This window comes from Rhinoraja longicauda, chromosome 5, assembly GCF_053455715.1.
Source record: "Rhinoraja longicauda isolate Sanriku21f chromosome 5, sRhiLon1.1, whole genome shotgun sequence".
Lineage (NCBI taxonomy): Eukaryota > Metazoa > Chordata > Chondrichthyes > Rajiformes > Arhynchobatidae > Rhinoraja > Rhinoraja longicauda.
In genome coordinates, this window is record NC_135957.1 from 3,610,831 (window position 1) to 3,755,009 (window position 144,179).

The 144,179-nt window shown below is 46.5% G+C and overlaps 2 protein-coding genes across 2 annotated transcripts; one reads left to right on the forward strand and one right to left on the reverse strand.

Moving 5' to 3' along the window:
* The first annotated feature begins 5,853 nt into the window (after nucleotides 1–5,853).
* Nucleotides 5,854–86,952, forward strand: rmdn2 (regulator of microtubule dynamics 2). The gene is given in 11 exon segments (XM_078399975.1): nucleotides 5,854–5,884; nucleotides 5,887–6,304; nucleotides 42,906–43,119; nucleotides 47,551–47,653; nucleotides 50,551–50,611; nucleotides 65,570–65,645; nucleotides 68,692–68,769; nucleotides 78,845–78,943; nucleotides 81,436–81,489; nucleotides 82,011–82,088; nucleotides 86,467–86,952. Coding segments are annotated over 11 exon segments (1,266 nt in total). The 3' UTR covers nucleotides 86,521–86,952.
* A 42,133-nt stretch (nucleotides 86,953–129,085) lies between these two features.
* cyp1b1 (cytochrome P450, family 1, subfamily B, polypeptide 1) lies at nucleotides 129,086–131,537 on the reverse strand. The gene is given in 4 exon segments (XM_078398792.1): nucleotides 129,086–129,904; nucleotides 129,906–130,316; nucleotides 130,318–130,566; nucleotides 130,568–131,537. Coding segments are annotated over 4 exon segments (1,611 nt in total). The 5' UTR covers nucleotides 130,889–131,537; the 3' UTR covers nucleotides 129,086–129,274.
* Between the last annotated feature and the right edge of the window lie 12,642 nt (nucleotides 131,538–144,179).

A 144,179-nucleotide genomic window follows, 5' to 3' on the forward strand; every position in this document is an offset into this window, starting at 1 on the left:
TGTTCCCCTATTTCGGCGGTGGACTGCGAGGTGGATCCCCAGGGAGCTTGCGGAGGGCACAGCTTCTAGCGGATACCGCCTCGGCATACCAGTCCACCACTTCGGGATTGAAGTTGGCTCAGGTAGCCTGCGGGTCGGAAGGCACAAAAGGTCTGGTGTGATGTTTCCCTTCCCCGTCCCAGGCCGGTAGTGCCGCCCTCCCTTCAGCGCCGGGTTTTTCGATGCCATTCACGGGCCTGGCGCACCCGTCCATCCGCTCCACCTCTGCTTAATAGCAGCTCGGTTTGTCTGGCATGGCCTACGGAAACAGGTAGCGGGTTGGGCACGTTCCTGCGTTCCCTGCCAGACCGCTAAAGTCCAGCGCCATGTCCAACCCCCCGTACAGGAGTTTGAGGTTCCAGCAGTTCGTTTTTTGACACATTCACGTGGATTTAGTCGGGGCCCTTGCCTTCCACCCGGGGCTACACCCATCTCCTCACGGTGGTGGATCAGTTCACCCGGTGGCCAGAGGCTTTCCCATTGTCTGATATCTCGGCAGCCTCTTGTGCCAGGACTTTGGCCCTACATTGGGTAGCACGTTTCGGGTCCGGCAGTTATTACCACTGACAGGGGGCCGCAGTTCACTTCGTCCCTCTGGGCCGCGCTCGCAGAGCTGTACGGTTCCAAGTTACAACCCACTACTGCATACCACCCCCAGGCAAATGGACTTGTAGAGAGGTTCCACCGTCAACTTAAAGCGTCCCTCAGTGCGAGGCTTGAAGGCCCGGACTGGGTGGACCAACTCCCCTGGGTCCTTCTGGGCATCCGGACTGCTCCTAAGCAAGATCTCGGTACTTCGTCCGCGGAGCTAGTATATGGCTCGCCACTTAGAATACCCGGAGATTTGCTTCCGACCCCCCCGACCAGCTGCCTCCAGTTCCATCAGTTTTAGCTTCGCTCCGGGCACGGGTGGGTTTCCTGGCCCCAGTTCCGACTTCACGTCATGGGTGTCCCAGGGTACACGAACCACTTTCCCTGAAGGACTGTGAGTTTGTGTTTTTGCGAAAAGATTCCCATCGTGCCCCGCTGCAGAAGGTCTACGAAGGGCCGTTCCGGGTTTTGCGTAAGGGGGACGGCTACCTTCACCTTAGACGTGGGCGGCAGGAGTGAGCTCGTCTCGGTTGTCCAGGCTGAAACCTGCACACTTGGATCCGGACCAACCAGTCCTGGTCGGCCAACCACCTAGGAGAGGCCGGCCTCCAGCAGTCCCGATCAGTCCAGAACCCCCCGCTCAGGCTGTTCCACCGAGCACGGAATCCCAGGCTCCTGTGGTTCAGGCTGCTCCTCTCCTTACTCGTTCGGGTCGCGAAATCCGGCTCCCTACTAGGTTCCGTACCTCGGGTTCTGGGGGGGGGTCATGTAGCGACCATAAAGAGTGGTCCTGGTCGTCGAACCGTCAGATTGGCCGGAAAGGTCACGTGTAGGCGCGACCGTAGGGATTGGTCCAGAGAGCGACATCGCTGATTGGACAGCGATGTCATGTGCGCTTTTGGCGCCCAAAAAGAGTAGTTCAGAGAAGTCTTCGAAGAAGACAGTGAGTTTTTGATGGTTGTCCTTTACCTTGTTGTTTAACCTTTGTATTCGAATATTGCTGTCGCAATAAACTTCTTCTACAACCAACAAGTTTCCGGACTCGCCATAGGGTACTGATTGTGGATGATCAGCCGTGATCACAGTGAATGGCGGTGCTGGCTCGAAGGGCCAAATTACCTCATCCAGCACCTATTTTAGACTATGTTTCTATGTGTACAGGTACATGGATAGGAAGGGTTTAGAGGGATGAGAGGGGGTGGGGGGTCAGGTACAGGCTAATGGGACGAGCTCGTCGAGGCTTGGGTCGGCTCGCTGCAAACCTTTCACCGTCCGGCGCGGCCTGGAACGTGGCAACTTCAACAGCCTGACCGCGAGAGAAGACTGCAGGGGAAGAGAAAGGACATTCTGGCCTACCATTACAGTTGTTTTGTTTTGTGTTAGTTTATGATTGTTTTGTGTTGGTTTGTGATTGTGTGTGTTATCGCTTGCTTTTATTGCTCTTACTGCTGGACTGTGGGTGACCTTTCATTTTTACTGCACATCTTGTATGTGTATGTGACAAATAAACTTGACTTAGATTTTAGCTCGACTACTGAATCCTCACCTGGTCGAGGTCTGACCGAGAGGTGAAAGATGAGCAATCGTCATTACAACCAAACGCAGCATTGGCCATGGATGGGATGAGATGGGCCGAAAGACGCCTGATTCCGTGCTGTGCGAGTCCGACCGGGCTCTGCCATGGGTACCTGGTCATCCGCTGTCTGAGGAGGAGAAGGGAGTCGGTTGGCCCCGTCGGCAGAGAGAGGAAATCCCAGCGGGGAGGCTGTGTGTCTGGCTGACATCCCGCCGGCCCCGGGGCTTTGGGGGGGGGGGGGGGGGGGGGGGGGGGGCGTTGGCGCGCGAGCTCGCGCCCTGCGGGGACCGTTGTAGCTCGCGCCCTGACCGTTGGAGCTCGCGCCCTGACCGTTGTAGCTCGCGCCCTGACCGTTGGAGCTCGCGCCCTGACCGTTGGAGCTCGCGCCCTGACCGTTGGAGCTCGCGCCCCGCGGGGACCGTTGGAGCTCGCGCCCCGCGGGGACCGTTGTAGCTCGCGCCCTGACCGTTGTAGCTCGCGCCCTGACCGTTGGAGCTCGCGCCCTGACCGTTGGAGCTCGCGCCCTGACCGTTGGAGCTCGCGCCCTGCGGGGACCGTTGGAGCTCGCGCCCTGACCGTTGGAGCTCGCGCCCCGCGGGGACCGTTGGAGCTCGCGCCCCGCGGGGACCGTTGGAGCTCGCGCCCTGACCGTTGGAGCTCGCGCCCCGCGGGGACCGTTGGAGCTCGCGGCCCGACCGTTGTAGCTCGCGCCCTGCGGGGACCGTTTGTAGCTCGCGCCCGCGGGGACCCGTTGGAGCTCGCGCCCCCGCGGGGACCGTTGGAGCTCGCGGCCCGACCGTTGTAGCTCGCGCCCCGCGGGGACCGTTGTAGCTCGCGCCCCGCGGGGACCGTTGTAGCTCGCGCCCCGCGGGGACCGTTGGAGCTCGCCGCCCCGCGGGGACCGTTGGAGCTCGCGCCCCGCGGGGACCGTTGGCGCTTGAAGCGCCTACGCCCGTGAGCGCGAGCGCGGCCACACCGACCCACTCTCCCTCACTCCCCCTTCTCTCCCTTTCTCTCTCACTCTCCCTCCCTCCTACTCTCTCTCCCTCTCACACTCTCATTCTCCCTCACATTCTCTCCCTCACTCTCCCCCTCACATTCTCTCCCTCACTCTCCCCCTCACTCTCTCTCCCTCACTCTCCCCTCACTCTCTCTCTCTCACTCTCCCTTCCTCAGTCTCTCTCACTCCCCTACTCCCTCCTTCTCTCCCTCACTCTCTCTCCCCCTCCCTCACTCTCTCTCTCTCTCTCCCTCACTCTCCTTCACTCTCTCCCCTCCCTCACTCTCTCTCCCTCACACTCTCACCCTCACTCTCCCTCTCTCTCTCCCTCACTCTCTCTCCCAGACTCTCTCTCCCTCACTCCCTTCCTCAGTCTCTCTCCCTCACTCTCTCTCCCTCTCCCCCACTCCCTCCTCACTCTCCCCTCTCTCTCTCCCTCACACTCTCTCTCCCTCACTCTCCCTTCCTCAGGTCTCTCTCCCTCACTCTCTCTCTCCCTCACTCCCCCCCCTCTCTCTCTCTCACTGACTCACTCTCTCTCCTTCACTCTCTCACTCTCTCATTCTCTCCCTCACTCACTCACTCCCTCACTTTCCCACCTTCCCTCACTCTCCCCTCACTCTCTTGTTCCCTCACTCTCTACCCCCACTCTCCCTCCCTCACTCTCGTTCTCCCTCCCTCCTCTCACTCTCCCTCCTTTGCTCACTCTCCCTCCATCCCCTCACTCTCCCTCTCCTTCCCTCACTCTCTCCTTCCCTCTCTCCCTCATCCTCACTCCCTCCTTCCCTCACTCTCCCTGCCTTCCTTCACTCCTTCCTTCCCTCTCTCCCTCACCCTCCCTCCTTCCCTCTCTCCCTCACCCTCTCTCTCCCTCCTTCCCTCCCACCCCTCTCCCTCTCCCACACCCTCACTCTTCCTCACCCTCCCTCACCCTCACTCTCTCCTTCCCTCTCTCATACTCCCTCTCATCTTCCTTCACTCTCACACTCCCTCCCTCTCACTCCTTTCCTTCCCTCACCCTCCTTCCCTCACCGCCTTTCTCCTTCCCTCACCCTCTCCTTCCCTCACCGCCCCTCTCCTTCCCTCACCGCCCCTCTCCTTCCCTCTCCTTCCCTCACCGCCTCTCTCCTTCCCTCATCGGCCCTCTCCTTCCCTCACCCCCCCCCACCCCCAGGGTCTGTACACCTGGAACAGCAAAACATTCATGGACTTTTCAAGGACTTTCAAGGTCCAAAAATCTAATTTTCAAGGTCCAAAATCCAGCAAACATTGATGTTTTTTTTCCAGTTTTTATCCGTATAGGTAAGAAAATTGTGTTTTCCAAACTGTTAATTTGGTGTATATATGGTTAATTAGTAAAAACTATGATGATTTTGTAGTTTTTTTGCCTCAACTCCCCCCGACTCTTTAACTTGTCCGGGAGCCGTGGAACCGCGGTTGCAGCTGCGGGCGGGGACTGGAGGCAAAAGCTGCCAACGAAGGTTCACCGGAGAGCAGATCGCCACCGACCCAGAGCTGGGACAAGGCGAGGGATCGCAGCGCCCCCTCACAAACTACAAACTCAAGGAAACTTCCCTCCTCGCCACCGCCGCCACTGCTCACCCCGGGGACGCGGGGTTTCTGAACAACAACTACAACACTTGTGTTTGTTCTTATTTCGCTGCTTTAGAGGGAGACGGGGCCGGGGAAGAGAGTGGAGGAGCGGCGCAGATCTCACTGGCTCTGGGAGTGAGGGAGAGAGAGGTGGGGGGAGAGAGAGAGGGGGGGGAGGAGGAGAGAGAGAGGGGGGAGAGAGAGAGAGGGGGGGGGGAGAGAGGTGGGGGGAGAGAGAGAGAGGGGGGGAGGAGAGAGAGGGGGGGAGGAGAGAGAGGGGGGAGAGAGAGAGAGGGGGGGAGAGAGAGAGGGGGGGAGAGAGGGAGAGGGGGGAGAGAGGAGAGAGAGAGGGGGGGGGGGGGGGGGGAGAGAGAGAGAGTTCAAGGACTTTCAAGGACCTTACGAGCCCTGTCCCCCTCTCCTCTTCCATCACCCCCCTCTCCTTCCCTCATCGGCCCTCCCTTCCCTCACCCCCCTCAACTCCCACTCTCCTCCCCTCCTCCATCTCTCTCCCTGCACCCTCCCTTTCCCCCCCCCACCCTCCCTCTCTCTCCCCTTCCCTCACCCCCTTCTCTCCCCCTCCCTCACTCATTCCCCCTCCCACTCTCTCCCCCTCCCTCCATCTCCCCTTCCCTTGCCCCCTCTCTCCTTCACTCACCCTCCCTCTCCCACTAGGAGTCCTTCTCTTCCCCCCCCCCGCCCTCTCTCCCCCCCCCCCGCCCCCTCTCCCCCCCCCCGCCCCCTCTCCCCCCGCCCTCTCCTCCTCCCCCCCTCTCCCTCTCCCTCCCTCCCTCGGCCTCGACGCGAAACGTCACCCATTCCTTCTCTCCCGAGATGCTGCCTGACCTGCTGAATTACTCCAGCATTTTGTGAAATAAATACCTTCGATTTGTACCAGCATCTGCAGTTATTTTCTTTCACTCTCTCTCCCTCTTTCACTCCCCACTCTCTCTCTCCCCCCTCTCTCTCTCTCTCTCTCTCTCCCTCTCTCCCTCTCTCTCTCTCCCCCCCCCCCCTCTCTCTCTCCCCCCCCCTCCCTCTCCGTCCCGCAGCAATGGCGCGGGTGAGCGAGGGCAAGGCCGTGGCGCTGGCCTGCTGGCCGGCATGGGGGCGGCGGGCCTGACGCTGGCGGCGGCGGCCTGGTACCGCCGGAGGAGAGAGGTGGAGGGCAGCCCCGGGGGATGGAGCTGGCTGCCGTCCACGGGCCGGTTGCCGCGGCAGAGGGGCGACGTGGCGGACAAGCTGGACGGGCTGATCCGCAGCGTGGAGGAGCTGAGGAGCGAGGTGAGGAGCCTGAGGGAGACGGTGCCCCGGGTGTACAGGGAGCTGGGACAAGCCAGCACCGGCACCGGCACGGCCCGCGGGGCCAGGAGGAGAAGCAGCCCCGCACACACGGCCGCCTCAAGGAAGAGGAAGAAAACCGAGTACGGCCCGGACAATGGCGCCGCCGCTGCGGCCACCGGACAAGCTTCCCTCAGCTCCGAGGAGGTGGAGAGTGAAAGAGGGTGAGGCTTTACACACATTACACACTGCATATTACTGTCCCGTCACTCCTGCACCTTGCATTTGTTGTTGGAGGCTGAGAACTGATGGAAGAATGTACAATTATGAGAGGCACAGATGGGGTAGACATCTAACCCTAACCCTAATGTACGACAGGCCACATAAAAGATTCAAAGAGTCAGGATAAATCACAACCTAACCCTAAACCTAACCCCCTCCCCAGGGTGGATATGTCAAAGACTAGAGGGCACAGCTTTAAGGTGAGAGGGGCAAAGTTTAAAGTGGACATAGATGGAAAATAATTGACAAAAAGGGAAAAGAGTCTCTATGTTAACAACAACTTGATTGAATCGTTATAATTGAGAATGGTTTAGCTGAAAGGAAGATTGAAGCAGATTTAGCAGGATGATTCAAACTGTCGTATGTTGTTAGACTGGAGCGACTAGGCTTGTATATGTTGGAATTTAGAAGGATGAGAGGGGATGTTATCAAAACATAAGATTATTAAGGGGTTGGACACATTAGAGGCAGGAAACATGTTCCCAATGTTGGGGGAATCCAGAACAAGGGGCCACAGTTTAAGAATAAGGGGTAGGTCATCTAGAACGGAGATGAGGAAAAACATTTTTCAGTCAGAAAGTTGTGAATCTGTGGAATTCACTGCCTCAGAAGCAGTGGAGGGCCAATTCTCTGAATACATTCAAGAGAGAGCTAGATAGAGCTCTTAAGGATAGCGGAGTTAGGGGGTATGGGGAGAAGGCAGGAACGGGGTACTGATTGAGAATGATCAGCCATGATCACATTGAATGGCGGTGCTGGCTCGAAGGGCCAAATGGCCTCCTCCTGCACCTATTGTCTATTGGACACAAAGAATTGCAGATGCTGAAATCTTGAGTAAAACACAAAGTGCTGGGTAACTTAGTGGGTCAGTCAGCACCTGTGGAGGGCATGGTCAGAGGACGTTTCAGACCTGGACCTTCACACTGATTGTAGAAGGGGGTTGAGGAGATTAACCCCGTGAACCTACGCTGCACTGCCTCAATAGCAAGGATAAATTAACCTACTTTGGAGTGTGGGAGGAAACGGCTGCGCCACTGTGCGGTCTTTACAGACAGCACCTGTAGTCAGGGTGGAACCCGGGTCTCTGGTGCTCTGGGGCAGCAACTCTACCGCTGCGCCACCTGCCATTGGAATTGTTCAGGGAGTTGAAGGAAAACAAAGTGTTGGAGATGGGAGGCGGTGAAAGGAAATATCAGTGTGATTGGAGACGATTGAGGGTGGGAGACATTGCAGTGGTCCATGAGGACGATACGTGAGAGGTGGGGCAGATGGGGTCTCAATGATGGGGCATGGAGAGAGTAGACAGTCAGAAGCTTTTTCCCAGGTTGGAGATGTCCAACACTACAGCACATTGAGGCACCGTTCGCTTTCTGCTTTCTACTGCACAACCACCAACAGCTGGGTTATCACATGCAGGTTTCGCTTGCCTGGGTGCTGGTTGTAAAAAAGGGTTATTTAGATTTTTATTGTGGGCAAAGTTTGGTGAGATAATCCAAGGTAGGGGGAAAAAACCCTGCAGATGCTGGTTTAAATCGAAGGTAGACACAAAATGCTGGAGTAACTCATCCCTTCTCTCCAGAGTAGGTGAATTGATGACCAGAGGACATAGGTTTAAGGTGAAGGGGATAAGATTTAATAGGAAGGTAGACACAAAATGCTGGAGTAACTCAGCGGGTCAGTCTGAAGAAGGGTCTCTCGAAGCAGGTTGTCTCCCATCTTGTACGTTATGATCGACTTGACTTTATGAGTAACGCTCATGGAAAAGCATTTGGTGTAATTGAAACACATTTGCCAATTGCAAAGATAGTTGATATCATTTTGAAGAACCTTGGCATCTTCAGCAGCTTTGATCTCTCGATACACAATACAGTCGTCTGCGAAGAGTCTCATTCTCGAAGACAGGTTCACAGGCAGATCATTGATGTAGATCAAGAACAGCAAGGGTCCCAACACTGTTCCCTGTGGCATGCCGGACTCAACTGGAGATTTTTGTGATGACTAACCATCTACTACAACCAGTTGATGTCGTTTGGTGAGGAATGAATCAATCCAGGAGTAGATGTTATTTCAGATGCCAACGTGGTGAAGCTTAGCCATCAACCTACAGTGTCTAAGGCCTTGCTAAAGTCCATTATAATAACATCGGCCTGCCCTCTGTTATCCAGGATTGCCACCCATTCCTTCTCTCCTGAGATGCTCCCTGACCCGCTGAGTTACTCCAGCATTTTGTGTCTACCTTTGGTGAGATGATCCACGTCCACGTTTTGAGCTGTGACTTGACAGGTGTCATGGGTTGGTGCACATCTGGTGGTGTCGGGAAGGATGTTCCACTCTGGGATAGTCCATGGATATAGTGACTGTAGGTAGCTATTTTTGTTTGCTCTAATTCTAGTTTAAATAAAGTGACCTGAGGACTGTCTTGTAAATTTCAGGGTATTGGATTGAATGAAGTGAGATATGTTACTGGGGATGATGCCATGAGTCTCTTTGTAGACAGTACATAAGCGGGCTTTGGTGCGTCTTGACTCCAGCGACTCCCAGCCAGGGCGATTTAACATATCGGAAATGCTTGACTGTCTTAGACAATAGGTGCAAGAGTAGGCCATTCGGCCCTTCAAGCCAGCACCGCCATTCAATGTGATCATGGCTGATCATTCTCAATCAGTACCCCGTTCCTGCCTTCTCCCCATACCCCCAGACTCTGCTATCCTTAAGAGCTCTATCTAACTCTCTCTTGAATGCATTCAGAGAATTGGCCTCCACTGCCTTCTGAGGCAGAGAATTCCACAGATTCACAACTCTGACTGAAAACGTTTTTCCTCATCTCCGTCTTGAGTAGTCGTCACAAACAAACCGTTTTGCACGCCTCTGAACCTTGTCAAGGGTGTCAATGTTATTTTTCTGGTGAGGGTCCCATATTGTCTGGCAATATTCCAACAGAGGGCGGACAAGTGTTAGAACGGAGATGAGGAAGAACTTTTTCAGTCAGAGAGTGGTGAAGGTGTGGAATTCTCTGCCTCAGAAGGCAGTGGAGGCCAGTTCGTTGGATGCTTTCAAGAGAGAGCAGGATAGAGCTCTTAAGGATATGAGGGGGTATGGGGAGAAGGCAGGAACGGGGTACTGATTGAGAGTGATCAGCCATGATCGCATTGAATGGCTGTGCTGGCTCAAAGGGCTGAATGGCCTACTCCTGCACCTATTGTCTATTACATATTGCATATTACTGTGGTGGATTTCCAGTGACCCCTGCTCCTTGGATTTGTTTTTGGAGACTGAGGACGGAGAACTGATGGAAGAATGTACAATTATGAGAGGCATAGATGGGGTAGACAGTCAGAACCCCTCTCCCCTCCCCAGGGTGGAAGTGTCAAAGACTAGAGAGCAGAGCTTTAAGGTGAGGGGGGCAAAGCTTAAAGTGGACACAAAGAATTGCGGATGCTGGAATCTTGAGTAAAACACAAAGTGCTAGGGTAACTTAGTGGGTCAGTCAGCACCTGTGGAGGGCATGGTCAGGGGATGTTTCAGACCTGGTCCTTTCTTCAGACAGATTGTAGAAGGGGGTTAGGGAGAGAAATCTCAAAGGAACTGCAATAATGTTGCACACAGAGGGTGGTGGGTGCCTGGAGTGTGCGGCCAGGGGTGGTGATGGAGGCAGATGCAACAGTGGCATCTAAGAAGCTTTAGACAGGCACATGGATATGCAGGGGCAGAGGAGTATGGATCGCGTACAAGTCGATGAGATTAGTGTATCTTGCCATTATGCATGGCACAAACATTGTAGACCGAAGGGCCTATTCTTGTTATGGATTTTTCGAAGTTCAATGTTTATGGTTTATTTTGCATAATGATCATAATGGGACTATACCATCTGCACCATTTACTAATACCCACTTAATCTAGCCCTATGTTAAAAAAAACACATTGCTGGAGAAACTTAGCAAGTCAGGCAGCGTGTGTGGACGGAGTGAATAGATAATGTTTTGGGTCGGGACCCTTCTTCAGACTGCTATGTCCCTGTGTGTTTCCTCTAGGACAACAGACAAAATGTGGAACAATTGAGACAGATTTCTTTAAGGAAAAGGTAGATGAATATGTGGAGAATAGGATATGTTTATACAGTGCGCAAGGGAGGGGTGAGAGACGGCTGATGGTGAAGCATTAATCAGGATTATTTTTAGCTAAAATGTCTTGGTTCTGTCTCTGTTTATTTTGTTCATATGATAGTCACGATTGAAATAATACAATGTAGAGACATATTCCTTGACTAATTTCTCCTTATGGCTAATACCCTCTAATCCAGGCAGCAGGTTCTGTTAAACCTCTTCAGCACCTTTTCCCAAAGCCTCCACATTCTTCCTTTATTGGGGTGACCAGAACTGCACATATACGGCAGATGGAAACGGTATAGAAATTAACCATTTGGCTTAACTGGTCTACATTGGTGTTTATGCTGCACACTAAGATCATCTTGTTCTACTTCTTTGAATCATATCAAGATAATCCTTTTTCCTTTTCCTTCATGCGTTACCTAGCTTTTTCTGAGTACATTTATGTTTTTCAATTCAACCAGTCCTCGTGGTAGTGAACATATCAGCTTAATAAATAACTTTTTATTAGTGACTAGATATTGATCTTGTTTTTAGATTTGCCACGTCTCAACATCCTTGCTACACTCATACTTTATTGTCTATTAACAATAACTAACACATATAATAATATCCACAAGATAGTAAAGCATCTGGAGGCATTTCATTTGTTTTCAAAGTAGAAACTTGACAATAAACTTTTTATGGATTGAAAGGTTCAACAGTTGGGTTTTAAGAATAGCTTTGGATGTGGCAAGACAATGGAACAGTTTAGGAATAGAATTCCAGAAGTTAGGATCAAGCTGCAAAGTTTATGGAAGGATCAATAGGGAAAGAAAACTGCAGACGCTGGTTTAAAACGAAGGTAGACACAAAATGCTGGAGTAACTCAGCGGCTCAGGCAGCATCTCTGGAGAGAAGGAATTGGTGACGTTTCGGGTCGACCCCTTCTTCAGTCTCGACCCGAAACGTCACCCATTCCTTCTCTCCAGAGATGCTGCCTGACCCGCTGAGTTACTCCAGCATTTTGTGTCTACCTTCAATAGGGAATGATATGGCTTGACCAAGGGAAGGTGAAGAGAGAGAGAGAGAGAGAGAGAGTGTGTGTGTGTGCGTGCAAAACAACTTGTATGTTTCACTTCCTGAGTACCTGAAAAATACATTATGCTTACAATATTATGTATGTTTTATCATATTTTAATATCTAATTTTTAATAATATTACATTTCTTCAGATAGTTATTTCTGGCTAAGATTTCTCCTTATGTTAGGTATTTCTACCTAATCTTAGGTATTTCTGGCTAAGATTCTTGAGGTCTGGCATGCAACCAGAATTTGAAAAATGAAATAATAGGAAATGCTTATGAATTTCCACTTAATAGCCTGTTTTCCTCCGTGGAACTTATTGATTTCCTCTCATTCATCAGTGAGCCATTTGTAGGATACCTGGAAAAACTATTTCTTCACGCCTTCATCTCTTGATAAAATTATTTCACATGTTCAGATTAAATTGTTTTTACCATCTCGCTTTCCTTAATTCTCAATTGTCTGCATTATTTATGTGTGCATAAGTCAAAATATTTAATAATTCATGTTTTAATTTACAAAGTTACTTAAAGTGTAGACTACACCACCTGGAGGTGAACTCTAGTTCATACTACATGTAACTACAAAGCCAGTGTATGGATGACGGATTTAAGGAAATCCACTTTACACAAATGTTTTGCATACATTTTGAAGCATTTTTCGATAGTCATTTTTGGTAGTATTCCAAACAGGGTTATTATAGAAAACAGGCCATAGTTCGCTGTGGCCTGGGTGAAAACGAGTTACGAACAATGAGACTCCACAAGACGGCTTCGAACCTAATAGAACGACTTGGGTGGGGGACGGACGGACAGAGAGAGAGAGAGGGGATGCATGGGTTACTTGAAGTTAGAGAAATCAATATTCATACCACTGGATGATAAGATACCCAAACAAAATACGGTGTGCTGTTCCTCCAATTTGCGTTTAGCCACACTCTGACATGATCTGGATGCCTTAATCTGGTTATCTATGTCTGTGTTTCTTTGCTAAGCACCCCAGTTGATACTTATTGCATTGAGAACTCCACCTGCACCAGCATTATCTGGAGTGGTGGCAGAAGTCCTGATTATAATTTCAAAATAGGCTGTTTTGTTTTAGTTGACAAGAGCGAATACAAGGTGGCATCGCGGTACAATATTAGATGGTGCTGCCTCATAGTTCTGGTGACCTAGTTCCATCCTGACCTCGTGCTCTCTGTGGTATTTGCAAGCTCTGCCTGTGAGCATGTGTTTCCTCCAGCCCACAAACTACCATGCAGGAAGGAACTGCAGATGCTGGTTTACACCAAAGATTGACACAAAATGTTGGAGTAACTCGGCGGGACAGGCAGCATCTCTGGAGAGAAGGAATGGGTGACATTTCAGGTCGACCCCTTCAGACTCGACCCGAAACGTCACCCATTCCTTCTCTCCAGAGATGCTGCCTGACCCGCTGAGTTACTCCAGCATTTTGTGTCTACCTTCAATAGGGAAAGATATGGCTTGACCAAGGGAAGGAGAAGAGAGAGAGAGAGAGTGTGTGCGAGGGCGTGCAAAACAACTTGTATGTTTCACTTCCTGAGTACCTGAAAAATACATTATGCTTACAATATTATGTATGTTTTATGGAGTAACTTAGCGGGACAGACAGCATCTCTGGATAGAAGGAATGGGTGACGTTTTGGGTCGAGACCCTTCTTCAGGCACTGGGATATACTGGCTTATTAATGGACTGCTGTAAATTATCTCTAGTGTCGGCAAAATATTCAAAGGGAAATCGAGGGCACAAGTCTTGAGAGAATATATTTACAGGGTTATAGATGGTGAATTGGACTGATGGGATTGCAGAGAACCAGCATGTTCGCATAAACTATTTCCAATTGTTTTGAACCATAAAAGTTTTTTTTAAAATGTTTTAACTTAATTTTGTTTTTTTCACCTCCATGTTATTTACCAAAGTATTAATATTACTACCTTCTGTGTTGTACATTTTTGTGATTCGTAATGAGTTAATTTCTCGGTTTTGAGTGAGTAGTGTCACATAATGAGAAATCCCTAAAGTAAGCATTAAGCTAAATAAAGGTAGCACTAAATGTTGGAGTAACTCAGCGGGTCAGGCAGCGTCTCTGGAGAGAAGGAATGGGTGATGTTTCAGTCTGAGGAAGGGTCTCGACCCGAAACGTCACCCATTCCTTCTCTCCAGAGATACTGCCTGACCCGCTGAGTTACTCTAGCATTTTGTGATACCTTCGATTTGTACCAGCATCTGCAGTTATTTTCCTTTAAAGCTAAAGGAGATCATTTAAATTAAAATCGGAAAATGGAGAAAACATTTTGCGGAGATGTTTTTAGAAAAGGAAGAAGGGACCCACAAATCTATGACTCTAAATCTTATACCTCAGTGAATGGGTAGAAATGAAGAAAAACAGTAAAGGAAACAAATAACAATTGTGTCAAATAAGCATGGTCTTCTTGCTGGAGGGCTTCTGGAGGGCTTGAACGGTGATGTGCAACTTGTTGCAAACTTGCGAGTAGTTTTGTTTCCACACACCTGCTGTCCTTGAGGTTTGGGTGTGGGCAGTGCTATTGGAGTAGCCTCAGTGAATAAGTGCAATACATTTTGTAGATGTTACATACTAGTCACAGGATGCAAGTTGATTGTTTAACCATTTCATCATTTGGGGTCTTGGGAGTGGGCTGTTTTGTCATTGATGAGGTCATGCTTTTTGAGTGACCTCAAAAAGCACCGGGCAAGCAGAAAGTATTCCTCTGCACTCCTCAATTATGTCTTGTGGTCGTGCAATTACTTGGGTTTTGGAACGAGCAATGAATTAAACCGAAATAGAAAATAAAATCTTGCAGATGCTTCAAGTTGAAACAAATGTAAAAACAATTGAGCTAAGATTCCAACTTCTGGTTTGGCATATGCCTGGAGATTTGATTTTGTGAACATTGTTTATGTGGTGTCTGAGCATATGGTATTTAGTCATCTGACATTGTTTATGGTATGTTTCAAAGACTGCAAAATAGGAACATGATTTTCCTTTAAAAATGTTCCAGAAGTTATTAGTGGAGTAACAATATTTAATATTTTATGTTATATATGTTTTGTAGTAACATCAATTATAATCAAATCTAAGAATTTGGTTGCATAGGGTTTGGAGATAATATAAAAATTAAAAACTGTGATATCTGCAATAGCAATATATTGCGATGGAAATCCCAGTCCTATTAATTCACACAAATATAATCAATATTGGAAAATTCTACATGTGTAGGAAGGACTGCATTTGCTTTTTTCTGAAGAAAAGTCTTGACTGAGAGGGGATCTTATCGAAACATATAAGATTATTAAGGGGTTGGACACGTTAGAGGCAGGAAACATGTTCCCAATGTTGGGGGAGTCCAGAACCAGGGGCCACAGATTAAGAACAAGGGGTAGGCCATTTAGAACAGAGATGAGAAAAAACTTTTTCAGTCAGAGAGTTGTAAATCTGTGGAATTCTCTGCCTCAAAAGGCAGTGGAGGCCAATTCTCTGAATGCTTTCAAGAGAGAGCTAGATATAGCTCTTAAGGATAGCGGAGTCAGGGTGTACGGGGAGAAGGCAGGAACGGGGTACTGATTGAGAATGATCAGCCATGATCACATTGAATGGTGGTGCTGGCTCGAAGGGCCATATGGCCTACTCCTGCACCTATTGTCTATTGACCCAAAACATCACCCTTTCTTTCTCTCCAGAGATGCCGCCTGTTCCACTGAGTTACTCCAACATTTTGTGTCTATCTTTGGAAAATTCTACATTCAGTTCCAATGCTTTTTATCATGTGCAGCAACTCTCAAAATATGCTGTTGATCTCCCTCATTGGAATTTATATTACAAATTTAAATTCTTAAGATAGCTTTCTTAAATGTTCAAGGATTTCTCTAAATAGGTTTTATTGCACCTGTTGATGAAAGTCATTTAATTAATCCTTTAATATTTAATTATATTTGTGCAAAATTGAATTAGTGCATTTACATTGAAACTTGCATTATTAATTTATAGATCCAGCTTCCATCCACCTAATTTGTCAGTTTTTCCACTCTAACATCACTGGATCCAACAATGTTACTGTAAGGATTTTTAGGATCCTGTTGGGGATCATGCCTGAACAGTGCAGAGTTTGCTCATTTTGCACGTCCCCCCAAGCAACAAAATGTGCAGATTGTGAAACGTGTGCGTTTTCTTATGGGTTTCCAACAGGAAACCCATCACTCTATCCATGATGGGAGATTTCTAAGCAGGGACGAAGGAGTTGACAATTCCAGCTGGATAAGATTTCTGCCAAGAATAATGTTTTGCATCTTGCTAGTTGTCAGAAAGGTCAGAAGACATTTAAAGAAAATCAATTTTTACTGCCTCATTGCATCATCTTCTGAAGTATCCATGCATGTGTAGAAAATCATTCATTGTGAGAACACTCAACATGACTTTAAAGTTAAATGCAAGATTAATTATTTTTGAAATACTAAGTTCTCTATGAGATGCTCATGGTGATTCTGATTCTGATAGTTATCTAGAAAATAAAAGAAAAGCACTGCTCGTGTCGATGTTTGTTATTGGAACACGTTTTGTTTGGCAGTGAATAGGTTTAATGGCCCATTCTATATATCTGCTTGGCGAATTACTTTTTCTATGATTTGAATAACATATTTGACTAGACCAAATGGACCCCTTGGGCCCATACCTCTCCTACATTTGTGCAGCACCCCCTCCTCCCTCCTCCCTCCCCCTCCCCCCCTTCCCCTCTCCCCACTTCATCCCCTCTCCCCACTTCATCCCCGTAACCCCACTTATCCTCCCTCCTCTCCCTCCACCCCCCTCCCTTCCTCCCCCCTCCCTCACTAGGAGATAGATTTAAACTTTAAAATGTGAATAACTTTAAAAATATAACACCGATTTCAGGACTTCCGGTAGGCAGCAGAGCATGGTGGCTGATTAGACAGAGAGCTCCGTACAGTCGGACAAATAAACCTCCCCTAAATTCAAAGTAAGCGAGTGTTTAAGTTTTAAATGTGTACAGTATGAGTGGGGGAGTCAAAACAAAGAGCAGAAAGATGCAAGAAACAGAAGGACAGGCTCGAAGCGACACAAACGGACAAAAACAAACAAGTTGGCGGAGACGATGCAACAGAGGCCCTTCATGAGGGATTAAAAAGCATTAGTACACAAATCAGCAACTTGAGAATTAAAAGCGGTCTTCACATCATTCAAAGACGAATTCAAGCGGGATATGAGAGAAGAGCTGGCCGAATTTATACATGAAATGAATCATCAGATGGTGGCGAACACCCAAGCAATACAAGACCAAAATTTAAAAACGGAAGAAGCTGCTGCCCGAATAGAGGAGCTGGAAACATGGAGTGCTGCTGCAAACAACGTACTCCAAGAAACACTGAAAGATCAGAAGATACTTGTCGACAAACTGAACGATCTGGAATCCAGCGCCCGAAGAAATAATCTGCGGATATACGGTGTGGCGGAGGGTGTGGAAGGCAGCTCAGTACCTCAGTTTGTGGAGAAACTGCTCAGAAGTGAAATGGCAATCCCTGAAACGACAGATTTACAGATTCAACGAGCACACAGAGCCCTGGCACAGAAACCAAGTCCCAGCTCACCTCCGAGATCCATAATTGTCCACTTTCTCCAGTTTAAAGTTAAAGAGATGGTTCTCAAACAGGCATGGCAAAAGAAGATCCAACTTGGAGAATGAATGCTGTCTTTTGACCACGACTATACTACTGCTGTAGTACAACAACGTAAGGCATACAAACATGTTAAAAGCATCCTAAAAGAGGAAGGAATCCACTTTCAGACACCATTCACCAAGACACGTATTCACTGGGACAGCGGACCCCAACCCTACAACAACGCAAGGGAAGCCGTGCGTAAGCTACAACGGAGAGGCTATAAAGTGCAAGAGCCGCGGGGAGACAAAGACATGCCGCCGCTGCTTGAACAACTCCGCCAAACGGCGCCGTGGCAGCTTGTCAGGAGACACGGAGAATCAGAGACAGTCAGATGGGCACGGGAGCATCTCCAAGAAATCCAACGAAAGACTCGTGCTTGAACTGAGATATGATTATGAAGGTACGCATAGACATGGATAATACAGTGGTCTCCACCACAATATGGTAGATACTGAGTTCTTATGGAATCCTAGGTTTACAAATAAGTGCACAGATATGCATATTGATAGACAAATCCGTTTATATGCCTGGTTCTAAGAATATCACCAAGCATCACAGACCTCATGTGAGTGTAATTAATGTTGATTTAATACAACTTTCTGTACTAGATAAATCCGACTGTTAGGGAGATTAGCGAAATATTAGAGCTAGAATGAGTGGAGGGACAATGTCAAGGACTTAAGCTGATGTCTTTACATGTTATGGTTAGACATAGTACAGGAAATATTTGTGATGGAGAAAATGACATTCTCTAAGAGTGAAAGAAGACGAGTTTAACAGAAAATGGGGAAAATGGATTAGCACGGTAGCGCAGCGGTAGAGTTGCTGCTTTACAGCGAATGCAGCGCCGGAGACTCGGGTTCGATCCTGACCACGGGTGCTGCACTGTAAGGAGTTTGTACGTTCTCCCCGTGACCTGCGTGGGTTTTCTCCGAGATCTTCGGTTTCCTCCCACACTCCAAAGACGTACAGGTATGTAGGTTAATTGGCTGGGTAAAATGTAAAAATTGTCCCTAGTGGGTGTAGGATAGTGTTAATGTGCGGGGATCACTGGGCGGCACGGACTTGGAGGGCCGAAAAGGCCTGTTTCCGGCTGTATATATATGATATGATATGATAAAGACATAAACACTATAATTTTATTGACAATAATGTAAGTTATTGGAAAATGTTTTAATAAGAAAATAGTTCTGTATACTGCATCATTAATTGTAAACTGATTGTAAGTTTAATTGTAAACTGATTAATTGTAAACTGATTGCACTGTTGTAAGTTCCGTTGTTATATGTGTATTTTATTTGTGTATGCATAAAAGCAATAAAGATTAAAGTGCCAACAAAAAAATATAACATCGATTTCAACGAAACTTCTTCCATTAGCACCAAAGGTGAGTAAGGTGGGCCTAAAATTGTCGCGCTATCGTGTACCGTTTTGGCTGTAGTTCCGGAACAAACAAACAAACAAACAAACAAGAGTTTTAGTATATAGATGTTGCTCCTACCCCCCACCCCCTCATCTCATTTTCTAAAGGTGCGTTTTTCTACAAATTCACTCCACGGATAGAGGTAGCTTATCATTGATATTAGACACAAAATGCTGGAGTAACTCAGCGGGACAGGTAGCATCTCTGGAGAGAAGGAATGGGGAACGTTTCAGGTCGAGACCCCTTTTCAGACCTCGGCCTGAAATGTCACCCATTCCTTCTCTCCAGAGATGCTGCCTGTCCCGCTGAGTTACTCCAGCATTTTGTATCTATCTTTGATTTAAACCAGCATCTGCAGTTCCTACATCAAAAATCTTCTAACTCACCTCTCTAACTCCAGGTCCCTCAGGTCGGCCGACTTGGGGCTACTCACTATCCCGCGGTCTAGGCTTAAGCTCAGGGGTGACCGCGCTTTTGCGGTTGCAGCTCCTAGACTGTGGAACAGCATCCCTCTCCCCATCAGAACTGCCCCCTCCATCGACTCCTTTAAGTCCAGGCTCAAAACCTATTTCTACTCCCTAGCGTTTGAGGCTCATTGAGGAGGCGCTGTGAACTATTTTGTATGTGCTGTTATCTTTGTGTGTTATAAAAATATGTTATGTTTTTGTTTATGTTTCATTTTTTTCCTTAGTACATAATCAGATGTACAGCACTTTGGTCAACGTGGGTTGTTTTTAAATGTGCTATACAAATAAAATTGACTTGACTTGACTTCTACACACTTATCATTGAAGCGATAGGTCAGTGTTATTTTGTGTGAAAGTATTGCAAGCCCGCAGATGTTTTAGAACATCACTGAATGTATCATTATCATAAACGTGCACTCATCCAGATATCATGCTCAGATTGATGTCCAAACTGAGTTAACTCCATGCACATTAGCGACAGAATCTTCCTCAAGCTGAGCATTTTTCTTCATAATATCTACTGGACTATCAACAAACACCCACAAAGAAAATGAACATAATCTATTGCATTATTATTGTTGAATGAGGAGTTAAACTTTATTATGACAAAATTACTTTGGCCTATGAAAAGTTCTTGGAAGAAATTTTGTGTAATCTGAACGTCGGCTTAAATGTGAAAAGATAATGACAAGGTACAGCTTGCATGTCATTTGGGTAGCATTGTGACAATTGACCTGGAAAAATTGTTCCCCTAGATAGAATGTGAAAGGCCAAGTGTTGCCTCAATTAGTCATAAATCAATTTTAATATTATTAAGATTAAAATAGAAAACCACAAAGGGATATGGATTTATGTGAATCCCTGCAATTAACATTATGCAAGTTTATTCACATCCTTTTCCTGTTTTGTACACCGTTTTAGATATTTTGAAGAGGCCATTGATTGCTTTTATTTAGTTTGACAGAATTGCCTGACAGTAATAAAACTTATCAAAGCAAACTGTTTCTGGCCAAGTTAGATTGAAATCCCTTGCGGCTACATACAAGTAACTCGCTCTGAACTAACAAAACAGACCAATGCTTTGAAGGCTTGAGGATGAAAACACACCTGCTCCTTGATTTTAGGCAGTTTGTGGATTACATTGCTGAAAAACATTAAGGGAAATTATGAGTGTGATACAAATCATGCATTATTAAAAATGTTTTGGGATAGATGGTGAAGGGAAGGGCATGGATTAATAAAAATATTAATAATTAAGCATAGCATCCTTGCAATTTCTGAACAGGATTATTGCAATAAATTAAGATAGTAAAAAAACACAAAGTGCTGGAGGAACTTTGGGTCAGGCAGCGTCTGTGGCAGGAATGAACAGATGATGTTTTGTCAGAATCCTTCAGGGGAGTCCAGAACAAGGGGCCACAGTTTAAGAATAAGGGGTAGGCCATTTAGAACGGAGATGAGGAAGAACTGTTTCAGTCAGAGAGTGGTGAAGGTGTGGAATTCTCTGCCTCAGAAGGCAGTGAAGGCCAGTTCGTTGGATGCTTTCAAGAGAGAGCTGGATAGAGCTCTTAAGGATAGCAGAGTGAGGGGGTATGGGGAGAAGGCAGGAACGGGGTACTGATTGAGAGTGACCAGCCATGATCGCATTGAATGGCGGTGCTGGCTCAAAGGGCTGAATGGCCTACTCCTGCACCTATTGTCTATTGTCTATTGAGTGGGGGGGGGGGGGGGGGGGGGAAGAAGGCTAAAAAAAGGTTGGGGTGTGGCAAATCCTGGCAAATGGTAGGTGGATATAGATGAAGGGGTGGAGATAGAGACAAAAGCTTGAGGTGAAAAGGAGACAAAAGGGTGTCAGACAAGGAAAGAAGACGAGAAGGGAGATGTAATACTGGAGGGAGGGATATGAGTGAAACAGGTCATGGGGGTGGGGAATATCCACCTATCACTTGTGTAGGAAGGAACTGCAGAGGCCAAAGTCTTCCATTAGCACTCAACGGTGAGTAAGGTGGGCTTAATATTGTCGCGCTATCATGTATTGTTTTGGCTGTAGTTCAGGAACAAACAAGAGTTTTAGTATATAGATATTCACGCTCTGGATAGGGTGGAGGGGAAGAATGCAGGCATTCAAGTTTGCTGCAGATACGAAAATAGGTGGAAGGGCATGTTGCAATAAGGATATAAATAGATGGAATGAGTAGGTGAAAATGTGGCAAGTGAAGTTCAATGTGGAAAGTGAGGTAATGCACTGCGGTGAGAAGAATCTAAAGGTAGACCATTATCTAAATGGAAACAGGTTGCAGACAAGTGAAATAGAGAAGGATACATAGAACATAAACAATATACCAGAGGAACGGGTTCTACACCTCACCATCTCTGCACCAACTGTGATGCCATCCCATCGAATCCTAACTAATCCCATCTTCTTGCATATGGTCTGTTTCCCTTGCTATTTCTAAATGCCTCTTATATGTTCCTATCATATCTGTTTCTGCCGCCTTCCCAGCCAGTGCATTCCAGGCGTGTTCTCCGTGTAAAATAAAATGCTTGCCTCATACATCTCTTTTAAATAGCCTCCCTATTACCTCAAATCTGTGTCCTCCAGAATTGGATAATTCCACTAATTTATAATATTTCTAGATACTTCACAGTAAATGGTTTGACCATAGGGAGTATTGTAGATTTGGGAGTCAGAACGCTGCATGTACATCCTTCCATGAAACCGACGGCTTCCATAATAGGTAGACAGGGTAGTGAAGAAGTTGTTTTTGTACACTTGTCTTCATCGGTCAAGGTATTGAATGTTGGAGTTTGGATAATAGACAATAGGTGCAGGAGTAGGCCATTCAACCCTTCGAGCCAGCACCGCCATTCAATGTGATCATGTGCTGATCATTCACAATAAGTACCCCGTTCCTGCCCTCTCCCCATACCCCCTGACCGCTATCATTAAGAGCTCTATCTAGCTCTCTCTTGAAAGCATTCAGAGAATTGACCTCCACTGCCTTCTGAGGCAGAGAATTCCACTGATTTATAACTCTGTGAGTGAAAAGGTTTTTCCTTATATCTGTTCTATGTCATGTTATAGCTGTAGAGATATTGTAGGAAAATAACTGCAAATGCTGGTACAAATCGAAGGTATCACAAAATGCTGGAGTAACTCAGCAGGTCAGGCAGCATCTCGGGACAGAAGGAATAGGTGACGTTTTGGGTCGAGACCCTTCTTCAGACTTTAGGATTCGATGGGATGGCATCGCAGTTGGTGCAGAGATGGTGAGGTGTAGAACCCATTCCTCTGGTATATTGTTTATGTTCTATGTATCCTATATTTAAGTTGTGTGCAACCTGTTCCCGAAACATCACCCATTCCTTCTCTCCTGAGATGCTGCCTGACCTGCTGTAAAGATATTGGTAAGGCCACTTTGGGAGTACTCTGCACAATTCTGGTCACCCTACCATAGGAAGGATGTAATTAAACTGTAAAGGGTTTTTGAAAATGTTGGTTTGGAAAGTTTGAGTTATAAGAAGTGGCTGCCTACGTTTGGTTTATTTTCCTTGGTGCATAGGAGGCTGAGGGGGTGACCTTACAGAGGTTTATAAAATCACGAGGAGCATAGATGAGGTGAATTGCCACAGTCTTCTCCCCCAGGATTGGGAAATCAAGAACTCTCAATCCACTTTCCACAGTTTCTGCCTAATATTTTTTAAATCAATCTTTCCCCAATGTAGCACTTTCATCTGAGAACTATTCTTACCCTTATTCATAATGTCATAAGTGATTTTGTCGTGGTTACCGGTGTTCAAAATGAAGCAGATGACACGGAGAATTCTTCAAGAAGTTAAAGCCTTTATTTGCAAACAACGGCTGGAACAATCAGGATGTCAACCATCTGACTGCCCACTTAGTACATCGGGCAGCCTATTTTTATAGGATTCTTTCAGCCTTATCTTCTTTTCCTTATCTCGCCCTCATACTCCTCTTTACAGTTATTCATCTCTTTGTAGTCACCCTGTTTACCCTACCACCATTAAACCCCACTCATTGATGAATGTCTGTATTTCTTCACATGTTGCCTTCCACTCTGCCACCATTAAACTTTCAAGTAATCACACCACTCATTGATGGATGTCTGTATTTCTTCACATGTCACCTTTCACCCTTGTCTTCTATCCTGGTTCATCCATCAATGTTTCTCCTCCTCCTGAGCAGCAGTTACAGACACGTGTCAAGGGTAAGGAATGTCTAGAGTGCCTTAATTAGTTACAGAGAGGCACCTAATGCCTAAGTAGTTACAAACCTTAAACAACAATGTCTAATGTATAAAATAATATCGTATTATCTCCCATAATAGGAGCAGAATTAGGCCTTTTGGCCCATCAAGTCTGATCTTGGCTGATCAATCGTGGCTGATCTATCTCTCCCTCCTAACCCAATTCTCCTGTCTTCTCCCCATTGCCCCTGACATCTGTACTAATCAAGAGTAGACACAAAATGCTGAAGCATCTCAGGAGAGAAGGAATGGGTGACGTTTCGGGTCGAGACTCTTCTTCAGACTGATGTCAGGGGAGGGGGCGGAAAAAGATAGGATGTAGTCGGAGACAGGAAGACCAGTAGGAGAACTGGGAAGGGGGAGGGGATAGAGAGGGGAAGCAGGGACTAACTGAAGTGGGAGAAGTCAATGTTCATACTGCTGGGGTGTAAACTGCCCAAGCGAAATATAAAGTGCTGTTCCTCCAATTTGCGCTGGGCCTCACTCTGACAATGGAGGAGGCCCAGGACAGAAAGGTCAGATTGGGAATGGGAGGGGGAGTTGAAGTGCTGAGCCACCGGGAGATCAGGTTGGTTGAGACGGTTGAGCGGAGGTGTTCAGCGAAACTAATCAAGAATCTATCTCTGCCTTAAAAATATCAATTGACTTGGCCTCCACAGCCTTCTGTGGCAAAGAATTTCACAGATTCACCATCCTCTGATTAAAGAAATTCCTCTTCATCGCCTTCCAAACGGGACGGTCATTTTATTCTCAGACTATGACCTCTGGTCCTAGACCCTCCCACTAATGGAAACATCCTCTCTACACCCACTCCATCCAAGCCTTTCACTATTCGGTATGTTTCAATGAGGTCCTTACCCATCCTTCTAAACTCCAACGAGTATACCAGTGCCATTAAGCGCTCATCCTATGTTAAACCACTCATTCCTGGGATAATTCTTGTAAACCTCCTCTGGAACGTCTCCAGAGTCAGCACTCCATCTAAAGTTCGTGAAATTATGGTCACTGTTCCAAAAATGCTCCCCCCAACAGCAACTTTGATCACCTGGCCAGGCTCTTTCCTCGCTTGGTGCAATGTCCAGGAGTTTTTTATTGTTCAAAAATCAAAATGTTATCAGGCAGGTGTAGCATGTGGTTAGGAAGGCAAAAGACATATCACCTTTATTGTAAGAATGTTGCTGTGGGTGACCTTTTATTTCACTGCACATCTTGTATGTGTATGTGACAAATAAACTTGACTTGACTTGATATGGGGAAGTGTTGTTATAATTTAACAGGATCCTACTGAGGCCAAACTTTTTTTTTTTTAAATATACCATCATTAGAGCCAGATCAAAACGCATTCATTAGGTTAATTCATGGGATGAGAAGGTTATAGAACAGTGCAGCACATGAACAAGCCCACAATGTGCCAAACATGATGCCAAGACCATCTGTTATCTACCTGCAGAAAATTTACTTCCTTCCATTCCCTGCATATATTATTATTATCCATTATGCCTATCCAAAGGTCTCTTAAATGCCTCTATCGTATATTTAGATTTTTTTTTAGATTTAGAGATACAGCGCGGAAACAGGCCCTTCGGCCCACCGAGTCCGCGCCGCCCAGCGATCCCCGCACACTAACACTTTCCTACACCCACTAGGGACAATTTTTACATTTACCCAGTCAATTAACCTACAAACCTGCACGTCTTTGGACTGTGGGAGGAAACCGAAGATCTCGGAGAAAACCCACGCAGGTCACGGGGAGAACGTACAAACTCTGGACAGACGGCGCCCGTAGTCAGGATCGAACCTGAGTGTCCGGCGCTGCATTCGCTGTAAGGCGGCAACTCTACCGCTGCGCCACCGTGCCGCCCTTGATGCCTAAACCACCAACCCCAACAGTGGGTTCCAGACACTCGCCACTCTCTCTGTTTGAAAATGAAGTTGCCCCACACATTTCCTTGAAACTTTGACTCTCGCCTTAAAACCGTGCCCTCCAGCATTTGATTTTCCCACCCTGGGTAAAACGTTCTGACTGTCTACCCCTTCTATGCCTCATAATCTATATACTAAAACTCTGGTTTGTTTGTTTGTTCCTGAACTACAGCCAAAACAGTACACGATAGCGCGACAATTTTAGGCCCACCTTACTCACCGTCGTCCCTTTGGTGCTAATGGAAGAAGTTTCATTGAAATTGGTGTTATATTTAAAGTTATTCACATTTTAAAGTTTAAATCTATCTCCTAGGGAGGGAGGGAGGAGTGGAGGATAAGGGGGTTTGAGAGAGATGGCGTGGGAGGGAGGAGGGGGAGGGGGAGAGAGGGGGAGGGGGCAGGGTGAGAGGGGAGGAGAGGAGGGGGGGAGGAGAGGGTGCTGCATCAATGCAGGAGAGGTTTGGGCCCAACGGGTCCACTTGGTCTAGTGTTATATATAATTCTATCTGGTCTCCCTGCACCTTCTGGCGTTCCAGAGAAAAACAACCCAAATCAGTCCCTTTAGCTAATACCCCTTATTCCAGGTAGTGTAAGAAAATAACTGCAGATGCTGGTACAAATCGAAGGTATTTATTTCACAAAATGCTGGAGTAGCTCAGCAGGTCAGGCAGCATCTCAGGAGATGCTTATTCCAGGCATCATTCTGGTGAACCTCTGCGCTCCTTCCAAAGCCTCCACATCCTTTCTGTAATAAGGCGACCAGAACTGCATGCGGTGCGCCAATTGCAGCCGAACCAATGCCCTATAAAACTGTATCATGATTTCCTGATTCTTATACTCAATAGCCCGACCTATTAAAGCAAGCATACAATACGCTTCTTTACCACTCCATTTACTTGCATTGTCACGTTCAGGGAGTTATGGACTTGGACCCCAAGATCCCTCTGTAGATCAATGCTTTAAATTGCATTTGATCTCCCGGAGTGCCACGACCCCTTGTAATTTTCATACAGGTAAAATAAGTCTATTGAGGATGCCATGTCCTTTGCACGACGTTCAGCTCCGAATCACTTTGACAATTAGATCTATGTCAGGATGTTGACTACAGCTCTAAACTCCTGGAACCTGACCATGGGTCCACAACCTACAACTGGACTTCCTGACCAGCAGATCCCATTCGATTAGAATCGGTCATAAAACTTCCTCCAGCTTGACCCTCAACACTGATGCTCATCAAGGTTGTGTTGGAAGGAACTGCAGATACTGGTTTACATCGAAGATAGACACAAAAAGCTGGAGTTACTCAGCGGGTCAGACAGTATTTCTGGAGAAAAGGAATAGGTGATGTTTCGGGTCGAGACCCTTCTTCAACCCGAAACGTCAGGCAGAAACGGGGTACTGATTGAGAATGATCAGCCATGATCACATTGAATGGTGGTGCTGGCTCGAAGGGCCGAATGGCCTACTCCTGCATCTATTGTCTATTGTCATCTATTCCTTGTCTCCAGAGATGCTGTCTGACCCGCTGAGTTACTCCAGCTTTTTGTGTCGCCCTTCAAGTACTGTTCGCGGTCCCCTGATCTGCTCCCTGTAGACCCATGACTACGTGACTAAATAGAACACCAACTTGATATTTACTTCCGCCAATGAGACCACTGTTGTTAGCTGGATCAACAACATTGATGAGGTGGAGTATGCTAAAGAGATCGGGAACCTTGTGTCATGGTGTCAGAACAACAACCTATCCCTAAACATCTGCATGAACGTCAACATGGCTGTTGACCTGAGGAAGCTGGAGGGGAGGTAGGGGGTTGGAGCAGGTTGGTTAAGATAACCCCAGGCTTCTCCTGTTCTCAGAGACCATTTGTAAATTGAAGGCATTAAAGCCCAATGGCTACAAAAATGGCATAGTCACGAGACCAATGTGTGTACAGCCAATGTTGTTCTTCATCACAAAGAAACCTGCAGTCTACTTGTGTTCTGCCTGCTGGAATATGGGATGAGAAATGTAACAGTCATACCAATTGTTGTGGAGCTTTTTAAATATGGATTTTGGAAAGGTGAGGCAGTAGTAGAGTTGCTGCCTTACAGTGAATGCAGCACCGGAGACCCGGGTTCCATCCCGACCACGGGTGCTGTCTGTACGGAGTTTGTACCTTCTCCCCGTGACCTGTGTGGGTTTTCTCCGAGATCTTCAGTTTCCTCCCGCACTCCAAAGACGTACAGGTATGTAGGTTAATTGACTGGGTATGAAATATTACACAATAATTTTTGTCATTACTTGCAAACTTTTGCTTGTCATAAACTTTTATGACATTTGAATTGTCAGATTGGATCACAGATGACTAACATTGGTTGCCTGGAGGCCTGGGCGGCGCGGACTCGGTGGGCCGAAGGGCCTGTTTCCACGCTGTATCTCTAAAAAGAAATCTAAAAAAAAAGACATTTTCAATAACCTCTTGGGAGACAACAGGTGCTGCGGTAAAGTTGCTGCCTCACAGCGCCAGAGACCCGGGCTCCATCCTGACTATGGGTGCTGTCTGTACGGAGCTTGTACGTTCTCCCCATGACCTGCGTGGGTTTTCTCAGGGAGCTCCGGTTTCCCCCCACACTGCAAAGAAGTACAGGTTTGTGTGCTAATTGGCTTGGTAAAATTGTAAATTGTCGCTAGGGTGTGTAGGATAATTGGCAGGAGGGCGTGTTTCCACACTGTATCTCTAAACTAAACTAAACAGGGTGGTTTAAATTACCTTTTTTCACAAAATGCTGGAGTAACTCAGCAGGTCAGGCAGCATCTCGGGAGAGAAGGAATGGGTGACGTTTCGGGTCGAGACCCTTCTTCAGACTGATGTCGGGGGTGGGACAAAGGAAGGATATAGGTGGAGACAGGAAGATAGAGGGAGATCTGGGAAGGAGGAGGGGAAGGGAGGGACAGAGGAGCTATCTGAAGTTGGAGAAGTCGACGTTCATACCACCGGGCCGCAAACTGCCCAGGCGAAATATGAGGTGCTGCTCCTCCAATTTCCGGCGGGCCTCACTATGGCACTGGAGGAGGCCCATGACAGAGAGGTCAGACTGGGAATGGGAGGGGGAGTTGAAGTGCTGGGCCACCGGGAGATCAGTGGCGTTAATGCGGACCGAGCGCAGGTGTTCAGCGAAGCGATCGCCGAGCCTGCGCTTGGTTTCGCCGATATAGATGAGTTGACATCTAGAGCAGCGGATGCAATAGATGAGGTTGGAGGAGGTGCAGGTGAACCTTTGTCTCACCTGGAAAGAATGTTTGGGTCCTTTGATGGAGTTGAGGGGGGAGGTAAAGGGACAGGTGTTGCATCTCGTGCGGTTGCAAGGGAAAGTGCCCGGGGTTAGGGTGGTTTGGGTAGGAAGGGACGAGTGGACCAGGGAGTTGCGGAGGGAACGGTCTCTGCGGAATGCAGAGAGGGGAGGGGATGGGAAGATATGGCCAGTGGTGGGGTCCTGTTGTAGGTGACGGAAATGTTGGTGGATGATATGTTGGATCCGCTGGCTGGTGGGGTGGAAGGTGAGAACGAGGGGGATCCTGTCCTTGTTGCGAGTGGGGGGATGGGGAGCAAGAGCGGAGCTGCGGGATGTAGAAGAGACCCTAGTGAGAGCCTCATCTATAATGGAGGAGGGGAAGCCCCGTTTTCTGAAAAACGAGGACATCTCGGAAGCCCTAGTCTGAAACACCTCATCCCGGGCACAGATGCGGCGTAGACGGAGGAATTGGGAGTAGGGGATAGACTTTTTGCAGGGGACCGGGTGGGAAGAAGTGTAGTCCAGATAGCTGTGCGAGTCGGTGGGCTTGTAATAAATGTCCGTCACTAATTTTTCTCCTGTGATGGAGATGGTGAGGTCCAGAAACGGGAGGGAGATGTCAGAGATAGTCCAGGTATATTTAAGGGCAGGATGGAAATTGGAGGTGAAGCATCTGCAGTTATTTTCTTATACTACTGGTTGCTCCACTGCGATTTACCCGAAACGTCACCCATTCCTTCTCTCCCGAGATGCTGCCTGACCAGCATCTGCAGTTATTTTCTTATACTACTGGTTGCTCCACTGCGATTTACCCGAAACGTCACCCATTCCTTCTCTCCCGAGATGCTGCCTGACCAGCATCTGCAGTTATTTTCTTATACTACTGGTTGCTCCACTGCGATTTACCCGAAACGTCACCCATTCCTTCTCTCCCGAGATGCTGCCTGACCAGCATCTGCAGTTATTTTCTTATACTACTGGTTGCTCCACTGCGATTTACCCGAAACGTCACCCATTCCTTCTCTCCCGAGATGCTGCCTGACCAGCATCTGCAGTTATTTTCTTATACTACTGGTTGCTCCACTGCGATTTACCCGAAACGTCACCCATTCCTTCTCTCCCGAGATGCTGCCTGACCAGCATCTGCAGTTATTTTCTTATACTACTGGTTGCTCCACTGCGATTTACCCGAAACGTCACCCATTCCTTCTCTCCCGAGATGCTGCCTGACCAGCATCTGCAGTTATTTTCTTATACTACTGGTTGCTCCACTGCGATTTACCCGAAACGTCACCCATTCCTTCTCTCCCGAGATGCTGCCTGACCAGCATCTGCAGTTATTTTCTTATACTACTGGTTGCTCCACTGCGATTTACCCGAAACGTCACCCATTCCTTCTCTCCCGAGATGCTGCCTGACCAGCATCTGCAGTTATTTTCTTATACTACTGGTTGCTCCACTGCGATTTACCCGAAACGTCACCCATTCCTTCTCTCCCGAGATGCTGCCTGACCAGCATCTGCAGTTATTTTCTTATACTACTGGTTGCTCCACTGCGATTTACCCGAAACGTCACCCATTCCTTCTCTCCCGAGATGCTGCCTGACCAGCATCTGCAGTTATTTTCTTATACTACTGGTTGCTCCACTGCGATTTACCCGAAACGTCACCCATTCCTTCTCTCCCGAGATGCTGCCTGACCAGCATCTGCAGTTATTTTCTTATACTACTGGTTGCTCCACTGCGATTTACCCGAAACGTCACCCATTCCTTCTCTCCCGAGATGCTGCCTGACCAGCATCTGCAGTTATTTTCTTATACTACTGGTTGCTCCACTGCGATTTACCCGAAACGTCACCCATTCCTTCTCTCCCGAGATGCTGCCTGACCAGCATCTGCAGTTATTTTCTTATACTACTGGTTGCTCCACTGCGATTTACCCGAAACGTCACCCATTCCTTCTCTCCCGAGATGCTGCCTGACCAGCATCTGCAGTTATTTTCTTATACTACTGGTTGCTCCACTGCGATTTACCCGAAACGTCACCCATTCCTTCTCTCCCGAGATGCTGCCTGACCAGCATCTGCAGTTATTTTCTTATACTACTGGTTGCTCCACTGCGATTTACCCGAAACGTCACCCATTCCTTCTCTCCCGAGATGCTGCCTGACCAGCATCTGCAGTTATTTTCTTATACTACTGGCTGCTCCACTGCGATTTACCCGAAACGTCACCCATTCCTTCTCTCCCGAGATGCTGCCTGACCAGCATCTGCAGTTATTTTCTTATACTACTGGTTGCTCCACTGCGATTTACCCGAAACGTCACCCATTCCTTCTCTCCCGAGATGCTGCCTGACCAGCATCTGCAGTTATTTTCTTATACTACTGGTTGCTCCACTGCGATTTACCCGAAACGTCACCCATTCCTTCTCTCCCGAGATGCTGCCTGACCAGCATCTGCAGTTATTTTCTTATACTACTGGTTGCTCCACTGCGATTTACCCGAAACGTCACCCATTCCTTCTCTCCCGAGATGCTGCCTGACCAGCATCTGCAGTTATTTTCTTATACTACTGGTTGCTCCACTGCGATTTACCCGAAACGTCACCCATTCCTTCTCTCCCGAGATGCTGCCTGACCAGCATCTGCAGTTATTTTCTTATACTACTGGTTGCTCCACTGCGATTTACCCGAAACGTCACCCATTCCTTCTCTCCCGAGATGCTGACTGACCAGCATCTGCAGTTATTTTCTTATACTACTGGTTGCTCCACTGCGATTTACCCGAAACGTCACCCATTCCTTCTCTCCCGAGATGCTGCCTGACCAGCATCTGCAGTTATTTTCTTATACTACTGGTTGCTCCACTGCGATTTACCCGAAACGTCACCCATTCCTTCTCTCCCGAGATGCTGCCTGACCAGCATCTGCAGTTATTTTCTTATACTACTGGTTGCTCCACTGCGATTTACCCGAAACGTCACCCATTCCTTCTCTCCCGAGATGCTGCCTGACCAGCATCTGCAGTTATTTTCTTATACTACTGGTTGCTCCACTGCGATTTACCCGAAACGTCACCCATTCCTTCTCTCCCGAGATGCTGCCTGACCAGCATCTGCAGTTATTTTCTTATACTACTGGTTGCTCCACTGCGATTTACCCGAAACGTCACCCATTCCTTCTCTCCCGAGATGCTGCCTGACCAGCATCTGCAGTTATTTTCTTATACTACTGGTTGCTCCACTGCGATTTACCCGAAACGTCACCCATTCCTTCTCTCCCGAGATGCTGCCTGACCAGCATCTGCAGTTATTTTCTTATACTACTGGTTGCTCCACTGCGATTTACCCGAAACGTCACCCATTCCTTCTCTCCCGAGATGCTGCCTGACCAGCATCTGCAGTTATTTTCTTATACTACTGGTTGCTCCACTGCGATTTACCTGAAACGTCACCCATTCCTTCTCTCCCGAGATGCTGCCTGACCAGCATCTGCAGTTATTTTCTTATACTACTGGTTGCTCCACTGCGATTTACCCGAAACGTCACCCATTCCTTCTCTCCCGAGATGCTGCCTGACCAGCATCTGCAGTTATTTTCTTATACTACTGGTTGCTCCACTGCGATTTACCCGAAACGTCACCCATTCCTTCTCTCCCGAGATGCTGCCTGACCAGCATCTGCAGTTATTTTCTTATACTACTGGTTTAAATTACCTACGTTGATGGACCCTGCCTGATTCTCTATCCAAATCGCCATCTGTCCACAGCACTTTGTGTTTTGCTTAAGATTCCAACATCTGCAATTCCTTGTGTGCCCTGATTATTATTTCTTTGATTTATTGACTTCAATGGAATGAAAACATAAATATTTTATGATTTACAATATCTCATAAATAACAACCTCCAATTTTTCTGTTTTCTTGTTTTTAAGGAACCACATTTAAATTTTATAAATTCTCCCAATTCGTTTAAGAAATCGCACCAAATCTTTCTGGGAGAAGAGAATAAAAACTACTGTGGACACTTTATTGTTTAGCATTGTCCCAAGAACCAAGCTTTAATGATTTATATTGCAACCTGCACTTTCACAGTAATTACCATATACAGTCAACAATTATATACTGTTCAGCAACTGTGTGGTAGGAAACATCCTTGAGATTTGTAGGAAGGAACTGCAGATGCTGGTTTAAACCGAAGAAGTCTGAAGAAGGACTCAACTCGAAACGTCACCCATTCCTTCTCTCCAGAGATGCTGCCTGTCCCGCTGAGTTACTCCAGCTTTTTGTGTTTATCCTTAAGAGATTAACAATGACTATTCACTATCTTTTTAAAAAAACATATCAATCCCACTTCCCTTACGTTATCGTATTCCATACACTTTGTCCCATGCACCTATGTATTTCCTTCAAATGCACAGTCTTTTACGATTAGGGGATTCGAGAACCAGTGAACCTCGGTTTACAGTGAGGGGGGAATGATTTAATAGGATCCCGAGGAGTAAGTATTTTACACAAAGGGTGGTAGGTATATGGAACGAGATGCTGAAGGAGATAGTTGAGGCAGGTGCTATCACAACATTTAAAAAACATTTAGACAGGTACATGGATAGGATAGGTTTAGGTGGATATTGGGCAAACGCAGGCAGGTGGGACTAGAGTTAGGGCATGTTGGTCGGCATTGTCAAGTTGGGCCGACAGGCCTGTTTTCATTCTGTGTGACTGACTACCCCCACCCATAGCCACAAATGTCCCCCAAATCCAACTAGTCTTTCATACCTTTAGTTAACAGGACTTCAATCCGTTCAAGTATTTATGCAGCCTGGCAGATAGTGTAAGAAAATAACTGTAGATGCTGGTACAAATCGAAGGTATTTATTCACAAAATGCTGGAGTAACTCAGCAGGTCAGGCAGCATCTCAGGAGAGAAGGAAATCAGCTTGGCAGATAAATTACTTTATTACATATTCATGATTCTAGGACTGGATTGATGCTAACCTAATGCCATTTTCAGAGCCCAGACATGTAATTCCCAAAAGAGCATTTGTCATGTTTTCCAGTGTAGTGCTGGCGGCCTGTGTTCGTTTTAGCATGCATTACCCTGTTAAGCTATTGGAAATTCTTTACAGCTCTTGGTCCAGGAGCTTTGGCAGCAAGCTCTGAAAGATCACTCAGCTAATGGGGGCGATGCAAAGTTGAAGAATGCCTACTGTAACAATGGGGTAGGGGTGCAGAGAGAATACTCCAAGGATGTCAGAGTGACTTGGGCAGGCTGGTGAAGAACAGAACCTCCTGCAGGCAAGTTCATTACGCAATGAGACACAGAGGCTACTGGGCTTGAGGGAGGGATTTGGTATCTCTGAATGCTTTCACTTTGTGGAAGTTTAGAGTTATAAGAAATACTTGCTCTGCAAAGACTCCAGGGAAATAAGATTTTTCTCCACTTGAGAAGAAAGCATTTTCCATTCGTGTATGGTATTGAGCAATGTCCCTGATGTTAAATTGACCAGAAAGATGTGAAGGAAAAAAACTGCAGATGCTGGTGTAAATCGAAGGTAGACACAAAATGCTGGAGTAACTCAGTGGGTCAGGCAGCATCTCGGGAGAGAAGGAATGGGTGACGTTTCGGGTCGAGACCCTTCTTCAGATAGATGTGATATACATTGGGAGCCTGGAATAATTCCGAGGCATGGTCAATATTTCGGGAACATTTAAGGCAGTATCTGAGCCCACGAGAAGTTACATCAGTGAGGTCAAAGAACTGTGGGGTATTTTCAAATAGTGGTGAAACAGTTAATAAAGATTAGCGATTCTGCAAGCATTGAGGGTTGTCATTTGTTTTTGGAAAATAACTTTGAGCTTTGCTCCATTGCTGAGATTCTCGAGAGAGTTTCGCACTGCAGAAAAAGTGCCATCTATATACTAAAACTCTCGTTTGTTTGTTTGTTCCTGAACTACACCAAAAACGGTACAAGATAGCGCGACAATTTTAGGCCCACCTTACTCACCGTCGTCCTTTTGGTGCTAATGGAAGAAGTTTCATTGAAATCGGTGTTATATTTTTATAGTTATTCACATTTTAAAGTTTAAATCTATCTCCTAGGGAGGGAGGGGGGAGAGAGGGGGGGAGGCGGGAGGAGGGAGGATAAGTGGGGTTGAGGGGGATGGATTGGGGGCAGGGGGGAGGGCAGGGAGGAGGGAGGGAAGGGGGAAGGGGAGGGAGGGGAGAGGGAAAGGAGAGGGTGCTGCACCAATGCAAGAGAGGTTTGGGCCCAACGGGTCCACTTGGTCTAGTTGTATATCAGAATCCCACTGAAAAGTCAGTGGTACTAAGACATCGAGAATTCTGTGCAATAGTTGCTCAACTACAGCTTAATGGCACAGTGCCATTTTGTTTTATCCGTCAGAGTTGTGCAATGTACCTAGGCCATTATATCTCTTCATGTTTCCATGCTGCCAAATCTCTTAATCTGTGCAGAGACTTGCTGAGAATAAAAGAATAAGTTAAAATTGTCAGTACAGTATAACAATTTCCAAGGCATGGGCAGTATTTTATGATTTTTTAATGTGGAAGATACTGACAATATTCCTAGTTTGTGAAAAGTGCAGTTTAATTTGCCGAGTCGCCCCATATCAGTATTTCTGACAATGTTTCGTCAAAGCGTAAGTTATTACCCACAAACATGCTTTGACCAAACAACATAAGATTTTTGCGTATTAAATGTATTGCAAGAGGCATGCTACTTTGACATTCTTTATGTGCAACATTTAATAACTACTGTATCCACAGCTATTTAGAGATACAGCGCAGAAACGGGCCCTTCGACCCACCGGGTCCGCGCCGCCCAGTGATCCCCGCACATTAACACTATCCTACACCCACTAGGGACAATTTTTTTTTACATTTGCCCAGCCAATTAACCTACAAACCTGTACGTCTTTGGAGTGTGGGAGGAAACCGAAGATCTAGGAGAAAACCCACGCAGGTCACGGGGAGAACGTACAAACCGTACAGAAGGCGCCCGTAGTCAGGATCGAACCTGGGTCTCCGGCGCTGCATTCGCTGTAAGGCAGCAACTCTACCGCTGCGCCACCGTGCCATGTTTTAAAACACCTTGCAACAAGAGATCTGTGATGTATTTAATTACTGGACTTTTTAATATCCATAGTTAAATTCGTAATCCTTGTCAGTTTATTCAAATATAAGGTTGTTTTGCAATGGAATTCACCGAAGTCAGCACCAGCGACAACCTACATCACCTGGCGACAACATAAGACAGCGCCTACGTCAGGAGACGTCAAGCTACAATCATTGGCGTCAAACCAACAGTCGCCAACATTTTTTTAACATTTCAAAATCCAGCAGCGACCAGAAAAACGGTCCGACTCTTTGGAGACGACTCACGACCGTACAGGCAACACCCCGGTGACCGTGTGGCCACAGCCTAGTCGCCTGTAGTCACCTAAACAATCGCCTAAGTGGGACAGGGGCTTTATCCCACCACAGATGTTCTATAACCTACTGTGTTTCTCCAGCATTTTCTGTTTTCCCCCTCAATTTTATTCATCAGATTTACAGAGTTAATGTATTTAAAAATTGAAATGATCCCTGATTAAGTTATTGGAAGAGCAGAAGGTTTATTAAGAAATCATTGTGTGATTTTTAAATATATTTTTGCTCCCCTTTTGACGTTCCTGTCGGAGTTGTGCGTCACAATGGACCTGGGACATGAAATTTTGGCTTCGGCTCCAGATCTGGAAATTCATACTGGATGTTGGAGACTAGGGATTTTTGTCTCATTTGGATCCATTTCATGGAATTGAAAATCTACTTTTCTTGGTGGTGTTGTATATTTAAATTACTTCTTTAAATATCCCAGATCAGAATATTCAAAACCATATTTCTGGTGTTTTAAGAAGTCATTTCTCTTCACTGATATCCACATTCCTAAATCTTATACTTCCTATGGCATCATGAGACTCACTGTGATGGATGTTTCTTTTTTTTGTGTTGGTTGGGGTTGTGTAATTTGCTTATTTTATTGCTTTTATTGTTGGACTGTGGGTGACTAAATTTCGTCCAAAAAACTTGTTTTTTGGATGACAAATAAAGATATCCTGAATCCTGAATGTGTAGGAAAGAACTGCAGATGCTGGTTTAAATCGAAGGTAGACACAAAATGATGGAGTAACTCAGCGGGTCGGGCAGCATTTCAGGAGAGAAGGAATGGGTGACGTTTCGGGTCGAGACCCTTCTTCAGACTGATATCAGGGGAGGAGGCGGGACAAAGATAGGATGTAGTCGGAGACAGGAAGACTAGTGGGAGAACTGGGAAGGGGGAGGGGATGGAGCGGGAAAGCAGGGACTATCTGAAGTTGGAGAAGTCAATGTTCATACCGCTGGGTTGTAAACTACCCAAGCGAAATATGAGGTACTGTTCCTCCAATTTGCGCTGGGCCTCTGACAATGGAGGAGGCCCAGGACAGAAAGGTCAGACTGGGAGTGGGAGGGGGAGTTGGTCAGATTGGGAATGGGAGGGTGAGCACTCGACAAAACTTTTCAAGGATGACGCAAGAAATGCATGGTTATGTGCATTAGAGAAGTGTGAACAGATAGTGTATTTTACATTTTCAGGTGGCTGATGAACGACACATTATAAAAGATTTCTGATCATCTACAGAAAGAATGTTTCCACTTGTGTGGTGGAGCCTAACGAGAGCCAATCAATTTTAGATGCTCATCAGGAAATCAACCGGAAATTCAGCAGAACATGCTCCACTCAAAGAGTGGCGGGAATGTGGAACTTGATGCCACACGCAGTGAATAAAACAAATACTCGAGATGCACATGAGCGGAGAATGGATATCAGGAAAAAGGAAATAAAGGACATGCTAAGAGGTTTAGATCAGGGATGCAGGAGGAGGCTGAAGTGGAGTGTAAACACCAACATGGACTGGCTGGGCTAAATAAACACTAGGCACTGTACGTGCCTTACGTGGATCGGACTGGTTTGGAGGGATATGGACCAAATGCGGGCAAGTGGCACTAGTGTAGCTGGGACATATTGGGCCAAAGGGCCTGTTTCCACACTATCACTCTAAAATCTAATTGCTTTACTTATTTAATAATAATAATATATTCCAGCATTTTGTGTCTAGAATATTACTGAATTCCCTATCAAACTTTTACTGGTGTATGATGGAGATTGATTGTTCAGTGTGTGCAAAACATTCTCCCCCTCCGCTGCCACCCAACCACACATCAAAAGATAAAGGAAACTCAAATATGCTATTTGGCATCCACATTACATCCCTAATTCTAATAAGCGCAATGATAAAATCTGACTATATCCACCCGTGTTATCAGATTTCTGCATGATTTGAGAAGGAAGGTATTTGCCGTCTTTAGAAAATCTTGTCTTTGACATGTAGAGACTGAGAATCTTGTCTTGTACATTTAAATTGTCCTTTTGATTCCTTTCAACTTTGACTAAAATTCATAAGCACTCCAGGGAACAACATTGCAGTAATCACTTGATCTCCTTATCGCCTTGCCCTGTTCTCCGCCCCCGAACCTGCACACATTCAAATAGCCCTCATTAACTTGCCCAGAAGTTGGTGGTATCTTGTTACCAATTATTGAAACATCACTTGCTCGCATTTGTGTGAATATTATTCATCGATGCTACTTACAGTCTGTGGCATGTTTTCAATTTATGGTGCTTTCGAAGCCTTGTTAGTCATTGCTTCCTATTCAGTATTACAGAATTGCTTCCAATATTTCATCCCAATTTAGAAGTGATTATGGTTTAAAAATTGTGATTTTGAACAGTGAAGTGAGATGTGGAAAAATCCAGTATAATGTGTTATTATTAACTGGTTTATCTCTAGATTTCTGATTACAATATTATGGTGATATACTCTAGGCAAAAGGGTTTTGTAATTTAATATATTCTTAAAAATGCTTCCGGCACAGCATGCAATATTTTCCTTTCTCTGTTCCAGCACTTTGTTGATGCATGTCTACTGTACATGCTACAATTATGCAATACTCTGAAGCACAAGAAATTAAAAGTTTTCCCTAGAAATTCGATGAGGAAAAAAAGTCAGATTTTGAAAAGATTTAGCACATTTCAGCAAAAAGCTGGAATATCCTCAACATATCTTCACAACGTGGAAGAATGCATCATTTTAATAGCTTTTGGATCTCCACCAAAATTGTCAAGTGACCTTCATCAATGTCATACATGCATCCTTTTTTCCCCCCAAAATGGGCACGCTACAGACTGAGAATCTTGTCTTGTACATTTAAATTGTCCTTTTGATTCCTTTTAACTTTGACAAAAATTCATAAGCACTCCAGGGTACAACATTGCAGTAATCACTTTATCTAACTAACTTTTCATCTTGATAACTTTAAATACCAATCTTTACAGGCTTTGTCTCTCCCCCCATGCATTTTCTTCTTTCTGATAATGAATGTAATGAAAATTAGCTTTCTTTGCATTTATTGCCTTAATTCATTTGTTAGATCCTCCCAAACTACAAACTTACTTAATTCCCCAATATTGTTTCATAACACTTTGAAAATCCTTCCTAAAATTAATTTGTCTGATGAGATAGTATTTTTACAATTATTTTTATAATTGTGGAAATAACCCATCAAAAATGACATGCTACTCAAGTTTGGAATTTCTGCAACACTTCTTATCCAGCTGGGTTCTGGGCTTGTTGTTGCTTGGCACAACATTCCCTGGGGAGATGACAGCAAAACAAAGGCAACACAGTGTTGGAGTTAATATTGTTGCAACCTGATTTTTGCAGTTTAGTTATCCAGTCATGTGCCAGGATTAGTGGTTCACAAAAGTGGGCCTATGAAAATCGGTACAAATTAGTATTGGTACAAATTGCATTGATCGCTGATCTGGAGTCAGGGTATTGGAGCTTGAGAGTAACAACAAAGTTACTCCACCAATCCATGGAAAGAGGCAGTTCTCTATTAAATAAAGAGACAACTAATTTGTTATCCTAATTTGAGGAAGGACATCCTTGCTATTGAGGCAGTGCAGCGTAGGTTCACGAGATTGATCGCTGGGATGGCGGGACTGACATATGAGGAAAGATTGAAAAGACTGGGCTTGTATTCACTGGAGTTTAGAAGGATGAGAGGGGATCTTATAGAGACACATAAAATTATAAAAGGACTGGACAAGCTAGATGCAGGAAACATGTTCCCAATGTTGGGGGAGTCCAGAACCAGGGGCCACAGTCTAAGAATAAAGGGGAGGCCATTTAAAACTGAGGTGAGAAGAAACTTTTTCACCCAGAGAGTTGTGAATTTGTGGAATTCTCTGCCACAGAGGGCAGTGGAGGCCAAATCACTGGATGAATTTAAAAGAAAGTTAGATAGAGCTCTGGGGGCTAGTGGAATCAAGGGATATGGGGAGAAGTTGGGCACAGGTTACTGATTGTGGATGATCAGCCATGATCACAATGAATGGCCTCCTCCTGCACCTATTTTCTATGTTTCTATGTTATAGTCCCAATGGGTAATTGTAGATAAAACATGGGAGTGATTTCATGCTTCAGACTGAAAAAGGGTCTCGACCCAAAACGTTACCCATTCCTTCTATCCAGAGATGCTGAGTTACTCCAGCATTTTGTGTCCATCGTCAGTGTAAACCAGCATCTGCAGTTCCTTCCTACTTCATGCTCCTTCTGTGATCATTCCTCTCCCAACACATCACAATACTCTCCGCAGAGGAGCAGTTCCATATAGATTATTGTCACATTGTAACTAGGGATCCTATTTAATATGCAGATATTGTCAACCATAGGTTGCTACCTGCATAACCCATGATTAAAGTTTCACAGACATAATTGGCAGCAATATATCCATGGACAATAACCTTGTGAAATTGTGTATTGCAACAATCCATAAATGTTTTTATTCGATTGTTCTCTTAGTTATTATCTGCCTTCTTTTCAGACATTCACATATAAAGGGGTGTTTAAAGTTGGACTGCCAGTACTTTGCTTATAATCCGATCAAGCTGAGCAAAATTGGCAAAGAATATGTTCTTCAACAATTGCTCTTCACAGCTGGCCCTTCCACTACTCAGTACTCTAGCTAACTTGTGAACTGCATCTTTTCAAATTAAACACATTTAGTCATTGACAAGACCCAAAAGCTTTTGCATCTGCTGGTATTTAGTTGCCATATAATTTGTGCTGAAATCAAGTAAGCACAAGTCAATTTAGTTTCATAGGTAGGAAAATAACTGCAGATGCTGGTTTAAATTGAAGGTAGACACAAAATGCCAGATGAGGTTGGAGGAGGTATAGGTGAACCTCTGTCTCACCTGGAAAGACTGTTTGGGTCCTTGGATGGAGTCGAGGGGGGGAGGTAAAGGGACAGGTGTTGCATCTCCTGCGGTTGCAGGGGAAAGTACCTGGGGAGGGGGTGGTCTGGGTGGGAAGGGACGAGTGGACCAGGGAGTTACGGAGGGAACGGTTTCTGCGGAAAGCAGAAAGGGGTGGAGATGGGAAGATGTGGACAGTAGTGGGATCCCGTTGGAGGTGGCGAAAATGTTGGAGGATCTTCGGTTTCCTCCCACACTCCAAAGACGTACAGGCTTGTAGGTTAATTGGCTTGGTAAATGTAAAACAAATGTCCCTAGTGGGTGTAGGATAGTGTTAATAATGTGCGGGGATCGCTGGTCTCTAAACTAAACTACCTCGATCAATGTTAGATGAACAACTTATAGTGAACTTTGAGAAAGGTTCGTGTGACAAGTGTTACGAACGAGGGAATACGAAAAGTTATTCTGCGATGTCTTCATCTTTTCGTTGCCTGATTAAATACTAAATTACCTCCTGGAGTAATAAATGAGGTGTTCTTTAAGCCTTAACCGAATAGAAACTATTGCTGAAAACCATAAAATAAACAGATGCTCGAAATCTGAAATAAAAACATGAAGTTCTAGAAATATTCAGTGGGTCTGGTGTTATGTCTCTCACACTTTCAGCATGTCTTTTTACATTATCCATTCACCACCTGCCCTTATTTATCCATTGTCTGGATCGCCTCAAAAACTTTATGAACATACTGTGCAGCGGTAGAGTAGCTGCCTTAGCGCCGGAGACCCGGGTTCAATTCCAACTACGGGTGCTGTCTGTACGGAGTTTGTACGTTCTCCCTGTTATCGCATCGGTTTACCCGGGTGCTCCGGTTTCCTCCCACACTCCAAAGACGTGCAGGTTTGTTGGGTTAATTGGTTTCGGTAAAAATTGTAAATTGTCCCTCGTGTGTAGGATAGTGCTAGCCAGCGTGGACTCGTTGGGCCGAAGGGCCTGTTTCCACGCTGTATCGCTAAACTAAACTGTACTAAACTTGGTCTCCACATTAACATGGATGTCCCTTTTGTTCAGATGAATGTTCTTTGACCTTAATGATTACCCAGTTTCACTTTCCACAGGTACTACCCTGACCCAGGTGTTTCTAGCATTTTCTGTTATTTCCTTTGTCTATCCCTCTCCCTCTGCAGCTTGTTTTCTCACTTCTCTGCTTCCGATGAAGGACCATTGACCAGAAACATCAATTCTCTGTTTCTCTGTACAGAGAGAGTACTGCCTGATTTATTTGTCATTCCACCACTTGTTTTATCTCAGCAACTGCTGTTGAGTAATATATAATACTGGACCAAGTGGACCCATTGGGCCCAAACCTCTCCTGCATTGATGCAGCACCCTCTCCTCCCCCCTCCCCTCTCCCCCCCCCTCCCCTCTCCCCCCCCTCCCCTCTCCCCCCCCCCCCCCCCCACTCTCCCCCCTTCCCCTCCCCCCCTCCACTCCATCCCCCTCAACCTCCACTTACCTTCCCCCCTCCCTCCCTAGGAGATAGATTTAAACTTTTAAATGTGAATAACTTTAAAAATATAACACTGATTTCAATGAAACTTCTTCCATTAGCACAGACGGTGAGTAAGGTGGGCCTAAAATTGTCGCGCTATCGTGTACCGTTTTGGCTGTAGTTCAGGAACAAACAAACTAACAAGAGTTTTAATATATAGACACTCTCAGTTTAGTTTTAAAGAAACTGAACATTGCCAGAGAGTTTACTGGGACTTTATCGTCAATGCAGAAACTGCATATAAATTCATAATAATTAAAGGGCTGTTCTTGCTGTTTGTCCATTAAGAACTTCATATCTGCATATTTGCAAATACATTTGATCAATGCCTGATGCATGTATTATGATCTGTATAATGCAGACTTGTTAATAAACCTATAAACGTTTAATTTGCAGTTATATCACAGCGCACACAGATACAGAATCTGAAGAAGACAAAGTGAAACATTGCACTGTAAATTCTACATTTGAAACTTCATTGAGAGGTGCACACGAGGGGAGTGGGACCAACGATTTTGATCTTCTGATGCAGAAAGCAGATAAATTGCATGGAAGTGTCATGGCAGAGAAGAATGAAGGATATCTGTTGCTGCTTGAAAAAAAAGACCAGGTGGGTACAAACTACATCTTTTTAATAACATTTTGCGTTAATGCGGTGAAACTTGACTATCATTTGGTCAAGGAAAATGTACAGCAGATTTAAGGCAGAGATAGATACATTCTTGATTAGTACGGGTGTCAGGGGTTATGAGGAGAATGGGGTTAGGAGGGAGAGATAGATCAGCCATGATTGAATGGCGCATTCGTCTTGATGAGCCGAATGGCCTAATTCGATACCTATCACTTATGAACTTATGTACTGATTATCCTAAAATAAAACAAATATATCAACTGGAAACTTCAGAACAAAGCTTTGATTACAGCAAAATAATCATTGCAGTTAAGTTGAATGCTGGAAGCAGGAATCCAGATTCATAGCATTGTTACAACGTGAGCCATAGCAACCAGGCCATCAAGCACTCTGCAAGAGCAATCCAGTGAGGTTTTTATGATTTGTTTGTGGATTTTACATGCATCAGGCATGTGAATTTTCCACGGATTTCCGCGTTTTAAAAAATCCATTTTCCGCGCTTTTTGCATGAATTCCACGTTTTTCACGTTGCCAAAATCGCGTTTACCAACGGAGAAATCGGATTGAAAAAGAGAAAGGAAAAAAAAGGAAAAAACGATGTATCGCATCGTTTCTCAACCGGGGTTTCCCTAGAACACTAGGGTTCCGCTAGAGGTCGCTGGGGGGTTCCGTGAGGAATAGCCGCTAATCATTGAAATCCGGACAAAATTACGAGAGCCCTGGAAGTCTCCCCGGAAATGTGGCACCTAGGCTGGGCAAGGCAGCCAATCTCGACCTCATCGGGACTTCCACGGCCGATCGGTGGGTTGAATTTGCAACCTGCGGCCGGGGCTGTGGAACTCCAGCCGAGCTGGAGCCAGCACATTTATCCCCATCGCCCAGCGACTTCCTTGGCCGGCTGGATAAACCAGCAAAGCTCTGGAACCAAGAGTGCCAGAAAATCAGTGGTGGAACTGTAATGAGTCAATACTAAATTTAAGTGCAAGATTATATAACTAAATTAATTAAAATAATAAAAGTGTTATTAGTATACAGTGACATATTCACCTTATTTTGTAATGTTCGTTTTTACTTTGAAATGCTCTAAAAGAGGCTAGAAACTGATAATTTTGTGTGTAAATTTTCCAAAATGTTCTTATTTTTTGACCCCCGCTGTATGCCTCGCGCAAACACTCGGTTCTTTTCCTATTTTCTTTTTACCTCACTCACATGCCTGATGCATAGCAAAGACAAAAATTAATTATTTTCATCTGAAGAATTACAAGCATGTAGGCCGTAAATGAATGAAGCCACTAAATAAAACGAATAAGCTGCCCTTAATTGAAAGATACCTGGAACATTAAATTTCCAAATTGTTGTTTATGTGGGTACACTTTGTGATCTGTGTGTTCTTCTGTCGTTGGGCTCAGTACCAGTTGAGTGTTTTTAAACTTTGAAGTAGTTGATTCTTGTTTAGAGTAATGGGAACTTTTGATGATTAAATATGGCCATTGGCACAGTAGTTTCTAAAAATAGAAAGTGACAATAATCAAAATAATTGGAGATAAGGAATGGTACTGGTATAAATTTTTGGCAATGGTCGAGCCATTTTTCCAGTGGTGAGTTTTGGGACAACGAGGTTATGGAATGATGTTTGGTCACAGAGCAGAACACTGAGTAGTTTAACCAGAGCTTAAAATGTTAATTATGAGGTCTGATTGTATGTCTGATTAACTTTTCCTAAAGTTTTATGATGTTAAGGGGATGATCCAAACATGTAGTACATGCTCCTGTTTGTGGTTTGTTTTTTTCCTTTTTGTAAAATGGTGCCAAAATTGTGGCGACTGTGCATTTGTGGTTGTGCAAAAGAATTTCACTGTGCTGTGCAAACGTGACAATAGAGAACCATCGAACTGTTTGTGATATGCCATGGGTCCATTGCTTTCAACTACAGTTTTGTGTCTAGTCCCCATAATCCTTGATTTGCCTGTCGTCTAAAAATCCTTCTGAGCCCTGAATACACTTAATGATTTTGGTTATTTTTCAGACTTGAATTTTCTGCTTGTCTTAAATCGGCAACTTTTTATCGTGTGATTATGCCACCTAGTTCTAAAATCCCCCACCAGGGGAAATATCCTCCCAGCAAATGCCCTGAGATGCATCTTATAGAAACATAGAAAATAGGTGCAGGAGTAGGCCATTCGGCCCTTCGAGCCTGCACCGCCATTCAATATGATCATGGCTGTATCTGCCTTCTCTCCATACCCCCTGATCCCTTTAGCCACAAGGGCCACATCTAGCTCCCTCTTAAATATAGCCAATGAACTGGCCTCAACTACCTTCCGTGGCAGAGAATTCCACAGTTTCACCACTCTCTGTGTGAAAAAAAACTTTCTCATCTCGGTCCTAAAAGACTTCCCCCTTATCCTTAAACTGTGACCCAATAGCACAAAACCCTCATTCTTCTCAACTGCCCCTATTTACTCAGTCTTTCATTGTCAAATAAGCCCTTCGTCCTAGGAATCAATAGAATGGCCTCTTTCAAAGTAACCATAACCATCCTTAAAGAGTGTAAGAAAATAACTGCAGATGCTGGTACAAATCGAAGGTATTTATTTCACAAAATGCTGGAGTAACTCAGCAGGTCGGGCAGCATCTCAGGAGGTACGTCACCCATTCCTTTTCTCCTGAGATGCTGCCTGACCTGCTGAGTTACTCCAGCATGTTGTGAAATAAATCCATCCTTAAAGATATCATTCCGAGTGTTTAGCCTCACAAAGACCTTTGGAGTTATGGCAAAACTGCCCTTTTTTTCATATCGTTTGTGTTTTGGTCAAAGCCAACATTCTGTTTGCTTGCCTTATTACATGCTGTCTCTACATGCTAGCTTTGTATTTTTAACACAAGGTCTCCCAGATTTCCTGCAATGCCAACATTCATTGTTGGCAATTTCCAATAAAAAATGATGTGCATTTAACGGGCACTGCTCACTTTGTGAATCCCTGACCCATTGTTCCATCTCCACCTGCCGCTCCCCTTTCCATGGCACTTTCCAGTGCACCAAAGGAAATGCAACACTTATCTATCTATTCTACCCTCCCTCCATCCAGGTACCCAAACAATTAAAGATACAAAATGCTGGAGTAACTCAGCGGGACAGGCAGCATCTCTGGAGAGAAGGAATGGGTGACGTACCGGGTCGACACCCTTCTTCTTTTTCAATGGGTGATGTTTCAGGTCGAGACCCTTCTTCTTTTTGAAACGTCACCCATTCCTTCTCTTCGGAGATGCTGCCTGTCCCGCTGAGTTACTCCAGCATTTTGTGTCTTATCTTCGGTTTAAACCAGCATCTGCAGTTCCTTCCTACCCAAACAATTACTGCAGGTGAGGCAGCAATCCATCTGCCCTCCTTCCAATGTTGTGTGCTGCATTCAGCGTTCACAATGTGGCCTCCTTGGAAAAAGTGTGACTGTATACCCGATGCTCTCATAATTTAAAACTCCCAACTTTCAGCCTCATTCACTACAAGGAAAACAGTCCCAGGTCACCCAATCTCTTCTTAAACTCCAGTCCACTCTTATTTGCCATGTCTCCATTCAAATTTCCATCTGATCCATACCCTGCCGTATTTAGTGCTGATATCTTTAAGGATGGATGTGCTTGCTTTGAAATAGGTCATATTATATTGATTATATGAATATGATCATATTCATGGGGGACCCCATGTAAGGTTTTTAATTTATGAGGGCGTCTGGTATATACTCACACCTTTTATATTAATTCCTGGGATGAAAGGCTTACTTGACAATGTAACGGTAGTCCTGTTCATCTTTTCCACACCTCTTGCTGAATAACATCCTCCTCCTTATCATTTGATCCGTCTTAAACATATATCCACGTGTGTTTCCACTTTCAGGGAGCTATAGATCTGTTTCTCAAGAGTCCGTGCATCAATGCTTCAAAGGGTCTTGGCATTTACTGTATACTTCTTGCATTTGACTTCCCAGAACGCAGTTCTCGAGATTTAACTATCTGCCAATTATCCGTTCAAATTTCCACCTGATCCATACCCTGCTTGACCATTTGACAACTTTCCTCACTGTCCACAACTCTAACGATTTTCAGATTTGTCATCTGTAAACTTACTAATCAGTCCACTTGTATTTTCATTCGAATCATTGATATATAGTATAAACGGTCTCCAGCACCTCATCGTTTATAACCCAACCCATATCTGTCTACATCCTCTCTTATCTTATTTTTGTTCCCTCCCCCTTTGCAGTTTTAAACTCTATTTAATCCCTAACTTTTCCAAGTTCTGAAGTTAGGTCATCAGTCAGAAACATTCTAGTATCTTTCTCCATCAATGTTGTTGAGCATTTCCTGCATTTTGGGCTTTTATTTATGATTAAATATTATTTGTTTTTCAAGTTCTGCGACAAGGTGGAATTTCTGTGGCGATTAGCGAGGGCATATAGTGATATGCATGATATTACTCCGGATTTGGAAGATAAAAAAAACTATGCTATGAATGGTAAGGCATGCAAATAAACACGTTTCTTTGTGCTCTTTAATTTGAATAGATGTAGCTTGGTGATTCTGCATCAGTCGGTTTGTTGGCTTGTTTATATCTATATACAAAAACTCTTGTTTGTTTCTTGAAATCAGTGTTATATTTTTAAAGTTATTCACATTTTAAAGTTTAAAACTATCTCCTGGGGGGGAGGGGAGGGGGGAGGAGGGAGGGGGGAGGAGGGAGGGGGGAGGAGGGAGAGGGGAGGAGCGAGGGAGGGGGAGGGGAGGTGGAGAGGGGAGGGGGAGGGGGAGGGGGGGAGGAGGGTGCACCAATGCAGAAGAGGTTTAGGCCCACTTGGTCTAGTTCTTTTTAAAAGGTTTGAACAAATAAGTGTCTGAGCTTGAATGGCGTCCCCTCACCTTTTAAGATCAAGTTTCTTTGGAAACTGTTCAAATCAAAATGGTACTTTTCCAAATATAACCTTGCTAGCAGCTATCCACCCTAACTATCCCAAGCAAGGTTCCCGTTGTTTGCCTGTGTCTTCTGGAGGATACAGTAAGAAATGTTTTGTTTGATAATAGACAAGGAAAAGACTTGCATATAAAAAATGTTATAGTTCTTTGAAATAGTTCTGAAATGTTGTCCACATTTTCTTCTTTAACTCAGTGAATTTAGCAATACAAGCTTTGTGATAGGTGGCGTTGGACAAAGCGAAAGTATTCTCCTAAGATAGACCCAAAATGTTGGAGTAACTCAGCGGGATGGGCAACATCTCTGGATAGAAGGAATGGGTGACGTTTCAGGTAGAGACCCTTCTTCAGATGGAGAGTCAGGGGAGGGGGAGACAGAGAGTAAGGTGTGAAAACGAGACATCAAAGGTAACAAAGTTGAAGGAAAGTGTAGAATAGAGCATTGTTAGCTAGGAGAAGGTGACAACGAAGCGCATAAAGATAAAATTTAATCAGGACTAAGTCAGAGAGAGAGAGAGAGAGAGAGAGAGAGAGTATATATGGAGGAGCAAAACGATCGCTGAGCCTGCGCTTGGTCGCGCCGATATATAGGAGTCCACACCTGGAAAGGCGGATACAGTAGTTGAGGTTGGAGGAGGTGCAAGTGAACCTCTCTGCCTGTCAGTTCAATACAATCCATTAGTCTTTGTTAGATTTCTTTCAACAGGATCTTAAAGTCATTGAATGGCACGCATTAGTCCACTTCTCACCATGCGTTGGAAAGTTAATACAGCAAGGAGTTGGTTTGAAGATCTACAAAGGATTGCCCCTTGAAGGACAAAGTAGTCCTTTGCGCTGATTATGATGATGAATTGACTTCCTACATAGTTTGAATGGGCAGACCGTCTCCACTCATGAGTGGGTTGCAATAATCAATGTCCAACACTCCTGCTGGCCTTTGGGTGGTCCTGCATCAACGTCTGAATACATAAAAAAATAATTAGCTGCAGGAGTAGACCACTTCTCTGTTGTTTAATATCGCAGCTGTAACCTTGACTCTGATTGCTGTCTACATCTGGTAACCTTTTAACCCTTTGCTCATCAAGAACCAAGCTACACTGCATTAAAAATACTCCTTGACTCTGCTTCTATTTCCCTTTGATAAAGAGAGATTTAAAGACGAATGGCCAAATGAAAGAAAAAAGCTCTGCTTTGCCCCTATCTTGCATTGGCCAGTACTTAAGTTTATAATTCATAATTCTGAACTCTCACACAGGAAGAAATATTCTCATTACATTCACCCTGTCAGTTTTCCTGAGGATCTTCTATGTTTCCTCGCACTGTAGTGAATTTAAGCCTAACCTGTTCAACCTTTCATAGTGGCTTTGCCACTTACTCCACCCATTTTCAAGCAATCCCTCTCACCTGTATCCACCTATCACTTGACAGGCTTTGGCCCGCCCATCTTTTCTTTTCCAGCTTTTTCCCCCCACCCCACTACAATCAGTTTGAAGAAGGGTCTCGGCCAAAAATGTTGTCTGTCTATTCCCTCCACAGATGCTGCCTGACTAACTGAGTCACTCCAGCGCTATGTTTCCTCACACTCCAGTGAATTTAAACCTAGCCTGTTCAACCTTTCATCATAGGGCAACACGCCCATTGCAGATGTAGGTCTACTCAACTGTCTTTGACCAGCTTCCAATGTATTAATAGTCTTCCTTAATGGACATGAGTTGCACAACTGGTAGAGCTGTTGCCTTAACACTCCAGCAACCAGGGTAACTTCTGACTTTCGCTGTGGAATTGGCGCGTTATCACTGTGACTGCATGAGTCAATGCTCCAGTTTCCTCCTCGTTTCTAAAATGTATGGGTTGGTAGCTGAATTGGCCATTGTAAATTGCCTCTAATGTGTAGATGAGTGATAGAATCGATGTCAGAGTTGATGGGATTGTGAAAAAATGAAAAGATTAGGTATGGGTTTATGTTTAAAAAAATGGCCGTTCGATGGACATTGTGGGCTAAGTGGGTCGTGGCTTGTTCCTCTATTCTATTGCTCTATGAATCTTTGCCTTTAAATGAGGAGATCAATACTGCACACAGTGCTCCAGAGATGGTTTTGCTAAAGCCTCATATAATGATGTAAAATCCCTGTACTTTTAGATTTAATTCCCCTCATTACACACAATAACATTCTGTCATCTTTCTAAATACTTGCTGAACCTGCGTACTAGTTTTTTGCAAGTCATGCAAGACGCAGGCTTGTTAATTGTACATTGAGCAAAATATCACACTTGTGCCCGAGTTGAAAGTCCTCCTGTGTCACTGTTTGAAATATATTTGTGAAATTACTAAATCCATAGTGTGTGCTGACTTGTTTTTATTTGTGTTAGCATAAATCTAAAATGCTACAACGTTGCTCAATTCTATATATAGTGTAATTAATGTTTTTATAATATCCTTTTCAGGTAAAGAGTTTGCATTGGATGCAGTTAATCGAGGCCCTGATAGTGCTGATAGCCACATGTGGTAAGTCTGACCAACGTCGTAGGAATTATTGGATGAGATTGATAGTCACACAGTAATTAATGTTAAAGCCACATTTTGAGTGCTGTGCACTTGTGGTTGCTCTGCTTTGGGAAGGGTGACAAAAAACTCCCAAGAATGAAGGTTTTAATATTGGGAGAGGCTGCAACGGCGATGCCTCTTTTCACTGGAGCGTCGAGGCTGAGGATTGACCTTGTTTTACAAAATTATCAGGGGCGCAGATGTGGTGAACAGTCACAACCTTTTCCCCAGGTTTAAGAATCTAAAACGTGAGGGCACAGGTTTCTGGTGAGAGGGGAAAGATAATAAAAATAATAATACATTTTATTTGTCATATGTAGGTTGGCACGGGGTCAACGGTACAATGAAATGTATTTGACAAGACAACGGGTCACCTCAGCAGTAATATTCCAAGAATAAATAAGATTAAAAATAATAAATAAGATTTAAAGGGGATCTGAGGGGCAGTTTCTTCAAACAGAGTGGTGAGTGTGTGGAACGAACTGCCTGAGGAAGTGGCAGAGATGGGTATAATTATGATATTTAAAAGACATTTGGGCAAGTACATGGATAGGAAAGGTTTGAAGGGATATGGGCCAGGCGCAGGCAAATGACATTGACACACGCATTTTGATTGAAGATAAAAACTATTATCTAAACAGGGAGTGATTGCAAACGAACGGTTCACAGGGCATTAGGAGTTCTCGTGCATGAATCACAAATAAAGCCAGGATGGTCCAACAAGATGTTCACAAGGCAAATAGCATAAGGTCATAAGTAATAGGAGCAGAATTAGGCCATTCGGCCCATAAAGTCTACTCCGCCATTCAATCATGGCTGATCTATCTCTCCATTCTCCTGCCATCTCCCTTGTTGGCCTTTATTACAAAGGGTTTGGAGTTTAAGAATGGTGAGTTTTATTAGAGTTGCCCTGGGGGTTGGTGAGGCAGACCTGAATATTGTGTGCGATTGGTGACGGCTAGATTATTGGGTGGATTTAAAGTGGAGAAAGATAAAAATTTGAAGGAGAATTACAGGGAACTGGCGCAGAAATGGAATTGAGACTCGGTTAGATCAACCATGATTATGTTCAATGGTGGGGCAAGTATAGGACCTGGTGACCGATTCCTGCTCCTACTAATTTGTAAATAGACACAAGATGCTAGAGTAACTCCATATATATCCAAGTCAGAATGGTGTGAGAGTTGGAAGGAAACCTGCAGGTAATGATTTTTCCCATTCATCTGCTGACCTTTTCCATCTTGGTGGGAAGAGTTAGAGATTTAGGAAGTACTGTTGGAGCAACTTGGATGAGAATCTGAGTGCAAGGAATGGGTGACGTTTTGGGTCGAGACCCTTCTTCAGAAGAATGAACATAATGAACAGAACGTACAGCTCGAATATCAAGAATAAACAGTCTGAAGAAGGGTCTCGACCCGAAACGTCACCCATTCCTTCTCTCCCAAGATGCTGCCTGACCCGCTGAGTTACTCCAGCATTTTGTGTCTCCCTTCATTGAATTGTGTGCTCCTGTTCCTATTTCTTATCCTCATGTATTATGATTTTTTTAAGTTGGACAGGAAAACAGAGGACATAACACTCGAAACAATTGTTTTATCTTATTATTTGTACCCATCACTAAACAAAATAGAACAACAGAATGCATTATGCATTACTGTTCCTTTGTCGGTTTTATTTTCCTAGAAAATATCAGGAAACTTCCCCCTCACTGAGCCAATATGTAAAGGTTTTATGTGTGGGAAGGAACCGCAGATGCTGGTTTAAACTGAAGATAGACACACAAAGCTGGAGTAACTCAGCGGGACAGGCAGCATCTCTGGAGAAAAGGAATGGGTGACATTTCGGGTCGCGACCCTTCTTCAGACCGTTTATTCTTGATATTCGAGTTGTATGTTCTGTTCATTATGTTCATTCTTGCAGTTTGTAGGATTTCATGGAACCTAATGGTTTTAAGTCTTTTCGTCATCAGGGGGCACAGATTCCTGTGACGGTGACTTTATTCCATGAAGTTATGTCTCTACTGCTGAGGAATTATTAACATGTTGGAGTCGAATGAGGAAAATTGGATATTATATTTCTTTGTTTATATAACTGTGTTTGTTCATAGTTAAGATTTCTTATTAAAAGCTCCTTTCATGGCCACTCGTGATACACCCTCTTATCTGGAAATTTTGCACATAAGGAAAAAGTGACTACTCGCCCTTCCTTTATGGGAAAAACGTATTTAAACTGTTATCTTTCTTCAGCAAAGTTGAAATATTGAAATGAGATTTTGAGGAAAACCTTTATCTATGCACGGTTACTGACCATGTGGTCATTCTTCTGACCGTGTGGTCATAATTTTGGCAAACATTTCTTCTATCGAACGTATCCAAAGACAGGCAGCTCGTTTTGTTTCAATAGATAATAGGTACAGGAGTAGGCCATTCGGCCCTTCGAGCCAGCACCGCCATTCAATGTGATCATTCTCAATCAGTACCCCGTTCCTGCCTTCTCCTCATACCCCCTGACTCCGCTATCCTTAAGAGCTCTATCTAGCTCTCTCTTGAATGCATTCAGAGAATTGGCCTCCACTGCCTTCTGAGGCAGAGAATTCCACAGATTCACAACTCTCTGACTGAAAAAGGTTTTCCTCATCTTCGTTCTAAATGGCCTACCCCTTATTCTTAAACTGTACAAATACCTATGAGAGAGAAGCGAATGTTACCGAACTTCTAAACTCATTGGGGTGGAACACTCTCCAAGACAGACGTAAAGCCCAGCGTTTGACCTGTTTTTACAAAATAGACATAGATGACCACATCTACACCAAACCCAAACCTATCAGGAGAGGACGAGGGCGTTCGATTCAATTTGAGATACAGCTACCAAGACAGATGTGTGTAGCAATTCATTCTTCCCTCGCACAATTGAAGCATGGAATAGTCTTCACCCTACTATAGTAACTCAACCAGACGCAACTACATTTAAGGCAGCTCTTCTTCTCCAAGAAGTCCATACTCCGCCACCTCCAGTTTGAATTCCATTTGGAATGTTTTGGAGGACCAAGAGCCAAGATTCAAGAGCAGAACAGTGATGTTGACTTTTTGGATGGTGGTCTTTCTATTTGTAATGCAGGTCTCTCACTACGCTAGAAACCCTATGCTCATTTGTGACTTCTGAGGATTATCTCTGTGATGTTACCCGAGTAGTCCTGTTTCTCCGCATCATATAAACATGACGGTTAATGGGTTGTGTGTAAGAAGGAACTGCAGATGCTGGTTTAAACCGAAGATAGACACAAAAAGCTGCAGTAACTCAGTGGGACAGGCAGCATCTCTGGAGTGAAGGAATAGGTGATGTTTCGGGTCGAGACCTTTCTACAGTTAACTGGCCACTGAGAATAACCCTTAGTGTAGATGGTTGGTGGGACAATAATGGGGTGTTAGTGGACACGTGAGGGAGATAAGGTTACAGGAAAATTAATGCAGCAATAGGTTGGAAGGCATTGTTCTGCGAGCTGGCCGACACTTCCAGAGGCCAAATAGTATCCTGTCCCATTAGAAACGATGGAAAATGTGCAACATTGGGTCACCAATGTTTCAGGTTATCTTACTCACAAGTTATGAGAATAAATTTATCATAACAAAAGTCTGTGCAAACTCCTGAGTTTATATATTTTGCATCCCTGCGGTTTACAAGTTTTGAAACCAACAATATTGAGTTTAAAATGAACAAAATTCAGTAAAACACTCCAAATGAGCACTGCCATAACAACTGCGTGCTAAGATATGAAAATATTTTAAATTGGCAATTAGCACAGACAAAAACAACACATTTCCATTTTTTGCTTGGGTCGCTTATAACCCTAAGATATAACTTGAATTCACCAATTTCAAGCAATACCCCCTTCCACCCACTTTCTCTTCCTCGTGTGCTCCTACCCCACCCCACAGTGGTGCATTTGTCCGAGCATCTGTCTGCTCCCAGTCACTTCTCTTTTATCCTTCTCTCCCCTTCCACTTATATACCTTCAAATTCCACTCCTCTGCTTTTCTGATATATTTTTTTTGTCTCCTTTTCACCTCTAGGCTTTGTCACCCATTTTCACCCTTACTCCACCCATTTTCAAGCATACCCTCTCACCTGTATCCACCTATCACTTGACAGGCTTTGGCCCGCCCATCTTTTCTTTTCCAGCCTTTTCCCCCACTCCACTACAATCAGTTTGAAGAAGGGTCTCGGCCAAAAATGTTGCCTGTCTTCCCTCCACAGATGCTGCCTGACTGAGTCACTCCGAAGGTATTTATTCACAAAATGCTGGAGTAACTCAGCAGGTCAGGCAGCATCATATATCATATATATATACATCTCGGGAGAGAAGGAATGGGTGACGTTTCGGGTCGAGTCACTGAGTCACTCCAGTGCTTTTTGCTTTGCTTAAGAATCCAGTATTTGCAGTTGCTTGTGTCTACATTTTTCCAATTGTGTTTCAGATTTTATCTTGCTCATCATTATATCTTGATTGTCTATTGTGTATTTCATTGATGATGTAAAGTTGGTTTAAAATAGGCAGCCTTGTTGATGTATATAGATATCAAACTTTGGGCAGTTAACGTTGAATTAACAAGCTATTGTACAACTCATCTGTGTAGGAAGGAACTGCAGATGCTGGTTTAAACCGAGGATAGACCACAAAATGTTGGATTAACTCTGGCAGCATCTGTGGAGAGAAGGAATGGGTGACGCTTCGGGTTGAGATCCTTCTTCAGTCTGGTTACTCCTGCTGAGTTACTCTAACACTTTGTGTCTATTATACATCTCCCCTGGTTGTCTTCATCAATAACATTCAAGGTGCCTATGTTTCGGCATAGTGGCATACTATTTCACACCGAGTTTAACTGGCCCCAGGCATATTTAACAATTTTAAATTGAAATGTTTTTTTTAATTTTGCATTTATAAACTCCAAAGTACTCTGAACATTTCAATTTGCACAGCAGTCGTGATCGACCTTGAGTAATAAATCGAGCACCACATGACCTAATTTGTGCTAAGCTGTTCTGTCAGCTTTTTCTGCTGTTGGCTTTGGGTACAGATTTATCTTGTTCCTACATGCAATGTGTACTCAAGGTCTGCTACAGCGATGAGTAACTTCCAGAAAAAGTAAAACATGAAATTAAATTTATTGCTAATGTGTTTTTGAGAACATTGTATACTAATGACAGAAAGCTTCAGTTCATAATCCAGATAAAAGTATTTTTACACCTGAGTTTTTTTTACATTTCCTTACAATTTCCTTACAATTGTCTACATTTCCTTACATTATCAATTTCATTGATAATGTAAGGAAATGTAAACAATTGTAAGGAAATTGTAAGGAAATGTAAAAAAAACTCAGGTGTAAAAATACTTTTATCTGGATTATGAACTGAAGCTTTCTGTGATTAGTACACATTTCATTGATAATGTAAAGTTGGTTTAAAATAGGCAGCTTTGTTGATGTATATAGATAACAAACTTTGGGCAGTTAACGTTGAATTAACAAGCCATTATACATCTCATCTGTAGGAAGGAACTGCAGATGCTGGTTTAAACCGAAGATAGAAACAAAGTGCTGGAATAACTCAGGCAGCATCTGTGGAGAGAAGGAATGGGTGATGTTTCGGGTTGAGATCCTTCTTTGGTCTGGTTACTCCTGCTGAGTTACTCTAGCAATTTGTGTCTATTATACATCTCACCTGGTTGTCTTCATCAATAACACTCAAGGTGCCTATGTTTCGGCATAATGGCATACTATTTCACACCGAGTTTAACTGGCCCCAGGCATATTTTACAATTTTTAATTGAAATGGGTTTTTTTTATTTTGCAATTTATTTTGTCCGTGCCATGCATCTGAAAATCTTCTTTCCTTTGTGGGCTGTGACTACACAAAGAAATAAACAGTCCTGCAATCAATTCCACCTTGAACTGCGCCTTGCCAGAAATTCAACTGGGCTGTTCCAACAGTTAATCTCAGAGTTGATGGTGTGATTTCCATTTGATTTGCACTCAGGATGATGATCATTGGAATGGTGCCAAGGAAGTTATTGCATCATGTACTCACTGCACAACAAGTTTTAATAAAGCTAGTTCAGGCTCAGACCTTCTCTCCCGGCAGAAGTTTTAATTCACAAAATGTGGGGACAGATTCATTGGTAATTTAAAAAAACCATCACTAATATTCTACGGGAATGCATAAATCAAGCATGATGCACTACCTTTATCACTATACATTCCTTGTTTTAGTGTGACTAAGAAATGGTGGCCTTGAGTCAGGATTTACGTTGAATCATTTTGCCATTAGTTAATTAAATCTTGCAACCAATATGAAACATGAAGGGCAAATGATAACCAGAGATGGAGTGAAGCACAACAGGAATTGCCTTGTTGAAAACCTGTTGGGGAAACTCAGCGGGTCAGGCAGCATCTATGGAGGGAAATGGACAGATGGCCGGGATCCTTTGGACTGATGAAGCAGAGGAGAGATGGCTGGTGGAAAGATGCAAGGGGGAGGGGTGGAATTGGTGCTGGAAAGTGATTCGGGTGAATGGTTGATTGGTAGAAGAGTCTGTGGGGGAGAGATAGTTATCAAGACTGGAGGTAATAAATGGGGAAGACAAAGCATGGTTTGGGAACAGCTCCACACAAGACCGCCAGAAATTGCAGAGAGTTGTGGACGTAGCCCAGACCATCACTCAGACCAACTTCCCTTCCGGTGACTCCATTTACACCTAACACTGCCTCAGCAAAGCCACCAGCATAATCAAGGACCAGTCTCACTCCCTCTTCTGCCCTCTCCCATCACGCAAGAGGTACAGAAGTTTGAAAACGCATATCTCCAAATTCAAGGACAGTTTTTCCCCAGCTTTAATCAGGCAACTGAACAGTCTTCTCACCAACTGGAGAGGGGTCCTGACTTCCCATCTACCTCATTGGAGACCGTCAAACTATCTTTAATCGGACTTCACTGGACTTTATCTTGCACTGAATGTTATACCCTTTATCCTGTATCTGTACATTGTAAAATACAGTATTTTCACTGACGAGGTAACACGCAACCAAAAGCCTTTCACTGTGCCTTGGTACACGTGACAATAAACTAAACTCAACTAAAAGGTTTCATCAAATTAAGAAAGGAAGATAAACACAAAAAGCTGGAGTAACTCAGCAGGACAGGCAGCATCTCTGGAGAAGGAATGGATAACGTTTCGGGTCGAGACCCTTCTTCAGAAGGTGGAGAGTGAAATGTAGAACCAGAGGAAAGGATGATGGTGAAAATAGATGGGGCATCTGGAATAGGAGGACTAAGTGGCTGGATGGAGGCTAGTAACCCAAAGCATGTGAGATCTCAGAAAAATACCAAAGAAATTCAAATTCATGTAAATATGAAATTCTATCTACTGCAAGAATACAATGGATTGTAGGATTGTTAAGGTGCAGAAGGTCATTGGGGCCTGTTAATTACATGCCACTAGGAGCAGTAACTGCTATCATATGTGTTTTGAATTGTGCTACCAAGCCATGATGTTCTACAGTGCATCTGTAGCAGTTTGTTGGAGGATTTGGTGATATGCCAAATCTCTTTAATTTTTTATAGTGAGTACATTCTAGGAAGTTTAAAGGTATTAAAATTCTGAGAAGTACAGTTTTATATTCCCATTTTTGAGAAAACGATATGTGTTACAGTCTTAGGGTGGCACGGTGGCGCAGCGGTAGAGTTGCCGCCTTACAGCGAATGCAGCTCCGGAGACTCGGATTCCATCCCGACTTCGGGCGCCGTCTGTACGGAGTTTGTACGTTCTCCCCGTGACCTGCGTGGGTTTTCTCCAAGATCTTCGGTTTCCTTCCACACTCCGAAGACGTGCAGGTTTGTAGGCTAATTGGCTTGGTAAATGTAAAAATTGTCCCTAGTGGGTGTAGGATAGTGTTAATGTGCGGGAATCGCTGGGCGGCGCGGACCCGGTGGGCCGGAGGGCCTGTTACCGCGCTGTATCTCTAAATCTAAAATCTAAAAGGTTTGGCTGACCTATTTTTTTGTGGTAAGAATGGGGTTCAAGCCTCAGTGGAGATTTTGGTTGCACAATCAGTGTTTTTGCTTGCATGTCTCAGCAAAGAAAGCTGCACAGTTGCGAGTGCTCTCTTTCAAAAGAGTCAGGATGCTGTAAAATAACTGGGCCATTATTCACCAACTGTTGGATAGCAAGTAGTATGATTGGTCTTCTATCTCAATTTCAGCATGCACATTTTGCTGCAATATATGCTCTTAGAGCCATAGTGATACAGTGTGGGAACAGGCCCTTCGGCCCAACTTGCCCACACCAACAAGCATGTCCCATCTACACTTAGACCCACCTGTCTGCGTTTGGCCCATATCCCTCTAAACCCATCCTATCCATGTACCTGTCCAAATGTTTTTTATACTGTTGTTTGAGAAACTAAATGTTTCTTGTAACAACTGTTGTCACACTTCCACAATATTAACTAATTTCTCATGACTTGGGGTATTAAAATGCTATGAATTTTTGGATCTTTATGAATCCTATACAAAAACTATCAATTTGAAATTTGGCTTCAATTTGCTGTTATGAACCACAGTTTAGACATGTTAATCGAGATATAAATGGATATTGATACAGACGTCTGCAAGCAGGCCAAGTACAAGCTGAGAAGAGGAATCAGCTGCCAAGGAAAGGTACTCTGAGCAGTTGAGGAGCAAGTTCTCAGCTAGTGACTCCTCTTCAGTTTGGAAGGGCTTGCAAGAAATCACCAGCTACAAGAGGAAAACCTTGGACAATCGTCAGCTGACCAACAACCTGAACAAGTTTTACTGCAGGTTCGATAGACAGAAACCCAATCCTGGGATCCCCCCCCCCCCCATCATCACTTCACACGTACTCACAGACTGACTCAAGTTTGCAAAGATTGGACCTTTCCCCACCCACTCCTCCCCAAACAGCAATTCACACCTACTCACAGACTGACTCAAGTTTGCAAAGACTGGCCCCTTCCTCCCCCACCCCACCCCACCCCTCTGCAATCACCAATTTACACATCCTCACAGACTGACTCCAGTTTAACAATAGAAATTGCAGAGGTGGAGAGGCTATTCGGGAAACAGAAAAGCCGGAAATCTCCAGGACTGGACAATGTTTCCCCCTCTACCCTCAAGCTCTGTGCCGAACAACTGGCACCGATCTACACAGACATTTTCAACTAGTCCCTGCAAACCTGCACTGTTCCTGCCTGCTTCAAGGTCTCCACTATTGTCCCTCTACCCAAAAAGACAAGGATTACTAATGACTACAGACCTGTCGCACTGACCTCTGTAGTCATGAAGACCTTTGAAAGACTTGTGCTAGCCCAGCTGAAAAACTTCACAAACCCCCTGCTGAACCCCCTGCAGTTTGCATATAGGGCCAATAGATCGGTGGATGACGCAGTCAACCTAGGCCTGCACTTCATCCTCCAGCACCTAGACCACAAGGGGACCTATGCCAGGATTCTGTTTGTGGACTTTAGCTCTGCATTTAACACCATTGTGCCAGAGCTACTACACTACAAACTCTCCCAGTTGACTGTGCCTGAACCCATCTGTCAGTGGATCATCAACTTCCTGACGGACAGGAAGCAGCAAGTGTGGCTGGGAAAGCACAACTCGGACCCGCAGTATCATCACTGAATGAGCTCAATCCTTTTATAACTACTTGGAATAGGCAAGTCAGAATCTATCTAGGTGTGCCCCCATTCCCCGCTGGCTCAGCCCCATACACCTCGGCAGCAGAAGTCGGATCTACTGTCACGAGGGTCAACTCTCGGAAAGCAGCTGGCTTATAACAGGAAAAAATAGGTATCGGAAAGGTTTGGAGGGATGGGGCCAAACGTGGCCAGGTGGATTTGGTGTAGATGCCCATTTTAGTTGGCATGGACACGTTCGCTCAAAGGGCCTGTTCCCATGCAGTATGACAACGAAGACTTGGAGAAACGTGTGTGTCTGTCTATAGCTGCTCTCTTGACAAAAAGACATTTAGAAGAAACCTAATACACATACAAATTTTAAGGAGCTTGAGTAGGGTTGATGTTGAAAAATGATTTATGTTTTGTGCAGGATCCATTGTCACTTTTGAACCAGGCCATCACCTCAGTCAGGTGCTGATCTTTCTCACCAAAATATGATGTTAATCTGCATAATTCTTTCCCAGTGCCATTTAAAGGTATTTTTATGCACATGAAGGTTAGTTGCAGGTTTAGCATTTCTGGCTACTATGGCGGTTTTGAGAGGGAATTTTTTTCTGAGCTCTAACATATAAAAGTTTACAAACCTACAGCGCTACAAACCAACAAAGGGACCACATCACCCCGATTCTGGCCTCTCTCCACTGGCTCCCATTACGGTACAGAATCAACTTCAAGCTCCTCCTCTTCACATACAAAGCCCTAAACGGGCTTGCCCCCCCCTACATCAAAAATCTTCTAACCCACCACTCTATCTCCAGGTCCCTCAGGTCGGCCGACTTGGGGCTACTCACTATCCCGCGGTCTAGGCTTAAGCTCAGGGGTGACCGCGCTTTTGCGGTTGCAGCTCCTAGACTGTGGAACAGCATCCCTCTCCCCATCAGAACTGCCCCCTCCATCCACTCCTTTAAGTCCAGGCTCAAAACCTATTTCTACTCCCTAGCATTTGAGGCCCTCTGAGGGGGCGCTGTGAACTGTTTATGTATGTGCTGTTATGTTTGTGTGCCATTGTGTGTTTGTTCTTAGTACCTGAACTGATGTACAGCACTTTGGTCAACGTGGGTTGTGTTTAAATGTGTTATACAAATAAAATTGACTTGACTACTGACTCCCACAGCCCAGTGACCAACATCTACTATAAACCTACTGACTCCCACAGCCCAGTGACCAACACACACACTACCACAAACCTACTGACTCCCACAGCCTAGTGGCCAACATCTTCTACAAACCTACTGACTCCCACAGCCTAGTGACCAACATCTACTACAAACCTACTGACTCCCACAGTCCAGTTCTCCCACTAGTCTTCCTGTCTCCCACTACATCCTATCTTTGTCCCGCCCCCTCCCCTGACATCAGTCTGAAGAAGGGTCTCGACCCGAAATGGCACCCATTCCTTCTCTCCTGAGATGCTGCCTGACCCGCTGAGTTACTCCAGGATTTTGTGATACCTTCGATTTGAACCAGCATCTGCAGTTATTTTCCTATATAAAAGTTTAAGTAGACTACTTATTTTTTGCTGCTACCGCTGTTATTGCTCATTTTTTTGGGGTGGGGAGTTGATTGCCTGAAGAGGGAGGAGGAACATGTTCAAAGATTCATTATTTAGCTCTTCGTTATGTCATTGAGGAGCAATGACTTCCCTTTAACAAGTATACTAATAAAAGGTTACGCCCACTGTTCCAGCCACAAAACAGGTTTGCAGCAGCATTGCCTACAGTTATCAAAATCATCCTGACAGTTGACATTTACGACAGGCTCCTTTCCAGATTACTTTCCAGAATGCAAACTGAAATACTACTATCTTCCCTTGGAAGTTTTTTTTAAAAAAGGCTTATTTACAAATAAGTGCCGTCATATATTGTCTGTGCCTAAATGCCCCCAAGAAGCTGTTAACAAGCAACAGACTTAAATTACTACAGCAGTCCCAGTGAAGATAATTTCAAAGTGCTGTGGAGTAATAAGTGTCTGGATTTGGAACTAGTGACAATGAAGGAATAGGGCGGTACGGTGGCGCAGCAGTAGAGTTGCTGCCTTACAGTGAATGCAGCGCCGGAGACCCTGGGTTTCATCCCGACTATGGGTGCTGTCTGTACGGAGTTTGTACGTTATCCCCGTGACCTGCGTGGGTTTTCTCCGAGATCTTCGGTTTCCTCCCACACTCCAAAGATGTAGGTTAATTGTCTGGGCAAATGTAAAAAAAAAATTAAAAATTGTCCCTAGTGTGTGTAGGATAGTGTTAGTGTGTGGGGATCGCTGGGCGGCGCGGACCCGGTGGGCCGAAGGGCCTGTTTCCGCGCTGCATCTCTAAAAAAAAAGGGGGAAAAAGCAAAATTTGTCCAAGGTGAAATGATTGTGCCTGCTTTTCCATGATCGTAAACGTTAACGGTTTGGAAAGTGCTGGTGAAGTAAACTGTGATCAGGCAACTGAACCATCCCACCACAACCAGAGAGCAGTGCTGAACTACCATCTACCTCTTTGGTGACCCTCGGACTATCCTTGATCGGACTTTACTGGCTTTACCTTGCACTGAACGTTATTCCCTTATCATGTATCTGTACACTGTAAATGGCTCAATTGTAATCATGCTGACTGGATAGCACGCAACAAAAGCTTTTCACTGTTCACTTCACACATGACAATATGCTAAACTTGATCAGTTAACTAAATTGCCTTTTTAGACAGTCTACTCTGCAGACACAATGCAGTGATGGTGGATGTGATGCCAAACAAATGTGCAGCCTTGTCCTGAATGACAAGACCAATTTAAGTGGTGTAGGAAGGAACTGCAGACGCTGGTTTAAACCGAAAATAGACACAAAATGGGTTTTGGGTCGAGATCCTTCTTCAAACTGAAGAAGGGTCTCGATCCGAAACGTCACCCATTCCTTCTATCTAGACATGTTGCCTGTCCCGCTGAGTTACTCCAGCATTTTGTGCCTACCTCCAATTTAAGTGTTGTTGGATCTCAGCATCCAGACAAGTAAAGAATACAAGAGTATTGCCAGTATGCTCTTTGGTAGTGTGTAAGAAGGGAAGGAGAGGGAAGCGAGCGTCCGGACCGGTTAGCGGGCGGTGGCCGAGTCGGCCATGGAGTGGGCACTGCCATCTTACCGCGGGCCACCGGCAGCCGCCGCGTTGCCACGGCTGCCACCCCTCGTACAACGCGGGCGGCCAGGGCCAGGATGACCCTACCTCCTGGAGGCAGCTCGGCCGGGTTGGATCACCCATTCTTTCTCTCCTGGGATGCTGCCCGACCTGCTGAGTTACCCCAGCATTTTGTGTCTACCTTCTGGCCAGTTGTTACATTAACAGGAGCCACAATCTGCTTTGGGAACTCTGGCGGGACAAACAACATTTGTGGATGGAAAGGAATGGTGGATGTTTCAAGTCGAAACTCTGCATTGACAGATTGTTTCAGCATCTGCAATCTCACTGTGATGGATGTTTCTTTTTGTTTGATTGTGTGTGTTATTGCTTATTTTTATTGGTCTTATGTTGGGACTGTGGGTAATCTTTCATTTCACTGCACATTTATGTGTATGTGACAAATAAACGTGACTTGACTTGTGCCTTTGGAACTGGAATGGCTATTTATCTAAATTATTAATGTAGGTGTCGAATCCTGAGTGATAACATGCCTAGTCAAAAACTAAATGCTGTTCTTTCGACTTAGTTGGAAAATCAGAATATAAATGGAGCGGAGAGTTAAAATGACAGGCAACTAGATTACTCGGGTAAACCGGATGGAAATATTCTGGTTAGCGGTCATCCAATCTATGTTTTGTTGCAGAGATTGTATTGTGAGCACTGAATATAATGCAGTAAAATAGAAGTACAAATGAATTGGTGTTGCTTGGAAAGATTGATTTGGTTCCTGGGTTGCAGAAAGAGAGACGAAAAGGGGCAGGTGTTGCATTTTCTGCAGTTTAGTTTAATTTAAAGATACAGCGCCGAAATAGGCCCTTCGACCCACCGACTCCGCACCTACCAGCAATCCACACACATTAACACAAGCCTACACACATTAAGGACAGTTTACACCAAAGATACTAGAGGAACAAGATAGGCCCTAAAAACTGTAGTATGTCATGGCGCCATTTTAGTAGGCAGAAACCTGCAGAAACATTTAAAAAGAAAAATAACAAAAATCTGTGAATTGATAGATGAGATATATTCTACATTTTTATGGTATCATCACACATACTGTTCCCCAAAAACACTGATTACACTGCGAGAGGCAGAGCGAACGGCGGGTTTTGCTTGCTAAAATGGCTCCTTTGCGTACTACACTTCAGTATAGGCGATTTCAATGGAGTGGTCCATCTTATTCCTCTAGTATCTTTGGCTCACACTTACACCAAGTATTCAAACCCAAGCCAATTAACCTACGTCTTTGGAGTGTGGGAGGAAACCGAAGAGCTCGGAGAAAACCCACGCAGGTCACGGGGAGAACGTACAAACTCCGTACAGACATCACCCGTAGTGGGGATGGAACCCCGGGTCTCCGGCGCTGCATTCACTATAAGGCAGCAACTCTACCGCTGCGCCACCGTGACCGCCCCGTTACTTGGGAAGATCCTAGCAGTGAGGGAACAGGAATGCTGAAAAGGAGAGGGGAGGAACTGTCTGCTGTAAATAGTGTACACCAGACCAAGTTGGGCCCAAACCTCTCCTGCATTGGTGCAGCAACCTCTCCTCCTCCTCCCTTCCCCTCCCCCCCCCCACTCCATCCCACTCAACCCCCCCCTTCTCCTCCCCCCTCCCTCCTCCACCCCCCTTCCTCCCTCCCTAGGAGATAGATTTAAACTTTATGTGAATAACTTTTAAAATATAACACCGATTTCCATTAGCACCAAAGGGACGATGGTGAGTAAGGTGGGCCTAAAATTATCGCGCTATCGTGTACCGTTTTGGCTGTAGTTTAGGAACAAACAAACATACGAGAGTTTTAGTATACAGATAGATGCTGTTTTATGTAAGCCGGGCGGGGTGAAGCCTCTCCAGGCATTCTGATAATTAAAATTTTGTTTGGCATTTGTATTAGTTTATGTGCCCGTGATCATATTCTCCCATTTTCTGTTCAATATTCTTTTAGTTAGACTGTTGAAATATTGACACCATTGCCCTTCATTGAATCATTGGGATTTCTAATGTTTGCAGGCTTGCCATTATTTGTGGCCATCTTTCAGGGTATGGAAGTGTACAGACCAAAATCAAGGACGGCTTTCTGTTCAAGGTGAGTTAGGCAGTTGTGCCAATTGGGAATATGTTTTATGTAAAACTAGTTTCCACTGGGTCTCCCCCTTTCCCCTCTAGCCAGGCGACCCTAAACTACTCCCCACATCGGTCCTCATGCCCCCCTCTGCCCTGTTAACCCTCCATCCCCTCACCATACATCCCCTCTGCCTGCCCCCCTGCCTTCATCTGACCCCAACCCCCACCATTGCCGGGTGTTTACCATCCCTCCTGACCTCCCCCTTTCAGACACCGAACGGTCTGTCCTCAGCAGAGGCCTCACCTTTGTTCCCCTCCGCCCCCACATCAACGAGTTCCGCGTCCGCCATGATGTGGAGGTTTTCTTCCGTCGCCTCCGCCTCCCAGCCTTTTTCCATGGGAAGGAGTCCTCACTGATGACCCCTTCTCCAGTCTCCAGCAGACCCCCTCCTCTTGGACCCCCTGGTTGGCCAACTACCCTCACTAGAACCTTTCATCTCCAACTGCCGGCGTGACATTAACCGCCTCAAATTCTCCACTCCTCTGACTTACTCTAACCTCTCCCCTCCTAAACGTGCAGCCCTCCACTCACTCTGCAACAACCCTGACTTAGTCATCAAACAAGGGAGGTGCTGTGGTAGTCTGGCGGGCTGACCTCTACCGTACCGAGGCCAGACGACAACTCTCAGACACCTCTTCCTACTTATCCCTGGACCATGACCCCACCGACAAACACCAGACCTTTATCATCAGCACCATCACGGACCTCTCCATGTCCGGCGATCTACCCTCCAATTCCTCCAACCTTATCGTTCCCCAGCCCCGCACGGCCCGATTCTACCTCCTACCCAAAATCCATAAACAGAACTGTCCCGGCAGACCCATTGTCTCTGCCTGCTCATGTCCCACCGAACTTATTTCTACCTACCTCGACTCCATCCTATCCCCCCTGGTTAAATCCCTCCCCACCTACGTCCAAGACCCCTCACACGCTCTCCATCTCCTCGATAACTTCCGGTTCCAAGGCCCCCACTCCCTCATCTTTACCATGGATGTCCAGTCACTCTACACTTCCATCCATTACAAAGATGGTCTTGAAGCCCTCCGTTTCTTCCTCGACCGTAGAACCAGCCAATCCTCATCTACCAACACTCTCCTCCGCCTAGCAGAGCTGGTTCTTACCCTCAACAACTTCTCCTTTGACTCCTCCCACTTCCTCCAAACCAGAGGCGTAGCTATGGGCACTCGCATGGGCCCTAGCTAAGCCTGCCTCTTTGTCGGGTACGTCGAACAATCCCTGTTCCGGACGTACACTGGCCCCATCCCCGAACTCTACCTCCGCTACATCGACGACTGCATTGGTGCTACCTCCTATTTTGTAGTTTTTGTAATATATCCTATCATTTGTGTGTTTATATTATATTAGTAATAACTAGACCAAGTGGACCTGTTGGGGCCCAAACCTCTCCTGCATTGGTGCAGCACCCTCTCCTCCCCCGCCCCACCCACTCCCCCCTCCTTTCTCCCCCCCTCCCTGCACTCCCCTCCTTCCCATCCCTTCCCCCCTCCCTCTCCCCCTCCCCCTCCCTCCACGTTATGCCCCCTCCTCCCCCCCTACCTCCACCCCCCTCCGCCCCTTCCCGTCCCCCCTTCCCCTCCCCCTCCCCCCCACTCTATCCCCCTCAACCTCCTTTATCCCCTCCCTCCTCCCCTCCCCTCCCTCTCTCCCTAGGGGATAGATTTAAACTTTAAAATGTGAATAACTTTAAAATATATAACACCAATTTCAATGAAACTTCATCATTAGCACCAAAGGGACGACGGTGAATAAGATGGGCCTAAAATTGTCGCGCTATCGTGTACCGTTTTGGCTGAAGTTCGATCACAAACAAACAAACAATCGAGAGTTTTAGTATATAGATGTTCAATAAACTTTCAAAAAGAGTTTTAAGTATTGAAACTGCGTCTTGGCCAGTTGAATCAAACTGGCTCAGGGCTGAATGCATAATGGGCATCAGGAAGGACTTTCTACAGTCCTCTCCGACTTCTTTTGGTTGGGAGTTGGCAGGTTGTTTGTAAGGTGCTCTCCATCCTGCCATTATTTTGGGGCCAGTTAGATGGAGATGATGAAGAGAAGCAGGCAATGATTTACCCAGCAGTCCTGATTTTGATGTCATCGCGTAAGTGACGTGGACATCCTTGTGGTCTCTTGTTTGGATGACACTGTTGTCTGAAAAGTACCAGTTTCTAGATCAAGGAGATTACCATGAGGCCTTAAACCTGTCTCTCTACCAGTACAGTATCACTTTAAGGCAGAGATGCGTTCCAAGAATATTGCCAGGAGGAGAACCTCATACGAGTTTGTTTTCTTTACTCCTGAAGGACATGATTGGTAAGAGAAGATTGCGTCCTTTCCAACTTTAGCTTTAAAGTCACACAAAAGGTTGTGTTGTTGCCCTCGTAGTGTTCTGGCGGTTTCAGTAGGAGCCCTCCTTTACTTCGTTACGAGCTTCTGGGGCTGTTGATTTTACAGTGAACTGTACGTTATTAAATAAGGCATACCCAAGCTCCTCCTTTTTAGGTGTTGTGAAGGGGCCAGAATGTGACATTAAAAAAGTGTTTGGGTCAAGAATATAGAAGTAATATACTTAATATAATATAATAAAGATGTTTAAAACTGAGATGAGAAGAAACTTTTTCACCCAGAGGGTTGTGAATTTGTGGAATTCTCTGCCAAAGAAGGCAGTGGAGGCCAAATCACTGGATGAATTTAAAAGAGAGTTAAATAGACCTCTAGGGACTAGCGGAATCAAGGGATATGGGGAGAAGGCAGGCATGGGTTACTGATTGTGGATGATCAACCATGATCACAATGAATGGCAGTGCTGGCTCGAAGGGCCAAATGGCCTCCTCCTGCATCTATTTTCTATGTTTCTAAGTATTTTTATTGGGTTTTGTGAAGAAATTATCACACAATTTTGAAATAGTTTGTAACTTTGAGAATGAAGACGATATTTACAAATTTATATTCTACACTAACTGGTTGCTTCTCTCTTATTTTTAAATAGGAACATATAGATAAAGCAATTGAACTGAGGCCACAAGATCCCAACTTGTTTTATCTTCTAGGAAGATGGTGCTATGCAGTAAGTTGGCAAATGTTGTAATCCATCTTTGAGCTGATTTGTAGCTCGGTGAAGAAGAAGTGCAATAATCTTTCTCTTTAATTTATCTTGGTGCATTTCAATGATTCTGCATTCCCTTGCCCTTAATTACTCACAACACCTGCGCTCGGTCCGCGTTGGCCAAACTGATCTCCCGGTGGCCGAGCACTTCAACTCCCCCTCCCATTCCCAGTCTGACCTTTCTGTCATGGGCCTCCTCCAGTGCCATAGTGAGGCCCACTGGAAATTGGAGGAACAGCACCTCATATTTCGCTTGGGCAGCTTGCAGCCCAGTGGTATGAACATTGACTTCTCCAACTTTAGATAGCTCCTCTGTCCCTCTCTTCCCCTCCCCCTTCCCAGATCTCCCACTGTCTTCCTGTTTCCACCTATATCCTTCCTTTGTCCCGCCCCCCTGACATCAGTCTGAAGAAGGGTCTCGACCCGAAACGCCACCCATTCCTTCTCTCCTGAGATGCTGCCTGACCTGCTGAGTTACTCCAGCATTTGTGAATAAATACCTTCGATTTGTACCAGCGTCTGCAGTCATTTCCTCCCGCCTAGACTACTGCAACTCCCTATACACTGGGATCAGCCAATCTTCCCTGTCCCGCCTACAACTGGTCCAAAACGCCGCAGCGAGACTCCTGACGGGTACCCGTAAAAGGGACCACATCACGCCGATTCTGGTCTCTCTCCACTGGCTCCCTGTACGGTACAGAATCAACTTCAAGCTCCTCCTATTCACATATAAAGCCCTAAATGGACATTCCCCCCCTACATCAAAAATCTTCTAACCCACCTCTCTAACTCCAGGTCCCTCAGGTCGGCGGACTTGGGGCTACTCACTATCCCACGGCCTAGGCTTAAGCTCAGGGGTGACCGCGCTTTTGCGGTTGCAGCTCCTAGACTGTGGAACAGCATCCCTCTCCCCATCAGAACTGCCCCCTCCATCGACTCCTTTAAGTCCAGGCTCAAAACCTATTTCTACTCCCTAGCGTTTGAGGCTCATTGAGGAGGCGCTGTGAACTGTTTTGTATGTGCTGTTATGTTTGTGTGCTACTGTATGTTTCATTTTTTCCTTAGTACCTAATCAGATGTACAGCACTTTGGTCAACGTGGGTTGTTTTTAAATGTGCTATACAAATAAAATTGACTTGACTTGACTTGACTTGACTTATACCAAGCCAATTAACCTACAAACTTGTACGTCTTTGGAGAAAACTGAAGATCTCGGAGAAAACCCAGGCAGGTCACGGGGAGAACGTACAAATTCCGTACAGACAGCACCCATAGTCGGGATGGAACCCGGGTCTCCGGCGCTGTGAGGCAGCAACTCTACCACTGCGCCACCATGACCGCCCTCTTTCCACAGTTTCTCTTTCCACAGATGCTGTCCTATCTACTGAATGTTTCCATTAATTTTCAGTTTTGTTCTCAATCTTACAGCAGGTGTGGGGTTTTTCTCCCAATTAATATAAAAAATGCATTTGGCCAAACCTGCAATCAACATGAGCTGTAGTGCTGGGGAAAGCATGCAGATTCCACACAGACAGCACCCAAGGTCTGCACTATAGCCAGTAATTCCACCCCGTATAAACTATTCTTGGAGATGTCAAGTAGGTGCACCTAGGCTTTCACACTCTTTTAGGAAGTTGAGAGGACTTTATCGTGAAGAATCGGGAGTTTAGGAATGGGGAGGTTTTGTCTCAATCAGAAAGGATGTTAGTTAAGCCACAACTGGAATACTGTGCACGGTTTTGGTTCCCTTAACCATAAAAAGCGTATAGGAGACATTCCCAAAAAGTTCCCGGAATGAGGGGATTAAGCTATCAAAAGAGGCTACTCCTTGGAGTTTAAGGAGATGAATGAAGAGTGGCCTTATTCCAACACACAAAATCCAAAGGCGGATTTGACAAGGTAGATGTAGGGATTTTTTAACAGTGGGAGAGTTACAAATGAGAAGACATGGCTACAAAACAAGTGAGCAGTCTCAATAGATCCGTCAATATATTTAAGGCAGAGATAGATAATTAATTGATTGATTGAGAAATTGATGGTCATAGGGAACTGGCACGGAAGTGGAGTGGAGGCCAGTGTAGTTCAGCCATGGTTATATGAAACAATGTGCACAGCTTTGAGGGGCCGTGGCTACTCTTCCTCCTATTTTCTTTGTTCTTGTTCAATATCCAATAACGCAAAATAATTGATTCCGTGTCATACATAGAAACATAGAAAATAGGTGCAGGAGGAGGCCACTTGGCCCTTCGAGCCAGCACCACCATTCATGGTGATCATGGCTGATCATCTACAATCAGTAACCCGTGCCTGCCTTCTCCCCATATCCCTTGATTCCACTAGCCCCTAGAGCTCTATCTAACCCATGTTTAAATTCATCCAGTGAATTGGCCTCCGCTGCCTTCTGTGGCAGAGAATACCACAAATGCAGATGGGAAAATGCAAACTGTGTGTCCATTGACATTTAGTTTAAGTTAAACTGCAGGTGAATATCTCTTTAAATTTTACTGGGAAAGCTCAGTGCTACATTATGCAATCAATACCTGGCCGTCCAAATATTAGCTCTGTGGTGATGTTAGTATACTATCAATTAAAATTGTTGACATATTCTTGTCATGGACTCAATAGTGTTGTCTTGCACAACACCCATATTGACAATGGAGTCATTCATCAGATTGACTACACTGGCTCCTGCTTTGACAGTCTTAAACAAGGTCTCTGATAGACAGATGCTTTAATTTTGCCCAGTCATGTTTGTTTTCACTATTTTCTAATTTAGAGTACACCATGTTGATGTCATGACTCAACGCATCAATACGTTGAGCGGTTTCTATTTCCTTGCCATTGGCGTTAAGTACCCGGTTATGGCATAAAATGCTGATGGCCTTAAACGCATCAACATAACTGGGAATAGACACAAAATGCTGGAGTAACTCAGCGGGACAGGCAGCATCTCTGGAGGGAAGGAATGGGTGACGTTACGAATCGGGACCCTTCTTCAGACTAGAGTCAGGGGATCGGGAAACGAGGGAAAATGGGTCCCTCTCAGAATGCCAGGCAGTGACTAGTGGGGTACCGCATGGCTCAGTGCTGGGACCGCAGCTATTTACAATATACATTAATGACTTGGATGAAGGGATTAAAAGTAACATTAGCAAATTTGCAGATGATACAAAGCTGGGTGGCAGTGTGAACTGTGAGGAAGATGCTATGAGGTTGCAGGGTGACTTGGACAGGTTGTGTGAGTGGGTGGATGCATGGCAGATTTAATGTGGATAAGTGTGAGGTTATAAGAATAAGGTTATAAATGTGAGGTTATAAGGGTGGTAAGAATAGGAAGGCAGATTATTATCTGAATGGTGTCAAGTTAGGAAAAGGGGACATGCAACGAGATCTGGGTGTCCTAGTGCATCAGTCACTGAAAGAAAGCATGTAGGTACAGCAGGCAGTGAAGAAAGTCAATGGAATGTTGGCCTTCATAACAAGAGGAGTTGAGTATAAGAGCAAAGAGGTCCTTCTGCAGTTGTACAGGGCCCTAGTGAGACTGCACCTGGAGCACTGTGTGCAGTTTTGGTCTCCAAATTTGAGGAAGGATATTCTTGCTATTGAGGGCGTGCAGCGTAGGTTTACTAGGTTAATTCCCGGAATGGCGGGACTGTCGTATGTTGAAAGACTGGAGCTACTAGGCTTGTATACACTGGAATTTATAAGGATAAGAAGGGATCTTATTGAAATATATAAGATTATTAAGGGGTTGAACACGTTAGAGGCAGGAAACATGTTCCCAATGTTGGGGGAGTCCAGAACCAGGGGCCACAGTTTAAGAATAAGGGGTAGGCCATTTAGAACTGAGATGAGGAAAAACTTTTTCAGTCAGAGAGTTGTAAATCTGTGGAATTCTCTGCCTCAGAAGGCAGTGGAGGCCAATTCTCTGAATGCATTCAAGAGAGAGCTAGATAGAGCTCTTAAGGATAGCGGAGTCAGGGGGTATGGGGAGAAGGCACGAACGGGGTACTGATTGAGAATGATCAGCCATGATCACATTGAATGGTGGTGCTGGCTCCAAGGGCCGAATGGCCTACTCCTGCACCTATTGTCTATTGTCTAAATTATAAAAATCATAAGCATAATCAGAATTTGATTTATATAGAGTTATTTAATTGCAAAATTAATGTGATCTTTGTAGTGGCCTGGCGGAGGCCAGAGAAAAGGCAAGACGCCAGGCAGTGTTTAGTTAGATTCTTTTATTAGGCTGTGAGCTCCTGCCCACAGCGTAGTTCTCCTAGGGATAAGATACGCCTTCCCTTGGCCTGGCTTTTAACCCCTTACGCCTGTCCGTCACGTAACGAGGGGGCTGACCCAAGGAGTGGCCTGATCCGCCACAGGACCCCCCCCCAAGAACCGGAGGTACAAAACGGACAGGAGGGCGCACGAGGCGACCAGCCCGGGTGCGCACCATGACCGGCGCTGGGACCGGCGACTGACCGACAGGTGGAGGGGTGGTAGCAGACACTGGAGGGGGTAGCTTGGACGGGGGGCGACCGCGCGGGCGGGGCTGTGCAACCGGCACCGGCCGATCAATGTCCACGTGTGCCGGCTTCAGCCGTGCGACCGAAACAGTCTCTCTGCGACCCCCCATGTCCAGAACGAATGTGGCCGAGCCGTGTTGCAGGACCCGGAAGGGGCCCTCGTACGGCCGTTGGAGAAGTGATCGGTGTGCGTCCCTGCGCAGGAACACAAACTGGCAGTCCTCCAGAGCGGCAGGGACGTGTGGCTGGAATGTCCCATGACGTGACGTGGGCACAGGTGCCAGCCTGCCCACCGTCTGCCGAAGACGTTGCAGGGCGTCAGAAGGCTGCTCCACTCGACCCTGCGCTGGTGGGATGAACTCCCCGGGAACCGTCAATGGGGCCCCGTACACCAACTCGGCGGAGGAGGAGGCCAAGTCCTCCTTGGGTGCGGTGCGGATCCCCAGCAAAACCCACGGCAGGGCGTCCACCCAGTCTGGGCCCGTGAGCCGAGCCTTCAGGGCAGCTTTCAGCTGGCGGTGAAAACGTTCCACCAACCCGTTCGACTGTGGATGGTACGCCGTAGTGTGGTGTAGGCTGACACCCAAGAGTCTTGCCATGGCCGACCACAGTTCCGAAGTGAACTGTGGCCCCCGGTCGGATGTAATGTCCAGTGGCACCCCGAACCGGGCGATCCAGTGCGCCGCCAAGGCCCGCGCGCAGGTGGCCGTCGAGGTGTCTGACAGCGGAATGGCCTCCGGCCACCGCGTGAAGCGATCTACCACAGTGAAGAGGTAGGTCATGCCCCGGGACGGCGGCAGCGGCCCCACGATGTCCACATGAATGTGGTCGAAGCGCTGCCGAGGGACACGAAACTCTTGCAGAGGCGCACGCACGTGTCGCTGGATTTTTGAAGTTTGGCACGGGATGCAGGTGCGTGCCCAGTGTGCGACCTGCTTACGCAGCCCGTGCCACATGAAACGGGAGGATACAAGGGCCACCGTCGCCCGAATGGAGGGGTGAGACATCCCATGGAGCACCTCGAATACCCTGCGACGCCAGACGACAGGGACGATGGGCCGAGGCAGGCCAGTGGAGGTGTCGCACAACAGTGTTGTATCCCCGGGGCCACAGACAATGTCCTCCAGCTGCAGGCCGGACACGGCTGTACGATAGGCGGCCATCTCCTCGTCCCCCAGCTGTGCGGCTGCTAGGGCGGAATAGTCGATCCCCCCGGCCATTTGCAGGACGGCGTGGATCGCGGGTCTAGACAGGGCGTCGGCCACCCTGTTGTTTTTTCCCTCCACGAACCGAATTGAGGTGGTGTATTCCGACACATAAGCCAATTGTCTCTGTTGCCGCGCAGACCACGGATCCGAAACCTTGGTGAACGCAAAGGTGAGTGGCTTGTGGTCTGTGAACGCGGTGAAGGGTCTCCCCTCTAGGAAGTACCGAAAGTGGCGTACCGCGAGGTAGAGGGCGAGGAGCTCCCGGTCGAACGCGCTGTAATGCCGTTGGGCCCCGCTGAGGTGCCTGCTAAAGAAGGCGAGTGGCCGCCAACACCCGTCGATGTGCTGCTCTAGCACCGCACCGACCGCCACCTCAGAAGCGTCCACGGTCAGGGCGGTTGGGGCATCCTCCTTAGGATGGACGAGCATCGTGGCCCTGGCTAGGGCCTCCTTAGCCTGCTCAAAGGCCGCTCCTGCTTCGTCGTCCCACTCGACCTCCTTGCGGCGACCAGCCATGAGGTGGAAGAGTGGGCGCATAGTTCTGGCCACCGACGGCAGGAAGCGGTGATAGAACGAGACCATCCCAACGAATTCCTGCAGGCCCTTGACAGTGGTCGGTCGGGGGAAACGGCGGACAGCTTCGACCCTGTCCGGAAGAGGTACCACCCCTTGTGGGGTCACCCGATGGCCGAGGAAATCGATGGCCGTCACCCCAAAACGGCACTTGGAAGTATTGATTGACAACCCGTACTCGCTGAGGCGTTTACACAGCTGGCGGAGGTGGGTGCAGTGCTCCTGCTTCGAGCGGCTGGCCACGAGTACGTCGTCCAAGTACACAAAGACGAATTCCAGGCCGCGGCACACACAGTCCATAAGCCGTTGGAAGGCCTGTGCGGCGTTCTTCAACCCGAACGGCATCTGTAGGAACTCGAATAGGCCGAACGGGGTGATGATGGCAGTCTTGGGGATGTCATTGGGGTGGACCGGGATTTGATTATATCCACGCACAAGGTCCACCTTGGAGAACACGGATGCTCCGGCCAGGTGGGCATTAAAGTCCTGGATGTGCGGAACCGGGTACCTGTCGGGAACGGTCGGGTCATTTAAGCGCCGATAGTCCCCGCACGGTCGCCAACCCCCGTCCGCCTTGGGGACCAAGTGGAGTGGTGACGCCCACGGGCTATCGGAAGGGCGCACGATGCCCATTGACTCCATCTGACGAAACTCCTCTCGAGCTAGACGGAGCTTGTCTGGAGCGAGACGCCGCGCTCGGGCGTGCACGGGTGGGCCGGTGGTGGGGATGTGATGTTGCACCCCGTGCTTGAGAGCGGAAGAGGAGAAGTGGGTTTCCACAATGTCCGGGAAGTCCGCCAGGATGCGCGCGTACGTCGCATCCACGGACGACAGGTGTTCGACGTTGGGGGAGACCGGCCTCAGCGTGCTGGAGTGCACCAGGCGCTGCCGCCTGACATCCACGAGCATGGAATGCGCCCGTAGGAAGTCGGCGCCCAGCAGCGGCTGGGAAACATCGGCAATGATGAACCGCCACGTGAACCAGCTGTCGCCGATGTTAAGGGCGAGCTGGCAGACCCCGTAAGTGTTGATGGGGCTACCGTTCGCCGCAGTGAGGAGGGGGCCGCGTTTGCCCGTATGGATATCGGCGGTGGAAGGAGGTAGGACGCTCACCTCTGCTCCAGTGTCGACGAGGAACCGACCCCCGGTGCGGCGATCCCGGGCGAACACACGATGGATCTGGCCGGCCGCCGAAGGGATCACTGACGGCCGGCCCTTGCGTTTCCCGGAAAGGCACAGGGTAGGCGACATTGCTTGGCGTTCGGTCCCCAACGACGGTGATAATAGCACCAGCCTTTGCTGGTGTCCGGTGGTGGTGCAGACTGGGATGCCCACCAGCGACCTCCGGTGGTCTCCAGCGGTATTGGAGGTGGTGTTGCTTGGGCCGACCACCAGCGACCTCTGGTGGCGTCTGGCTCAACTGTCGGCGGGCCGTGCGAGAAGGACGTGCCGGCACCGGGGTGCCCGATGGCGGCCGGATTTCGCCGCGGGGGTCGCCCTGAAACGGGGTCGACGGCGGCCCCAGCTTGCTGTTGGCCTTCCGACGCCGCGGAAAAGACGGCTAGGGCTGCCAGGTCCTCCCGACGGGACATCCAGATTTGATCAGCACGCTCGCCCAGCCGCTGCGTGTCGGTGAAGGGGTCCTCAGCGAGCTGAGAACGGAGGTCGACCGGGAGCTGTCGCAGGTAGGCCTGCTTGAATAAGAAACAGGGCGGGTGGTCGCCCATAAGGGCGAGCATGTCCTCCAGAAGGGCCGACGGCCGTCGGTCCCCGAGCCCCCCCTGGCTCATAACGCGAGTTGCCCTCTCGGCGTCGCTGAGGCCGAACCTCCTGATAAGGAGTTCTTTAAGGCCCTTATATTTGTCATCCGCGGGGGGGTCATTAAGGTAAGGCTTTACTCGCCTTGCTGTTGCCTGGTCCAGGGCGCCGACGACATAAAAGTACTTCGTCAAGTCGACGGTTACCCCTCGCACAGCAAACTGTGCCTCTGCCTGCTGAAACCAGACCTCAGGCTCTTCGGTCCACAGGGTCGGGAGTTTGAGGGAGACGGCCTCGAGGTCGGCAGGACCGAGGGCGGCAGGACCGGGTTGCACATTATCGTTTGACATCACTACGTGTGATGTCCGTCGGGGTCACCAATGTAGTGGCCTGGCGGAGGCCAGAGAAAAGGCAAGACGCCAGGCAGTGTTTAGTTAGATTCTTTTATTAGGCTGTGAGCTCCTGCCCACAGCGTAGTTCTCCTAGGGATAAGATACGCCTTCCCTTGGCCTGGCTTTTAACCCCTTTCGCCTGTCCGTCACGTAACGAGGGGGCTGACCCAAGGAGTGGCCTGATCCGCCACATCTTTCTGGTATAAATTAGCCTAAGGATTTGATGAAATCCTGCTTGAAAAATGCCACAAAGAAGGCAAGAAAACACAGGGACGAGTCCGCACCGACCAGCGATTCCCGTACACTAGCACTATCCTACACAATAGGAACAATTTAAGATATTACCAAGCCAATTAACCTATAAACCTGCACGTCTTTAGAGTGTGGGAGGAAACCGAAGATCTTGGAGAAAACCCATGCAGTTCACGGGGAGAACGTACAAACTCCGTACAGACAGCACCCATAGTCGGGATTGAACACCCGTCTCTGGCGCTGTAAGGCAGCAACTCTACCGCTGCGCCATCGCGCCGCCCAGTTCAGTTTAATGCAGTCTTTCCGAATGTTTGGGGAGAAATGCAAGGAATAATGTTAAATGTTCTCTGCAGTACCACAAGCTCATCTTTCTGTAGGTACAGATACCAGATGTGCATACAGTATTGCAGGATGCGTCTCACTTGGGCCTCTGTAGGTTCAGTGTGTGGGTGGAATACAGATGGAACCAGATGAAGGAGGAGAAAGGAAGGTTAAGGGGGCTGGGTGCGGGGGGAGGATTGGAGAGAAAGGTGTGTGTGAGACGACCATGGTGGATCAGAACAAGAGAGAAGGGATCAGATAATAAATAGATGGTTATCTGAAATTGGAGAATTCAATGTTCGCATCATTGGACTGTACACTGTCCAGGTGAAATATGAGGTGCTGTTCCTCAAGTTAGCCATTTGACCAAGTCATCACCTTCATTAAGCTCAGTTTGATGTCATCCCATAGTCTAAGATTAACATAAAAACCTGGAGTAACTCAGCGGGTCAGACAGCATCTCTGGAGAAATGAAATGGGTGAGGTTTCGGGTCGAGACCCTTCTTCCTATTGTTGCCTGCGCTATTATTTGCACCAGGACCCATTAGCCCATAGTACCTGTGCTCAGGTTATTAATATTAACCATTAATGTTCCTATTTTTCTAGCTTCCAAATGTTTTCATTGATACACTTCTCCATATTTCTATTAGTTACGGTCCTTCAACTCTTCATTTGTTCTTGTGGTTCTAATCTCTTGACCAATCTGATTTATTGCTCCACTGTTGCCAGGGATTTGTTTAACTGTCAAGACTTTGAGCTCCGGAATTACCGACCAACCTCTATGCTCTGCGACTTCATTTCTCACAGATGCAGCATGGAAAAAATCTGTTTGACATTTACCGTAATATCTTGCAGGCGCTGGTTTGGTTCCATGTTTTGCTACTCTAATATATTCAAATGGTTTACTCTGTTAAGGAATTATATAAATGTAAATGTTTAATGTAAGGAGATCATGAAATTGGAATTGACCTTTCACTTCACAATGTGTGACTTGCTTGATTTGCAGACTTCGCAGCTGTCATGGATTGAAAGAAAAGTAGCTGCAGCCTTGTTTGGAGAGCCACCAAATTCAACAATAGAAGATGCGTTGCAATGTTTTCTCAAGGTAATAAACCTGCCAGTCACTCAGTTTTTCATTTCCCGCCTGCAGTTTAATTGCTGAATCATGGTATTGATTTTAAAACATGTAGGAAGGAACTGCAAATGCTGGTTTAAACCGAAGATAGACACAAGGCTGGAGTAATGCAGCGGGCCAGGCAGCATCTCTGGAAAGAAGGAATAGGTGACGTTTCTGGTCGAGACCCATCTTCAGACTGAGTCAGAGAACTCAGTCTGAAGAAGGGTCTTTATCGGAAACGTCACCTATTCCTGTTTTCCAGAGATGCTGCCTGTCCTGCTGAATTACTGCAGCATCTTGTGCCCATCTACTATTTAACACAATCGTTCTCGTCAGCTAACTCATCAGCTCATTAGTGAAATTAAGTTATTTTCACCTACTTAAACTTGCTTGAAACCTATGTTTTGTTGTCTCATTAGTTTCATATACTTTACAGTTCTACATATTGCAGGCCTCTCTGTGCCTGCGCTGCCCTAGTAGCTGCGGCGTACCTGCAGTCCGTCTGTCTTTGTGTTTTTATGTTGTTTTTTTGTCTTGATTGTAGTGTAAATGTGATGTAGTTTTTTGGGGTTGTGTACTTTGGGGGGGGGGACTGTAAATGTAAAGATGTCTCTTCCCACCGAAGACGTGACCTTTTGTTCTGGGTGGTGTCTCCGTTCCCGCTGCGGCCTACCATGCACCTGAGCTGGCGGCCTCCACCTGGGACTCGCCTGTGGAGGCTCCGGCCGCGTGGACATCGGACGCTCGCAGCCCCCTGGGTGGGGGCCGACGTCGGGAGCTCCGGCAGCGGCAGCGTCTTCGCCCGCCCCGAGTCGCGGGGCTTGGGTCGGCCCGCCGCGGAATTTTCACCGTCCAGCGCGGCCTGGAATAGGTCGCGGGATTTTCCACCGTCCGGCGGGGGCTTCAATGTCGGGAGCCACGACCGCCCCGACGGGGCAGCGGCGGCGGCGGCGGCTTCGCCCGCCCCGGATCGCGGGGCTTGGGTCGGCCCGCTGCGGACCTTTCACCGTCCGGCGCAGCCTGGAACGTGGCAACTCCAACAGCCTGACCGCGGGAGAAGATGGCAGGGGAAGAGAAAAGACATTCTGGCCTTCCATCACAGTGAGAAGGTGACTAGAGGAGACTCACTGTGATGGACGTTTCTTTTTGTATGATTGTGTGTGTTATTGCTTATTTTTATTGGTCTTGTTGTTGGACTGTGGGTAATCTTTCATTTCACTGCACATTTATGTGTATGTGACAAATAAACTTGACTTGACTTGACTTGATGATATTGACAAGGGCCACATTGTTATGGCCAGACAACTGGGTCAGAGCATCTGTGAAACGGCAAGGCTTGTGGGGTGCTCCCAGTCAGCAGTGGTGAGTACCTACCGACAGTGGTCCGAGGAGGGACAAACCACAAACCGGCGACAGAAAGGGTGTTGGGCACCCAAGGCTCATCGATGCGCGAGGGCAACGAAGGCTATCCCGTCTGGTCCGAACCGACAGAAGGTCGACTGTGGCACAAGTCACAGAAAATGTTAATGGTGGTCACGGGAGGAATGTGTCACAATACACAGTGCATCGCACCCTGCTGTGTATGGGGCTGCACATGGAGGACCAACAGCATATTAGGCAGGTGGGCATAATGTTTTGGCTCATCAGATCATAATGTTTTGGCTGATCGGTGTATATGAACATTTAATATAGTAAAAACATAATAAAGCTTTTCACAGAAAGGTTATCAAACAAAAATTAATCCTCAAAAGATGTCGAGGCAGTTGACCACAGCAATGATCAAATAAATGAGCTGATTTTAAAGATGGAAAGCGATGTGAAGGCAGAATGCCTGGGCAGCTGAAAACAGCTAGCGGAGATGATGAAAATCTGTAGTAACACCCCTCCCTCTCTTCGATGTGCCCCATTTGGATGCACATCCATTCCTCCCTATCCCCCAGTCCCATTCCACCTATGTACCTTCTCATTTCACACATCCACTATCCTTATCTCAAACTTTGTCTTTTCATCTGTGGCTTTTGTCCTGCCATCTGCCAGTCGAAAACCTCCTTTACCTGTATCCACGCATCCATCGCCTGCCAGACATTGTGCAGCCACCACCTCTTTTCCAGGTTTCTTCCCCTCCCCCCCCCCCACTACAATCAGTCTGAAGAAGGGTCCCGATCCAAAAGGTCATCTAATCGTCTAACCAGACATATGGCTTGAGTTACTCCAGCACTTTATCTTTTTTTGCAAACCAGCCTTTGCAGTTCCTTGTATCTATATGAAATGCAACTCTTTGATGCCTTCAGATTCATAGGCAGTAGCATCAGAAATCGGATGGTCATTTTAATAGTCCTTCAGAGGAGTCTAATGGTTTGCCTTGAAAATTAGCTTTTGCTTTCTTTGTTTGACTGATGCATATCGCTCCATTCAGTGCATTCCTTATTATTTTTTAATTTAACCTTTATGCAAATATGTACTTATCTTGAATTTTCTAGGTGGAGGAAATACATGCAAGGTATTCCAAAGCTAACTGTGTTTACTTGACAAAGGTGGGTATCATGTTTTCATCTATATACTAAAACTCTCGTTTGTTCGTTAGTTTGCTCCGGAACTACAACCAAAACGGTACACGATAGCGCGACAATTTTAGGCCCACCTTACTCACCGTCGTCCCTTTGGTGCTAATGGAAGAGGTTTCATTGAAAACGGTGTTATATTTTTAAAGTTATTCACATTTTAAAGTTTAAATCTATCTCCTAGGGAGGGGGGAGGGAGGGATGGGGGGGGGGGAATAAAGGGGGGAGAAGGGAGGATAAAGGGGGGGAGGAAGGAGGATAAAGGGGGTTGAGGGGGATGGAGTGGGGAGGGAGGAGGGGGAGGGGAAGGAGGGGGGGACGGGAGAGTGCTGCACCAATGCAGGAGAGGTTTTGGCCCAACGGGTCCACTTGGTCTAGTTGTTTCATAAAAATGTTATAGCTCTATTTTAAACCTCATTCATGACAATTTCTGAGTTCTGATAGTCAATGGTATTTGTGGTTCATTTTATATCTTCCCTGTGTTTTATCTGCAGTGTTACAAAGAACTTGGACAGAACACTAATGCACAAAAATGGTGTGACATCGCAGTTTCCTTTCCTGGCGCTATAGAGGTAACTACATTGAAATTAATGCTATTAAGATTCAAGATTCAAGATATCTTTATTTGTCATCCAAAAAACAAGTTTTTTGGACGAAATTTCGTCACCCACAGTCCAACAATAAGAGCAATAAAATAAGCAAATTACACAACCCCAACCAACACAAAACCCCCCAAAAAGAAACATCCATCACAGTGAGTCTCCTCCAGTCCCCTCCTCACTGTGATGGAAGGCCAGAATGTCTTTTTCTCTTCCCCTGCCGTCTTCTCCTGCGGTCAGGCTGTTGTCGTTGCCATGTTCCAGGCTGCGCCGGACGGTGAAATGTCCGCAACGGGCCGACCCAAGCCCCGCTGTAAGTCGGGGCGGTCGGGGCTCCCGACATTGAAGCCCCCGCCGAGCAGAGAAAATTCCGTGGCCTATTTCAGGCCGCGCCGGACGGTGAAATGTCCGCGGCGGGCCGACCCAAGCCCCGCGATCCGGGGCGGGCGAACACGCTGCCGCTGCCGGAGCTCCCGATGTCGGCATCCACGCGGCCCGAGCCTAAGGCGAGTCGCAGCCGCTCCCGCAGCCTCCGAGAACGGCCGGCTCCGCTGATGGTGAGTCTGGTCCGCGGGCTCTGCAAACCAGAGCCCTGGAGGCCGCCAGCTCCAGGAGTTGGGCCGATGGTAGGCCGCAGCAGGAACGGAGACACGGCCCAGAACACAAAGGTCGGGTCTCCGTTCGGAAGGGACACATATTACAATTTTACAGTTCCCCCCCTCCCCCCCACATACACACATAGTACACAAACACAAAAACACCACATCACAACTACAATTAAGACAACAAAAACAACAAAAACACAAAGACAAATGGACTGCAGGTAAGCCGCAGCTGCTAGGGCAGCGCCGCCATCTGTAACAACCACTTTAACCTACTTTCACCCACACATGGAACATTGAGGAAGTACATGAAGTGCTTATTTGATTACATGTTTGTATTTTGCAGACCAAATCTAATCCTGGTTGTTTATAATTAGTTAGATAGTGCTCTAGGGGCTAGCGGAATCAAAGGATATGGGGAGAAGGCAGGCACGGGTTACTGATTGTGGACGATCAGCCATGATCACAATGAATGGTGGTGCTGGCTCGAAGGGCCGAATGGCCTCCTCCTGCACCTATTTTCTATGTTAATGTGTTTTGTAATTTAATACATTCATTTTATTAATAGCTGGGTTTGATATCAGTCCCAGTTGGGATAAGAAAGCAGTATCAACATCAGTTTTTGGAGGGGGGTTTTAAACACAAAATTAAATTTATTCAGTTATTTACAATAGTATTTACACATCAAACTATAACAAACCACCCACCACCAGAATAGAAAATTGGCAAGTATTACTTACTGCTAAGCATCAAATGACTATTGCAATCCTGATCCAGGATACAGTCGATGCCCCACAGCACCCAGCCATCCCGGAACTCCTTCACGGCGCCCATGGGCACCGCGTGTTCCTTTTCACGGATGTAACACTGAACGAGGGGCAGGCAGTCAGTTTGGGCACAGCCTTTGTCTGCCTGGCGTCATGACCCATGAATGACAAGGCCCAGGAGCAAACCAACCTGGGCATCCACTGATCTACACACTCCCCTACACACTGGGTGCCCAAAGATTAGGGATGGTGGGACTATCAACATTGATGGCCTTGTGCTGCTAGGGGCAGTTCAGTTCAGTTCAGTTTATTGTCACATGTACAGTGAAAAGCTTTTGTTGCGTTCTAACCAGTCAGCGGAAAGACAATAAATTATTACTATCGAGCCATCTACAGTATAAATACATGATAAGGGAATAACGTTTAGTGCAAGGTAAAGCCAGCAAAGTCCGATCAAGAATAGTCCTGCGTATACGATACAATACGATAAACCTTATTCATCCCTGGAGGGAAATTGGTCTGCCAAAAGTCACAACACACAACAAAGAACAAGGAAAACCTGAAATTGAAATTAAATTAAAAGTGAGAAAAAAAGAAAAAGACAATGACAGTTGTCATGTGCACAGCGCCTGCACCGGAACAAACGAACAAACAAATGAATCAACTAATGATGAGATGGAGTACAGGAAGTAGATTGAGAACCTCGTGTCCAGGTGTCGAGAAAACAGCCTTTCTCTCAGCAAGACAAGGGAGATAGTGCAGGACTTCAGGAAGTGAAGGGGTACACATACCCCAGTTGGCAGTGATGGCGCCGAAGTAGAGATGGTTGAAAACTTCAAATTCCCAGGAGTCAATATCACCAACAATGTCTCCTGGACCACCCATATTGAAGCAACAGTCAGGGAAGCACACCAACACTTCTACTTCCTTAAAAGCCTTAGGATGTTCGGCATGTCCCCAACAACTCTCACCAACCTCTACAGATGCACCAGGGAAAGCATTTTATCGGGATGCATCACAGCGCGGTTGTGAACAGCTCCATTCAAGACCATAAGAAATTGCAGCGAATTGTACACACAAAGCAACCTCCCTTCCATTGACTCCATCTATACCTCACGCTGCCTCGGCAAGGCCAGCAGCATAATCAAGGACGGTCACACTCTAGCCACTCCCTCTTCTCCCCTCTCCCATCACGCAAAAAGGTGCAGAAGTGTGAAAACGCACACCTCCAGATTCAGGGACAGTTTCTTCCCGGCTGTTATCAGGCAACTGAACCATCCCACCACAACCAGAGAGCAGTGCTGAACTACTATCCGTCCCGGGGAGCCGCGCGCCCAGTGGGGAGTGCGCCAGGCAGCCGCGCGGGCCCGATCCACCCACCGAACAACCGCGCCGCCGACCGGGACGCTCCCCGGTAAGCCCGACTCGCCCCACAAGCCTCCCAGGGGACTGCAGAGAACCGGGCTGCAAGGCCTGTCTGGGCTGAAGGAGCTTCAGTGGTGCCCGCAACGGGTGCCTCAGTGGTGGTGGTGGGACCTCGCCATCGACCCGTGATCAGAGGTCGATGAGCGTGAGGGGGAGAGGGGGAAGACAATGGGGACCCAGCGTGGGGGCACTGCCGTGAGAGACGGTGGGAGTACAAAGGGGGACCCGGTAAGGGAGGGGGGAGCCCCTCTAGATTTAGAATCCATGACTGTAACTCAACTGGAAATTTCCAAACTGAAATTGCAGATTGGTTTGGGTAAGGATATGGAATCAAGATAGGTAAATGATTTTTTAGATTTAGATTTAGAGATACAGTGCGGAAACAGGCCCTTCGGCCCACCGAGTCCGCGCCGCCCAGCGATCCCCACACATTAACACTATCCTACACACACTATGGACAATTTTTACATTTACCCAGTCAATTAACCTACATACCTGTACGTCTTTGAAGTGTGGGAGGAAACAGAAGATCTCGGAGAAAACCCACGCAGGTCACGGGGAGAACGTACAAACTCCGTACAGACAGCACCCGTAGTCGGGATGGAACCCGGGTCTCCGGCGCTGCATTCGTTCTAAGGCGGCAACTCTACCGCTGCGCCACCGTGCTGTCATGATGACCGACAAATGCTGGCCTTCCCACTGATGCTTACTATCCCAGTGCTGAAGGTTGATATAACATCTGAACAGTTGGAATCGGTCTTAATAACGGTCACATGGAGAACGCGGTCACGGGGAGAATGTACAGACTCCGTACAGACAGCACCCTTAGTCGTGATCGAACCCGGGTCTCTTGACCACTGCGCGCGCCACTGTGCCATCCTCATGAGCCTTTTGTTATCTTCTAGTTAAAGAGGGTATATAGAGCCTGAGTTCATCTGCTTTTAATTCAATTGTTTGACTTCTGGGATAAATCCTAAAGTAATTCCTGCATTGTCATAAATTCTTGAAATGTTCCCTTTCGTCTTGGTGACCAGAGTAGTGTTCGGTTTTAATTGGCATCTTCTGATTGATTGGATCAATCCATTTCATCATTAAAGCTAAGCATTCCATTCCCATTATTAATTTTGTTCTACAGACTTAATGTCACTCCCTTTCTACTTCTCCTTTAACTATTCCTTGACAATGCATCGTAAGTGCTAGGTGTCCAATGTTCCTCAAAATGTGTGCTTCCATAAATGTTGTAGACATTTATGAATGATTGAAGCAATTTGATGCTCGCCTTTTATTGTCTTGCCTCAACAGTAACTTGTTACTTGCATGCCAACGCTCAAGATAGTTCCCAGGACTGTTCTTTATGGTTATTTTTGCTGCTATATTAACCATAATTTTCTTGTTTGCTGTAACTCTTTCCACACCATTCCTCCATTTTCCATCCCATCAATTTCTTTACACATGGGAGAATGGCAACAATTATTATTGGGGCAGAGGAGTGCCAGTGAACAAAAGTGGCATTTATACGCTATTCTCAAATATATATTTTCCTTTCCTTCGCCACAGGAACAAGAGACACAAGAAGAATTAGAAAATCTTATCTCCGTCCTCAAGCAATGAATTTTGTTCCTTTGCAACGATGATGAGAATTGTTTAAATATTTGGATAACTGCATTGTAGTTTTTTCCTTGATGAAAGGGACACAATAGGTTTCATTGAAAACCAGCACTGAGGATCACTTCTTTATTGAATTTTGTAGATTTATTTATTGAATCGTGTGAAATTTGCTGATTCTGCACCTAACCTAGTTAAAATATAAAACACATTATTTTATCCATGGTGAAAAAATAATAGTTTAACAAAATAATTATGGATTATATCTACAAATAATTTGGCTTTGATTTATAATCTCTGTAGATTATGAAAGGTTGCAATTTTTTGGTAATTTACAGAAGCCATTGTATTATGAATATTATTTGAGGTCCAAAGTTTAAAAAAAGTCTAAATATGGACTTTTCTTTTTTTTAAATTTTGATTAAAAAAGCATAAATATAAACATATAATTGATTTCAGAAGAATTACTTTGATTTACAATCATGTATTAAAATATATAAATATTTATAATTTTTTCCAAAAATTAATAAATATTCACTGGGACCAATGTTTCTGTTTTCTGTATTACAAAACTGTACTAGAGAAAGTAAAATATAAAATGTTTTCCATGAATTGGAATGTTTCTTAACTACACAACTTAGTGATGATTACTTTTTTCCATTTCATGCTTAAAAACAAGAAACTCAAGAAGATGTGAAATGAGGAAATTTATTGTTTGTGGAAAGTCAAACTCAACTTACAATGTGGATAACTTGGTTTAGAGTGTGTAGATCTTCAATGTATGCCAAAAGGTGAAGCTACACGAGGCGAGGACCTGTTAAGCAATAACAGATGCATCATTACCTTATTGTCTTCAGCCTTTTGAAGAAAAATACTTCAAAAATATGGAAGAATGTTTATTTCCATTACTGACTTATTAACTGGTGTAAGCAGCTAAGCCTAGCTTAGAATAACTGTGTAGGAAGGAACTGCAGATGCTGGTGTACATCGACGATAGACACAAAATACTGGAGAAAATCAGCAGGACAGGCAGCATTGTTGGAGAGAAGGAATGAGTGACAATTTGGGTCGAGACCCTTCTTTCTCAGTCTGAAGAAGAGTCTCAAGACCCGAAACATCATCCATTCCTTCTCTCCAGAGATGCTGCCAGTCCCGCTGAGTTACTCCAGCTCTTAGAATATCTGACTTGATGAAATCCCCGGAAAAGTTGAGCCATTGATCGTTCAAGGCTGAGACAGATTATTTCTAGACCACGGGGGAATAGCGGATTATGAAGATCAGGCAGGAGAGGGTTGAGGTAAGCAGTCAGATTAACTATGATCTTATTGAGCAGCAGAACAGGTTCCAGATGTATATAAGCACAATCTTGCTCTTTGTTTCTGTATTCCAAGCACTGTATTAAACAATGCAGCTAACACAACATTGGGTTGGTGTTACTAATTGGAAGTATTCTCCTATGAACCTACCAAACCTATTTATTCCAAATTCTTAGCCATGAAATCTCAGGTAAAAATTTTGCACTGTTGTTGAGGACCAGCTCATTCTTAACATCAGCGTCAGCACACTGTCTGTACGGAGTTTGTACGTTCTCCCCGTGACCTGCGTGGGATTTCTCTGAGATCAAGACGTGCAAGTTTGTAGGTTAATTGGCTTGGTAAATGTAAAAATTGTCCCTAGTGGGTATAGGATAGTGTTAATGTGCGGGGATCGCTGGTCGGCGCGGACCCGGTGGGCCGAAAGGGCGTGTATCTCAAAGCTCAGCTAAATCACTTGAAGGTTTAAAAACTATAAACACAGCTTGAAAGTCTATAAACTTTGTTACCTACCGACAGTGGTCCGAGGAGGGACAAACCACAAACCGGCGACAGACAGGGTGTTGGGCACCCAAGGCTCATCGATGCGCGAGGGCAACGAAGGCTATCCTGTCTGGTCCGAACCGACAGAAGGTCGACTGTGGCATAAGTCACAGAAAATGTTAATGGTGGTCACGGGAGGATTGTGTCACAATACACAGTGCATCGCACCCTGCTGCGTATGGGGCTGCACACGGAGGACCAACAGCGTATTAGGCAGGTGGGCATAATGTTTTGGCTGTTCGGTGTATACTTCAAGAATGATAGCAATGCTGCAGCCTAGTAATTAGTGGCAATCAGTTAACGATCTATCACCAGTATGTCATTATCACCCAGCCTTTGGCCGTCTGAAAAAGAACATCTCAACACGTCAGAACTCTTCGTCTGGGCAGTGGTGATTCCTGTCCTTCCTGAGTGCTTCCTGATCATTTTCATTTGCCAGTTGTTTCAAGCACGAATGTCATGGTCAATCCTGCTCCCCTGACCTGTCCCTTTTGTCTACTGCAGGAATTCACCTCTACTATATACGGGTATGGACTCCTGCATATCGGCGAGACCAAGCGCAGGCTCAGTCATTGTTTCGCCGAACCCTTGCTTTCCTCTCCCTCCATCCCTCCCCCTTCATAGTTCTCCGACCAGTCTGACTGTCCCCTGATTACATTTTTATCTCTGTGTGCTTCGTTGTCATCTTCTCCTAGCTAGCAATGATCTGTTCCTTGACCTTAGGAAAGAAACTGCAGATGCTGGTTTAAATCGAAGGTAGACACAAAATCGAAGGTAGACACAATTGCCACCTGGTGTGGACTTGACCCACCTTCAGGATGGTAGCTAGACACAAAATGCTGGAGTAACTCAGCGGGTCAGGCAGCATCTCTGGAGAGAAGGAATGGGTGACGTTTTGGGTCGAGGTCACTCTGAAGAAGGGTCTCGACCCAAAACGTCACCCATGCCTTCCCGAGATGCTGCCTGACCCGCTGCGTTACTCCAGCATTTTGTGTATTCATCTCTTTTGGTGTCTTGCTTTCACACCTTACACTTCCTTATCTCTGTGTCTCTCCCTCTCCCCTGACTCTGTCTGAAGAAGGGTCTCGACCCGAAACGTCACCCATTCCTTCTCTCCAGCGATGCTGCCTGACCTGCTGAGTTACTCCAGCATTTTGTGTCTAGCTACCATCTTGAAGGTGGGTCAAGTCCACAGCAGGTGGCACTGGACGAATTACAGTATACTCGGTTGTCAACTCTCTTGGGACAGTGAATGCTGATTGCCTGTTCATCATTGCCAGTGACTTCAATCATGCTGACCTTCAAGATGGACGCACTCCCCAAATACCAGCAGTATGTCCCCTGCCCCATGTTAACACTGATCACTGCTAGAGCAGAATCAAATACGCCTCTCACACCATTGCTCGCCCTCACTTCAGCCATCTATCATCTACCGGTGCTACCTGTGCCAGCTTACAGATATGTACTGATTAGCCAAAGCAATATGACCCGATGAGCCAAAACATTATGCCCACCTGCCTAATGTGCTGTTGGTCCTCCGTGTGCAGCCCCATACGCAGCAGGGTGCGATGCACTGTGTATTGTGACACATTCCTCCCGTGACCACCATTAACATTTTCTGTGACTTGTGCGACAGTCGACCTTCTGTCGGTTCGGACCAGACGGGATAGCCTTCGTTGCCCTCGCGCATCGATGAGCCTTGGGTGCCCAACACCCTGTCTGTCGCCGGTTTGTGGTTTGACCCTCCTCGGACCACTGTCGGTAGGTACTCACCACTGCTGACCGGGAGCACCCCACAAGCCTTGCCGTTTCACAGATGCTCTGACCCAGTCGTCTGGCCATAACAATTTGGCCCTTGTCAAAGTCGCTCAGGTCTTTACTCCTGCCCATTTCTCCTGCATCCAACCCATCAACTTCAAGAACTGACTGTTCACTTGCTGCCTAATATATCCCACCCCTTGACAGGTGCCATTGTAACAAGATAACCAATGTTATTCACCGTCTGTCAGTGGTCATAATGTTATGATATGCTAACCTTATTATTCCAAAGAGATTACAAATTACACCTAACTAACAATGATCTACATTTTCCTAGGCATCTATCTTGATGTCTCGTTTTCACACCTTAACCTTCCTTATCTTTGTGCCTCCCTCTCCCCTGACTCTCAGTCTGAAGAAAGGTCTCGACCTCAAACGTCACCATTCCTTCTATCCAGAGATGCTACTGCTGAGTTACTCCAGCATTTTGTGTCCATCCAGTGGTCTAAAGAGACTGAGGATCTACTTCAGGACTGCCTTGAGTAAGTGGACTGGAACATATTCAAGATCAGTTCATTCACTCTGAATGAGTATACCTCGGTCACCAAATCAAGATGAGTAAGGAGCAAAATTATGGTGAGGTAAAAGTACAATAAAAAAATTACTTGCACCAACATCGCAAGCACAAAGATTCAGACAATGCATAAAAATAGACACAAAATGTTGGAGTTACCCAACGGGTCAGGCAGCATCTTAGGAGAGAAGGAATGGGTGACGTTTCAGGTCTCGACCCGGAACGTCATCCATTCCTTCTCTCCAGAGATGCTGCCTGACCCGCTGAGTTACTCCAGCATTTTGTGTCTATCTTCAGTACAAAACATAAATTATACTTAAATTACACACGAGAGGGAGAAGAAAATAATAATGCAAAAAAAAACAAGGAATTAATGCAAAAATAAACAATTTAAAGGCAGGAAAGCAAGAGGTGGTTCATAGTAGAAACGAGTAACTGCAGAATGCAGGTTTATGAAAAAAGGCAAAGTACTGGAGTAACTCAGCGGGTCAGGCAGCATCTCTGGGGAACATGGATGGGTGACGTTTCACAGAGTGTTGGAGTAACTCAGCAGGTCAGGCAGCATCTCTGGAGAACATGGATTGATGATGCTTCAGGTCGGAACTCTATTTCAGGCTGTTTGTAGTGGGGATGGGGAAGAAAGAATAAGGGGTAGGCCATTTAGAACTGAGATGAGGAAAACGTTTTTCACTCAGAGAGTTGTGAATTTGTGGAATTCTCTGCCTCAGAAGGCAGCGAGGCCGATTCACTGGATGCATTCATAGAAACATAGAAAATAGGTGCAGGAGGAGGCCATTCGGCCCTTTGAGCCAGCACCGTCATTCATTGTGATCATGGCTGATCGAAAGAGAGTTAGATCTCTTAGGGCTAGCGGAATCAAGGGATATGGGGAGAAGGCAGGCACGGGTTACTGATTGTGGCTGATCAGTCATGATCACAATGATCACAATGCTTTCAAGAGAGAGTTAGATGGAGCTCTTAATGATAGTGGAGTCAGGGGGTATGGGGAGAGAGCAGGAATGGGGTACCATGATCATGGTGAATGGCGGTGCTGGCTCGATTGGCCGAATGATCTACACCTGCACCTATTTTCTGTATCGCATGGTAATTGATTTGAAAGGTTAACTGTTCCCCTTTCCACAGATGCTGCCTGATCTGAACATTTCAAGCATATTCTATTAAATTACATGTCAAGACATTTACAAGGTTTGGAGCAGAGCCTTTGCTGATGTTACGCATTGTGTTTCAGACCTGCATGTGTTCCAAATGACTACATTAATTGCCATCACTACAGAACATTGTTCTCAAACAAGACTCGCTCTTAGTAACAAGAGAAGCAAGGATCTTGTTCCATTTCCATTGAAAAAAAAGCTTCAAGTAGATTTTCATCCATCCTCTCTCGAAAAGCATAAACAGTAATAGGAACAATTCACTGCTGAGAATCCAGCTATTGCTTTGTATTGCCGACACCATCAAGAGTAAAATCTGTCAGCTTTAGTTATTTCAAAGTAGTCACTGATGGTTCATGCCCTTTGTGCGCTGGTTGTACTCAAAGGTAATTTGAGCAAAGCCATGTGTATACCTTAGTTCATCTACTGCCACTTAGCCTGCCCAGACTTAAATCATTGCGAAAATAATGCGAGACAGTGTCCATTACTACCACAAAGAACCCTTGCTTTCCCTCTCTCTCCATCCCTCCCCATCCTAGTTCTTGTTCATCCTAGTTCATCCCTCCCCATCCTAGTTCATCCTTGCTTTCCCTCTCTCTCCATCCCTCTCCCTCTCTTTCCATCCCTCCCCATCCTAGTTCATCCTTGCTTTCCCTCTCTCTCCATCCCTCTCCCTCTCTCCCCATCCCTCCCCATCCTAGTTCTTTTGGAAACATACTTACTTACGTACTGCCCATGATGCCTCCTGGCATGTAGGGCAACAACGAAGGTACTCCACTCCTGTCTGTTCTCTGGAATTCTCTGCCACAGAGCTCTGACCTCTGGAATTCTCTGCCACAGAGGGCAGTGGAGGCCAAATCACTGGATTAATTTAAGAGAGAGTTAGATAAAGCTCTAGGGGCTAGTGGAATCAAGGGATATGGGGAGAAGGCAGGCACGGGGTATTGATTGGGGACGATGATCACAATGAATCGCAGTGCTGGCTCGAAGGGCCGAATGGCCTCTTCCTGCACTTATTTTCTATGTTTCTATGTTTCTGGGCTAGTTTCTGGACACTATCCCTGGTCAATTCCATAGTTTTCATTTCCTCCTCTACAGTTCCACGCCATGTGGTTTTGGGTCTCCCTCTTTTCCCTTTCCCTTCTGGTGCCCAGTGCAGGGCTATCCTTGGGATGCTGTCTGGTTCTCTCCTCAGTATATGGCCAATCCAGTTCCAGCGCTTTCTCATGATGATGGTATCCACACTCTCTTGCTGGCATTGAGCAAGGAGATCTTGGTTGGATATGGTGTTTGGCCAAAATATTCTAAGGATTCTTCTCAGGTTCTTAGTATGGACGACTGATAGCTGGTTGATGTCACTCGCTGTCATTCCCAGCATTCCCAGTCATGTCAGAGGGTGGAGAGGACACAGCTCCCGTATATCTTCAGCTTGGTCTTGCTGCTGTATTGCTGGGACCTCCATACATTGTTTAGCATTCTGAAAACATTCACAGCCTTGTTTAGCCGGTTCTTAATGTCATTTTGTGCTCCGCCATCGTATCTGACTTTACTACCAAGATAAATAAACTCCTCAGTTATGGGAATTTATTTCACAAAATGCTGGAGCAACTCAGCAGGTCAGGCAGCAACTCAGGAGAGATGGAATGGGTGACGTTTTGGGTCGAGACCCTTCTTCAGACTGAAGGTCGTTTCCATTCACTTGGATTGGTAAGAGGTTTTGGATGTTTAGTGTCATTAATTCAGATTTCTTTCCGGTGTATCTTCAAGCCAATTTGTTGTGCAAAGTCACTAAGACGGAATGTTTTTTCCTGCATGTGTTTGTGAGTGTGGGAGACCAGACAGAGAAACATAGAAACATAGAAAATAGGTGCAGGAGGAGGCCATTCGGCCCTTCGAGCCAGCACCGCCATTCATTGTGATCATGGCTGATCGTCCACAATCAGTAACCAGTGCCTGCCTTCTCCCCATATCCCTTGATTCCACTGGCCCCTGGAGCTCTATCTAACTCTCTCTTAAATCCATCCAGTGATTTGGCCTCCACTGCCCTCTGTGGCAGAGAATTCCACAAATTCACAACTCTCTGGGTGAAAAAATTTCTTTTCACCTCAATTTTAAATGGCCTCCCCTTTATTCTAAGACTGTGACCCCTGGTTCTGGACTCCCCCAACATTAGGAACATTTTTCCTGCATCTAGCTTGTCCAGTCCTTTTATAATTTTATATGTTTCTATAAGATCCACTCTCATTCTTCTAAATTCCAGTGAATACATGCCTAGTCTTTTCAATCTTTCCTCATATGACAGTCCCGCCATCCCAGGGATCAATCTCGTGAACCTACGCTGCACTGCCTCAATTACAAGGATGTCCTTCCTCAAATTAGGAGACCAAAACTGCACACAATACTCCAGATGTGGTCTCACCAGGGCCCTGTACAACTGCAGAAGAACCTGTTTACTCCTATACTGAAATCCTCTCGTTATGAAGGCCAACATGCCATTAGCTTTCTTCACTGCCTGCTGTACCTGCACGCCAACTTTCAGTGACTGGTGACTAATTCGTTCTTCCAAATCATTAATATATATGGTAATATATATGGTAAACAGTTGCGGCCCCAACACCGAGCCTTGCTCGGTTATCCATCAAATCGATAACAGGCAGTCTTGGAAGTCTATCCTGCCTAGTCAAACCGCATGTCAAAAACCTCGGCATGATATTTGACTCTGCATTAAAATTTGATAAGCAAGTCAACGCTGTGGTAAAAGCCAGCTTCTTCCAACTTCGAACCATAGCTAAAATCAAACCTTTCCTCCAATTCGACGACACAGAAAAAATCATTCACGCTTTCATTTCCTCCCGCCTAGACTACTGCAACTCCCTATACACTGGGATCAGCCAATCTTCCCAGTCCCGCCTGCAACTGGTCCAAAACGCCGCAGCGAGACTCCTGACGGGTACCCGTAAAAGGGACCACACCACCCCGATTATGGCCTCTCTCCACTGGCTCCCTGTACGGTACAGAATCAACTTCAAGCTCCTCCTATTCACGTATAAAGCCCTAAATGGACATTCCCCCCCCCTACATCAAAAATCTTCTAACCCCCCTCTCTAACTCCAGGTCCCTCAGGTCGGCCGACTTGGGGCTACTCACTATCCCGCGGTCTAGGCTTAAGCTAAGGGGTGACCGCTCTTTTGCGGTTGCAGCTCCTAGACTGTGGAACAGCATCCCTCTCCCCATCAGAACTGCCCCCTCCATCGACTCCTTTAAGTCCAGGCTCAAAACCTATTTCTACTCCCTAGCGTTTGAGGCTCATTGAGGAGGCGCTGTGAACTGTTTGCGTGCTACTGTATGTTTCTTTTTTTTGTTCCTTAGTACCTAATCAGATGTACAGCACTTTGGTCAACGTGGGTTGTTTTCAAATGTGTTATACAAATAAAATTGACTTGACTTGACTTGACTTGCGGCACTCCACTCGCCACTGCCTGCCATTCTGAAAAGGACCCGTTTACTCCTACTCTTTGCTTCCTGTCTGCCAACCAATTCTCTATCCATGTCAACACCCTACCCCCAATACCATGTGCTCTAATTTTGCTCACCAACCTCCCGTGTGGGACCTTATCAAAGCATTTCTGAAAGTCTAGATGCACTACATCCACTGGCTCCCCTTCATCCATTTTACTTGTCACATCCTCAAAAAACTCCAGAAGATTAGTCAAGCATGATTTCCCCTTCATAAATCCATGCTGATTTGGACTTATCCTTTTACTGCTATCCAAATGCACCGTTATTACCTCTTTAATAATTGACTCCAGCATCTTTCCCACCACCGATGTCAGGCTAACTGGTCTGTAATTCCCCTTTTTCTCTCTCACTCCTTTCTTGAAAAGTGGGATAACATTAGCTATCCTCCAATCCACAGGAACTGATCCTGAATCTATTGAACATTAGAAAATGATCACGAATGCGTCCACTATTTCCAGAGCCACCTCCCTGAGGACCCTGGGATGCAGACCATCAGGCCCAGGGGATTTATCATCCTTCAGTCCCATTAGTCTACCCAATACTATTTCTCGCCTAATGCAAATTTCTTCCAGTTCCTCTACCCCCCTAGATCCTCTGTCCTCCAGTACATCTGGGAGATTGTTTGTGTCTTCCTTAGTGAAGACAGATCCGAAGTACCTGTTCAACTCTTCTGCTATTTCCTTGTTACCCATAATAATTTCACCCGTGTCTGCCTTCAAGGGACCCACATTTGTCTTTACTAATCTTTTTCTCTTAACATATCTAAAGAAGCTTTTACTGTCGTTCTTTATATTCTTGGCCAGCTTCCCCTCGTAGTTCTCCAACCAGACTGACTGTCCTCCTGATTAAATTTTATCTTTGTACTAGACTAAGTGGACCCGTTGGGCCCAAACCTCTCCTGCATTGATGCAGCACCCTCCCCTCACCCACTCCCCTCCCCCTCCCTCCTCTCTCTCCCTCTCCCTCCCTCCCTTCCCCCTCCCACCCCCTTCCCTCCCCTTCACCCCCCCAACCCCCCTCCTCCCCTCTCTCTCCCCTTCCCTCCCCCACCCCCTCCCCTCCATCCCCTCCCCCCACTCCATCCCCCTCAACCCCCCTTATCCTCCCCCCCTCCCTCCCCCCTCCTTCCCTAGGAGATAGATTTAAACTTTAAAATGTGAATACCTTTAAAAATATAACACCGATTTCAATGAAATTTAGAACGGAGATGAGGAAGAACTTTTTCAGTCAGAGAGTGGTGAAGGTGTGGAATTCTCTGCCTCAGAAGGCAGTGGAGGCCAGTTCGTTGGATGCTTTCAAGAGAGGGCTGGATAGAGCTCTTAAGGATAACGGAGTGAGGGGGTATGGGGAGAAGGCAGGAACGGGGTACTGATTGAGAGTGATCAGCCATGATCGCATTGAATGGCGGTGCTGGCTCGAAGGGCTGAATGGCCTACTCCTGCACCTATTGCCTATTGTCTATTGAAACTTCTTCCATTGGCACCAAAGGGACGACAGTGAGTAAGGTGGGCCTAAAATTGTCGCGCTATCATGTACCGTTTTGGCTGTAGTTCAGGAACAAACAAACAAACAAACAAACAAACGAGAGTTTTAGTATATAGATGCTGTTATCTGCTTCCCCGAGCTAACAATGATCTATTCTAAAGATAGACACAAAATGCTGGAGTAACACAGGCAGCATCTCTGTGTCCATCTTTGGTGTAAACCAACATCTGCAGTTCCTTCCTACACAATGATCTATTCTACATTTTCCTGAAGCTTTGTCTCCTTTGATCTCTCGTTTTCACATCTGACCCTTCCATATCTCTGGTATTTATTCGCAAAATGCTGGAGTAACTCAGCAGGTCAGGCAGCATCTCAGGAGAGAAGGAATGGGTGACATTTCGGGTAGAGACCCTTCTTCAGTCTGAAGAAGGGTCTCGACCCGAAACGTCACCCATTCCTTCTCTCCTGAGATGCTGCCTGTGACCCGCTGAGTTACTCCAGCATTTTGTGAACAAATACCTTCGATTTGTGCCAGCATCTGCAGTTATTTTCTTATACTTCCATATCTCTGTGTCTCCCTCTCCCCTGACTCTCAGTCTGAAGAAGGGTCTCGACCCGAAAACATCACCCATTCTTTCTATCCAGAGATGCTGCCTGTCCCGCTGAGTTACTCCAGCATTTTGTGTCTATCTTCGGTGTAAACCAGCATCTGCAGTTCCTTCCTACACACGGAATGTGCTGGAAATGCTCAAGTAACACATTAAGACTGAAAAATAAGACTGAAAGTAAGACTGAAAAATAGAGCTAACATTTTAGGATAATAGTTTTTCTCAACGGCACATGATTGCCCTCGCCATTTAGCTTAGGTTCAAGTTTTATTATTGTCACTTGTGCCGAGGTACAGTGAAAACCCTTTGCTTGTGTGTTATCCAAACAGATCAGATAGTACAACACATGAATACAATCAAGCCTAACATATAGCAGAACAAGAGCAAAAGATGCCAGAGTACAGAATATAGTGTTTCAGAGATGTACGAGTGGAAAAGAGATTTAAAAGAGTGGGGTAATTGTATCAGATGGCAGTAAATCACCATGCAAAGTGTTGCCAGGGTCTCTAGGTACCTCTTTTGCTAACCACTGTATCACAGATCAACTCTCTTCTCTCCACTTCCCCCTTTCCCATGCGGATCTTAATACCTGTTATTTTAGAGATACAAGATACAGCGCGGAAACAGGTCCTTCAGCCCAGCTAGTCCGCACCGACCAGCCATCCCTGCACTTGAACACTATTATACGCACACTAGGGACAATTTTTAAAAAACATTTATGCATGTATATCAAGCCAATCAACCTACAAACCTGTACGTCTTTGGAGTGTGGGACCTTGGAGAAAACCCACGCAGGTCACGGGGAGAACGTACAAACTCCGTACAGACAGCGCCCGTAGTCGGGATGGAACCCGGGTCTCCGGCGCTGTATTCGCTGTAAGGCAGCAACTCTACCGCTGAGCCACCGTGCCGCACGATCTTTAACTTCTTTAACTTCTGCTATTTTGAATGAAAGAGCAGACTTTAAAAAGGATTAGCAGTTCCCCCTCACCACATGTTATATGACCGGCTGGAGATTTCCAGCATTTTCAGCTTTTATGACAATGTATCCACTTACAACGTTAATCACGCCAAGTGTTCAATAAAAGGTTTTCACATCTTCTTCTGGAATATTTCTGTATCATGACAACCGAATAACAGGGCACAGAGAGAACAAATTAATCTCCCTTCTCAGAATTCAGCAGAAGAAGAATAAGCTATTGATAAACAAAGGAACAATAGTGTATGAGGGGAGGTTGGTGAGGAACATAGAAGTTTTAGTTCAGTTTAGTTTATTGTCACGTGTACCGAGGTACAGTGAAAAGCTTTTGTTGCGTTCTATGCAGTCAGCAGAAAGACAATACATGATCACAATCGATCCATTTACAGACTACAGACACATGATAAGGGAATAACGTTTAGTGCAAGGTAAAGCCAGCAAAGTCCGATCACGCATAGTCCGATGGTCACCAAAGAGGTAGATAGTAGTTCAGCACTGCTCTCTGGTTGTGGTGGGATGGTTCAGTTGCCTGATAACAGCTGCGAAGAAACTGTCCCTGAATCTGGAGGTGTGCGTTTTCACACTTCTGTACCTTTTGCCCGATGGGAGAGGGGAGAAGAGGGAGTGACTGGTCCTTGATTACAATTCACTGCAATTTCCTGCGGTCTTGGATGGAGCTGTTCCCAAACCAAGCTGTGGTGCATCCCGAACAAATGCTTTCCGTGACGCATCTGTAGAAGTTGGTGAGAGTTGTTGGGGACATGCCGAACGTCCTAGGTATCACAAAATGCTGGAGTAACTCAGCGGGTCAGGCAGCATCTTGGAGAGAAGGAATGGGTGGCGTTTCGGGTCGAGACCCTTCTTCTCAACCCGAAACGTCAACCATTCCTTCTCTCCAAGATGCTGCCTGACCTGCTGACAATAGACTATAGACAATAGGTGCAGGAGGAGGTCATTCGGCCCTTCGAGCCAGCACCGCCATTCAATGTGATCATGGCTGATCATTCTCAATCAGTACCCCGTTCTGGCCTTCTCCCCATACCCCCTGACTCCACTATCCTTAAGAGCTCTATCTAGCTCTCTCCTGAAAGCATTCAGAGAATTGGCCTCCACTGCCTTCTGAGGCAGAGAATTCCACAGACCTCCAGCATTTTGTGATACCTTCGATTTGTACCAGCATCTGCAGTTATATTCCTGCCGAACATCCTAAGGCTTTTAAGGAAGTAGAAGTGTTGGTGTGCTTTCCTGACTGTTGCTTCAATATGGGTGGTCCAGGAGACATTGTTGGTGACATTGACTCCTGGGAATTTGAAGTTTTCAACCATCTCTACTTCGGCGCCATCACTGCCAACTGGGGTATGTGTACCCCTTCACTTCCTGAAGTCCAGGAAGTAAAGATACATTATCTCCCTTGTCTTGCTGACATTGAGAGAATGTAGAACTGTACTGCACAAGAAATTGGCCTGTCGGCCCAATATGTCCAAATGCAAAAAATAGTTTGGGCGGTGGAGCAGCGGTAGAGTTGCTGCCTTACAGCGAATGCAGCGCCGGAGACCTGGGTTCCATCCCGACTACGGGTGCTGTCTGTACGGAGTTTGTACGTTCTCCCCGTGACCTGCGTGGGTTTCTCCGAGATCTTCGGTTTCCTCCCACACTCCAAAGACGTGCAGGTTTGTAGGTTAATTAGCTTGGTAAATGTAAAAATTGTCCCTAGTGGGTGTAGGATGGTGTTAATGTACGGGGATCGCTGGTCGGCGCGGACCCGGTGGGCCGAAAGGCCTGTTTCTGCGTTGTATCTCTAAACTAAACTAAACTAAAAGATAATAAGAGCTTTCGTAGTGATGCAGAAAGGAAAAGATTAGTAGAAGTTAGTGGGACTCCTTCACAGACTGAGACAGGAGAAACTATATTGGGTAATAAGAAATTTGAAGGGAAATTAATTAAATATTTTGTACAGGCCGTCACCCAATGAATTCTGGCTTTACAGGTGTACTAAAGTCAATTGTGTGCAAAGGAAATACACAACAATCAGTCTATGGTAACCAAACCTCTACAGCATTGTGAGGAATAGCGTGCAAAGCACACGAGACTGATAAGAAAGAACAATTACTAAAAACAGGACAGAGAAAGAGTGGAAACTCGATTCAAGATTCAAGATCAATTTATTGTCACATGTACCGATTGAGGTCTAGTGAAATTTGAGTGACCGTACAGCCACACCAAGTGAAAAGCAACAAGACACACAGCCACATGAAGTAAAATGTAACATAAACATCCACCACAGCGGATTCCACATTCCTCACTGTGATGGAAGGTAATAAAGTCCAATCAGCTTCCTCTTTGTCCACCCGCGGTCGGGGCTGTTGAACCGTCCACAGTCGCCGCTGCTGACTGTCCGAGGCCCTCGCGTCGGGGCGATCGAAACTCCCCGCGTCGGGACGGTTGAAACTCTCCGCGGCACGGAGCTCCCGAGTCGGCCCCTTCTCACCAGAGACCGCGGGCTTCACGGTGTTAAAGTCCGCAGGCCCCGCGGTTGGAGCTCTCCGCAGTCGATCCCCAGCAAAGGATCGCAAGCTCCACGATGTTAAAGTCCGCGCCGCGCCCGCGGCATGAAGTGCCGGGCCGGTCTCCAGGAAAGGCCACCAACTCCTCAATGTTAGGCCGCAGTGGGGACGGAGATACGACACGGGGAAAAATCACATCTCCATCGCGGTAAAACTAGTTTCACCAAAGGTAAGACATATTAATTTAATAGTAATAATAACGATAATATTAAGCAGGTCTTGTTTCCTGGTGTGTGTAAATCAGGAGTGCACAATCTGGGGACAGCCAGTATTTGACTTCATGGACGAAGGCATAGAAATCTTCCTGGAAATAATGGAGTACTGCAGGGGTGGAGTGAATGCAGAGCTCAAAGATGGAGGAGTACAGGTCTGGAGTGAAACAGAGCTCAAAGCATGAAGGTTAGTTAAAAAAGATTACAACATGCTGGCGTCTCAGCGGGCCAGTCATAGACAGGTGGACTTTCGGGTCAGGACCCTTCTTCAGACTGAAATGTCACCTATCCATTCCATGAGAGAAATAGATCAGATAGATGCACAGAGTCTCTTGCCCAGAGTAGTTTAGTTTAGTTTAGTTTGGAGATACAGCGCAGAAACAGGCCCTATCGGCCCACCGGGTCCGCGCCGACCAGCGATTCCCGCACATTAACACTATCCTACACCCACTAAGGACAATTTTTACATTTACCAAGCCAATTAACCTACAAACCTGCACGTCTTTGGAGTGTGGGAGGAAACTGAAGATCTCAGAGTAAAAACCCACGCAGGTCACGGGGAGAACGTACAAACTCCGTACAGACAGCGCCCGTAGTCGGGATGGAACCCGGGTCTCTGGCGCTACATTCGCTGTAAGGCAGCAACTCTACCGCTGCGCCACCGTGACCGCCCACGTAGGTGAATCGAGGGCCCGAGGACATAGGTTCAAGGTGAAGGGAGAAAGATTTAATAGGAATCTGAGGTGTAACTTTTTCACACAGTGGGTGTATGGAACAAGCTGCCAGAGGAGGTAGTTGAGGGTGGGACTATCCCAACGTTTAAGAAACAGACAGGTACATGGATAGGACAGGTTTGGAGGGATATGGGCCAAACGCAGGTAGGTGGGACTAATGTAACTGGGACATTGTTGGTCGGTGTGGGCAAGTTGGGCTAAAGGGCCTGTTTCCACACTGTATCACTCTATGACTCTATGACTAGGGTAGCCAACTTTCTCACTCCCAAAAAAGGGACAAAAGGTGACGTCACCGCCCCACGCCCCACGTGACCTCACCCAGCCAGCGGCCACGTGCTCCCGCTCCACCAATGGCGGCTGCCCAGGTCGGGAGGCGGATTGCTATGCAACCTCCGTTAGGACTATAGTGTCCAGGCCTACATTGTCCGGGCCTACAGTGTCTGGGCCTACAGTGTCCGGGCCTACATTGTCTGGGCCTACAGCGCCCCCCAGGCCTAATACGAGACAAGCGCGGACCCGTACGGGACAAACCAATTTAGCCCAATATTCGGGATGTCCAGGCTAATACGGGACAGTTGGCAACCCTATCTATAACTATAATGCAGATTGTTCCAGGGATAGGACTGATGTTGGTTAAGGGATAGTGAAGGGCCTGTCCCACTTAGGCAATTTTTTTGGCGACTGCCGGTGACTGTCAAAGTCGTAGCAGATCGCCGAAATTCTCTTTTACCCGACGACAATGACCACGACAGTGACCGCGACAGTGACCGCGACAGTGACCGCGACAGTGACCGCGACAGTGACCGTGACAGTGACCATGACAGTGACCATGACAGTGACCGCGACAGTGACCACGACAGTGACCGCGACAATGACCACGACAATGCCGAGTCAGGTGGAGATTACACCGTCTTCGGAAACATCGCGAAATTCCCACGCTGTCAATGCTTCTCCGGCGTCCTAATTTTCGCTGAAATCACTGACAAGTCGGTAAGTACTTGAGAGTTTTGAAATATAACATCTTGCCCGGGTTACTTGAAAACCAAGCTTCACTGTAACAAGGCATAAACTGGATTGACTTCCAGTTTACTAATAGTAGTATTAAGAAATTTAATTTTAAAAGTGGTTAAATGGATTTTTGTGAAAAGTGTGTGGGCATTCTCTGAAAATGTACGGGAGATGCATATCTGGTTTCTGGGTTGCATATCTGGGTTGGGAGCCCACTTTAAATGTAATCGCTGATGGCCATAAACATCGCGAAAATTCCCACGTTTACCTGACTGTCAAACTGTCGCCTCCAATCTACCTGTCAAATGTCCTGACGGTAAATACATTGGTTAAACACAAGTACTTTATGGTATCTTCAAATGACTTTACTTATTTTAATATTATGTGCTTCTAAATGCATCTAAGACAACCTAGCAAACCTGGGGACAGCATGCGACAGCGCCCACAATAAGCAACGATACCTGGTGACAAGCCAGCTGTCACAGAGAAATTTCACTCCGGTTGATTTCTCAGCGACAAGCCGAGATTCACTACGATCTTTGGAAGACTCCTCACGATCATGCTCACGACACCCCGGCGAACTGTCGGCGACAGCCTAGTCATTGGCAGTCGCCTTAAAATCACCTAAGTGGGACAGGCCCTTTAATGGACAGAATGGAGAATACGCATAAACGGGTCATTTCTGAGTTGGAACATAAAGGCTAGTGGGGTGCCACGAGGATCGGCATGGGGGTTCCACTGTTCACAATGTAAGTTGGTGCTGCGAAGCACCCACTGAGCTAAAGCTAGACGGCTAAACGGTCAGGCAGCGCCCGTGGGGAACAGAGTGGAACTTGTGATAAGTTGGTGCTAGCCTTAGAGGGAGTACAGAGAAGGTTCACCAGATTGATTCCTGGGATGGCAGGACTTTCATATGAAGAAAGACTGGATAGACTCGGCTTGTACTCGCTGGAATTTAGAAGACTGAGGGGGGATCTTATAGAAATATATAAAATTCTTAAGGGGTTGGACAGGCTAGATGCAGGAAGATTGTTCCCGATGTTGGGGAAGTCCAGAACCAGGGGTCACAGCTTAAGGATAAGGGGGAAGTCTTTTAGGACCAAGATGAGAAAACATTTCTTCACACAGAGATTGGTGAGTCTGTAGAATTCTCTGCCACAGAAGGTAGTTGAGGCCAGTTCATTGGCTATATTTAAGAGGGAGTTAGATGTGGCCCTTGTGGCTAAAAGGATCAAGGGGTATGGAGAGAAGGCAGGTACAGGTTACTGAGCTGGATGATCAGCCATGATCACATTGAATGGCGGTGCAGGCTCGAAGGGCCGAATGGCCTACTCCTGCACCTATTTTCTATGTTTCACAATGTACATCAGTGATCTGGATGGGATCAAGCATAATACATCCGCATAATAATGATACAAAATGGGCATCAGCTTGGACTAAGAGGAGGCTACAAAGATTCTTCAAGCAACGTAGACATGCTGTTGTGAAACTTTGGAAGATGAATAGTCAAGGACATGTCATAGAAACATAGCAACATGGAAAACAGGTGCAGGAGGAGGCCATTCGGCCCTTCGAGACAGCACCGCCATTCATTGTGATCACGGCTGATCATCCACAATCAGTAACCCGTGCCTGCCTTCTCCCCATATCCCTTGATTCCACTAGCCCCTAGAGCTCTATCTAACTCTCTTTTAAATTCATCCAGTGAATTGGCCTCCACTGCCCTCTGTGGCAGAGAATTCCACAAATTCTCAACTCACTGGGTGAAAAAGTTCCTTCTCACCTCAGTTTTAAATGGCCTCCCCTTTATTCTAAGACTGTGGCCCCTGGTTCTGGACTCGCCCAACATTGGGAACATTTTTCATGCATCTAGCTTGTCCAGTGTTTTTATAATTTTATATGTTTCTATAAGATCCCCTCTCATCCTTCTAAACTCCAGTAAATGCAAATTCCAGTCTTTCCAATCTTTCCTCATATGACAGTCCCTCCATCCCAGGGATTAACCTGGTGAACCTATGCTGCACTGCCTCAATAGCAAGAATGTCCTTCCTCAAATTAGGTGTCAAATGGGATATAACATGGAAAATTGTGAGGCTGTTCCTTATGGTAGATGAAATAGAATGAAGGGGCTTGTTTTAAATGGAGAGTTGCTGTTCAGAAGGACCTGAGCATTCTTGTACATGTCATTTAAAGTTAATAGAGGCAGTCCAGCAACGGGAAAATGATTGTAGACACAAAATGCCGGAGTAACTCAGTGGGTCAGGCAGCATTTCTGGAGACAATAGACAATAGACAATCATATCATATAATATCATATCATATATATACAGCCGGAAACAGGCCTTTTCGGCCCTCCAAGTCCGTGCCGCCCAGTGATCCCCGTACATTAACACTATCCTACACCCACTAGGGACAATTTTTACATTTACCCAGCCAATTAACCTACAAACCTGCACGTCTTTGGAGTGTGGGAGGAAACCGAAGATCTCGGAGAAAACCCACGCAGGTCACGGGGAGAACGTACAAACTCCTTACAGTGCAGCACCCGTAGTCAGGATCGAACCTGAGTCTCCGGCGCTGCATTCGCTGTAAAGCAGCAACTCTACCGCTGCGCTACCGTGCCGCCCAATCGGTGCAGGAGTAGGCCATTCGGCCCTTCGAGTCAGCAACGCCATTCACTGTAGGAATATTCACTGTTGGGTCTGAAGAAGGGTCTCGACCCGAAACATCACCCATTCCCTCTCTCCTAGATGCTGCCTGACCTGCTGAGTTACTCCAGCATTTTGTGATACCGCCATTCACTGTGATCATGGCTGATCATCTACAATCAGTACCCCGTTCCTGCCTTCTTCCCATACCCCCTGACTCCGCTATCATTAAGAGCTCTATCTAACTCTCTCTTGAAAGCATCCAGGGAATTGGCCTCCACTGCCTTCCGAGGCAGAATTCCACAGATTCACAACTCTCTGAGTGAAAAAGTTTTTCCTCATCTCAGTTCTAAATGGCCTACCCCTTATTCTTAAACTGTGGCCCCTGGTTCTGGACTCCCCCAACATCGGGAACATGTTTCCTGCCTCTCGCGTGTCCAATCCCTTAATAATCTTATATGTTTCGATAAGATCCCCTCTCATCCTTCTAAATTCCAGTGTGTACAAGCCTAGTCGCTCCAGTCTTTCAACATACGACAGTCCCGCCATTCCGGGAATTAACCTAGTGAACCTATTCTGCATGCCCTGTGAGGGTCTGAAGAAGGGTCTCGACCTGAAACGTCACCCATTCCTTCTCTCCTGAGATGCTGCCTGACCTGCTGAGTTACTCCAGCATTTTGTGTCTACCTTCGATTTAAATCTGCAGTTTGCTTTTCTACACGAGGAAATGAATGGTATATTTGCATTAGGGTTAGGGTTTGGAGGATTGGAGTGGAAGAGTAAAAACATATTAATCTATTTTAGATATATATATATATATATATATTGAGACTGCTTCTAGAATATTGTGTACCAGGTCTGATCTCCCTACCTAATGATTAACATCGAGGGAGTGCAGCAAATATCACCAAATCAATTATTGGGGTAGTAGATTTATGTGTGAGCTGAGATGAAGTGAACGCAATTATACCCCCTTCATTTTAGACTGAGGGGTGGTGACATTGAAATGGGTAAATTCATTGAGTGAACATCTCATTGAGGAGATCCAAACCTGATGCTTCTGGCTGGGTGCCTGGAACAAGAAGTCCGACTCAAAATAAACAGTCAGCCATTAAGGGCAGGGTGGGAAGAAATGTTCATGTTCATGAGTGATAGGGCCTGAATTAGTCCATTCGGCCCATCAAGTCTACTCCGCCATTCAATCATGGCTGATCTATCTTCACCTCTCAACCCCATTTTCCTGCCTTCTCCCCTGACTCCCGTACTAATCACGAAACTGCCAATCTCTGCGTTGAAAATACACAATGACTTGGCCTCCACAGCCTTCTGTGGCAAGAATTCCACAGATTCACCACCCTCTGTTGAAGTTGTACAAGATGTTGGTGAGACCGTATTTAGAATATTGTGTTCAGTTCTGGGCACCATGTTGAAGGAAAGATATTGTCAAACTTGAAGGGGTTCAGAAAAGATTTACGAGGATGTTGCCAGGACTAGAGGGTGTGAGCTACAGGGAGAGGTTGAGTAGGGTGGGTCTCTATTCCTTGGAGCGCAGGAGAATGAGGGGAGATCTTATAGAGGTGTACAAAATCACGAGAGGAATAGATCGGGTAGATGCATAGAGTCTTTTACCCAGAGTAGGGGAATCGAGGACCAGAGGACATAGATTCAAGGTGAAGTGGAAAAGATTTAATAGGAATCTGAGGGATAACCATTTCATACAGAGGGTGGTGGGTGTATGGAACAAGCTGCCAGAGGAGGTAGTTGAGGCTGGGACTATCCCATCGTTTAAAAAACAGTTGGACAGGTACATGGATAGGACAGGTTTGGAGGGATATGGACCAAGCGCAGGCAGGTGGGACTAGTGTAGCTGGGACATTGTTGGCCGGTGTGGGCAAGTTGGGCCGAAGGGCCTGTTTCCACACTGTATCACTCTATGAAGGGCCTGTTTCCACACTGTATCACTCTATGAAGAGCCTGTTTCCACACTGTATCACTCTATGGCTCTATGACTCTGACTAAAGAAATTCCTCCTCATCTCGTTGCTAAAGGAACGTTGTTTAATTCTGAGGCTGTGACCTCTGAATTTTTATGAACTTTGATATTTGTCCGCCATTTGCTGCCATTTCCAAACTTCAGTGGATTCACTATTTTTTCACCCTCTGCTTTCTGCCACTGGTCTTGTCCAAGCAAACATTGTGAAAGAAGAACATTAAGGCACAGAATAAATCACAGGCAGCCTTTGTGCAGGGACATGGACAGACGACATTTCAGGTCCAGAGTCCTCTTCAAGGGCGGTCACGGTGGCGCAGCGGTAGAGTTGCCGCCTTAGAGCGAATGCAGCGCCGGAGACTCAGGTTCCATCCTGACTACGGGCGCCGTCTGTACGGAGTTTGTACGTTCTCCCCGTGACCTGCGTGGGTTTTCTCCGAGATCTTCGGTTTCCTCCCACACTCCAAAGACGTGCAGGTTTGGAGGTTAATTGGCTGGGTAAATGTAAAAATTGTCCTTAGTGGGTGCAGGATAGTGTTAATGTGCGGGGATCGCTGGTCGGCGCGGACCCGGTGGGCCGAAAGGGCCTGTTTCAAATCTAAAAAAAAATCATATACTTCCATCAGTCTGAAGAAGTTCAGGTCATTTCAGTTCAGTTCAGTTTAATTTATTATCACGTGTATTTATATTATAGGTACAGTGAAAAGCTTTTGTTGCGTGCTAACAAGTCAGCAGAAAAGCAACACATGATTACAACCGAGCCATCTACGGTGTATAGATACATGATACGGGATTAACATTTAGTGCAAGGTAAAGCCAGCAAAGTCCGATCAAGGATAGTCCGAGGGTCACAAATGAGGTAGATAGTAGTTCAGCACTGCTCTCTGGTTGTGGTGGGATGGTTCAGTTGTCTGATAACAGCCGGGAAAAAACTGTCCCTGAATCTGGAGGTGTGCGTTTTCACACTTCTGTACCTTTTGCCCGATGGGTTGTGGTTGGATGCTGATCCAAGACATAAACTATGCACTGATATGGAGTTCCTTTAGCATTAAAAAAAAGATACAAAGTGCTGGAGTAACTCAGCGGGTCAGGCAGCATCCCTGCAGTATGTTGGGTTGTTTTTGCTTAAGGTTCCAGCATCTGCAGCTCATTGGCAATAGCTTTTTTGTTTCTAGCGCTCCAGCAAAGATCTCCGCAATCCGAAATGGCCTCATTAGTGCTTTTCACTTGGCGATCCGTGCATTGCAATGGAAAGATTTAGCTGAATGCAGTAGTGCAGTTACAGGATTAATTACATTATGCCATCATCATCAGATGATGAGTGTCAATAGACAATAGACAATAGACAATAGGTGCAGGAGGAGGCCATTCGGCCCTTCGAACCAGCACCACCATTCAATGTGATCATGGCTGATCATTCTCAATCAGTACCCCGTTCCTGCCTTCTCCCCATACCCCCTGACTCCGCTATCCTTAGGAGCTCCATCTAGCTCTCTCTTGAATGCATTCAGAGAATTGGCCTCCACTGCCTTCTGAGGCAGAGAATTCCACAGATTCACACGTCTCTGACTGAAAACGTTTTTCCTCGTCTCAGTTTCAAATGGCCTACCCCTTATTCTTAAACTGTGGCCCCTGGTTCTGGACTCCCCCAACATTGGGAACATGTTTCCTGCCTCTAACGTGTCCAACCCCTTAATAATCTTATACGTTTCGATAAGATCTCCTCTCTTCCTTCTAAATTCCAGTGTATACAAGCCTAGTGTCTCCAGTCTTTCAACATACAACAGTCCCACCATTCTGGGAATTAACCTAGTGAACCTACGCTGCATGCCCTCAATAGCAAGAATATAATTCCTCAAATTTGGAGACGAAAACTGCACACAGTACTCCAGGTGCGGTCTCACTAGGGCCCTGTACAACTGCAGAAGGACCTCTTTGCTCCTTACTCTGTTGCCTCACCACAGGTAAGAGTTGCCTTACCCTGAAAATAGCCAGCCTTGGGGCACAACACAGATCTCAATCAAAAACTAGTTAACGAACCAGGTCCACAGTTCCTTACAAAAATCAGTGCACGATGCAACTTGTCCACACCTGAATGTTTACAGCATAGGGCCAAGCTTACTTACAGAACTTACAGAGCTTCTGTTTGCTTCTGTAACTTACAGAATAATGAAAGGCTTGGATAGAGTGGATGTGGAGAGGATGTTTCCACTGGTGGGAGAGTCCAGGACCAGAGGGCACAGCCTCAGAATTAAAGGGCGCTCTTTTAGGTAGGGAGTTGAGGAGGAACTTCTTTAGTCACAGCGTCGTTAATCTGTGGAACGCATTTCCACAGAGAGCTGTGGAGGCCAAGTCAGTTAAGGCAGAGATAGGTCAATTCTTGATTAGAACGGGTGTCAGGGGTTATGGGGAGAAAGCAGGAAAATGGGATTGGGAGGCAGAGATCTGCCATGATTGAATGGCAGAGTGGACTCGATGTGCCGAATGGCCTTATTTTACCCCTATAACTTGTGAGCTTGTGAACCTGTGAAGCTAAGGAAGTCAGGAGTACAGAGTGGTCAATGTAAATGAGGCAAATTTATATCTCAATTGTTGGTCCTTTATACTGAAGGCCAGATTTTAATGAAACCGTTCCAATAAGCACTGCCGATCTGACCCTGCCAATTTTTTTTAATCCTCCATTGATTCTAGTTGCCTTCAAAATCAAGTGGTGTTGAACGTTGGCAGCTAGCCAGAATCCCCCTGTCACAAATGGCCAAGATATGTTGAAATCAGAATTTAATTCTACGCGCGTGTCACGAATCCTGCAGAGTGCCATAAAGACCACTTGTCCAAGAGACCACGCAAGATCAACCACAGCCTCCCAATAGACCATAGACAATAGGTGCAGGAGGAGGCCATTCGGCCCTTCGAGCCTGTACCACCATTCAATGTGATCATGGCTGATCATCCACAATCAGTACCCCGTTCCTGCCTTCTCCCCATACCCCCTGACTCCGCTATCCTTAAGAGCTCTATCTAACTCTCTCTTGAAAGCATCCAGAGAATTGTCCTCCACTGCCTTCTAAGGCAGAGAATTCCACAGCTTCACAACTCTCTGAGCGAAAGGCACAGATAGATGCATAAACTAATCCTGCCTCTGCTGTTGGAGTTTCCCGAAAGTAATTGCAATGAACACGGTTCTGTAGAGGTGCCAAGAGCAATGTGTGGCTTCAATGAAAGTAGCTGGACAAATAAGCGTTGACAGATTTATACGGATGATAAATTAATAACTGATTTTTAAAAAAATCTGTGTTAAAAGTCAAGAATCAAAGAGTGTTTTCTTGTCAGGATAGACACAAAATGCTGGGGTAACTCAGCGGGTCAGGCAGCATCTCTGGAGAGAAGGAATGGGTGACGTTTCGGGTTGAGACCCTTCTTCAGACTGAGAGTCAGGGGAGAGGGATGGAGAGAGAAGGGAAGCAAGGGTTACTTGAAGTTAGAGAAGTCAATGTTCACACCGCTGGGGTGTAAACTGCCCAAGCGAAATTTGAGGTGCTGTTCCTCCAATTTGCCCTGGCCCTCACTCTGACAATGGAGGTGGCTCAGGACAGAAAGGTCAGACTGGGAATGGGCGGGGGAGTTAAAGTGTTTGGCAACCGGGAGACCAGGCAGGTTTAGGCGGACTGAGCGTTTTATTGTCATATGTACAGAAACAGAACAATGACATGTTTTCTTGTTAGAAAGACCAATTAAACCAGGAAAAGGTTACTACTTTAATCACTGGGAGTTATGGCAATTTTTTTTGTACCTCATAACGAAAGAATTTCAGTATCGGAGTAAAGAGGTTCTTCTGCAGTTGTACAGGGCCCTGGTGAGACCACATCAGGAGTATTGTGTACAGTTTTGGTCTCCTAATTTGAGGAAGGACATCCTTGTAATTGAGGCAGTGCAGCGTAGGTTCACGAGATTGATCCCTGGGATGGCGGGACTGACTTATGAGGAAAGATAGGAAAGACTAGGCTTGTATTCACTGGAGTTTAGAAGGATGAGAGGGGATCTTATAGAAACATATAACATTATAAAAGGACTGGACAAGCTAGATGCAGGAAAAACGTTCCCAATGTTGGGCGAGTCCAGAACCAGGGGCCACAGTCTTAGAATAAAAGGGAGGCCATTTAAAACTGAGGTGAGAAGGAACTTTTTTGCCCAGAGAGTTGTGAATTTGTGGAATTCTCTGCCACAGAGGGCAGTGGAGGCCGAATCACTGGATGGATTTAAGAGAGAGTTAGATAGAGCTCTAGGGGCTAGTGGAATCAAGGGATATGGGGAGAAGGCAGGCACGGGTTATTGATTGAGGATGATCAGCCATGATCACAATGAATGGCGGTGCTGGCTCGAAGGGCCGAATGGCCTCCCCCTGCACCTATTGTGTATGTTTCTATGTTTCCAAGTTCTGAATATCCAGCTGCTTATTCAGAGAAAGTTAAAGCAGATTTATTGCCTTCATATCTCTCACTGAGTTTTACAGAATAGGAATTCTCGCAGCAAGCAGTATTTCCACATTCAGGAAATGCTTCACTGGAGTGTAAACTGGGTCTTGAAAAAGCTTAGTGAGCAATTAAATGTCCTGGTGTTATTTTCAAACAATGGCCTTGCCAAGGCAAACACACTACTTATCAAGATGGTTTGATTCGGTTTGGTTTATTATCGTCATGTGTACCAAGATACAGTGAAAAGGTTTTGTTTGCTTGCTCGCCAGTCAGATCAGATAGTACTGTAAATGAATACAAACAACTCACACACATGTACAGTCTAAGAATAAAGGGGAGGCCATTTAAAACTGAGGTGAGAACAAACCTTTTCACCCAGAGTTGTGAATTTGTGGAATTCTCTGCCACAGAGGGCAGTGGAGGCCAATTCACTGGATGGATTTAAAAGAGAGTTAGATAGAGCTCTAGGGGCTAGTGGAATCAAGGGATATGGGGAGAAGGCAGGCACGGGTTATTGATTGAGGACGATCAGCCATGATCACAATGAATGGCGGTGCTGGCTCGAAGGGCCGAATGGCCTCCTATTTTCTATGTTGCTGTTTCATGCATGAGATGAAAGGTCATCAGTGTGAAATGTGATGAGAGCATTAGATCGGGTAGATCGTTCAAAGCCTTTATCCCAGGATGGAAACATCAAATACTAGAGGGCAGAGCTTCAAGGAGAGAGGGCCAACGTTTAAAGGAGATGTGTGGGCAGATTGTTTTAAACAGAGGATGGTGGGTGCCTGGAATGTGGAACAGATATAGTAGTGACTTTCAAGAGACTTTAATAATAATATATTCCTTTATTCGTCCCACACTGGGGAAAATTACAGTGTTACACCAGCAAAGTGGATAGCAAGAGATCTTTCATTATAAATAAAAGTAAAGACAAGGATAAATTGTCATCAGTTTTCTGTGTGTTCTTAACTGTTACTGTTGATTTGTCTGCTGGGAGCAGTGCTGGTTGTGCAGTCTCACGGCAGCGGGGAAGGAAGGACCTCCTATATCTCTCCTTCACGCACTTGGGGTGAAGGAGTCTGTCACTGAAGGAGCTACTCAGTACAGTGACAGTGTCCTGCATGGGGTGGGAGTCGTTGTCCAGCAGCGATGTTAGCTTTGCCATCATCCTCCTCTCTCCCACCGCCTGCACTGAGTCGAGGGGGCAACCCAGGACAGAGCTGGCCTTCCCGACCAGCTTGTCGAGTCTCTTCCCCTCCGCCGCTGAGATGTACATTGGACTTTGGATAGGCACATGGAATGGAGGGATCACAAAATGCTGGAGTAACTCAGCGGGTCAGGCAGCATCTCTGGAGAGAAGGAATGGGTGACGTTTCGGGTCGAGACCTTCTTCAGACTGAACAATTTAGACTGGAATGGAGGGATATTCATTATGGGGAGGCAGATACCCAGAGAGTAGCGAATTTGTGGAATTCTCTGCCACAGAAGGCAGTGGAGGACAATTCAGGGGATGAATGTAAAAGAGAGTTAGATAGAGCTCTAGGGGCTAGTGGAATCAAGGGATATGGGGAGAAGGCAGGCACGGGTTACTGATTGTGGATGATGAATGGCGGTGCTGGCTCGAAGCGCCGAATGACCTCCTCATGCACCTATTTTCTATGTTTACCTCCTCTTGTTCCATACACCCACCACCCTCTGTGTGGAAAAGTTACCCCTCGGATTCCTATTAAATCTTTTCCCCTTCACCTTGAACCTATGTCCTCTGGTCCTCGATTCCCCTACTCTGGGCAAGAGACTCTGTGCATCTACCCAATCTATTCCTCTCATGGTTTTGTCATCCTTGTATCCCTGTTGTCAGCACCTTTTCCCCAGACAGCAATGGGCCATTATGGACTCCACTCTTCTTGAGGTCATCTGTCACCGCCCCTGTTTGGTTCTGACCTTTTCTAACCTCCATTTCCCCCCCCCCCCTCCCTCCCCCCCCCCAACAAACCCCCCTCATCCCGCACCTCTACTTTTCAGTCTGAAGAAGGCTTCTGACCCAAAACGTCACCCATCCATGTTCTCCACAGATACTGCCTGACCCGCTGAGTTACTTCAGCACTCTGTGAAACGTCACCTATCCATGTTCTCCAGAGATGCTGCCTAACCTGCTGAGTTACTCCAGCACTCTGTGAAACGTCACCCATCCATGTTCTCCAGAGATCATATCATATCATATATATACAGCCGGAAACAGGCCTTTTTCGGCACTCCAAGTCCGTGCCGCCCAGCGATCCCCGTACATTAACACTATCCTACACTCACTAGGGACAATTTTTACATTTACCCAGCCAATTAACCTACATACCTGTACGTCTTTGGAGTGTGGGAGGAAACCGAAGATCTCGGAGAAAACCCAAGCAGGTCACGGGGAGAACGTACAAACTCCTTACAGTGCAGCACCCGTAGTCAGGATCGAACCTGAGTCTCCGGCGCGATGCTGCCTGACCCGCTGAGTTACTCCAGCACTCTGTGAAACGTCACCCATCCATGTTCTCCAGAGATGCTGCCTGACCCGCTGAGTTACTCCAGCACTCTGTGAAACGTCACCCATCCATGTCCTCCAGAAATGCTGCCTGACCCGCTGAGTTACTCCAGCACTCTGTGAAACGTCACCTATCCATGTTCTCCAGAGATGCTGCCTGACCCGCTGAGTTACTCCAGCTTTTAGTGTCTAGCTTTGGTTTCTTTCCCGGTTCCGACCAAGAGGGTCCCAGATTTAAAACGCTAAATGGTTCTCTTTCCGTTTCCCACTCATTGCCCTGAACTCTCCAGCAGTTTGTGTCTTGATAACGAAACAGTTAATGCGTGAACTCTGTGTGATCTGCCCACGACGCCCATTGCCATCGGAGCGTGTAGATGTGCTGTATAGCTGCAGCGTGGGCATGTTGAACTCCGCCTGCCCAGTGCTTCATGAGCACACATGTGTGCTACTGTGTTTCTGCACCCTTCCTTACATGTTGTCACATTAACACTGCCTGGGAAGAGTTGTGGCTGTGAAAAATGGCATGGCAAACAAAACCAACTTGCTAAGGGGATAGAAGGTGTTTTAATTTGCGATTAATTCCTTGTTGACATAACGAAGCACAACAATTGGGCGATAATTGGATTTGGAAGGTATTTGGTAAAGTTCCACTGCAGAAAGGAATGGGTGAGTTGTAGCAGCTTGCAACTGTTGCCAAGTTAGCTGACTGGATTAGGAAATCAGAGAGTGCATGAGAATATCATAAATGGCAAAGGCTTTGTCAGGTGGGGATACTGAAACCGGAGACCAGGAGAGAACTTTCCCTGCATTTACACTTTACACTTTAGACTTCATAGAGTGGAAACAGGCCCTTCAGCCCACCATGTCCTTGCCAACCAGTGTTAACCCCACACACTAGCACTATCCTACACGCTATTAAACACTACCACCTCCAAATGAATTACATAGACTATCATTGTTATTATTGCACTGTTATTGTTTGTTTTTATGTGTACGTATGAGTGTGTGTACATATACACATGGAGTCTGAAGAAGGGTCTTGACCCGAATTGTCACCCATTTCTTCTCTCCAGAGATGCTGCCTGAACCGCTGAGTTACTCCAGCATTTTGTGTCTATCTCCGGTTTAAACCAGCATCTGCAGTTCCTTCCCACCTATTTATATATATATACAGATATATAGATGGGTATTTGTGAATATGTGTGTATATGTACACGCTGAACTTTTTTTTCTTGTTTATTATATTGTTTACAGTGCACTGTGTTTACATATTGTGTTGTGCTGCTGCAAGTAAGAATTTTATTGTTCTATCTGGGACACATGACAATAAAACACTCTTGACTGGAGACAATTCACAATGAACAGAAGCCAATTTTATAATGAGTGTTGGGTCTGAGAGGTTATGGGGACAAGATGGTTAGGAGGGAGAGATAGATCAGCCATGATTGAATGGCGGAGTAGACTTGATGGGCCGAATGGCCTAATTCTGCTCCTTATGACCAATTAACCTACAAACCTGCACTCCCTTGGAACGTGGGAGGAGCACCCGGAGAAAACCCACGTAGTCATAGGTAGAACGTGCAAACTCCACGCAGACAGCACCCGCAGTCAGGATGGAACCCGGGTCTCTGGCGCTGTGAGGCAGCAACTCTACCGCTGCACCACCATGCCACTCCATTCGAGCATTAATTGTATTTGTAACACCTCAGGTGTTACAAAAGGAACCCTGCTACATAGTATGGTCGCTGAAGAAGGGTCTCGACCCGAAACGTCGCCCATTCCTTCTTCTCCAGAGATGCTGCCTGACCCGCTGAGTTACTCCAGCACTCTGTGTCCATCTTCAGTTTGATCCAGCACCTGCAGTTCCTTCCTACACAGAATATGGTGATCTTTGACAAATATAATGATTAACGTGGGGGATTGATGTTATTGAAAGAGATTACAATATTTACTGAATGGATTAAGTGTTGTGGTTTTGAGCAATGTGAATTAATGCATTTAATGTAAATATAAAAAACATTAATGCCTGCCCGCAAGAAAAAATGAAAAATAACAAGGCATATAATTTTATACTGAAAATATCTACTCCTTGTGAAATAGTTCATGGATTTATCAGGGAATTATTTGTTTATAATTAATTGGTAGTCCAATATTCAGGATATTAATATTAATACGAGGATATTAATATTAGTAAGATTTACGAGGATGTTGCCAGGACTAGAGGGTGTGAGCTACAGGGAGAGGTTGAGTAGGCTGGGTCTCTATTCCATGGAGCGCAGGAGGATGAGGGGTGATCCTATAGAGGTGTACAAAATCATGAGAGGAATAGATCGGGTAGATGCACAGAGTCTCTTGCCCAGAGTAGGGGAATGGAGGGCCAGAGGACATAGGTTTAAGGTGAAGGGGAAAAGATTTAATAGGAATCTGACGGGTGTCTTTTTCACACAGAGGGTGGTGGGTGTATGGAACAAGCTGCCAGAGGAGGTAGTTGAGACTGGGACTATCCCATCGTTTAAGAAACAGTTGGACAGGTACATGGATAGGACAGGTTTGGAGGGATATGGACCAAGCGCAGGCAGGTGCGACTAGTGTAGCTTGGACATTGTTGGCCGGTGTGGGCAAGTTGGGCCGAAGGGCCTGTTTCCACACTGTATCACTCTATGATTCTATGACTAGTAGGGCAGTTGGTAGACCCCGGGTTCGATCCTGATCTCGGCCCCATCTGTGTGGAGTTTGCACGTTCCCCCTGTGACCTCGTGGGTCTTCTCCAGGTGCTCCGGTTTCCTCCCACATCTCAAAGACGCACAGGTTTGGAGGTCAATTGGCCTCAGTAAACTGCCTCTAGTGTGTGGGGAGTGGGCGAGAAAGTGGGATAACATAGAACTAGTGTGAGCGGGTGATCGAAGGTCGGCGTGGACTCGGTGGGCCGAAGGGCCTGTTTCCATGCTGTATCGCTAAAACTAAAACTAAAAACTAAATTAATTTGAGACTCTGCCAACAGATTTTAAGTGTCACTACATTAAGAGTATAGTGGCGCAGCGGTTGAGCTACTGCCTGACAGCGCCCAATTAACCTACAAACCTGCACGTCTTTGGAGTGTGGGAGGAAACCGAGGATCTCGGACAAAACCCGCGCAGGTCACGGGGAGAACGTACAAACTCCGTACAGACAGCGCCCGTAGTCGGGATGGAACCCTGGTCTCTGGAGCTGTGAGGTAGTAACTCTACTGCTACGCCACCGTTGTGCCCTATCAAATGCATTTTGAAAATCTGCTCGCATCCATTCCCGATTCTCTAACAGGTTCCATCCACATTATCTTTATCTCAAACTGATGATCAGCCATGATCATATTGAATGGTGCTGGCTCGAAGGGCCGAATGGCCTCCTCCTGTGCCTATTTTTCCATGTTTCTATGTTTCCAACCCAATAGACTCTTGACATTTCTCAGGGTCAGTTGTCACAATCTTAATGATAGATTTCAGCGTCTTTGTAAGATTAACTAGACTATAGTTCCCTAGTTTCTCACTCACTCCTTTCTTAGATAAAAGTGGTACATTTTGCTTTTCGTTAGTCCCGTGGAACCAAACCAGAAACTAGGTATACCAGTGCTTACTCTGAAGATAAATGCAAAATGCTGGAGTAACTCAGCGGGACAGGCAGAGCATCTCTGGAGAGGAGGACTGGGTGACGTTTCGGGTCGAGACCCTTCTTCAGACTATAACCATACAGTAATACTACTTACCACCATATCTTACCAAAATATTGCTATTGATCCATCTATTGTGACTGTGGCCTTCTCAATTAGATCAAGTGAGATTTTTTATTGTTTCCTACATTAAGAAGACTATTTAAAAATTATGGTTGTGTGTATCATGAATCCTACTAATTTATGCAATACAATTTTTTTTTTTGAAAGCTAATGAGTGGAAGTTGCTTCATCTCATTAAAATCTTAGTTCCCTGCTATTTCTACATGATAATTTCAACCTAAATAATAGTTTTTAATTTCTTTTCCAATTTTAAGACTTTGTTTATTATTCATTGTGGTATCTTCTCTATCAGTAATTCAGCGACGGCACGGTGGTGCAGCGGTAGAGTTGCTGCCTCACAGCGCCAGAGACCCGGGGTTCCATCCTGACTACGGGTCCTGTCCGTACAGAGTTTGCACGTTCTCTCTGTGACCGCGTGGGTTTTCTCCGGGTGCCCTGGTTTCCTCTCACATCGCAACGATGTGCAGGTTTGTAGCTTAATTGGCTTCGGTACAAAATTGTAACTTGTCCCTAGTGTGTGTAGGATAGAGCTAGTGTATGGGGTGACGCTGGTCAGTGCGGACTCAGTGTCTTTGAATTAAACTAAACTAAACTAAACTAAACTAAACTAATGGGCCATCGTTGTCCGAGTACCTCAATATATAATGTTCAGAGACCTTTTGATAAGCATGTGGTAGTAAACTAGAGATGGTTTTAAGTAGTTTCTGAGGCAAATTCATTGCCAGAGGGTGAAACAAAAGATAAAACCATCAAAGAGATTAAAAGGGCAATGAGGTTCAAAAGGTAAATGTAAACTTAAATGATTAAAGAGAACAGAAGGGCTAGGTAGAGTTTGCTCACTTTATGTTTGCAATTTATTGCATTTATTGATAGTGCCGTGATCAAAGGATAACCCATTTTATCTGCATGGGTGAAATTCATTGTAGTAGCCCCATATGGGGATTATATTGGCTGTCAATATCCTGTATTATTAAAATAGTATGTTTGTTTATAACCTGTTGAGGTAGCGAGATAAGTCTAAATGAGAACACAGTCCATATACATTCACATCAAACAGTTGTTGGCGTGCCAAGATATGTTGGCAAATGATTTGTCAGTAGATCGGTTACAGGAGGGGGTGGTGTGGGTGGGAAGGAATGAGTTAAACAGGGAATTGCGGAGGGAACGGTCTCTGCGGAAGGCGGAAAGGGGTGGAGATGGGAAGATGTGGCTAGTGGTGGGATCCCATTGGAGGTGGCGGAAATGTCGGAGGATTGTGTGCTGTATGTGACGGCTGATGGGGTGGAAGGTGAAGACTAGGGGGACTCTGTCTCTGTTGTGACTAGGGGAAGGGGGAGCAAGGGCGGAGCTGGGGGGTACTGAGGAGACACGAGTGAGAGGTTCATCTATGATGGGAGAGGGGAACCCCCGATCCCTAAATAATGAGGACATCTCGGATGTCCTGGTACGGAACACCTCATCTTGGGCGCAGATGCGACGTAGACGGAGGAATTTTGTTAACTGCTTTCCCGAGGCAGCTAAAGTATAGATGGATGGCTGATTTCATGGAGTGAGCTACTCTCAACAGTCTTTTGTGTTCGTGGGCAGAGCTGTTGCCAAATCAGATGCCTTTTACAGTGCATCTGTAGAGTAAGTCACTGGAGAGATGCTGAACCTACTTGGTCTTCTGAGGAAATAGATGCATTGGTGTGCTTTCTTGGCTGTAGATTCAATGTGTTTAATTCATAAGGTCATAAGGAATATGAGCAGGATTAGGCCATTCGGCCCATCAATCTACTCCGCCATTCAATCATGGCTGACCTGTCTCTCCCTCCTTCAGGCCAAATTGTTGGTGATATTGGCACCTAAGAACTTGAAGATCTCGACCATCTCCATTTAGACACCATTGATGCGGACTGGACCCTGAAACCGCCTCGTTAAACCGCCTGAACCTTGCGAATGCTGTTCTACACCAAAGGTCTACACCAAAGACCTTGCTGCCATTGAGGAAGAGGTTGTTGCCTTGCTACCATTTTACTGACCTGTAGGAACTCTTCTAGAGTCATAGAGTCATGGAGTGATACTGCGTGGAAACAGGCCCTTCGGCCCAACTCGCCCACACCGCCCAACAATGTCCCAGCTACACTAGTCCCACCTGCCTGCGCTTGGTCCATATCCCTCCAAACCTGTCCTATCCATGTACCTGTCCAACTGTTTCTTAAATGATGGGATAGTCCCAGCCTCAACTACCTCCTCTGGCAGCTTGTTCCATACACCCACCACCCTCTGTGTGAAAAAGTTACCCCTCGGATTCCTATTAAATCTTTTCCCCTTCACCTTGAACCTATGTCCTCTGGTCCTCGATTCCCCTACTCTGGGTAAAAGACTCTGTGTGTGTGTACCTGATCTATTCCACTCATGATTTTGTACACCTCTATAAGATCACCCCTCATCCTCCTGCGCTCCATGGAATAGAGACCCAGTCTACTCAACCTCTCCCTGTAGCTCACACCCTCTAGTCCTGGCAACATCTTTCCTGAACCCTTTCAAGCTTGTCAATATCTTTTCTATAACATGGTGCCCAGAACTGAACCCAATACTCCAAATGTGGTCTCACCAATGTCTTTTGCCAACTGCAACATGACCTCCCAATTTCTATACTCAATACACTGACTGATGAAGGCCAAAGTTCCAAAAGCCTTTCTGACCACAGAAGGCGATCTGAAGGAAACTCATCTTCTGTTTCCTTCCTGTCTTCTGTCTTGTCATCATTCTCTTTAAAACCTATTTTCCTAACTATCTTTGTGCCATCAGTAAATATGGATACACAGGTGACTTGGCCCTACTGCACTCGGACAAGAGCTGGTCAAATGTTGAGGATTTACTCACCGTCGTCTTTTTGGTGCTAATGGAAGAAGTTTCATTGAAATCGGTGTTATATTTTTAAAGTTATTCACATTTTAATGTTTAAATCTATCTCCTAGGGAGGGAGGGGGGAGGGAGGGAGGGAGGGAGGGAGAGGGGGGGATAAGGGGGGTTGAGGGGGATGGAGGGGGGGAGGGGGGAGAGGAAGGGGGGAGGGGAAGGGGGAGGGGAGAGGGAGGGGGAGGGAGGGGGGATGGAGAGGGGGAAGGAAGGGGGGAGGGGGAGAGGGTGGGGGGAGAGAGGAGGTGGTGGGGGAGGTGGGAGGGGAGCGGGAGAGAGGGGGAGAGTGTGCTGCACCAATGCAGGAGAGGTTTGGGTCTAGTATCCCTCTAAACCTATCCTACTTGTCTAAATGTTCCGCTTAGTTGATTTGGTTTAGATTAGTGATACAGTACGGAAACAGGCCCACTCGACCTACCGAGTCCGCACCGACCAGCAATCCCCGCACATTAACATTATCCTACACACACTAGGGACAATTTATACTTTAGACAATATACAATAGGTGCAGGAGTAGGCTATTCGGCCCCTCGAGCCAGCACCACCATTCAATGTGATCATGGCTGATCATTCACAATCAGTACCCCTTACTTGCCTTCTCCCCATACCCCCTTAAGTTAATTTAAACCAATTAACCTACAAAAGGATAGCGGAGTGAGGGGGTATGGGGAGAAGGCAGGAACGGGGTACTGATTGAGAGTGATCAGCCATGATCGCATTGAATGGCGGTGCTGGCTCGAAGGGCTGAATGGCCTACTCCTGCACCTATTGTCTATTGTCTATTGTCAAAAAACCTGTACGTCTTTGGAGTGGTGGAGAAAACCGAAGATCCCGGAAAAAACCCACGCAGGTCACGGGGAGAACGTACAAACTCCGTACAGACAGCACCCGTAGTCGGGATGGAACCCGGGTCCTTGGCACTGTAAGGTAGCAACTTTACTACTGTGCCACCATGCCACCCTATGTTTCTTGAATGCTGCAATAGTCCCTGCCTCAAATACCTCCTCCAGCAGTTTTTTCCATACACCGACCACCCTTTGTGTAAAAAAGTTACCCCTCATGTTCCCATTAAATATGTTGCCCTCACCTTCAACCTATGTCCTTTGGTTCTTGACTCCCATTCTCCGGATAAGACTGTGCATTTACCCGATCTACTCCTCTCATGATTCTGTACACACAGTTGCTGACTCTCTGTGTTTTGCTCAAGATTCTGGCAAATCTGCAGTTCCTTCTTTCTCCATACCTGCTCGGTATTTGTGTGTGATAATATAAATCAACACTAGATCACGTATCATTGTTCGAGTATAACTTTTTTAATTTCATTGCAAGGAAATACAAACCATTGAACAGATTTCAGTACTGATTTGCTATGTTAATAAACGACGTTCAAAGTGCTATCCTGTTTATCAAAATACACAACTCTAAATGTGATACAGTCATAATTTGCAAGGTTACTGTAAGTATTGGAAATAGTGGGGTTAAAATTTGAAGAACGAACAGCAAAGTCTCGCTTTATAAAATTCTGTATCTTTAACAGCATTTTTGATAACCACAGGTTTTGATTACAGTAAATATATTATACATAAAATTGGTATACATTTAAATTCAAAAAACACCAATGCTGATATGTAGGTCTAATTGTAAAATATCGATTACAGAAATAGCAGCCTTCTAAATGTGTTAAAGCTTATGAGACAATATAAAAATACAAATCTTAAACATGATTTCTCATCTGATTCTTGCGTTATTTATTCTATAACCTGTAAAAATATATAAACTATATTTACTATTTGGAATGGCAGATCAATCACATTTAAAATCAGCGGGGGGGGATGGAATAAAAACACAAATATAAAGAAATAACTTGTCCCTATCTGATATCAGTTCACAGAGATAGGTCAAGTCTGACGAGCCCACAGAAATGACAAATACCTGAGATTTCAATAAGTTCAGGGCAATAACCAATACTCAGCTTTAAGGCGTAGTAGTCACTAGCTTGGCACCGACCATATATACAGTAGTGGTTCGAAAGGTTTTAAAAGGTCATTTGGCAAGAAATTTAACCAAACCGTTCCAAGCCTTTCCTGCACACTTTGCAAAAGCTTTTAAAGACACTGGCACCTCATCTAACCTTTTGAGGTTGGCCTATTACAATCCAGTTGCCCAAGATACATTATTATTTCAATACCTCTTGAATATCTGCAGAAATAAAGAACTGCGAATGCTGTTCTACACCAAAGGTCTACACCAAAGATCGACACAAAGTTTTAGAGTGAAAGTCGGGGGTGGGGGGGGGGGGGGGGGGGGTAGTACTAATTTACTTTGCGCAATAAGGTATTGGATTGTTTGAATATCAATCATTAGACTTTAAACCATTTCTTTAGATTTAACGCAACCTGATGAGAGAATGGATTCAATGAAACATTCCTATCCAAATAACATCTGACTAGTTTGGTGTATAGCAGCTCTGCATGGGATTGGAGAAAAGGACATGCATGTTGACACAAAACAAGAGCTAATGAGATTCACTGCAAGGATCTCAACACGAAACGTCACCTATTCCTTTTCTCCATAGATGCTGTCTGACCCGCTGGGCTACTCCACCTTTGTATGTCATTTTTTTTAGGTTTCTGTGAAAGGTTATTAGTTTAATTCCAGCAAGAGGCAATTGATTTTTTGGCAATAGGTACTTTAGATACTGGGGAAATATGTTAACTATGGTGTCAAACTTCATCCTTGTTAAGTTTAACCTTAGATCTAGCTTTCTGGAGCTAATCCCAGTTCCCTCAGAACAAAAGCTAATGTGCTTTGAAAGTCCATTAATTTAACAAGCTATTTTTTGTTTTCAAACAAGGTGCATAAAGTCAATAATTATATTTGCACAATAGACAATATGTATATGATATAGTCTTTCCCAAAAGTGGATTAGTGTTGTTTTACTGAATGGAATTTATTTCACGGCAATATGCAAATGCAATTTATTTTTGTGTACAAATGCAATGCAGTAATACTTCCTCAGAGTATCATTCATTTAAGTTCCTTGCTCACTATCAGTGCTCTTCTCAGAAATAAACTTTTATTCCAGCAACAAGAACATTTTTCTCCATTCCTAATTTAATGACTAGAGATGGGTTGAGAATTGGTAGATGAGTTGTTCTGTGGTACCCTGCACAGAGCAAGCTCTCTTGTGTTTAAGAGTGGAGCATATTAGGGATTTTCAGCCATTGGAATTGGTGGAATCGTAGGTCCTGCTTACCAGGTAGGTTAGGGGCAGGAAGGACATGGGAGGGAATGGCAAGGATGTTGTCTAATGGTAGGATATTGCCTGATGGTAGGATATTATCTCATGGAGGTACATTGTCTACATAATACTACATTAGAGTCATAGAGTGATACAGCGTCGAAACAGGCCCTTCGGCCCAACTTGCCCACACCGGCCAACATGTCCCACCTGCCTGTGTTTGGTTCATATCCCTCCAAACCTGACCTATCCATGTAATAATGGTCATGCCATGTCTAATGGTAGGACATTGCCTAATGTTAGGATATTATCTCATGGTAGGACATTGTCTACATTGTAGGACATTCGCTAATGGTAGGCCATTATCTCATGGTAGGATGGACACAAAAGGCTGGAGTAACTCAGTGGGACAGGCAGCATCTCTGGAGAGAAGGAATGGGTGACGTTTCAGGTCGAGACCCTTCTTCGGACGATGCTGCCTGTCCCGTTGAGTTACTCCAGCCTTTTGTGTCTAGCTTCGGTTTAAGCCAGCATCTGCAGTTCCTTCCTACTCATGATCTCATGTTAGGATATTATGTACATGTAGAACATTATCTCATGGTCGGACAGTCTACACAGTAGGACATGGTCTAATGGTAGGACATTGTCTACATGTAGGACATTGTCTCACGGTAGGATGTTATCCCATGGCAGGACATTATCACGGTAGGACATAGTCTACATGCTAGGACATTGACTACATGGCAGGACATTGACTACATGGCAGGACATTGACTACATGGCAGGACATTGACTACATGGCAGGACATAGTCTACATTGCAGGACATTGACTACATGGCAGGACATAGTCTACATTGCAGGACATTGACTACATGGCAGGACATTGACTACATGCTAGGACATTGTCTACATGCTCGGACATAGTCTACATGGCAGGACATTGACTACATGGCTGGACATTGACTACATGGCAGGACATAGTCTACATGACAGGACATTGACTACATGCTAGGTCATTGACTACATGCTAGGACATTGACTGCATCGCAGGACATTGACTACATGCTAGGACATAGACTACCTGCTAGAACATTGAGTACCTGCTAGAACATAGACTACATGCTAGGACCTTGACTACATGGCAGGACAATGACTACATGGCAGGACATAGACTACATGCTTGACTACATGCTAGGACATAGTCTACATGCTAGGACATAGACTACATGCTAGGACATAGTCTACATGGCAGGACATAGACTACATGGCAGGACATTGACTACATGCTAGGTCATTGACTACATGCTAGGACATTGTCTACATGCTCGGACATAGTCTACATGGCAGGACATTAACTACATGCTAGGACATTAACTACATGCTAGGACATTAACTACATGCTAGGACATAGACTACATGGCAGGACATTGACTACATTGCAGGACATTGTCTACCATGACCTCCCTACCCCTGCCCTACCGGGTGGAGGTCGGAAGGACAGGATGGACAATCCTGCTGCTTACATCACCTAACATCCACATGCATACACTGATCGGCCCACACACACTGATCGGCAATGAATGAGTGCTTTCCCATCCCACAGTCCCCATTGTGGTTCGGCGGGGGCTGATGGGAGGACATCTGCAGCTCACCCAGCTGGAAAACAAACCAAATATCAAAGCTGGGGCATTTCCCTCTTCCACGGGGCAGTTTCATACTGTGTCAGTCGCGACATATTCTGTTGGGACAATAGACAATAGACAATAGGTGCAGGAGGAGGCCATTCGGCCCTTCGAGCCAGCACCGCCATTCAATGTGATCATGGCTGATCATTCTCAATCAGTACCCGTTCCTGTCCCTCTCCCCATACCCCCTGACTCCGCTATCTTTAACAGCTCTATCTAACTTGGGGCAACTGGACTTTCAGATGGCACAGTGTTAAGAGTTTAACATTGTCAAACATTATGTTGATTATGTTGATTTCTAACAGGCTCCCAAATGACAAAAAAATAATAATTAAAAAACACATATTAATAATTTCACCTTCCGATACTCTGATGTAATTTTATTTTCATTAGTGGTATTGTTTGATGCCAATGTTGGTAGTACCAATGTAAAGATTTGGTAGTATTAATTAAGTATTTGGATGTATTAATTTAACCATTTGGTCCGTACTAATTTAACCATTTGGTAGTACTGATTTAACCATTTGGTAGTACTGATTTAAGCATTTGGTAGTGCTAATTTAAGCACTCATGGTAGCACTAATTTAAGCACTAAACAGGAATTAATTTAAGCACGCAGCACTAATTTATGAAGAAGGGTCTCGACCCCAAACGTCACCCACTTCTCTCCAGAGATGCTGCCTGACCCGCTGAGTTACTCCAGCATTTTGTGTCTATCTGCAGGGTAGCATTAATGTAAGCACTAGATAGTACTAATTTGAACACCGGGTAGCATTAATTTAAGCACTCGGTAGCGATTATTTGCCGAATTCCCGATACGGATTGCATTAAGACACAAGTACAAAGAGAGGAGGGGAGGATGTGATATTGTTGAACGTGGTGGCGGGGGTGAATAATGAAAGGAAACCATTTAAAGCGCGCAGATGATTAAATGAATTATAATTTAGAGGGGATTACTCTTCTAAAACGATACCGTTATATCAGACTCTGTTTTCCAACGGTCACAGTTAACAGTTCAAGGTGAGATTAACACTTGAGTTTCCATTCCTGACTGTATGTGCATGAACAAGGGCACTCGGTCAGTCAGAACCACCGGCTCAGATCCTCCTGTTCCCCAGTCTCGGCTGTGAAGGCTCCATGGATCAAGACCAACCCCCACGTTATCGCCTTTGAACAAACACAGTGAAGTACTGGAAAGCCTATCGAAGTCCCAGCCTCTCGCCTCCAATGAAGAGAGGACCATTCCGGAAAGTGGTGCTTTGTTTTTTAAACCACAAACAAAAAACTCAGGGAACAACGAAGCGAACCCAATCACAGCAGCCACATGCAACTTCAAAGACTGGTTTGTCCGCAGTTGACAGAACAAAAAAAGCATACGATCGCAGAGCATGATCGCCCGTTCACATTTTCACGTTGGTCAAAACCCACTGCGTTAAGAGCGAGGGGGAGGAGAGAGTGGGGGGAAAGGGGGTGGTGGGGAATGGGGGGAGAGTGGGAGAGTTGCTGCCTCACAGCGCCAGAGACCCAGGTTCAATCCCCACTACGGGTGCTGTCTGTACGGAGTTTGTACGCTCTCCCCGCGTGGGTTTACTCCGGGTGCCCCGGTTTCCTCCCACACTCGGGTTTGCAGGTGAATTGGCTTCTGTATATTGTAAACATTGTCCCAAGTGTGTGTGTGTGTGTAAGATAGTGTTAGTGTGCGGGGATCGCTGGGCGGTCTAAAGTCTCACTGGCAAAGCACAACAAGGACGAGACTCTGAGATTAACCCCTGCGACTGCGGCAATCTGTTCCCTGTTGGGTGTGCAAGGCTTCTCGAGAATAACTCGAAGGTATTTATTCACAAAATGCTGGAGTAACTCAGCAGGTCAGGCAGCATCTCAGGAGGGAAGGAATGGGTGACGTTTCGGGTCGAGACCCTTCTCTACAATAACTCGAGAGAAGGGACGATTGGCGTCGGGCCAAACCAAATGTAAACAATACATTTAAAAACCTCACACATTTCTGTACATTATCCACCCCTCCTGCCCAGACAAGGCGGCTGTCCGTCCCCGGCCCACCCCTAAATGCAAACATTCACCCCAATCTTTACCGAAACGGGTGAGGATTTGCTCCGGTGCCAGTAAATGGGGCTACTGTGTGTGTGTGAGAGAGAGAGAGAGAGAGAGAGAGAGAGGACGCCAAGCCGAGCAGACCACGTTACCGAAATCTATACACTAAAACTCTCGTTTGTTTGTTTGTTTGTTCCTGAATTACAGCCAAAACGGTACAGGATAGCGCGACCTTGTTCGCCGTCGTCATTTTGGTGCTAATGGGAGAAGTTTCATTGAAATCGGTGTTATATTTTTTAAGTTATTCACATTTGTAAGTTTAAATCTATCTCCCGGGGAGGGAGGGGGGAGAGGGGAAGGGGGTGGAGGGTGGGGGCGAGGGAGGCAGGGGGACGAGGGAAGATAAGGGGGGTTGAGGGGGGGTGGAGTGGGGGGGAAGGTGAGAGGGGGAGGGGGAGGGAGGCAGGTGGGAGGGGGGGGGAGGGGAGGGGGAGGGCGAGGCGAAGGAGGGAGGGGGATGAGGGAGGATAAGGGGCCTGTACCCTTATAGAGGGTAGAGAGGGGGGATGGAGTGGGGGGGAGGGGGAGGGGGACCGAGGGAGGGAGGGGGAGGAGGGAGGATAAGGGGGGTTGAGGGGGGATGGAGTGGGGGAGGAGAGGGAGGGGGAGAGGGAGGGAGGGAGGGAGGGAGGGAGGGAGGGGGAGAGGGGAGTGTGCTGCACCAATGCAGTAGAGGTTTGGGCCACTGGTCTAGTAGAGTGTAGCCACCACAGTCCATGACCACCTGCCACTGCCGACCTCAAGCAAGCAATACCTCTCGAATGCCTTAAATAACCAAAAAAATATCGCCATTTTGATTTGTCCAGTTATTTTACAACAATTGTCATTAACTGCCACAACGTGAATGTTGTACCTGTTTGTCATTTTCTAAGGAGGCAGATAGAAGCAGTTTTCCGTTTGAAACTGTAATGAATGAATAGCAAGTTAGTCGAGTCTCCCCACCATCCATTCACTGGCTGCCCTCCTCCTGTTCTATCCTCTCCACCTCCGACTGCAGGTGTTCCAGGGAGTCCCGCAGGGTGACATTGACGGTGAAGGTGTGAGGCTTGAGGGTCAGGCCGTAGGTAAAGTCCAGGGTGAGCTGTTCGCTGGGGTTGGCCTTGAAGGTGCAGTGGTGTGCCAGCAGCGAGAGGCAGAGGAAGAGCTGGACCTTGGACAACTCCTCGCCGATGCACCTCCGCCTCCCCAGGGAGAAGGCCATCACACGGCTGGTCAGGTCCTTGTCGATGGAGCCGTCGCCGCCCAGGAACCTGGACGGGTCGAAGAGGCCGGGCTGGGTCCACCTGAGGGGGTCGTGGTTGACCGCCCACTGGTTGACGAAGACCACCGTGTCTTTGGGGATGGGGTAGCCGCGCAGGGTGGTGTCGCGGGTGGTGGCGTGAGGGATGGTGAGCGCCACGAAGCTACTGAAGCGCAGGGTCTCGTAGAGGAAGGCCACCAGGTAGGGCAGGTGGGGCTCGTCTTCCACCGTGGGGATTCGGCCCCTCCCAACCACCGTGTCCAGCTCCCTCTGGATCTTCTCCTGCAGCTCAGGCTTCCAGATGAGGTAGAGGATGAGCCAGTGGAGGCAGGTGGACAGGGGTGTCCTGGCTGGCGCCGAAGATGTCGGTGAGACTGGACTCCACGTAGTGGCTGCTGAGATCTGGTCTGTGGTCGATGGTGCGGATGAAGGTGTCCAGCATGTCTCTGACTCGCTGTGGGCAGTGGTTGAGCCGCCGGCGCCGCTCCCTCGCCTTCTCCTGCACGAATGAGTAGAACTGTCGGTTGATGAGCTTGAACTCTCGGAAGGCGGAGCGCAGGGGGTTGGGGAAGTACTGGAGCCAAGGCATCATATCTACCAGGCTGCCCGCACCCACCGTGCGGCCGAACCGCTCGTTCTTGGACAGCAGAGCCCTGAACTCCTCGTCTCCGTGGCTGTAGCGCTTGCCGAAGCACAGAGCGCAGATCACATTGGCCACCGCCACCACCAGGCTGGCCCTGGGGTCCCAAACAAGCCCCGTCCGTGCTGCCCTCTGCGAACAGCACGATCAGCTGGTACACCTCGCACACCACATGGCCCTCCAGCGCCTTGTTGGTGGCCGCCTGGCCCCTAGAGAAGGATCGCACGGCCGAGTGGGCGACCCTACGATGTCGTCTCCACTCCTCGCTGTCTCTGCCAAAGGCCAAGCTCCGGCCACCGCTCACAGCCCCGAACGACGCGAAGTCCGGGCGGCCAGAGAAGTCTGCTCCCTGCCTCACCAGGGGCCTGGCGGATCACATCCTCACCGTTCAGCACCACCACCGTGCGGCCCCCCAACTTGATACGGAACAGGTCGCCATACCTGCGAGACATCTCGCACAGGGTCAGGTGAGGCAGCCGGCCGAGCTGTGCCGCGTTACCGACCACAGGCCATGGGAACGGGCCAGGCAGGCCACCCACCATCTGTTTCCCCACCCACCTCCACACCTGCAAACCCAGCAGCGCAGACAGGGCCACGGCCAGCCACAGCTGGACCCTAACCTTCACCATCTCCCCCACCTGCTTCTCCACAAGCTGCCCCAACACAGCGGTCCCGTTGGACATCCCCTTGCTTTGGATTTCCCCCCTCTTGTTGGTGTTACTCTTGTTACTGTTGTTGCTGTTGTTGTTGCTGTTGTTACTGTTGTTGCTGTTGTAACTGTTACTGTTGTTACTGTTATTGTTACTGTTGTTGCTGTTGTTGTTGCTGTTGTTGCTGTTGTAACTGTTACTGCTATTACTGTTGTTGTTGCTGTTGTTGCTGTTGTTGCTGTTGTTGCTGTTGTTGCTGTTGTTACTGTTGTTGTTGTAGGCTGTTGTTGTTGCTACTGTTGTTACTGTTGTTGTTGCTGTTGTTACTGTTGTTGTTGCTGTTGTTACTGTTGTTGTAGCTGTTGTTGTTGCTACTGTTACTGTTGTTGTTGCTGTTGTTACTGTTGTTGTTGCTGTTGTTACTGTTGTTACTGCTGTTGTTGTTGCTGTTGTTGTAAGCCGAGCAAAACTTCACCCCCTCCCACCCCACCCACCCCCCAACTGAACAAAATATTAGCACATTGTCCGATATTGTCAAATATCAACATATTGTCAGATGTGGCTCTCGCGTAAGTGCGCCCGCAATGTTATTTGTAATCCAGGGCTGTGTGGCCGCTGTGAGTCTTTAAAGGAAGCCGGGCTAGAGCGCATAGTGTGTGGATTCCAGTCGGCTCGTCCTCACTCCCACCCTCTCTTCACCCTGCAGTCTTGCCGACTACCACCGACCGCTGTCACAACCCCTATATATACACACCCCACACACACACACAGCGCCTTGTCCGCTCGCGTCACACGGAGCAGCACTCCAGAGTTTTATTCACACACACACACACACACACACCACACACTCACACACACACAAACACACACACCACACACTCACACACACACACACCACACACTCACACACACACACACCACACACTCACACACACACACACACACACCACACACTCACACACACACACACACACACACACACACCACACACACACACACACCCCACACACACACACCACACACTCTCACACACACACACACACACACACACACACACACATACACCCCACACACTCACACACCACACACTCACACACACACACACACACACACCCCACACACTCACACACCACACACTCACACACACACAAACACACACACACCACACACTCACACACACACACCACACACACACACACACATACACCCCACACACACACCACACACTCACACACACACACACACACACACACACACACACATACACCCCACACACTCACACACTCACACACACACACACACACACACACACACACACACACACACACACACACACACACACACACACACACATACACCCCACACACACACACACACACACACACACACACACACACACACACACACACACACACATACACCCCACACACACACACACACCACACACAGACACACACAAGAGGGTTTAGGATGTAATCGGCGTTTATATGGTGCACCTCGTTTAACCGCAAAGGAAGAGTTTAGAAGGAATAGGAAGGAATTACAAGTTGAGGATAGAGCTGCCGCCTCTCAGGGTTCCAGCCTGTCTCCCGACCTGCGTGGGATTCCTCCCACACTCCAAAGACGTGCAGGTTTATGGGTTAACTGGCTTGGTGCATGTATAAATTGTCCCTGGTGTGTGTAGGATAGAGTTAGTGTGCGGGGATCGCTGGTCGGTGCGGACACGGTGGGGACGAATTTACGCGCTGTATCTCTAACTAAACTAAACTAAAACTAAAGTTAACTACAGATGCCGCTTTACTCCGAGATGGACACAAAGCGCTGGAGTAACTCAGCGCTCAGGCAGCATCTCTGGAGAGAAATGTGCAACTTTTTGACCCAAGAAGTCTTCCTACTTACTCACTTTCAAATGCAGCTCCGATGTGGACGGCCGACATTTGCTGTGAGTTTGCCCGGGAGAGAGAGAGAGAGAGGGGGGGAGAGGAGAGGTAGAGAGGGGGAGAGGGGGAGAAATGGGGGGGCGAGAGACAGAGGAGGAGAGAGGGTGAGAGGGAGAGGGCGAGGAGAGAGAGAGAGAGAGAGAGAGAGAGAGAGAGAGAGAGAGAGAGAGAGAGAGAGAGAGAGAGAGAGAGAGAGAGAGAGAGAGAGAGAGAGAGAGAGAGAGAGAGAGAGAGAGAGAGAGAGAGAGAGAGGTGGGAGGGAGAGGGGGAGAGAGAGGGAGAGAGAGAGAGAGGGTGGGGAGAGGTGAGTGGGGAGAGAGAGGGGGAGAGAGAGGGGGAGTGGGAGAGAGGCGAGGGGATTGAACCACACCGAACGCTCACTCACACTTCCAACACTTCCAGAATTCCCCTCCCCACCAGCTGCGAAGGTAAAACAGTGCTTGTGGGCCGTTGGATATAATCCCGGCTCGGGGAAAATCAATACGGATAACATTAGTCTGAAGAAGGGTCTCGACCCGAAACGTCACCCATTCCTTCTCTCCTGAGATGCTGCCTGACCTGCTGAGTTACTCCAGCATTTTGTGAATAAATACCTTCGATTTGTACCAGCATCTGCAGTTATCTTCTTATACAACTCGACACCAGCGGCTGCAGTTCCAACGGCAAAGCCCTACCATGTCCAAGGACCCGCTCCCAGCATAATCCCCACCGCCCACTTCTAACTACTCGCGCCAGCTTGGCTATCGCGTCGCCGACTCCCCTCTGTACTCCTGAAACATCCGACCGCAATGTTGTTATGTGTATGAAGGAACTGCAGACGCTGGTCTACACCGAACACAGACACACAGAGTGCTGGAGTAACTCAGCGGGTCAGGCAGCATCTCTGGAGAGAAGGAATGGGCGACGTTTCACAGAGTGCTGGAGTAACTCAGCGGGTCAGGCAGCAGCTCTGGAGAGAAGGAATGGGCGACGTTTCTATCCTTCCAGCGTTTCCAGATGTGACCGAGTAACGTCTAAAGACGATGTGGACGCGTCTAGCTAGACGTCTTTGCAATAAGTCAAGAGAGTGTTTTATTGTCATGAGTCCCAGATAGAACAATGACATTCTCACTTGCGGCAGCACAACACCATAAAAGTTATTCTGTTCCCGTTCACAGTTCACTGATATTTATATTAATGTTTCTATTCACAAAATGCTGGAGTAACTCAGCAAGGCGGGCAGCATCTCGGGAGAGAAGGAATGGGTGACGTTTCGGGTCGAGACCCTTCTTCAGATATTAATGTTTATATGAAAGGGAATAGGGCGAAAACACGAGGAACTGCAGATGCAGAGCAAACCCCAAAAAAGTGCAGGAGTAACTCAGCGGGTCAGGCAGCGCCTGCGAGGGTACAGGTAACTGAAGAAGGGTTCGAGGTGATTGATGGTCAAGTAGCGGCTGTGGAATCTGAAGAAGGGTCTTGAGCCGCAAGCTCGCCCTTCCTTTTCTCCCTGAGATGTTGCCTTGACCTCCTGAGTTACTCCAGCACATTGTGTCTATCTTTGGAGGGAATGGACGGGCGACGTTTTGGGTCGGTACACCTGTCTTCAGACTGACAGAGAACAGAGGCGGACTGGCCTGACTGGGACGGGTTAGGGATGATCAGTGGAGAGACACAGACGAGGAGGGAGTTGGTTAGTGCGGGTGTGAGAGGTTATGGGGAGAAGGCAGGAGAATGGGGATAGGTCAGCCATGATTGAATGGCGGAGTAGACTCGATGGGCCGAATGGCCTAATTATGCTCCTATCACTTATGATCTTAGGAATTGTGTTTCCCTTGGAACCAATATATTTAATGCACCCATCCCTCCCTCTCTCTCACGCCCATCTGACTAACAAAGAACGTCAGTCTGACGAAGGGTCTCGACCCGAAACGTCACCCATCCATGTTCTCCATAGATGCTGCCTGACCCGCTGAGTTACTCCAGCACTCTGTGAAACGTCATCCATCCATGTTCTCTAGAGATGCTGCCTGACCCGCTGAGTTACTCCAGCACTCTGTGAAATAAATACCTTGGATTTGTACCAGCATCTGCAGTTATTTTCTTACATCAACTATAGTTAATGTTCTTGGAAACACGAGGAACTGCAGATGCCAGAACCCTGAGCCAATCAAAAAAAAAGTGCAGGAGTAACCCAGTGGGTCAGGCAGCATCTGCGGATGGAACAGTTAATTCTGAAGAAGGGTTAGAAGTAGAAGAAGGGTCGGCGCTGACTCGGTGGGCTGAAGGGCCTGTATCCAAAGAGACCAAAGTCTAAACGTTCTGAACCGACCCAACGCGAAACTTTCCTCCAGACATTCCCTCTACAGATGCTACCTCGCCCACTGAGTCACTCCGGCCCCTTGTATCTTTTATTTTGGGGGGGGGGGGGGGGGGTCAATAAACGGGCACCCATTTCTCCGGCCAAACTTAGCCAGAAAGAAACTTGAAATGATTTATCTTCATACCGTAACAACATCATTCCACTTGGCGGTTTAAGTGCAATCTAAACTCGATAGTGGGGCAAGTACGTAGAAACAGTTCTGAGGACACACAGTGCTGGAGTAACTCAGCGGGTCAGGCAGCGTCTCTGGAGAACATGGATGGGTGACGTTTCACAGAGTGCTGGAGTAACTCAGCGGGTCAGGCAGCATCTCTGGAGAACATGGATGGGTGACGTTTCAGGTCGAGACCCTTCTTCGGGCTGACGTTTTTTGTTTGTCAGATGGACGTCAGAGAGAGAGAGAGAGAAAGAGAGAGAGAGAGAGAGAGAGAGAGAGAGGAGGGGGGGAGAGGAGGGGAGAGGGAGGGGAGAGGGGGGTGAGAGGGAGGGGAGAGGGGGGGGGGAGAGGGGGGAGAGGGGGGGGGGAGAGAGAGACAACACTGATTCGTTGCAGTCAAATCCTCTCTCCCCTCTCCCCTCTATCTGTCTAACCATGGGCACCGACCCGAAACGCCGCCTCTCCATTCCCTCTAGAGAAGCCATCTGGCCCGTTGAGTTTAATGACTTAACTTGAAACTGGCGCCAAATCTGGCGACTGTATACCTGCCTCTACTGTCTGTATACTTGTACTGTATCTGAGATGCTTATCCAAGATGTGTCTTAGTGTTTATTATTAATAGTTGTTATTATTCCTTACAGATGCAGCGTAGGAACAGGCCCTTCGGCCCACGGGGTCCGCGCCGGCCAGCGATCCCCACGCACTAACACTATCCTATACTCGCCAGGGATCATTTCATAATTTTACCGCAGCCAATTAACCTAACGTCTTTTGAATGTGGGAGGAAACCGGAGCACCCGGAGAAAACCCACGCGGGTCACGGGGAGAACGTACAAACTCCGTACAGACAGCACCCGTAGTCGGGATGGAATGGAACCCGGGTCTCCGGCGCTGCGAGGCAGCAACTCTACCGGTACTTATACTGAACTGTATACAAAAATGGATTTCACTGTCCCGCGGCACATTTGAGGTCTGAAGAAGGGTCTCGACCCGAAACATCACCCATTCCTTCTCTCCAGAGATGCTGCCTGACCTGCTGAGTTACTCCAGCATTTTGTGTCTACCTCCGATCAAGGTTAGTCCAAGGGTCACCAATGAGGTAGATAGTAGTTCAGCACTGCTCTCTGGTTGCGGTGGGATGGTTCAGTTGCCTGATAACAGCCGGGAAGAAACTGTCCCTGAATCTGGAGGTGTGGGTTTTCACACTTCCGTATCTCTTGCCCGATGGGAGAGGGTGGGGAGGGGGGGGGGAGAGGAAGTGGTCAATAACTAGTAAACAGTGATGTAGATTGTGCACATGTGTTGATAAAGCTTAAAGGTAGAAACATGGAATAGAGCAATAACGACGCCCACGTTTCAGGAACTTAATCGATTAAAGTCCGCATCCATGATTGTAACAGAAAATTGGATCTACTGTCAACTAAGTTAACCTTGCGGGTAATCATTGTATTCTGTTTATTCACAAAATGCTGGAGTAACTCAGCGGGTCAGGCAGCATCTCAGGAGAGAAGGAATGGGTGATGTTTCGGCCGAGACCCTTCTTCAGTCGTTAAGTCTTTCTGTGAGCACCATTCTGTAATCAAGACCTCGTTTTAGTGTTGACCAAGTTTCAGTGTAATCTGGTCAGCTGAGAATATAAAAGCTGTACCAATATCACGCTCAGCAGTTCAGCTTTGACTAGTCTGGTGCGCACCAGGTTTAATAAATCACCTGTTACTTCAAACAACAACTCCGCATGGCCTTTCTATTTTGTTCCAACGAAGGCGGGGGAGGGGGATTTAAAAAAACAAGAGATAATTTTTTTGCACACAGTGTATGAAACGAGCTGCCAGTGGAAATGACTATCTTGAACTTCTACAGGTGTACAGTAGAGAGCACATTGTCTGGTTGCATCATGGCCTGGTTCGGCAACTTGAATGCCCAGGAGTGAAGAAGTCTGTTAAAAAGTTGTGAACACTGCCCAGTCCATCACCGGCTCTGACCTCTCCACCATCGAAGGGATTTACTAGAGTCGCTGCCTCAATAAATCATCAGAGACCCACACCACCCTGGCCACACTCTCACTGACCCACACCACCCTGACCACACTCTCACTGACCCACACCACACTCTCACTGACCCACACCACCCTGGCCACACACTCACTGACCCACACCACCCTGGCCACACACTCACTGACCCACACTCTCACTGACCCACACCACCCTGGCCACACACTCACTGACCCACACCACCCTGGCCACACTCTCACTGACCCACACACTCACTGTCCCACACCACCCTGGCCACACTCTCACTGACCCACACCACCCTGGCCACACTCTCACTGTCCCACACCACCCTGGCCACATTCTCACTGACCCACACCACCCTGGCCACACTCTCATCTCACCCCTGCCATCGGGAAGAAGGTACAGGAGCCTGAAAACTGTAGCGTGTGTGTGTGTGTGTGGTGTGTGTGTGTGTGTGTGTGTGTGTGTGTGTGTGTGGTGTGTGTGTGTGTGTGTGTGGTGTGTGTGTGTGTGTGTGTGTGTGTGTGTGGTGTGTGTGTGTGTGTGTGTGTGTGTGTGTGTGTGTGTGTGTGTGTGTGTGTGCGTGTGTGTGTGTGTGCACTTAACTTTTTTTCTCGTTTATTATATTGTTTACAGAATACCATGTTTACATATTTATTCACAAAATGCTGGAGTAACTCAGCGGGACAGGCAGAATTTCAGGAGAGAAGGAATGGATGACGTTTCGGGTCGAGACCCTTCTTCAGTCTGAAGAAGGGTCTCGACCCGAAACGTCACCCATTCCTTGTCTCTCGAGATGCTGCCTGACCTGCTGAGTTACTCCAGCATTACTTCAGCATTTTGTGAAATAAATACCTTCGATTTGTACCAGCTCCTTCAGACCCGTCTTCAATATGTTTACATATTCAATTGTGCTGCTGCTAGTATCTATCTGGGACACATGACAATAAAACACTCTGTTGGCTGTGTAGGATGGAACTGCAGATGTTGGTTTAAACCAAAGGTAGACACAAAATGCTGTAGTAACTCAGCGGGACAGGCAGCATCTCTGGTGAGAAGGAATGGGTGACGATTAGTGGTCGAGACCCTTTTTCAGACTCTTGAGTTTCGACATTGAAAAGACACTTGGACCTGTACAGGAGTGGGGAAGGTATGGGTTGGAGGGATATTTGTGCCAGACGCGGGCAAGTGGCACCAGGCCCAGATCCGTATCTTGAAGGTAGACACAAAATGCTGGAGTAACTCAGCGGGTCAGTCTGAAGAAGAGTCTCGATCCGAAACGTCACCCATCCATGTTCTCCAGAGATGCTGCCTGATCCGCTGAGTTACTCCAGCATTTTGTGAAACGTCGCCCATTCCTTCTCTCCAGAGATGTTGCCTGACCCGCTGAGTTACTCCAGCATTTTGTGTCTACCTTCAATTTAAACCAGCATCTGCAGTTATTTTCCGACACGCAGTTCCATGTCTTGATCGAGCTTGCATGGTCGAGTTGGGCCGAAGGGCCTGCTTCCACGGCTACCCGTGTGGAATTAGGGATCGATCTATCTAATACCGGCCGCCGGTCTTGATCGCGCCGACTCTCGCAAGGTTGCGGTGATTTCACTCGGTGTCACTTCCCCCTCTGTTTATTTGGTTCATAATCCTAGTTAGTCCTAGTTCACCCCCGCAGCGCCTCGGAAACAGTGCAGGCGAGAAACCCGAGGCACTTCAGGTATGCAGTTCCTCGAAACCGCCAGCGGGTTGAAGTGTACACCGACAAGCATCTTCACGGATAAGTGTTTGTGTTTGTGTTAGGTTGAATGTCTCTTGAAGAAGATTGCGAAAGTGGAAAGGCATGCACAGAGTGCTGGAGTAACTCAGCGGGTCAGGCAGCATCCCTGGAGAGAAGGAATGGGTGACGTTTCTTCATATCTTAGTTTAGTTTAATTTAGTTCAGAGATACAGCGCGGAAACAGGCCCTTCGGCCCATCGTGTCGAATATTAACACCATCCTACACACACCAGGGACAATTTTTACATTTACCAAGCCAATTAACCCACAAACCCTTTGGAGTGTGGGAGGAAACCGAAGATCTCGGAGAAAACCCACGCAGGTCACGGGGAGAACGTACAAACTCCGTACAGACAGCACCCGTAATCGGGATCGAACCCGGGTCTCTGACACTACATTCGCTGTAAGGCGGCAACTCTACCGCTGCGCCACCGTGCTCCAGAAATGTTGCCTGTTCCGCTGAGTTCCTCCAGCATTTTGTGAAACAAATACCTTCGATTTGTACCAGCATCTGCAGTTATTTTCTTACTCTACAGTTCCTTCCCACACACTGCGAAGTGTGGAAAGCTTTCGAATAGAAAATCTGTCTTTGCAACTGTGTGGGAAAGAAGGAATGGGTGACGTTTCGGAACCGATCAGTCTGAAGAAGGGTCTCGACCCGAAACGTCACCATTCCTTCTCTCCTGAGATGCTGCCTGTCCCGCTGAGTTACTCCAGCATTTTGTTCTGCTGAAATGTCGCTGACCTGAAATATTAACCGTTTCTCTACAAAATGTAAACAGATATGTTTTGCGACCGCAAGCAAGAAGTTAATTGCTCCGTTTCGGGACATACGACAGTAAAACGCCTTGGGCTCTTAGTTGTGCCTGACTTGGCATTTCAAGTCTCAAGGGCCAGGAGCGTTTTATTGTCACGTATGCCGGAACAACGACATTCCTACCCGCAACAGTACAACAGGTCTTTAAACACGGCGCTGATAGACACGGAATGCCGGACTAACTCAGCGGGTCAGGCAGCATCTCTGGAGAACACAATATACAAATAGATAACATACCAAACAAACAAAAGGAAGTTCTATAAAATTCAAACCCCAATATAATCCCTCCCCAGATAAGGTCATAAGTGATAGGAGTAGAATTAGGCCATTCGGCCCATTAAGTCTACTCCGCCATTCAATCGTGGCTGATCTATCTCTCCCTCCTAACCCCATTCTCCTGCCTTCTCCCCATAACCTCTGACACCCACACTAATCAAGAAGCTATCTATCTCTGCCTTAATTATATCCACTGACTTGGCCTCCACAGCCTTCTGTGGCAAAGAATTCCAGTAATTGCTGCCTGACAGTAGGTTCACTAGGTTAATTCCCGGAATGGTGGGACTGTCATATGTTGAAAGACTGGAGCGACTGGGCTTGTATACACTGGAATTTAGAAGGATGAGAGGGGATGTTATCGAAACATATAAGATTATTAAGGGATTGGACCCAATGTTGGGGGAGTCCAGAACAAGGGGCCACAGTTTAAGAATAAGGGGTAGGCTATTTAGAACGGAGACGAGGAAAAACATTTTCAGTCAGAGAGTTGTGAATCTGTGGAATTCTCTGCCTCAGAGGACAGTGGAGGCCAATTCTCTGAATGCATTCAAGAGAGAGCTAGATAGAGCTCTTAAGGATAGCGGAGTCAGGGGGTATGGGGAGAAGGCAGGAACGGGGTACTGATTGAGAATGATCAGCCATGATCACATTGAATGGTGGTGCTGGCTCGAAGGGCCAAATGGCCTCCTCCTGCACCTATTGTCTATTGTCTATTGACCCGCTGACTTCCTCCAACACTTTATATTTCGCTCAGTATTCCAGCATCTGCAGTTCTTCGGGTCTCTGATATGCCGCACAATACAAACAGTCTCTATTTATTTTGAATGTGGTATTCATATACGCCGATCAGCCAAAACATTATGACCACTGACAGGCGAAGTGAATAACATTGATGATCTTGTTACAATGGCACCTGTCAAGGGGTGGGATATATTAGGCAGCAAGTGAACAGTCAGTTCTTGAAGTTGATGTGTTGGATGCAGGAGAAATGGGCAGGAGTAAAGACCTGAGTGACTTTGTCAAGGGCCAAATTGTTATGGCCAGACGACTGGGTCAGAGCATCTGTGAAACGGCAAGGCTTGTGGGGTGCTCCGAGGAGGGACAAACCACAAACCGGCGACAGACAGGGTGTTGGGCGCCCAAGGCTCATCGATGCGTGAGGGCAACGAAGGCTATCCCGTCTGGTCCGAACCGACAGAAGGTCGACTGTGGCACAAGTCACAGAAAATGTTAATGGTGGTGACGGGAGGAATGTGTCACAATACACAGTGCATCGCACCCTGCTGTGTATGGGGCTGCACACGGAGGACCAACAGCATATTAGGCAGGTGGGCATAATGTTTTGGCTCATCAGTTCATACTCCAGCCTTGTGTCTATCTTCGGTTTAAACCAGCATTTGCAGTTCCTTCCTACATGTTTTAAAATCAATACCATGATTCAGCAATTAAACTGCAGGCGGGAAATGAAAAACTGAGTGACTGGCAGGTTTATTACCTTGAGAAAACATTGCAACGCATCTTCTATTGTTGAATTTGGTGGCTCTCCAAACAAGGCTGCAGCTACTTTTCTTTCAATCCATGACAGCTGCGAAGTCTGCAAATCAAGCAAGTCACACATTGTGAAGTGAAAGATCAATTCCAATTTCATGATCTCCTTACATTAAACATTTACATTTATATAATTCCTTAACAGAGTAAACCATTTGAATATATTAGAGTAGCAAAACATGGAACCAAACCAGCGCCTGCAAGATATTACGGTAAATGTCAAACAGATGTTTTCCATGCTGCATCTGTGAGAAATGAAGTCGCAGGGCATAGAGGTTGGTCGGTAATTCTGGAGCTCAATGTCTTGACAGTTAAACAAATCCCTGGCAACAGTGGAGCAATAAATCAGATTGGTCAAGAGATTAGAACCACAAGAACAAATGAAGAGTTGAAGGACCGTAACTAATAGAAATATGGAGAAGTGTATCAATGAAAACATTTGGAAGCTAGAAAAATAGGAACATTAATGGTTAATATTAATAACCTGAGCACAGGTACTATGGGCTAATGGGTCCTGGTGCAAATAATAACGCAGGCAACAACGGAAAGAAGGGTCTCGACCCGAAACCTCACCCATTTCTTTTCTCCAGAGATGCTGTCTGACCCGCTGAGTTACTCTAGGTTTTTGTGTCTATCTTAGACTATGGGATGACATCAAACTGAGCTTAATGAAGGTGATGACTTGGTCAAATGGCTAACTAGAGGAACAGCACCTCATATTTCACCTGGACAGTGTACAGTCCAATGATGCGAACATTGAATTCTCCAATTTCAGATAACCATCTATTTATTATCTGATCCCTTCTCTCTTGTTCTGATCCACCATGGTCGTCTCACACACACCTTTCTCTCCAATCCTCCCCCCGCACCCAGCCCCCTTAACCTTCCTTTCTCCTCCTTCATCTGGTTCCATCTGTATTCCACCCACACACTGAACCTACAGAGGCCCAAGTGAGACGCATCCTGCAATACTGTATGCACATCTGGTATCTGTACATACAGAAAGATGAGCTTGTGGTACTGCAGAGAACATTTAACATTATTCCTTGCATTTCTCCCCAAACATTCAGAAAGACCGCATTAAACTGAACTGGGTGGCGCGATGGCGCAGCGGTAGAGTTGCTGCCTTACAGCGCCAGATACGGGTGTTCAATCCTGACTGTACAGTACGGAGTTGGTACGTTCTCCCCGTAACCTCAGATTCCTATTAAATCTACACACCCCACCCCAACCACCTCTCACCTTAATCCTATGTCCTCTAGTTCTCGATTCCCCTACTCTGGGCAAGAGACTCTGTGCGGAAATGCGATTTATTCCAGTCCATTCATTAACCCGGTCCATCCATCTACCCTCCCCTCCCCCCCACCCCAATCCGCATGCACATAGCACGCTTTGTCCCTCCCACACCTCTATTTTCCAACTCTCTCTCTCCCCCCGTGTACTAAATCAGTCTGCTTCAGGGCGGTAGAGTTGCTGCCTTACAGTGAATGCAGCGCCGGAGACCCGGGTTCCATCCCGATTACGGGCGCTGTCTGTACGGAGTTTGTACGTTCTCCCCGTGACCCGCGTGGGTTTTCTGCGAGATCTTCGGTTTCCTCCCACACATTGGCTTGGTAAATGAAAAAAATGGCCCTAGCGTGTGTAGGACAGTGTTCGTGTGCGGGGATCGCTGGTCGGCGCGGACCCGGTGGGCCGAAGGGCCTGTTTCCGCGCTGTATCTCTAAACTAAATACTAAAGGTCCCGGCCCGAAACGTCACCCATCCATGTTCTCCACAGATACTGCCTGACCCGCTGAGTTACTCCAGCACTCTGTGAAACGTCACCCATCCATGTTCTCCAGAGATGCTGCCTGACCCGCTGAGTTACTCCAACACTTTGTGTTTTACTCGAATTAATTTAATCACTTGTGAACGTCGCCCTTTACACATGATAGACCCAATGCACCGCAGATGCTAGTTTACAAAAAAAAAGACTCAAAGTGCTGGAGTAACTCAGCGGGTCAGGCAGCATCTCTAGAGAACATGGATAGGCCTCGTTTTGAGTCGGGACCCGGGTGTGAAGAAAGGTCACGAACGAAAACGGCACGGTAGCGCAGCGGTAGAGTTGCTGCTTTACAGCGAATGCAGCGCCGGAGACACAGGTTCGATCCTGACTGCGGGTGTTGCACTGTAAGGAGTTTGTACGTTCTCCCCGTGACCTGCGTGGGTTTTCTCCGAGATCTTCGGTTTCCTCCCACACTCCAAAGACGTACAGGTATGTAGGTTAATTGGCTGGGTAAATGTAAAAAGAAAATTGTCCCTAGTGGGTGTAGGATAGTGTTAATGTGTACGGGGATCGCTGGGCGGCACGGACTTGGAGGGCCGAAAAAGGCCTGTTTCCGGCTGTATATATATGATATGATATGATATGAAAACGTCACCTATCCATATTCTCCTCTAGA